The sequence below is a fragment of the Fringilla coelebs genome (genome assembly GCF_963513975.1).
Source record: "Fringilla coelebs genome assembly, chromosome: 16".
In the NCBI taxonomy this organism is placed as follows: Eukaryota; Metazoa; Chordata; class Aves; order Passeriformes; family Fringillidae; genus Fringilla; species Fringilla coelebs.
In genome coordinates, this window is record NC_140042.1 from 526,703 (window position 1) to 632,500 (window position 105,798).

Here is a 105,798-nt window from a genome sequence, read left to right on the forward strand (position 1 = left end):
GCTGCAGCCACGGTGGGCAGCTCTGGGCAGGGATGGCAATGACCCCAGACCCACAGACCCACAGACCCACAGACCCACAGACCCACAGACCCACAGACCCACAGACCCACAGACCCAGAGCTGCAGCTCTGTGGCACCGCAGGGCTGCAGGGAGCAGCTGCAGTACCCGAAAACACAGCCAAGGTGCAGGCAGCATGGCAGGGACAGGCTGGGGAGAGGTGTTGAAACAAACCTGGGGCAGCAGGCGCTCGTGACTCACGGGAAAGGCTGCCGGCACCCGGACCGGCCCCGGAGGAGAGGAGGCACGGCAGGAGAACCCGCTCTGCTCCTCCACAGCCACTGCCAAGGGGGAGAAAGCCAGAGGCGATGGAGGGGCTGTGGGGGGAAAGTGGCTCGGTAGGAGGAAAATCCAACTGCACAGGGATTTTTTGGATGGTGGGAACCTGCCCGTGTGGGGCTGTCAGCCTGGAGGGGTGACCCCAGCTCCCTCAGAGTGGAAGGAAGGGGCAGCTGCCCAAAGCTGCTCCCAGCAGATGTAGCCAGGCAGCACCAACAGGGTTAAAAACTGCCCAGGTCCTTTCCAAAGAGGTGACATCTCTGCGGCATCCAGTGGTCCACAAACAGGTTTGGGAGTTAAATGCCTCATTAATGTAAATGGGGCTGGGCTGGGGAAAGGCATCTCCAGCACATGCCTATGGAAATGGAAAATCCATCCAGGCTCTGAGCCTCTTGTGCTCAAGCCCAGCTCTGGGGAGGCCAAACACAGCTGGACAATGTGGATGGTTCAGTTCGCCTCCAGGGCAGGGTGAGCCAACCCTGAGCAGTTCCCCTCAGGGACAAATGGCCCGAGCCATCCCCACCAGCCTGTTCTCAGCCTTTTGGAAGCATTTTCCAGCAGCTGGAGCATCCCCAGCCAAGGCCAGGCCACGGCAGGGCAGCCATGGTGGCACCACAGCAGTTCCAGGCAGCGTGAGTCAGAGTCTCAGCCAGGCTGCAGCAGCTCCCCACGGGGACATGCCACCACAGGGCCCCACGCTAATCCCCATGGCAGTGTAACCAGGCTGCAGCAGCTCCCCACGGGGACATGCCACCACAGGGCCCCCCACTAATCCCCATGGCAGTGTAACCGGGCTGCAGCAGCTCCCCACGGGGACATGCCACCACAGGGCCCCCCACTAATCCCCATGGCAGTGTAACCGGGCTGCAGCAGCTCCCCACGGGGACATGCCACCACAGGGCCCCCCACTAATCCCCATGGCAGTGTAACCGGGCTGCAGCAGCTCCCCACGGGGACATGCCACCACAGGGCCCCACGCTAATCCCCGTGGCGGCATCTCCCCAGAGCAGGACAGGCCAGGACGTGCGGAGCCCTCGCCGGCTGCCCACACCCCTGGCACACACGGCACCGGGCACGGCTCACCCTGGAAGCAGACTGAGAGCAGTGCCCACGGCAGGAGGGGGAGCAGACACGCCGGGCCAGCCTGGGCGCTGCCATCCCATCTGGGCCTGCTGTGCCTCTCCAGCCCGGGCACCCGGCCCAGCTGGCCGGTCACCCCTCTCCAGAGCAGTGGGCACCCAGGACACCTGGCCCTGGGGAAGTGGCCTGGCAGTGCAGGCCCTGGGGGCACTGGTGGTGGAGGGCAGGGGCTCTCCAGTCCTCGCTGTCCTTGACCCTGGGCCCCCGTGGGCAGCCACGGGCCTGATGCTGACCCGCAGCCATGCCTGCTCCCTGGCCTGGTCGTAACACAGCCAGGGGTGTAAACAGGGAAACACGCCTGGCCCCAGGGCTGTGGACAGAATGTTCCTGCCTCTGTCCTCTGGAATCTTCAGCCAAGCCTCAGCACTTCCCTGTAACACTCTCGCGCTGCCTTGTCTCTCCCAGTCTTATGCATCTACCTCAGTTTCCCTGGGTGGGAGCTGTACCCTGTCAGGACCTGAGCCCCCTCTCTGCTGGGTATGTGCCTGCCAGCCCTGCCAGCCCCCCAGGAGCATGGTGGGACGGTGACCCCAGCAGCCTGGCCATCCCAAAGCTGTGAGATACAAAGTACAGGACACTGTGGCGATGAGTGACAAAAACCCAACCCCAACCTGCAAAGCCCCAGCGACTGAGCCAGCCAGGCCCCATCCAGCACCAAGTGTGGGGTGTGGGGTACAGGGTCACATCTCTCTCTTCCACTCATGTGCTTTGTCCAAATGTGTTTCTAGGGATTAAAACCGTGTGTTCCCTGTATTTATTCACCTGCAGCAGAGCACAGCGCCGTCCTGGCGGGATGTGATCACCCAGAACACAGTGGAGGTGGCAGCCGGCTCCAGCTGGGGTGAATCACCCTGTTGTCACAACGCCTCTCGCTCCAGTACCGTCCCTCTGGGTTTTAAGACCTTCTCACCCAAGTTTACATAATGAATCCTGAAGGGTACAAGCTGTTCCCCTGGGTACACGGGGTAATCACTCCTGGACTTGCTATAAACCAGCTCTGGTCTTGTTATAAAATGTCATCAGTCACAAAATAGTTCACATTTGCCCCAGGACATGGGAGGGGACCATAAAGCACCAGCCCAGGGCACCTTTACATTGCTGCATCCTGCTGGAGGCAGGCTGGCACTCCAGGCCTGTACCAGGCGGCCCGGGGGCATGCAGAGGACCTGAGCTGCCACATCCCAGGATGCTGGAGTCACAGCAAGAGGGATTTTTTTCCCAGTAAACTTGTACAGCGGAAAAGGCAGATGAGTGCAATTAATCCTCTGTCACAATTAGAGCTGGTCAGGGGAAACCCCACCAGTGACAAATGATTACAGTGCTGTGCTGAACCAGTGTCATCCGCAGGGGAACCAGGACTCAGTGCCCGGGTCACCCTGCTGAGGCTGAGCAAGCTGGGCCCCAGAGGAGTTTGCTACGTCCCTCTGTCCCGGGGGCCACAGCTGGGCTGGCAGGGCCACACGAGGTGGCGGTGGCACAGCCCAGCGCCCGAGCCTGGCACCAAGCAGCCCTTGCTGTGCCACCAGCCCAGAGCTGTGCCACCAGCCCACTGAGCCGTGCCACCAGTCCACCGAGCTGTGCCACCAGCCCAGAGCTGTGCCACCAGCCCACCGAGCTGTGCCAGGCCAGCAGGAGCCCGGGGCCCCTTCCCTCCCTCTGCTGTACCTTGTAAAACAAAACCAGTCTGGGTTTTACTGCCTGATCTTTGTAACGCAAACACAGCCAGTTAACAGGTTTGACACAGCGGCTCCGGCACAGGGTGGTTGTGAGATGCTCACTGTCACTTCATGGGGTTTTACTGGTAACACGAAATGACTCGATTTCATTTAGTGTCAGCGTGTCTCCGGAAGTGCACATGAAAGATAAAGCTGGCAATTACTGCGCTGGGTGAGCCTGGGCCGGATGCACACCTCCCTTGGCAGGGGCAGGAGCAAGGACAGGAGAAAGAGCAGGGGCAGGGGCAGGGGCAGGGGCAGCCTCCCTCTGTGGGGACACAATGCCTGCACCAGTGCTGGGTGGGTGATGGTGACAGTGACCGATGGGGACTGATAGGAGCAAGCACATCTGCTCTTCTTCTTGCTCATCTGTACATCCAGACCTAACAGCATCCAGCAAAATTCCAGCTGCCTTTGTACCAGCCACAGCCCCCATCAAAACGTTTTCCTTCCATCAGAGAAATTTAGGAGCAGTTGATATTTTTGAGAGGTGGTGGATGGGGCACATGGAGTCACTTTCAGGGCTGATTTTCCCCGTGGATCTGGTGTCCCAGCTGTATTTAGCTGCTCTCAGCAGTGCATCATGCCAGCACAACACACCACTGGGGAAACAATGCCTGGGATGCAGGGGAGCTTCCTGTGGTGTTTCAGCTGTATTTTCAGCAGGAGGTTTTTGCTTATGAAATAAACTTCCTCATAAACAATTGAGAGATGATGGAAAGTCAAGCAGCTCAAGGTCATTTGGCTTTGCTGGCTATGCAGCTGATGTTCCCAACCCTGGAACAAATGCCAGCCGCTCTATTTCCAGGGCTGGAGCTGCCAGAGCTGGTAACTGACATTGTTTTCTGGGAGAGCAGTGGCCACAGCAGGGCAATTACTGTGACAGGGCAGAGGAACCCGGCAGGTCCTGGTCCATCCAACCTGTTCATTCCAGCTTCCCTTGGAGATACTTCTCAAACACAATCCCACATTCCACTCCTGACATAATGGCATGAGCTACACTTGTGCCAGTTAAAAATAAAAATCCCTTTTGTTCCCAGATAAGAACACGGGGACATTTGGGAAAGTCTGACCAAGTCCTGATTGAACAAGAATCTGCCATTACCTCTCCTAGCAAGAGACAATCACTCCCCTGTACAATACTCTGCCCTCAGCAGTGATTTATGGTTCCAAGGAGGTTTGCACATGGTCACTGTTCTGTTGTGAGGAGCTGACGTCTCCCACTTTGCTCGAGATGCTCAGGATTTTACCCCCCAATGTGTTTGTACAGGGGTGCTGGGCTGAGGGATCCCAGCCCATGGCATGCACCGGGCTGGCCCTGGGCTAGGAGAATACAGAAAATGGGGGGCATGTCTCTCCAGACCCCGAGGGATTAATTATGGGATCAACAGGAGTCAGCGTGCAAGACACATAATATTGAGATTAAGTCATGAAATCACAAAGCACATGCTAATCACCGTGAAAATCACCGACGACAGCTGGGCTGGGAGGGCCCCGGTCCCTCTGAGCTGCTGCCTCCCAGCCCTGAAACAAACAGAAAAGCTGCTTACATGTTTAGTTCATTCTGTCATTTTATAGAAACAGTGCTCATTTCTCCTGGAAAGAGATCGACAAGGTTCAGATCAGTCCATTGGTGGCACTGAGCTCTGCCCCTTCTGTTTGAATATCTTGTCTAGTCCACACTTGACAGGCTCGGGGTGTTCAAACTCCTCCCAGAGGGTGCCCAGCAGCAGGCAGGGGAGCAAACAGCTGTGAAGGGAGACTTTTTACAGAAAAAAAACCCAAAAACATAGAACCAAAGAATCATTCAGGTTGGAAAAGCCCTCCAAGATCATTGAGTCCAACCATTTCCCCAGCACTGCCAAGGCCACCATTAACCCTTGTCCCCAGGTGCCACATCCACATGGCTTTAAAATCCCTTCAGGACTCGTGATTCCACTACTGTCCTAGGCAGCCTCTGCCAAGGTTATGAGATTTTATTATTATTTTTAAATAGAAAAAAGATTATAGGATCTTTCTAAAACAGCTTATAAAACTGTTTCAAAACACTAATGCACTTCACCTGCATTTATTTACCTAAGCCAAAAGCCTGGCACCAGGGACAGTTGGCACCAGGGAAGGTAAAGCAGTGAGGTGACAAAGGGGACAAGGGGCAATGGCTTCCCACTGCCAGAGGGCAGGGTTAGATGGGATATTGGGAAGAAATCCTTCCTTGGCACAGGGCGCCCTGAGAAGCTGCGGCTGGCCCTGGATCCCTGGAGTGTCCCAGGCCAGGCTGGACAGGGCTTGGAGCAGCCCGGCACAGTGGAAAGCGTCCCTGCCATGGCAGGGGTGGCACTGGGTGGGCTTTAAGGTCCCTTCCAACCCAAGCCATGCCAGGATTCTGTGTTTCTAAGGTCCCTTCCCAACCGAGTAACTCTGTGACGGTGTGAGGTTTGTGCCACTGATGCCAGGCTGCGTTTGACGTGACGGGAGCAGGAGCAGCAGGATCAGGCGCCATTCCTCGGGATGTGTTCGGGGGAGATCAAAGCAGTGTTCCAAGGAACCGGGACCAGCCGGGGAGCGCTGCCGGCCCTGGAGGGCGGGCCCAGCCGTGCCGGCGGGGCGGGCCGGGGCGGGCCGGGCAGGCGGCGGCGCCGGTGCCGGTGTCGGCGGGGAGCGCTGCCGGAGCCGCACGGCCGGCAGGTACGGGGCACCGGGCACGGGGGGCCGGGAGAGGGTGTGCGGGGCGGGTGCTGGCCGGTCCCTGCGGCCCGAGACGCTGCCCAGGGATGCCCTGGCATCTCTCGGCGCCCTCGGGCATCCCCGGGCAGCGTCTCGGGCCGCGGGGACCGGCTCGACGGGACTGGCCGCGGTGTCTTTTACACTGCTACACACCTGAGGTCACCCGGTCTCTGCCTGGTTTTGCAGCAGCGGGGCAGGTTTTCGTGCTGGGCAGGGATTTGGGGTGTACCCGGCGTGCAACAAGGGGTAGTAATTCGGATTTAACCTTTATTTACACAGGGGTTTTCTTTAATCTCTCTGATAAAAGAGAATGGGAGGAAACCGCATCTTGGTGGAGTAGTTCAGTGTTTGGTTTGGTATTGGAAATGTGCCATCTCCCCCGGGATGGTACTCCCAGAGAGGCAGAGTGTGCCTGCAGCATCCTAGGGGATGCAGTTGCTGGTGTTGGGGGTTTGCTCCTCTTACTGTCCAGGATTCCCGTCGCTCCTTGCCCAAGCAGCAAAGTGAACTCAGCAATGTGACCTTCCTGGGACATGAGGAGCACGGCTTGTGATTGTCCCGAGAGAGAGGGACATCATGGGAACCACAGGATCATGGATTGGGTTGAGTTGGAAGGGACCTCCAAGTCCACCTCATTTCACCCCCTGCCTTGGGTAGGACACCTGCCACTACCTCAGGCAGCTCTAAGCCGTGGGCACCCTGTGCCAGGGCCTCCCCACCCTCCCAGGGAAGGATTTCTTTCAAATATCCCATCCATCCTCTGGTAGTGGGCAGCTATTCCCCCTTGTCACTCCAGGCCTTGTCCCCAGTCCCTCTCCAGCTCTCCTGGAGCCCCTTCAGGCCCTGGAAGGGCTCTGAGCTCTGCCTGGAGCCTTCCCTTCTGCAGCCCCAGCAGTCCCAGCCCGGCTGCAGAGCAGAGGGGAGCTCAGGGTTAGGCAGGGCAGCGGGAGCAGAGTGCCTGGCACACAGCACAGAGTCAGGGCAGTGCTATCTGAGCTCCAGACTGTAAATACTCCTGAGTGCTGCACGCCTGCCCGTTGGGCTGGAGACCCGGAGGCGCCTGCGTGGGCTGGAGCCGTGGGTGGTGGAGCTGGCACTGTGTGCCCTGGCCACTGTCCCTGCACAGCACCAGCAGCACAGAGCATCGGCTGGGAGCTCTGACCCCACCTTGAGACAGGCTTTCATTGCTCATTGACACGTGGCTGCTCCACTTTTCAAACTGCCAACCTGTAAACTTGTGAGGTAATAAAAGAAATTCCTCTAATTTGCAAAAATACCACTAGAGAGTATAGATGTCTCATTTAGGAAAACTAGGCTTTTCCCTCAGGGTTCAGGGGAGATGGCAGATGAGCAGCTGGTCATCAGAGAGGAGTGACTGGTGTGTCCCAGGAGAGAAAGTGCTGAGCAATCACAGTGTCATCAGGCCGGTAGTGTCAGCGTGGTTTTGCTGCCCATATCTGACCCTGGAGCTTCCAGGAGTGGGGCAAGTTTTGCTCATGACTTTATTTCCTTCAAGTGGCAATTGCCCTAGGAAAACCCCAGAGGAGATTCAACAGAGTCAACAGGATCATTTCGTAATGTGGGAGTCTGATGTCACTGTGAGGTGGAGGAGTTTCACCCAGGGTGATGCTGGGATGAGGCAGGGCTGGATCAGCTGCTGGAGACAGGGAGGACATGTCCACAGCACAGAGAAACCCCACTGGAACCAGGAGCAGGTTTCTCTTAGGATGGCTTTGGTCATCCCAGGGATGCAGGTGCTGCCCGGAGAGGGGCCTTGGCGCTCTGTGGTCACACAAGGGGTCTCACAGCCCTGGGGTCAGCTCAGATGACCCTGCTGTGACCGCAGCAGCCCGGAGCAGAGCAGGGATGTAAAGCAGTGCTGGCTGCCCAGAGCCACCTGCAAAGGGTTCAGGGCTGCTGTCTATCGAGGGGGTGACCCCTCTGTTCCCCCAGCCCTGCTCAGCTCCTGTTTCATCACTGCTCCTCTTCCTCCCTCCGGAGGGGCTGTGAGAAGGGGACACAGTTGTCAGTGCACGGATGGAGAGTGGGTCCTTACACCCCTCATTTATCACCTCTCTGCTCAGGTGCAGCCCACTGATGGGGCAGAGCAGGACCCACCCCAGGCTGGCACCAAACCTGGCACCAACCCTGCCCTGAGCAGCTCTGGGCTGAGCTCTGAGCACTGTGCCAGGGAGGAGCCCCAAAAGAGGGCCTTGTGGCTCACCTGGGGCAGCTTCCAGCTGTCAGCAAGGAAGGAGCCTGTTTGGAAACACTGGAAATAAAGGTAGGAAGAAAACTGTTAAAGTGAGAATATACATTGCAAAAAAGTCATCCAGGCATATTCAAATACAGCTTTTCCTTCTTGCCATTTCTTTTATTCCGTATAAAAAGGAATAACCTCTCCCAGAACTGGCAGGTTAATGAGTGACCCACAGAGACTGGCACACAAGTGGGGTCTCCCTGTGGCAGGAGCCAGTGGTTGGTGACAGCAGGGACAGCCGAGGCACGCAGCTGGCCAGCAGCAGCCAGGCAGGATCCTGCCCTGCTCCGGGCAGGGGCTGGAAACTGCAATCTAGTCTAAATCTGTTATTGGATTTCTTAAAAGGCAGAAAACATTTCCTCGTCTGCCTCGCTGGGCCCCCCAGATGTACAGGAGCTCTGAGGACTGGGTTGTGTGAAGCCAAGACTGACCCTGCGGTGCCCCGGGCAGGGCTGGCTCACACTGCAGGCCTGGGGCAGCACGGCTCCGTCCCCCGCAGCCTGGGCAGCTGTCACTGCCACCTCTGTGCTGGTATCTGCCCAAAACCCAGCCAGGCTCTGCTGCAAGGTGTGCTCCCTCCACGAGCAAACCACCCCCAGGCAATGGCAGGAGGAGCCTCAGTGGCACAGGGTCATGGAGGATGAGATGGTGAGGTTGGGAGTCCAGGGGGTCCAGGTCCCAGGACACGAGTTCCTTGGAGAACAAAATATTTATCTATAGGAGTACAGCCTGCCCTCGGATCTTAGAGGAAGCAGCTGGGGTTTGTCCTTCACAGAGTTCTCTCTCCAGAGGATCACCTACATCTAACATCGCAGGTAATAGGCATGCAGTGAAAACCATCACCTCTCTTTGTGTCATGGAGCGAGACTTCAAAATCTGTTGGGTTTATACTGTTATCAAACTCTCTGTGTGCTACTCAGGAGAACTTGCAGATCTGGCCAGCAGATCAAGGAATCAGGATCACCTTTTTTATTTTTGAAAAGTATGAAGTACGCCCCTCCTTTCACTCCCCAGGGCCCATGCACACCTTTGCTGCCTTCTTTGCTCACCTGCAAGTAATGCTGCGTCACTCTCATTCCTGCCCTGCCGAGTGCTGCTCCTTGGTGAACTATTGCTGCGTTATTCCGGCACTCTTCCTCCCAGGATGGGGCCTATTCCCAGCATTAATCTTTAACTCTGCTTTCCTGCAGCTTAAATCTGACAAATGTTCTGAGCGGCTGCCTCAGGTTCTTTTTGAAATCCTGCCTCGGGATGTTAAGATTTAGTAACACGGATTCTAACCTTAAAATAGCAGCACAAAATGTTCTATTTACTCACAAAATGAATGCCAAGTATGCAGCATCCCTCACCAGAGCAGAGGAGTGGGGGGGCATACTGATAATATCTGACAGACAAAGGAATTCGGTGGAGAAAACCAATCTGGTTTCCCTCCTCCAGCAGGCAGCAGCCCTGGAAAGCATTCCTGGTCCTGGGAAAGGTGCTGTTGCTTCCAGCTCCTTTTCTTCTGTCCCTCTAAAAGCTGGATGCACTCTAATACTTCTTACTTTAAAGAAAAATTGTCTCAGGCTCTATGTGGGGTTGAACCCTGAATGCTGTGAGCCTGAGCTCTACCCAGGCCAGCTCCTGCGTGTACTGCTTGGTCCATCTAGTGTTGGCTGAGGCTGGGACAGCATTCCAGCTGTATCAGAGTGCACACAGCATTCCCACTCCCTGAGCAGCACCTGGGCAGGCATTGCCACACTGCAGGGCCCTGGTCAGCAGGTATGGCCGCGTCCCGCAGGTCGCAGTCACTCAGCTCTGGTGGGGCCAGCAAGAACCCAAAATGTGACAAAAGCATTCCCCCCCTTTGGAACTGCCAATCCCGAAGCTCTCCTGTCCTCCCAGGAGGCTGGGTGCCATGCTGCTGCCATGGCATGACTCTGCAGAACACCTGAGCTTTTTCTGGTTACACACCACGGCCGTGCCATTGCAGTGCCTGTCCCAGCCAGCTGTGCTGACCGTGCCGGGGCACCTGGTGTGGCACAGCCCCTGCTCCTCCTGGAGCTGGTTTGATGTCTTTTCTCCCGCTTGCAGGCAGCAGCATGAACCTGAAGAAGTACCTGGTGCGGGCGCTGCATCGCCTGCAGAAGGGCCCTGGTTACACCTACAAGGAGCTGCTGGTCTGGTACTGCGACAACACCAACACCCACGGCCCCAAGCGCATCATCAAGGAGGGGCCGAAGAAGAAATTAATCTGGTTCTTCCTAACGCTGCTCTTTGCATCCCTGGTGTTCTGGCAGTGGGGGATCCTCATCAACACCTACCTCTCCTACAATGTCACCTCGTCTCTCTCCATTGGCTTTAAGACCATGAAGTTCCCTGCAGTCACCATCTGCAACGCCAACCCCTTCAAGTAAGTTTTTCTTCTCCCAGTTTCCCCATGTGTGCCCTAACCCCTCAGAAACATTGCCAGTGTGAGGTACTGAGAACCTGCTCCTGTCTGAGACATCACGTTAGGAGCATCCGTGGAGTCACCAGGTGTCCCTAAAAACAAATAAAGAACAATATGAAGGTGAATGGCTCAGGGCCAGAGAAGGGTTCATCTGCCTGCAAGTTCTCCTGGGCTTCACAGAATCCCAGAACAGTTTGGGTTGGGAAGGGACCTTTAAATTCATCTCATTTCACCCCCTGCCCTGGCCAGGGACACTTTCCACTGTCCCAGGCTGCTCCAAGCCCTGTCCAGCTTGGCCTTGGGCACTGCCAGGGATCCAGGAGCAGCCACAGCTGCTCTGGGCACCCTGTGCCAGGGCCTGCCCACCCTGGGGCAGGGAAGAGTTTCTTCCTAACACAGTTTCTGCACCATATCAGTCAATCTAATGAAGGTTTTTACCTCCCTGCAAACTTTCCTCAGCTTGTAAAAGAACCAAATTCAGCTCACCTTTCCCAGCTAGAATCAGCCTTTCAGTCTTGCCCCACAATTTCTTTCCTTCCCCTTCCTTGCTGTGAGCATTCTTCTCATTGCTCATACTCCAGAGAGCTGGTTCCACAGTTCTGTCTGCCACAGAGACAGAGAACTGAATTGTGATTTCAAAGGAGTCACTGATTTTCATTGGAGTTGCTTTAAATATATTGTTTTTTTAAATCCATGCAATAGTATAGCCCAAGGCAAGATGCTCTCAGCCAACACAAGAATTGCTTAGGGGTAGATTTTCCTCCACTTGCTAGAGATGTTTTGTGTAAAGTGTAGTGAATTACTGAACTGGAACCAATGTGGCCCAGCACTGGTGTGTTCAGCCCTGCAGCACTCCCTGTTTATCCTCCCACTGCCCTTCTGCCCAGCTGCAGCCTGCTGGGACACCAGTGTCTGAGCTGGCTGTGCTCTGCATGGAAGCTCCCCTTGTCCTCCAGTAAATTTGGGCAGCGCTCTGAGATGCCCAGCAGGGTCCAAGCCAGTGGCATGGCAGGTGTGCTGCCACATGTCCCCACACCATGGCACTGCTGGTCCCACTCCCTGTCCCACAGGTACTCGGAGGTGAAGCCCCTGCTGAAGGAGCTGGACAGGCTCATTGAGGCAGCCCTGGAGAGGATCCTGCAGCCCACGCCAGGCAACAGCAGTGACAACGTGTCCCAGGCACTCGACCTGGAGCTCTGGAACCAGATCCCCCTGGTCCTGATCGACGAGCACGACAAAGACAATCCCATCATCCTGGACATCTTTGAGACCAACCAGACTGCTGTGGACAACGAGACTGCCATGGACAGCAGAGCCAGTGTGAGCAGGGACCCTGCTGGAGACCACCAGCTCTATGGGGGCAATGAAACCATGGACAACGACACCGCTGAGGGGAACAATGCCACTGCTGCACCTGCCCCGGCCAACACCACGTCTGAAGAGAAGAAGTACAAGCTGGCAGTGAAGCTGGTGAGATGAGAGGGGTCCCACAGTGGCAGCGGGCAGAGATGAGGCATGGGGGCCTCGGCAAGCATGCAGTGGGGAGATCTGTGTCTGCTCTTCACCAGCTGCCCATGGCCACTCTGCCCTGGGGCTCTGCTCTGGCTGTGCCCAGACCCTGGTGCAGGCTGAGCCCAGGACAGAGCCAGGGGTGGTCCCTGCAGGCTCCCAGGCACCTCCACCCCTTCCTTGGGTCAGGCACCCAAAAGGCCAGGGAGAGGCTGAGGCTGCTGCCCCATCCCTTTCCTGCTGCATTCTGCACTGCAGAGGCACAAGGTGGTCCTGGAACCACTCACCCCTGCTCCCATGGAGGCTCCAAGGACCCTGCCTGGGCAGACCTCGGAGGCTGGGGAAACTCCAGCCTTAAAAATTGGTCCAAAATTGACATTTTTTGTTAACTTGTGGGGTCACACTGGGGATAATGTATAACCTGCCCAGCAGGGAAATGTCCCTGGGGAAGGACCCTGTAATGACAGCCAGCTGAGTGTGACAGCCAGCTCAGAGTGACAGCCAGCTCAGTGACAGCTGGCCTGTGACCCCGTCAGGCTGAACCTCTCAGTCCTTGGAGCTGCAGGCAGGGCTGGCATCCAAGCGAGGACATGGGGAGGGGTCCCCCGTGGCCCTGCTGTCCCCCAGGCTCAGGCTGCCTGCTCTGTGTCCCCAGTGCAGCCACCCCGGCTCTGACAACTGCACGTACAGGAACTTCAGCAGCGCGGCGCAGGCGGTGACCGAGTGGTACATCCTGCAGTCCACCTCCATCCTCTCCAAGGTCCCCCTGCACGAGAGGATCAGGATGGGCTACCAGGCAGAGGACATGATCCTGGCCTGTCTCTACGGGGCTGAACCCTGCAACTACAAGTAGGTGCACACGAGCTCCCTGCTTCTTTCTGTCCCTGCAGGAACGAACAGCACGCGGGTTCCTTTCTCTTTTTAAGGTATATATCAGCTGCTAATGAGATTGGTGCTGATTCTCAGCTCTAACAGCACTTCCCAGTGTTGGGAAGCACAGCTGCTGAGTGGAGCCCACCTTCTGCTTTATGTCACACCCCTTTAGTCCTCCTGAGAATCACGGTTTTCTGTGTATGATTCCTCCAGGAATTTCACCCAAATCTACCACCCAGACCATGGTAACTGCTACATCTTTAACTGGGGCATGGATGAAGAGGCTCTGAATTCTTCCAACCCCGGGGCCGAGTTCGGTAAGGGAGCTCTGCGGTGGAGGAGGGGAGGCTTTCCAGAAAGGGGCGAGCCCCTAAAGGAAAATGTGCCACACAGAAAAAAGTGACTACAAACATGTAGCAGAAGGGCATCCTCTGGATATTTGAAATATCTGAGTCAACACCTGACTGTTCCCAGCTATTGCAGTTCTGGGCATTCACCACCACAAGTGTTCCTCCCCAGGTTAGGCCAGAGCCTGGCTTTTCCCAAGGAACAGGGAGAAGAAAATAGACTCCCTTCCTTCCCCAAGCCTCACCTTCCCATACAATTCCTGTTGTGAGTGTTTTGTCTGGTGTCCCAGGGCTGAAGCTGATTCTGGACATCAGCCAGCAGGACTACATTCCCTACCTGTCCTCTGCTGCTGGGGCCAGGCTCATGCTGCACCAGCAGAAGAGCTTCCCCTTCCTCAAGGATCAGGGCATCTACGCCATGGCTGGGACAGAAACCTCCATTGGAGTGCTGGTGGTATGTGTGGCATTCCTCGGGAGCAGATTGTCTGAGAATAATGTTATCTGATGGGACCAAAACCAAGTTTGCTTTAAGTCTTGGCTGAACTGGCTCAAACCAAAGGAGACAAGGTACACACCTGTCAGGGGCTGGAGCGCTTTATGGAGGATTTTATGTAACTGTCCTGGCAAAGTGTTTGACTGAGGCCGGGATTCTGGGCTCAGGTGGTGGTTGTCTCTTTCTGCAGCATGTCAGAAGATGCTTTGCCAGCCCCTGAGCAGCCTCTCCTGCCTGGATCCACCCAGGGAAGGGGCTGCAGCCTCCTCAGCTGCCACCGCTGACTCTCAGCTTTAGCAAAGCCAGTGGGGAGCGCAGAATTACAGAGCCTCTGGAGAATGGGCACAGGGACCTGTGGAGAAGTGATAAGCACAGCCTGGTGCTTGTGTTTCTTTCCAGGACGAGCTGGAGCGGATGGGTTATCCCTACAGCGACTGCACCCTGAACGGCTCCGACGTCCCCGTGCAAAACCTCTACAGCCAATACAACACCTCCTACTCCATACAGGTAAAACACCCTGCAGATCAAACACTCTTTAGGAAAAATCATCAAAGCACTTACATCTTTGCCTGTCATGCGGGGTACTGAGGAATCATAAAATCATAAAATCTTTCGAGATAATCAAATCCAAGTATCAACACAGCACCAGCACTGATAAACCATGTCCTCAAGTGCCAAATCACATGGTTTTTGAACACTTCCAGGGAATGTGACTTCACCGCTGCCCTGGGCAGCCTGTTCAAATGCTTTACAACCCTTTCCATGAAAAATTTTTCCTCATATCTGATCTAAGCCCCACATGGTTTTGTAGGAACAGTCATTGAGGCTCTGGGAAACTTCTGCTGAGACAATGTCAAAGTGACACTTCTCAGGAACCGGTGTTCTGTGTACACTGGTGATATTTACCCCTGACAGGAAATGAGTACAAAGGAGAGAGTCTCCCTCGGCACACTCCTGCGATCTTTACCTTTTTTCTCTTTGGGGGAATTAAGTACAGCTGGTTTGTATAGGAAGGGAAACAGCCTTTTGCTTCTTCATCACTGAAAATTGCATGAGAAAGTTGAGTGTCAGTAACCCTTGCATCTGTAGAAAATTAGAGGGCCAACATTAAGCAGAGGTTAATTTGTAACAGGCTGTGCCGCAGAGAGAAGCAGCTCTTGAGGGTGCGATGTGATAATAGGGGAAACACCCAAAACCATTTGGGGTGATTCAGAGATGCACCCAGAGATCAGGAGGGCTTTGGGCTGGCAGTGGTTTTGTATTTCTACCTTTATATAATATAAAAACAACTGGGCCACTTTAGCCAGCTTTTGAAGATGCTTGTATAAGGTTTAAGCAAACACTTGGGAGGATTGCATTATTCCCTGGAAGTGCAAACGCTGACGGAGTTCTGTGCCCACGTAATGCCACTTCAGAGCCCTCTCAGCAAAACCAGGCTCTTCCATCACTGCCTGGCTGCTCTGCACCCTGTGGACTTTTCCTATCACACAGAAATTCTCTGCTTGTCCTACCCACAACTGTTAAATTCAATTATCTTCTCACAGACTTTGCTATTGCTTTGTGCTGCGTCATGCAGAATCCCACTCCAATCTCAGGTGATGAACTTCACGCCTCACCAAGCTAATGGCCGTGCTGCAGCTGGAGCTGCAGCCACAATCCTCCCCAGAAGAGCAGCACCTACACAGAGATCATTCATTTGTCTGCTCTTTATGTTGAAGGATTTGGAAATTCATGGCCTTAAAGTGTAAAACCAGCCCTTTGTCGGTGTTGTGTAAAGCCTGGAGAGCACAGCCCTGTCTGTGGTGGAAGAGAACATTTGTGTTCCCTTTTGGAAGCTTGAATGTTACTTCTGTGAAGCCCTAAAATAACTGAGAAATGAGCAGTTTCTTGTGTGAGTGGGAGCGGGTGCTGAGCTCCCTCCATTGCCCACGAGGTCTCACGAGTGGCTTTGAGAGCTCCAGTGCCCAGCAAGGCTGGCAGGGGTTCTGGGCAGGGACAGGCTCTGGCTCCCCCACTTCCTCTGCACTCTCTTCCCTCTCTGCCTGCAGCCCCAAGATCACCTGTCCAGTGCAAGAGAGGGGATTCCTGGGGGCAGGGGGCTCTGGGAGCCGCTGCCATCCCAGCAGCACGGAGCTCCCCAGGGCTCAGCCCAGCTCTGAGCATCCCTCTTCCCTCCCCAGGCCTGCCTGCGCTCCTGCTTCCAAAACCACATGGTGGAGATCTGTGGGTGTGGGCACTACATGTTCCCTTTGCCTGAAGGGGTGAATTACTGCAATAATGAGGATAACCCAGGCTGGGGTAAGAGCTGTGGGGGTTTCTGGGGCCGGGGTCTGCTGCTGTCCCTGCGGCTCCTGCACGGCTGCTCCCTGTGGGACGTGGTCACCTGGGCCAGTGCTGGGGAGAAGGGGCCACATTTGGTCTTGGCTGTGGGCTGGGGGAGCCCTTGGGCACCAAAGAGAGAGAACAGAGGGTATCACTCCAGGCCTCTGCACCCAAACATTTTGGGAGCCCTGGCAGGGGCAGTGGAGGGTCCAGTGCTCCCCTGGGATAGCACAGCTCTGTGCTGGCAGAGGCCAGGGCTGTGCCAAAAATACCAATCCTGGGCAAGCTGGTTCTATAAGAACTGTCTTCAGAAACGGACAGTTTATTTTTAATTTATTAGTAAATTGCCTGAATGTTTTGCTCAAGGAAAGGAAAGTTGAAAGGGAAGATGGCAAATCTGTGCTGAATGGTCATACCTAATATTTATTTTGATAAATGAAACTGATATACCTCAGTAACTGCGTCCTTATCTAAAGAAACACTTTAATTTTGTTTTCACCAAACAGCATACTGCTATTCCTCACTGAGAGCCAGCATAAAACAGCGTCAGATCTGCATTGACTCCTGCAAAGAAACCTGCAAGTGAGTACCTGAGCCTGATCTGGTTGCTGTGGAGGTAGAGGGATCCTTCACTTTGACTCCCATCAGTCCTGACTTTCCTAAAAGGGCAGCAAACCCTGCAGGGCTGGTTTGCTGTGTGAGAACTGAAGTTCCAGAGACTTCAGGGGAGGGGAAATCTCCACACTAACGCTCTCCCTCTTTGCTCCAGTGACACCCAGTACAAAATGACCATCTCCATGGCGGACTGGCCATCAGAAGCCTCTGAGGTAACCCCCATTCCTTGGCTTGTAGCACACACTGGTGGCTCCTGTTCCCAGGCACATGGACACTGGCTGTTGTCAGAGCACCGCTGCTGAAGTCCATGTTTTCCACCTTCCACACCCCGTGCCCACACAGGACAGGGGGCTTGCCACAGGACAGGGAAGGAGCTCCCACTGCCCTGCTGAGGCAGAGCTGCCCTGCTCAGCCCCACAGTGTCCCCCTGCAGCTGCACAGGGTGCCAGGGCTGCCTGGCACGGGGCACAGCACCCGCAGGGTTCGTGCCCTTCGGTAGCACAGGATGTCTCTATTCTTTCTGAACAGATTTTGTTTTCCTAGGACTGGATTTTCCATATTCTGTCTTATGAAAGGGATATGTCAACAAATGTGACTCTGGACAGGTGAGTGAAAGGAACAACCACTTTATCTTCTCTGCTGAGCCTGTTAACATCAGCCTGACACGAGCCCTGGCGCTGGGCCAGCGCACGCGGGTGCGAATGCGCAGCGAGGACGAGCTTTGCAGCGAGGTTTGGGACGCGCAAAAAGCAGATCCAAAAGGCACTTCATGCGTGTCCTCTGCTCTCCAGAGCTGCAAACTGGGCCAGTCAAACTCAAACATGCAGCCAAGTAAAATCAGCCTTAAGGACAGTTCCAATGTCATAACGTTTGTCACCCCACACTGATGTCTTGGTGTCTCTCCGTCCCACGGTCAGGCTGGAGCAGGAGCAGAGGCACAGGACATTGACAGCCAGCTCCTCACTGAGGTGGCTTTTGTTCTTTACAGGAATGGGATCATCAAGCTGAACATTTACTTCCAGGAGTACAACTACCGCACCATCTCAGAGTCAGCTGCCACCACGGTGAGTGCCCATCCCAGCCCTCCTGGCAGGGCAGGCACAGGAGCCAGCCAGCTGGGACGGGCAGGGCTCAGTGCCGAGGAGGACAGTCTGTCACGTCCCTCGAGGCTGCTTTTTGGCACACCTGCTGAAATGAAGTGGATGAAGCCGCCGCTGCCTGGTGGCTCAGAGCCCTCAATTCCTTCCCCCACTCCACCTCCCATCCCTGTCCCAGGCCTGCGGGGCAACACCAGCACAGGAGGGGCCCCAGCAGGCAGGTGCCAGGTGCAGGGGCATTGCCCACATCAGCACTGGCACACAGGGGATGGATCGGGGTGGGGCACATCTGGGGAGCTCACTCCACTCTCCTCCCACAGATCGTTTGGCTGCTGTCGAGCCTGGGGGGCCAGTTTGGGTTCTGGATGGGGGGCTCGGTGCTGTGCCTCATTGAGTTTGGGGAGATCATCATCGACTCGCTGTGGATCACCGTCATCAACGTGATCAGCTGGTGCAAGGGCCTGAAGCAGCGGCGGGCGCGGGCGCGCTACCCGGACGCGCCCCCGACGGTGTCGGAGCTGGTGGAGGCTCACACCAACCTGGGCTTCCAGCACGAGGCCGTGGGGGCCGTGCCCAGGGCCCAGGCGCTGCCCCCCGAGCCGGGCACGCCCCCGCCCAACTACGACTCCCTGCGTGTGCAGCCCCTGGACACGCTGGGCCCCGACAGCGACGCGGACACCGAGTGACCAGAGCGTCCTGTCAGCCCCTGCCGGACTGGGCCTTGCTGGGCAGCTGTCTGTCTGCCCACGTTCAGAGGGAATTAAAAGCCCAAGCTGTCCTCTCCTGTGACTGATCGCTGGGAGGAAGCTCTGCCTAATAAACCCTGCAATAAACCTCACAGAGTCAGGCTTTGGCTTTGGTGTGTAGGGCTTGTGTACATCAGTATTGCTGTAAAATCATGTCACTGTTTCTTGTCACCAGGTGGGTGGGAAGCAATTCCCAGTCACTGTTTCTTGTCACCAGGTGGGTGGGAAGCAATTCCCAGTGAGCAGAGCAGGGTGGTGGCGGAGAGAGGACAGGATGTCCTGACAGTGGATGCAAGGCTGTGGCCTGGTAGATCACAGAACCCTAGAAGAGTTTGTGTTGGAAGGGACCTTAAAGACTGTCTCACCCTACCCCCTTCTGCAGCGCTCTCGGCTGCAGGGATGGGGCACAGCATGTGCCACAGCTGTACCATACCATGGAGCAGAGCCTTGGGATGGGACCAAAGCTACTTCTGACCTCTGAAGCTGTAGCATTTCCATTCCCAAAAAACTACAATGGAAACCGAACTCTCCCTTCACTGCTGGAGCCCCTGGGTGCCCTGTTGTGCTGCTGCCCAGAGTTTGTACCGCTCGTGGTGCAGGTGGGCACAGGTGTTGGTCTGTGACAAGAGCACAACTCCACAGCGACTCGGGTGGGAGGAAGCACCAGCCTGTTTAATTATCATTCTTGCAACAATAAAAAGTTGATTTAAAAGTTGCCTTTAGCTTCCCTGATGGCAGTGGGGGTAGTGCAGGGTGGCAAGAGGTTGATGGCAGCGGCTTGCAAGGAGGAGAACACGGGGTGCTCACCCTGACACGAGGGCAGCCGGGGCCTTTGGTGGACCCTGTGGGGCTGAGCTGAGTGGGGCAGTGAGCTCACCTGTCCCCGGCTGGCCACGGCCCCCAGGAGCTTTCCCAGGAACCCATCACAAGCCACGGGGCCTGGCCTTACTGAAGTACCTCTGCAGAAGTTCAAGAGGAAGCACAATCCTGTGGTTAAACCTCGTACCAGGACATGCTGTTCTGGGCGCGGCGCCCAGCGCGGGGTGCCCGGGGAGAGGGGGGTCCAGGATCCTTCTGCACAGCAGGCTCCCCGAGCACAGGCTGCTCTGCTGCAGAGCTGGGGGGCAGAGCGTGCCCAGGGTCCCTCCTGCCCCTTGGCAGTGCTGGAAATGGTGGAGCCAGCTGCTGATGAGCAGCAGGACAGAGGAACCAGGGGATGATTTGCCAGCTGAGGTGCCACCAGCACAGCTGACTCTGCCCCACACAACAGAATTCTGTGATCAAAATTCACTGAATCCAGATTCAGGGCATACCTCCTTCACATGTTCACACTCTGCCCCAGCCCTTTCTCACCCAGCTGGTTCTCATTCGAAGGGAGAAGGACCAACAGCCCCCAAACCCACTGCTCTGTACAGAACCACCCCACCCAGGCAGAGCCTGAGCTCAGCGAGCCCCTGGACCCACCGGAGTGCCAACAGGGCGCATGGCAGCAAAAACATCTGTAAAGACAGAGGAATCCAGCCCTTACAAACTGTCCTAGACTTTTCCTGTCTCCTGAAAGGACCATTTCCATCTCTGGGCACTACAAACACACAAGCACAGCTTCCTTTCCCACAGGAGAGCTCTTGTAAAGGGATGGCATTTGATCCCATATCACAGCTGAGTGGGAAACAAGGACCTGACACCCTCCCCTCCTGAATCAGTGCTCACTGTATGCAGTTCCACCCTTGGTAAAGGGCCTCCAAAGGATAAAACAGTGAAAAACCAGAGCACATTTCTTAGAACACGGGAAATGCTGAGAGCAAGAACCTGGGCATCTCCTCTCACACTCTCACCAACAGGTCCCTGGGATGGGCAGCAGGTCCCAGGCTGCTCACCCTGTCCTCATGACTTCAGCCTAGGCTGGCTGCCAACCCAGTCTGACAGCAGCAGACAAGGAACAGCCCCAAAACCCTCCCCAGCAGCACTGGGGCAGGGGAAGGGTGGGAGAGGCACCGCGGGCGAGCTTCACCCTCCTGACAGCAGGGGTGAAGGGAACAGAGTGTTCTCTGCAGGACAGGGACACCTCACCATTCCAGTCACGGCTGGCTCATGGAGGTGTCTGACATCTCATAAAAGTGGGAAGTGTCTCCAGTGCTTGGCTCCAGCTCTGTCCCAGCCCAGCTCTCCCCAGCTGGACCCAGAGCAGCCCCAGCCCAGCTGAGCAAAGGGATTTGCAGCTGCAGCAGCAGTGCAGGTGCTCGAGACTCAGCAGCCAGTCCAGTGTTGGGAGCTCCCTGCATTCTGCCTCGTTGTCTCCCAGGAGAGCACACCAAGGTTAGACCAGCTGTTTTGCAAAAATCTATATAACGAGTGGTAATAAATTCTACAAGGAAGTACCACTTTCCTTAAATTCCTTACAAACTTCATGGTTTTCAGTTGAATAGTGAAATTGCACCAGGAACAACCTACAAAGCTGGTTTTATTCTCAGGGCTGAGCTTTATCAAGCCTCAGCTGAAGAGACCCTTCCTGACCTGTGTTTACAACAGCCCTGAGCAGCGGCCAGTGCCTAGAGGCAGCCCCTTCTGTGCTCCATCTACCCCATCACCTCAGATACAGTAGATTTAAATTCTCTGAAAAAGCTGCCACAAAGCATGAACTCTGCAGCACCTGGCAGAACATTTCCAGCACTCCTCAACCTACTCAGGGTCATCCAGAGGTTTTGAGATATTTGACCACAGGAGATCTTTCCTTATTTCTAAAGATGGAAGAATGGAACAAGCTTTTTCTAGACAAAGACATTTATTAAAAGTTAGTCTGAAATAAATTCCCCTAGTCCCCAGAGATCTTTTCACTGTCCTTGCAGAAATGAAAACCAGTCTGAGGAGATGAGTCCTTGAGCAGGGGCCAGTGGCAGGGAGGGCACAGCTGGCACCCCAGGCCCCTCCTGGCCGCAATGCCAGGGGCAGGGAGGGCACAGCTGGCACCCCAGGCCCCTCCTGGCCGCAATGCCAGGGGCAGGGAGGGCACAGCTGGCACCCCAGGCCCCTCCTGGCCGCAATGCCAGGGGCAGGGAGGGCACAGCTAAGCCTCCAGCCCCCTCATGGCCGCGATGCCAGCGGCCATCCGGCGGGGCAGGCTCTTGGCAGCCTGGCGAAACTCCTCGGGCTTGGCCTTCAGCAGCGTCACAATGTTCTGCAGCGCCCGCGAGGGCTGCAGGCCCAGGGCATCCATCACGTTTATCAGATAATCTGCAAAATTAAGGAAAAGTTAGTATTTAACTTGTAATAGACACGGTGAAATGAAAGGGACTCCTGTCACGGAGAGCTCCCACCCACGGGCAGCAGCCCCGTGTGGTGACAGCAGCAGTGGGTGAGCTGAGCTGTGCCCAGGAGCTCACCGATGTCCGTGGCCAGCTGCTTGGTGGAGTGAGGTGTGAGCTGTGGGATCTGCAGGATGACCTCGCAGTAGGTCTGCATGGTGGCCCTGGCGATGGAGCCCAGCCAGTAGTCAGCCACGTTGTCCAGCTCGGGCAGCTCATCTCCTGCACACACAGTCCTGTTAGCCAGCACACCCCACCCGCCCTGGCTTTGTACAGCACACAAGCCTAACTGGTTAACAACATCTGAACGGCTAATTAATAACTGGTTAATAACATCTGAACTGCTCCTTCCACAGGACATCCAGGTAGTCAGAGTTTATCAGCTGGTTCTGGAGTAATCTAAGCAGTCATGTACTCTCTCTGTGTTTTACACCACAGACACGAGCTCCAGACCCAAAACACTCCCTGGATTACCCTCCAGGTAAGTCACTTCTAAAGGGCTGATGGGTGACCAGCAGGGATGGGGCACTGCCCAGCACCTCCTACAGGATCCTCTTCCAAGAGCAGTTTACAAACCACAGCAGTGACAAGGATTCACAAGAGCTTTTCTCCAGCCCTAAAAGCAGTCTGTGTTCATTAGTGTTTTGAAAATTATCGAGGCATTACAACATGTAAATGCTCCAAGGTGACATAATAGGAATGCAAAAGCCTGAACTAAAAAGTGTATTTTTGGAAGGTTCCAGGAAGACTGTAAATACCAAGCTCTATGCTTTCTTCACTGTCTGTCAAAATAATAACACCACAAAGAGACTGAGCCCAGCATACCAGGTACACTGCCAACCTGCAGGGAAAGGCATTAGGTGGCCACTGCTGTTACCTGCAGCAGGATTAGTGACACAGCAGGCAGGGCCAGCCCCCTGGAGCAGGAACAGGAGCCAAAACCCAACAGAACTCTTCAGACACCAAACCACCATTTTAATGAACACCAAACTCACACAGGCCAAGCCAAAGCTTCCAGTTTGAATGAAACAAAAACAAGTTTTACTCATTATTTAGAGGCTCTTCTTGGGTTTTACCAAAGGATTCTTGGAAGAAACAGCATGATAGGAAAGGGATCTCCAATGCTTTTGTCACTGTATCACATCCCGCCCGTGTGATGGCAGGATGGGAAAGCTTTCCCCAGACACCAAGCCTTTGGTCTCACCCTACCTTGCTCTGGGGGGTATGGCAGTTTTCCAGCATGCAATGCCAGTTCCAAAGCAGAATCCTCTTGAGTGACAAACGGCTCAAGGTGCAGAGGAAGAGACATAATGTATTGCCCAATCTAGAATAAAAGCACCAAAAGCTGAGTCACTGAACAAATGCAAGGCAAGTCCTCTGCTACACAAAAGGTCACCTGCAGTAAATACACCTGAAAGCAGAGAGCTGAGCCTGACAGCCACTCACTCACCTACAAATTGGCTCTCGTGCATCATTACACTTGGTACAAGAAACAGTTTTTCACAAGGTCAGAGAAGCAGTCACTGAAACACTCATGGTAAGAAAGACCTGTACACAGAACTGCTACTCCAAGCAAATCTTTGCTCTCTGGTGTGTTCCCAGCAATTTGTTTTCTAGAGCAGAAAGACAGCTGAGTTCTCTTACATTGCTGATATATTCCAGAGGGGTCAGGCTGAAGTTTGGCAAGTCATCTGTCAGGGTCTCACCAAGGCCACCAGAACTCCAGCCCTGTAAGGCAGAAAGTGCAGGATGAGTGGATGACCTCCCAGAGAACGAAGCCTGTCAGCATTTTAGAAAGGGTGACCCAACAGCATGAACTGCGACTACCCAAGGGATTCTAGGAGGCAGAAACAGACGGTGGGAAAACCGTTCACCACGTTATCCCTCAGGCCCAAAACACCCACTCTTTTTCTGCCCAACTCCCCGTGGGAAACATGCTCACACGGGTCAGAAAAGCAGCACCTCAAACAAACAGCAGAGCCTTCAAACACCTGTGCTGCAAAGGCTGTGGGTGAGGGAAGGGAAACGGTTCCGCTGCCTGCAGCACCAGAGAGAACTGTTCAGAGCAGGAGACAGCGATGCAGGGCTGACCCAGGGGATCCCCCGCACCCCCTGCCTGCCGAGCTCAGCCCCAGCGCCCACCTCCATCCTGGGGAGCAGCAGCAGCTGCTGCTTGATGCGCAGGAACACCGAGTCGAAGGCCAGCTGGTGGGACAGCTGGTTCAGGCGCGCCAGGGCCGCTCGCGACGGCGACAGCAGCGTCGGGTTACTGGTGCCCTTCTCCTGACACACACAGAGAAACGGTCACACACAGCCACTGCAGCGGGCTGTGCTAACAGACAGGGCTTTGGGAGGCCATCCCTGTGCAGCAGAGCCTTCCTCTGTGATGGCACAGCCTGCTTCTTCTGGAATGACCTATTCCAAGCAGTTATTTAGGACAGAAACTGCCACTGCTCCCTGAACTGCAGGACAAGGAGTCAGCATCACAGTCCAGCTCCCCAGGCTCTGGCTCATGCTGGATATTGAGAAACTTGCAGAGAAGGTGGCAAAACTGCCTTTTACTCAAAGAGCACAACTGATACCCTGCATGGAATTAAGCTCTACCTGAAGAGTACCTGTGGAACTGGACAGTTCAGTCAAGGTTTAAAGTCAGACACATGACACTGAAGGTGGAACCACAAAAGTTGCAGGTAAACCAAGTGCAGAAGAAATCAAAACATTTTGAGGAAATAAAACTGATAACCTTGAATTCACTACTCCGTGTGACCAATGATGGCAAACATAACTTAGATCCACGAGAAGATAACTAAAGCCATTCTACCCTGTTCACAGACCCATGCATGAATGATCCTGCAGAATTCTGTTTCAGACTGGACAGGGCAGCAGAGCCTAAGTGGCAGAGAAAGCCTCAGAAGGTGGTGTTTGGGATCCAGAATTTGAGATGGCTCCAACACAACCTTCCCAAAGCCCAGTGTGATAAAATCTCCCTCACCTGAGCTGGTAAGGGCTTGTTCACAAAACAGAGCCAGGATCTGGGGAGAGATGGAATTAGTCCAGACTCCCTGGGTTTGGACATTTCATCTCTCTGCATATCAGTGTCTCTGCAGAACACAGCCCATGGAAAGGCTGCAGCTCAGCATGAAAAGCCACTGGAGGGGGAATCCAGGTGTCATCTACCCACTATGGGCCCCAGAGCTGGAATAGAGGCAGGCTCCCCAGGCACCAGGGCTACCTTCAGAGTGTAAAGTGTTTCCATAAGGCTGGCATACTCGGATGGATTCTCCTTCAAGAGATAATTGTATTCCTGCCAGGGATTTTTTATGGAGCTCTTCTTTTCTGCAGAACTGGTGTCCTGAAAGCCAGAAAAACTGCAAGGGCTGTAGGAGTCTGAGAGATACTTCCCAGCAGTGGACAAAATCCTGAAAACAAGTACACAAAAGTCAGCAGCAGATCCCTCTGGACTCAGCAGTCCTGTCCTGATGCTGGCCCAAGGACTAGCACTGCCCTTGAGTCACCTCAAGGGAGAGCATTCAGTGGCAGAGACCTGCAGCCAGTCCTGTCACCCACTGTGCAGCTCACCAGCGGCAGAAGTGCAGGGATAACAGGGGTTTGTGCCCTGGGAGGGCAGAGGGGCCCTGCTGAGCACTGCAGCCTGGGCTCTGCTCCAGTCACACCGGGCACTTCAGGAAACCACAGCCTGGGCAGTGCACTGCTCACAACAAGGAGCAGCAAGATCCACGTGCTGCCTGTGCCTTCGCTCCTCAGGTTACAGGGAGCCCATCAGGTAAGGCACACCCACACATTTCAGCACGTGATTCATGCCCCATGTCACAGGGATCTTGCCAATTTGATCTGGTGGAAAATTCCTTCTGACCCCCATCTGGCAGCCCACTGGTGGCCAGCCAGGAATCCAAGGAAAAGGATTCTTGGGACTGCCTCAAGGAGCATGACAGGGCAGAACAGTCTATGCCCCATCCAGAGATGTCAAAGCATGGGGCAGGGGAATCAGTGGTGCCTTTCCCTCCATGGTCTATGCAACCAAAGCACAGACCACGGGTGTTTTTCTTCTTCCAACTTGGTTCCTGCATTGGCAGCTCTGAATTAAGGTCACCAGTGCTCACCTGTTGGCCAGCTGCTGCTCAAAGTCTCCACACTGATGAAGGAGTTCACCACAAATAGAAATTATCCTGGGAAAGAACAAGACAAAAACACACTGTGAGATCTGAGGCAGATAATGCCAGACCCCCTCAGAAAACCCATCTCAGACTCAAGTAATTATGAAAAGCCATAACCAAACCACAGCCCACACATCAGACAAGAGTCAATCTGGTGATTAACTCTGCATCCACTTGGTAACACGGATTTTTTTTGCCCAATGCTACTTCTTGTCATCGTGGGGAAGGCCAGCTCAGTGTCACTGGGAAAAATTCTAAGAGCTGCTAATATTGCAAGTGACATGAGATGCAGCCTTGCTCCAGGCAGGCTGGGGAGCCCCACAGCCCTCCCCGTGCCAGGAGCAACCTGAAACCCATGACTGACACTGGTGCTCCCAGCAGCAGAGTGAGCTCAGCCCTGTGCTCTGCACTGAGAACTTGTGTAAACTGACCCCACGTAGTTCCCTTTCAGCTTTGATGCAAAAATCAGCTCTGAGCCAGACAAACAAACCCAAACCCTTTACCGGACAGAGTTTTGGAACGCAGTCCAGTCCTCCTGGAACGGGGAATCTGCCAGGACATCATCCAGCTTACATTTCTTTCGTATAGACTGCAGTGTGTTTGTGAAGTCAGATGTGTACCTGCAGTGAGAAAGGGAGCAGAGAGAAGCACCAGCATAAGAGAACAGGCTGGAGAGTAGCACGAAGACATGTCCTGTGATTTGCTCAGTCAGTCCTCTGCAAGGCTCAGAAAGAACCAGAAACACTAAAAGGAGTGCAGAGGAGACACTCTGACTCCACTCCAAACAGGTGGATGTGAAGAACTGATCAGCCACAGCCCTCTCCAGCCCAGACCAGAAGACAGGGAGCATGAAAGATGCTGTGTGGCTGCCTCAATTTTCTGCCTGTGGATTACCAGGAGCTCTCCCTGCCCATGAGAAGGAAGGAGTAAGATATTTTAGTTACCACTACACTGGCCATCTCCTAGGAAAGACCAGGAAAACTTCATAGGGCTCCTGGACTCCAACATCACTTGGCCCTTACTCCAGGAACATGGTGACAACAATCTCATGAATTTGTTTTCTCAGCTACTCCCCAGATGAGAACACGGATAAAGAGAAGAACATTCTGTTTTCCACCCACCCCCATTTTCTTTTTAATAATGCCCATAAGCTGCAGGCAGGTACATTGCTCTCTAATTGCCTATAAAGAAGGTGAGATCAGAGACTTGTGCTTTCCTCTTCCCCCTTCCCAAAGGGCAGCAATACCTCATTCATACCTTGTGAGCAGCTCTTTCAGTATCGCGAAAGAATAAGGAGTAAATCAGTATAGGAATAGGAAAGTGATACTTTAAGACAAGAACTAAGATTGAACTTCACTCTGTGGGGTATCTCAGAGTTACAGGCAGATCCTGAATGTGAGGCCACTTGTCCCAGTGACTGTGTATTCACAGAATCAATAAAGCAGGAAAAGACCTTCAAGACGATCAAGTTCAACCTCCAGACTTATTTCCCCACTGAGATCTACTTTCATCAGCCTAATTTGCCTTATTTTGTTTTGGGAAACATTTTCTCCTTCAAAAGTATTTATTAAAAATGAAAACTCTCCCCAACCAGAATTGGAAACAGCTGGCAAGCTTTTGATTTAACCATAAAATCTTCCATTTTTCCTCTAGAAAACAGCCTGTGCTCGAATGAAGCAGCAAGGGGGGCACTGATGACTCAGTAGTCAGAGACACTTTCTGCTCTTAGCCATTTTCCATAAACTACCAAGTCCTTGGCCACAAAACTGCAGGCTCAGGATGAATGGAGCAGTAGCTAAAGGCACCTTACTTGGAGAAGAGGGCCTTGAGGGCCTTGAGCAGCCCACACACCCCCAGGCCATCCGTGAGCTTGACGCAGCTGTCGATGGCTCCGGCCGCCAGCGTGAAGAGTTTGCTGACCGAGTGGTTCAGCTCCTGGACACAATCAATCACTTCCCAGTGCTCCTAAATAACAACAGGGACAACAAAGCTGAGCCTGGCTCTTCTTGCAGGCGGCAGAGAAAACACACCTTGTGTGACACAGTGCTCTCTGGTATCCTCCTTCCCTGTGAAACTCCCGAGGCAGAACCACGCTGGTGCTCCCACCCTCCTGCCCACGGACTGCAACAGCCAGGCTGACAAAGCCTGAGCTCCCCAGGCCCTCAAGGAAAAACAGCTCTGCCAACAGCAGAATCTTCTGCAAACGAAAGGAAATATAACCAAAAAGGAGAGGGGCAAAGAGAGCAGTAACTGGGACAAAGACCCCTGTGTTTAGTGGAAGCTTCAGCCTCTCCCAGGACAGCTGAGCAAAGGCTGGTACATTACCAAGGGCACTGCACTGATCTGGATGAGGAGGTTCTCTTCTTCCAGGTCTCCATACTCGAGTTGATAGGGCTTGTAGGGAGCATACACCACTTCCACGAGCTCCATCACTTTCACCAGGTTCTGCTCCTCTACAAAGAATCACACGTTTAGTCCACAAAGAGATGAATATGCTACTAAAAGCCTCATTTCAAGCTACTAAAGCATGCTGCCTGCACAGGCTTGGAATGCTGCCCAACAGCTTCAATCTCAACTACACAGATTGTTTTTTTTTATTTTTTTAGAAACAAGATTATTATCTCTACCTGCTTCCTAAAACCAAGATGTTCTACCTCAACAAGTGTCTCAAGAAAATTAGCACTCACTGACCCAAAACAGCCTGGGTGACAAAAATCTATCAAACACTCCAACCTACAGCAGAAGAATTGAAACCATCTGAGAAGTGAAACACATTACACCCACGGCGTCAAACAGGGGCAATCCTCATTTTTCAGAAAGCCTAGTTCACACTTAAAATAATTGACACTAATTCAATTCATTCAGCACTACAGTGCCAGTGCTCATCACCCAGAGCTGAACGTGAAGCACAAACTCAGCCTCTCAGCGCCGTGCCTGAGCAGGGAGCTGCCAACCCAAACACAAAGCAGGGCTGAATGATTATTGCCCAAATCAGAACTGGACACCAGCTGCTCTCACAAAGCTCTGCCAAACTGCAGCAAACCAAAATTGCTTTGAATCCTGGCTATCAGAAAAGACTTTCACAGCCTGAGGACAGAAAAGCAACGGAGCAGTCTGTCCAAAGCCAGCACTGCCTCTGTGCTTGGACACTTCAGACACCAGACTGAACAGCAGCCCAAGCACCAGTCTGACCTCACAGCAGATCCTGCCTGGAGCAGGAGACTGGACCAGATCATCTTCCAAGGTCTCTTCCAAACTGAATTATCCTGTGAATCACAGCTGAGCCCTCCCCTCACACACACACACAGGAACTGGTTTGAGTCTCCTCAGCTGAGTCACCTGGCCTTTCCATTCTTGAGATATTTCTTTTCTCCAACGTCTTACCCTACGCTAAAAGAGATAGAAATAGAGGCTTTGGGTGTTGTTTTAAACACACTCAGACAACAGTTCAACAGCAGCCTTCCTATTCCATCATCTTCTACAACCTGGCATTATTTTTCCAAGTCCTTTTTACTAATTTCTATAATGAACCACAAATTAAGCTAGAAAATGACTGATGTGTATGCAACCAGCCTGACAACAGACACAGTCACACTCCCTGACATTGCCCAGCAATCATAATTTACAGGATCAAGAAAGAATCTGGGTTTAAACAGCTCAAGACAATGTTATGAGGAACCAAACACAGGAAGCACAGCACCAGAAATGCTCCATTAGCCTTAATTTTGGATTTTCCCCCAGCCAGTCTTTGAAGCGGCCCCACCAAATTCATAAGGGTCTATAAATAGCCAACAGCTCCAGTCAGGTGTAAACTTGTGCAAACAGCACCTCACTGCTCTGTGGTTAGCAGGAATCACTCAGCAATCATGACCAAAAAGACAAATGTCCCAGGGAGGGGAAACCACAGGGCACATTTGGAAACAAACACTGAAGATGCTGCTGGGAAAAAACTACCAACAGTTCAGAAAAAACACTGGGCATTGTCACTTGATTAAACCCTAAGCCAGCAGCAACAGAAAAACTACAAAAACAAATACAAGCATCCAATGGATGCAGCCTTCAAGCAGGTTTTCTCTTGTTTAGTGAGATGTGATAACTCCAGGAAACTCCTCAACTTTTCTGCTTTGTCATCTCTCACAATGGGTCTCGCTGCCTCCCTGGAGACATTTCCTTGTCTGGGAGACAGAAGAAACAGTAAAGCTTGTAAAAGGAGAAGTGCTAAATGCTATTTACCCTGCAGAGCCAGCTCAGGACAGGGCAGCTTCAGGAAACTCAGTGTTGTGTCAACAGTTCAGGTGTAAGATACACACACACAACCACAAAGGTGCAAGTGCCGTGGAACTGGGCACTGCTTAGAAGAGATAATCCCTCCCTCCACCTAAAACTAAACAAAATCCCACAATGGGACTTTACAAAGGGGACAGCACAGAATGACAGAACCCAGAGCCAGAGCCTTACTGAGGTTTGGCAGCATGGCCACCTCCAGCCCCTTGGCAAAGTGGACGGTGGCATCGTGCAGCTCCAGCAGCTGGGTCAGCTTGCTCTCCTGGCCCGTCCTCTCCATGGCAGTGCTGAGACACGCGGGGATGGAAGGCACCAGGGCTCCCAGGGTTTGAATCAACAGCACAGTCACAACTTCATGGGGGTTCTTGAAAACCTGCAGCAGCAGAACAGCTACTGGCAAAGCACATTACCTGAGAGGAACACACAGCAGAGACAGCAGCAGGCAGCTTCCAAAGCTGGAGCACCCCGCAAGGGGTGAAGAACCCAGAGGTGCTCAGCTCGGGCTGCAAGAGCCACGCTGACCTACACACAGGACAGCCTGACTGCAAGTCTAGGGCAGCACCTGGAGTACAGCCACCAATAAACTGGAGGACAGGCACAGGCCAAAAACTGAATACAGAACACAGGCACTACAGTGATTCAAAAAACACCTGGCAGAAGAGGGCATTTGAAACAGAGCACTCAAGCTTACACAGGTGTGTTGGGAAACAACATGAATCGGTAAAATATGAAGAAATAGGACTATATCAGCCAAATTACTGGTCAGATAGGCAGAAGTCAGTAGTGGAAAGGCTAGAAAGTCTGTTATCAGCTGAGAATCAGCCACTCCACTAGCATAAAACCTTTTACAGCCTTCATTGTGACTTTTTCATCAGCTCTTCTGCTCATTTGCTTTGAAAGCTGGACTGACCATCAGAAAGGTCCCAGAGGTTTTCAGAAAGCAGAAGCAACACAGGAGATTGAGTGACATGAGCCGTGCCCCAGTGTTGTTTCTCACAATCCCCAGTTCAAAGAATATCTGCTAAAATGTAACCTGACATCCGACCTGTAAGTCACATCGAATCACTAGGCAGAAAAAATACATTTCAAGGAAACACTGAGCTCCTCTGCAGCACAGGCCTTGCACTGACACTGGCTTTGTTACATGAAGATAAGAATCTCTTACCCTTCATGGATGAAAAATTCTTCAACAATATGAACTTATTTCTTCATTTCACCAAAGGACAAAAACTTTTTTTGATCCTACATTATTTTTGGCAGGGAAAACAAGCACACAGACTCAAAGGGGTGACAGCAGAAGCCCCCAGATATCCTACACAGAGCAACATGCATCAGTCCAGCGTGACCTTGAGGGCTTCCTCCAGGCCAAGTGATAAAGCAATTCAGGCATTTCAAACGTCTTGCAACAGAACGCATTTACAACACCAACAAATTAGTTTTAACTTAAGATACAGATGAAAGTGATAGAGCACCTTTAAAGTCAATAACAGGGCAACCTTGCTGCTGGTGGAAGAGCAGAGCTCAAACCCTGCCTGCAGGGGCTGGACCAGGAGCAGTAAGGGGGCTGCAAATCCCAACCCGCACCAGTCAGGCCCAGAGCGTGGCTCAGGGTGACAGCCAGGAGCCCTTCAAGGCTGGGTGAGAATTCAGAGGGTGCCCAGCCCTGTCCCCTCCCAGCAGCAGAGCCTGTCACTGCACCTGTGCTGCCCACTGGAGCTGGGTGTGCCAGGTGCCCAGGAGGGTGTCGTACAGCTCGCTCAGCTGGCGATCCAAGCTCAAGTCGCTCTGGCAGAGCTCCTGCCACACGGCCACCAGCTGCACCTGATGGGAACAGAACCATCGAGAAGAAAAGCTGACAGGCCACGGGCCCTGCTTTCGTTATGCCAAACCCAGCACTCCCCATGCACAGCACTTCTGCCAAAACACGAGGCTCCCCTTGTGCCCCTCTCCCCGCTTCAGCATAACATATAATTCAGCACCACAGAAGGAAAAGACTTTCAGCTTCTTAGTGATTCAAAGATTTAATTAACATTGGTATTTTACTCATAAAGTGAGATTGCAACTGATACCCCCACATAATAGTTGAAATACTTGGCAAGCCCCAGCCTTGAACTTAATCCTCAAAAGTCACAGTCATGTGAGAAATTTGAAGCTCAGGTTATGGCTACAGAACTGTCTGGAATTCCAACTTTTAATCTTACCTGAAAAGAGTTTACAGAAGTCAGCAGCTGGCAAGTTGCAGTAATAAAGTTACTGCTGACATGGCCACATCCACAGCAAAGCAAAGCAAAACCGTGAGGCACAGAGAAATCAAGCAGAACACACACAGCCTGTGTCTGCTCAGGAAGGGACAAGCACCCGAGTGGAGAATTGCTCCTGCAACACGGGGAGTAACCAAAGCTGGTCGGAGCCAGCAAGAGAAGGCACAGAAGGAAACACAGAGAGGAAGAGGTGCCATCCCCCAGCACAGCACAGCTGAGATCCGTGGGGCAGCAGCTCCCTCTGCAGTCAGAGCCCAGCAAGAACTGACTGCTATTCCTGAAGTGCTCCCAAAACGCTTACCTTGTGACACTTGTAATAATAAGCAAGAAGCTGGGGCATCCGATCAATTTCAGTGAAGACTTTAACGAACATTTTTGCCTGATCTAAACAAAACAAAATAACAGGCATCAGGATCAGCCTCAAAGTTGAGGGTGAGACATCAGTCTGAGCAAGAACTCCTCTTCTAAGGGTGCAAGCACAATGGTCTACACAGAAACTTCATCTTCGTTTGCTTACCTTCTCAAACAGGAGCAGAACTGCCTGAAACCCACCCTCAAACAAGATCAGACAGCAGACACAAGGAATTCATTTAACTTCCAAACCAGCACATAGTGCTAACACATCCAGTATTAAAGCCAGAGCATTTCCTAGAAGGAAATAATTAGTTTCTAGAAACAAGCCAGCACTTATAAACCTAAAGCATACCCGACAAAGGCCTCAGCTTTGCTTTCACCTGTCCTTAAACTGACACCTGCGCCTCAGACTGACTCATGGCACAGCTGCTCCTGCACACAGCTTAGAAACACAGGTTCCTCAAAAGTCTGGTTTGCACCCCTTAGCCCCAGATCCCTGCAGGACCTCGAGGTGCACAGAGATGAGTGTCAACAACCAGAACAACTACTTTTCAGAAGCACTGACAGCAGCACAGGGAAAGGACAGCACAAAGAACTGTCCAAAAAGACCAATTTCTAAGGAGAATTTGCAAAGCTGCTTTTACAAAGTACTAGGAAGTCAGAACACTTCCAAACAAACTTCCTTCCTGATTACACCAATAACACCATGATAACAGAAAGCCAAGGCCCTTCTGCTTATTTGAGCAGTACTCCATCTCACACATCCACATGACCATTAAATCCTGTAATCTTCTTGTTTCCTGCAGTGGCCACAGGTACTCCACACCACAGGAAAATCAAAGCAGCACTGGCCTGCAGGCAGCTGCAGAGCCCAAAACATTCCAGGGCATCTGCTCCACCACGAGAAGCTCAGGAGCCAGTGCCAGGAGCCTTCAGGACACCAACTCTCCCCCCAAACTGTTTTAAAGAGAAGAAACCCAGTGCTGACAGTAAATGACACCAGGAGCTACTGACCTACAGACTGGGAGTTAAAAGCAGCAACAATCTGGGGGCTGGCCATGGCCTCCAGGCGGTTCTTCAGCGCCTCCAGGTGCACACACTTCTCTGAGTAATCCGGCGTGTCCACCAGCATGGCCAGGCTGCTCTGCATGCTCGTCAGCTTGGCTGAGATCAGGGACACGTCCTGCCAGCAGGAAAGGCAGCCTGTTACCAAGGGCAACCTCAGACAGCACCAGCACCAGCACCAGGGATGTGTTTCACAGCTGCCTCAAAACCCGGCTTTAAAACGCAGCTCCTTGAGAAGCTGGAGGCACAAATACCAAATAATTCAGTATTTACCTGTGTTTTAAGAGTCTCTTCAATATCTGCACTTAGTGTGCTCCATTTGTCTGCCTCCTGAAGTGACTCGGCAGCCAGCTGCATCCTGGACTTCACACGGTCAATCTCTACCAGGACCTGAGGAAAAAACAACACCATGTTCCCCCTGAAACAAAAAATGGCTCACACGTGCTCAGGAGTTATCTTCTGCTTAAATTTTAAAAACAAAAAGGTGTGAAAAGACTTTATTACTACAAGAAGATAAAATGGTTTGAAGTTGCTAGAGAGACGTAAAATCATCTTTCAAAGTCAAATAACAGGTTAGTTTGAATTCTGGTCTTCTCTTAGTACCCACTTTGCCTGAAAATGCTCTGCACCCCAGGCAGCAACCAGTGTCCCCAGCCAGGTACCAGCAGCTCTGAACCGACACTTGAGCAGCTGTTCCTCAGGACATGCAGACTGCACAGCTCTGTGTCACACCCACCTTTCCACTACTGCTGTCCAAAAAAGTGGTTTCGCCTATCTTAAGCTCACAACATTATTTCATGTGAGTAACTCTGTAACTTTTAGAATTTCACAAGTTGCAGATAAACGCTAAGAACTGACCTGCATGGACTGAGCTGTGTCTTCTTCAAACTTCTTTATATCCTCTTTAACAAGGATCATCTGCTCCTTCAGGAATGTTGCCTCCTGTTTCAAGACTTCCACTTCCCGGAGGACTCTGGGCATGTTCTGGAGAGCCTGATGGCTTGTTTCTGCAGGAACACAGAGCAGCAGTCAGTGAGAAGGGGTGGCAGCCCTTGCAGGAACAGGTAGTCTTTCAATAATCTTAGCAAATCTTTAGCACTTGAAAAAACTCAACACTTAAAAAACAAAGCAAAACATCAAGCAACAAATCTTCAGCTGTAGCTTTAAACTTTAAGTATGTATTTTATCATGGGATCATTTAGGTTTAAAAAAGCCCTCTGAGACCATCAAGTCCAGTTGTTCCCAATATTCCAGTCCTGTTCCCCCAGCACTGCCAAGGCCACTGCTAACTCATGTCCCCAAGTGCCACATGCACACGGCTTTTTAACCTTCCAGGGACTCCAACACTACCCTGGGCAGCCAGTGCCAGGGCTGGGCAACCCTTCTGGAGAAGATATTTACCCCGTTATCCCATCCGTTATCCCTGTTATCCCATCTAACGCGGTGCTGGCAGCAGCTGCCTCCCAGCATTTAACGCAGGTGTGTGGGTGAGCAGCTACGAGAGCCGAGATGGGTGCGAGGATGCCCAATCTGGGCAAGGCCGGCCGGGGTGACCCGCACAGGTGTGCCCGTGTGCCCCGGGAGGATGCAGGGCGGGGGACACGCGGGAGCCGGGCGGAGCCGAGCCGGGCCCGCCGAACCGGGCGCGCACCTTCCACGGCGTTGTTGACCTCCTGGATGAAGAGCTGCAGCTTCATCACCAGCGTGGCGGCGTGCGCGTCCACCTTGCCCGGGGCCTCCTGCTGCACGGCGCGGAACGCCGCGTTCACCCAGCCCTTCACCTCGAACTCGTCCGACAGGAACCGCGAGAAGTCCATGGCGGGGACACCGGGGGAACACCGGGGGAACAGCCCCGGCGCCTGCGGCCCGGCCCCGCCGCGCACCCGGAAAGGCGGGGCGGTCCCGGGGCGGTCCCGGGGCGGTCCCGGGGCGGTCCCGGGGCGGTCCCGGGGCGGTCCCGGGGCGGTCCCGGGGCGGTCCCGGGGCGGTGTCCGGCCGGCAGCTGACTCCCCGCGGCCCCGGCCCTCTGGCCTGCCCTGCTCCCTCCCAGCGCTGCCGGTACCGGGTCCAGCCGCAGCCCCGGCCCTGCTCCCTCCCAGCGCTGCCGGTACCGGGCCCAGCCGCAGTCCCGGCCCTGCTCCCTCCCAGCGCTGCCGGTACCGGGCCCACCGCCCTCCGGCTCCCGCTGCACCTGGCAGAGGCTCCGGGGAAAGCGGGCCGGGGTGTCCCCGTGTCCCTGGCGCAGGCTGGCGCGGCGCTGAATGCTGGTGTCGGTTGGCTTTGTTTGTTTTCTTTAATTCACAATAAAGGGGAGAGGGCAGCAGCAGCAGGAAGGTGTGCGTGGCAGAAGCACGGAGCCTGCGCTGCTCTCAGCAGGATCCGCAAAGCAGGCTCAGCCGCAGCAGCCAGCCCGCGCTCCTCCGGCGGGCACAGCCGGGAGCAAGGAGGCGCAGAGCCCAGAAAGGTGCCCTCACGGACTTCAGCTCCTGGCCCAGAGCTCTGCTTCTGGAAAGCCAGTCACCTCTCCCTCCTGGCGGCAGGGCTGCACGCCCTGCGTGAACACCAGTCTGTACCTCAGGCGGATGGGATCCTGCGAGAGAAGGGAAGAGAGGGGCACACATGATTAAAAACTCCCAGATTCCTTCACCCCTCGTGGCCTCGCTGCAGTGAGCCACCTCCGAAAGGGGAAACACCGGCCTTGCAGAAGCTGTGCACAGAAGGAAACCCTGGATCTTCCTAAGATAGACAAGAGCAACTTGGAAGGGAAGGAAGACCTGTGCACGCCAGCCATGGGCATGTTGGCAATCCAGGCCTGGCCAGCCTATTCAGAGACAGAGCTCCTTACACTGATCTTGGGCCTCATCACTATCCACCAGTGCAAAAGATCTGCCACCCATCCCTTGTGCCTTGGGTGTCCCTGTGTTCCATCAGCTGCCAACACCTGCACAGTGACACCTGCAGTGCCTGCAGCTGCCTCTGTGTGCAGATACTCCAGAACTGTGCAGGGAACTGCGGGAACTGCCCACACAGCCCTTCACACTGTAGCTCTGGAAAGTCTTTGAGCAGCAAAATCATCTCCCCAGCACAGTCCAGACTGCCCTGTCTCTCCACTACACCTCCCCATTATTAGGAGTCTCCCCATCTTTCCCACAAACAGCCAGGGGGACTCCCAGTGCCCACCAGCAGCACCTTGTGTGGGTTGGCAAGCAGCAGCACCTGGGACAGCACTGCAGGTGGGAGGAGAGGGCTGAAGGCTGGCAGCTCAGAACCAGAGGCTGGTTGTAATTTCATTTGCATGGTCTGAAAGAGAAAGCAAAATAAACACTTGTTAGTCCACGCTGGGAAAGGGCTGTGAGCCTCACTGAGCCACGGAGCTGGTTAAGGATACGTCAGCCAGACTCTTCATTCAGTGAAAAGCACAGCCTGCAACGAAAGGCAGACATTCCCCGACAGCCAGTTGGATGCTACACGTGCACAGGGAGCAGGAGCCCTGGGGAGAGGCTGAAGCAGCAGCTCTGGAGCCCTCTGGCAGTAGCGAGGCCACGGACACAGACAGGGAAACAGGCACCACTGCACAACAGGGTCTCTGTGCAGAGACACGGAGCCACACATGAGCCAGGCAAATGCTCAGTAAGAAACGGTGAACCTTCTTCTCAGGACATTTCTGAGCATCTCTGCTCCTTGCCACAGGTTTCTCACCTTTGGGACTGCAGCCTGGAACACGATGTCCTTAATGGGGTGAGCTGAGGTGCTCAGCATGGACAGAACCATCACCAGCACGTCTGGTCGCCCGGGAGCTGGGTCTCTGGAGAAGTGGAGCATGGCCTTGAAACCGTTCCTGTCATACACAGTGAGAGGAGAGATAGTGCCTGCCAGAGACAAATTGAGAACCAGAATCAAAGCCTGGATTCCTCTCCCATCTGAGGGCAAACAGGAAAGGTGGGATAAGGAACAGGAAAAAGGAAAATACAAACTTTTACTTCCTTTGGCAAACTCACAGACCAAGTGGCACACAGTCCCTGATTTACACCTGCCTCCAAGGCAGAGACAGGAATCTGAATGTCTGCCTTTGGGATTTAGCAGCTCAGGTTTCACCAGTCCTTGAGAGAAGTCAGGTGTGGATCCAACAGAAATGTGGTGGGAAAAGCAAAGTGCCTTTCTGAGAGCACACAAGATTTGCCTCCTTACCATCTGTACCTGGCAAATTCACACCTGACTATCACCATCCTGCCCTTCCAAAATCTGCTGAGCTTCACTTGAGACTGAAGGCAGATCAGGATGTCTGTGCACCTGTCCTCTTGCAGCAGCAGTGAGAGCCAAGGCTCTGTGGCCCCAGGCTGAGACCCCAGGGTGACATTCCCAGGAAATGCTCTGGGTTGAGCTGCAGAGCTGGGCCATACAGTGTGAAACCAAAAAGCAGAGGTGGAATGAAGAGCTTCCTGCTTCAGGAAGTGGGGCAACTCCCACTCAATAGTGTCTTTTAGGACTTTTAGTAGAACAACTGTTCAAAGCTCGACTGAAGGTGCGAAGGACAGAGTTTAGAAGCACATTACAAAGATCAGCCAGGGCAGAAAACTCCTGAGCAATGAGTAGGGAGGACAAGGACATCCTCAAGCTATGATCCCTAGCACCTACTCAAATTCTCAGGTACATGAAGCCCATCACAGAACAGTCATTACTTGTCTCCAGCAGCCCACACAGCATGAAGCTACTTTGGCTTCCTGTCCTGCAAAACTCATGGAAGAGCTCTAGCAAGCAGAGCTGGGGCACACAATTGTACTTACTTGGTGTAACTGAAGCTAAAGGCACAAAAAGATTTTCTAGAGAAGCATCATTGGAAGCTGGGTGCAAAGAGGCAGCAGGCTTCAGATCATAGCCTGGACTGAGGAGTGGAGGATCTGCCACTGAGTTATTTGGGAGAGCTGGAAAGGGCAATTTCTTTGGTGATAAATCCCTGGAAAGAAAAGCATGCAGAAAGCTTGTATTAAGTGGGGATACTACAGGGAATGTACGGTCTTCTGCTGTGTCTGTCTCTATTCCCAATCCCTCATCCCCTTTAGGTATAAAGAAACAACTGACTTACACTCTGAGTCCTTGAGGAATTCAAAAACTCTATCATCTATGGAAGATCTTGCTGTTTCAAAATTCATTAAGGCAGATTTTGGTTCTGTTACTATGGTAAAACTTAGGTTTAGAGCTTTGGAAATCTGCCATCCCTGTGCACAGCTTCTCTGGAGCCCTAGTCAGGCAGATCAAAGTAAATTCCAACTCAAAGACATCACAGGAAGCTGAAAATCTTCAGTAAAGTTTCTTGTAATATGGCAGACTGCATAAGCACACTGTAATAGTCTCCTGCTCTGAAGAATTGTGGAGATTAATTTGATTTGTGAACTGTTCCAAGCTTCCACTGAATGTCTGGAAATTACCTTGTCACAGTCTGGAGAAAGCTGAGGAAAGTGCTTTTTGAATGACGGGCTATTATAAAAAGGCCTGACTGTAAGGTTTTTGTTCTTTTAGCTCAACATCACCTTGTTATCAACCAATGGGATTTGTCTCTCCAAATTTCTGACCCTTGGAAGGTCCTGGTGTGCAATTAACCAGTGCACAACTGCAGGAAAGAGCCAATGTGTGCATGGATCACTTGCCATCACTAAACAGGGGCAGCTGAAAGGTTTTCCTAAATCTCTCTGCTGTAAAAGAATTCCTCAGCCCCAGAATCAGAGTCTATTATGAAGAGTTTACTTACAAAGAGAATGTCTTGTTCCTGGATGGTGGAGAGAGCTGTTCATCCAGGCTCTGGAATTGACTCTTCCCTGCACAGATGTCTTCCCAGCCCTCCTGTGGTGCCAGGGTTTGAACAGCACTTACACCTTCCCTAAATCCATTGTGTACAGTAGGCTGGAAAATAAGGCCCTTCAGGTTCATGCTGTATAATATCAGCAAAAATAAACCTGTTGCACTGAAAAGAGCTCTGTTTATCAAATACCACTATCTAAGGCAGAAATACATGAGAGTCATTTGGTTGCAAACTGCACCTGAGAGACTAAGTGAGAGCACAAGGGTTCCAGTTTCCCTTCAGAACAGAGTGGTACACCAAAAGGGCTGCCAGGGAAAGGCAGACCAGGAATCATCTCTGATTTTTGTCCTTTATACCTTATGGACTGCAAAGTATCTGAGCATCACTCACCTCTGCTAGGCCAAAATCAGGGGGTGGTTCCTCTGTGACAGGGGAGTCGCTGAGACCTAAGAAAGACACCAAATGCCACAGATAATTTACAGAAAACAGGGGTTTTCCACAGGGGTTTCCTTTGCTGTCCTGCACCACCAGAGACACCCCATCCCTGAAAGCTTCTATTGGAAGGCTCCACTTTCCCCTGGGACCGACACTGAAGTCGAAGTTCTGCTCTCACAAACCCCAGTAAGGAGGGGGACACTGGCGTGCACCTACAGACCTAAGGAGTGCAGCTGCTCCTCGAGCAGGCAGCTGGAGGTGGTGCTGCCGTGTCGGGGGGCCGAGGCTGTGTCTGCAGAGGGCTCTGGGGGCGTCAGGGCCACGGCCTCCAGCTCGGAGAAGTCGATCAGGGTGTAGCTCCTCGTGCGCCGCGGGGCTGCTCGGCACGCTGGGGAACGAGACACAGTTAGCCAGGAACCTGGGGGAAGGAGGGCACAGCCATGGCTACAGCTGTGCCTCAGAGGCAGAGAGCTCGGGGAGTATTTTCTGTCAACTATGCACAAGAGAAAATGATGGCTAGCTAATATTTTTCCTGTGTTACAGCACTTCCTCCAGGTTTGTTCTCTCTGAGCAGCACTTCCCTCCCAAACCGTGCTCCCACCTGGCATGCAGGACAGAGCTGCTCTGGGGGCTTCTCACCTGATGCACAGGCAGAGCTGGCAGCTGAACCTGCTCCATCCCCGTCCTCCTGGCTGGCCACAACCTGCCTGTACTGCCCCAGCGCCCGGGAGAGCTTGTCATTGGCCTGCAGGATCTCAGCTGGGAAACCAGAGCAGACACAAAATACTCATGTTCCAGGGGAAGGTCAGGTCAGTTCCACAGCACCCTCCAAAATGAGGAAGGGACAGTGCAGCTCAGGAGCAAAGGCCAGCAGAGGAGGCTGCCCTCAGCTCCTCTCTCGCCTTTCATTCCATTTTGCACACATAGCAGCTGCTGATTCCAGGCCTCTCTCTCATTTATCAAGATCCCTTTGAAATCTTATCCCATCTCTAAAGTATTCCTAATTCCTGCCATCTCTTCTGCACTTTCTTTTCAGTTCTCTGAACATCAGAACTCAAAAAACCTCAGAAAACCTCAGCTGAAGAAATGGATTCACTGTTTAATTTTGGGCTCCAGGTGAAAATTAACAGCTTCCTCAGAGATGAGCAGGAGGAGACCACACGCCACTTCCCGGGGCATGGTTTCACGGTGAGAGTGCAGAGCTTTGCCCACAGGGCTCCAGGCAGCCGAGCACTGCCCTCCCAGGGCAGGGCCAGCCCCGTGCCAGCTGCCCAGGAGCACAAGGACAGCGCTGGCTCTTACCCAGAGCCTCCTCGTCAGGCACTGCCTCGCTGGCCAGGCGGAAGAGCAGCGGCCGGAGCTTCTCACAGCGCTGGAACAGAGCCTGGGGAGGAAACGTTCCACTGCTCAGCACCCACACACCCACACCTGCCTGTGCCACCACCTGCAAGGCATCTCCCTCGAGGAGAGGGAGGAAAAGGAGCATTTACCTGTAGGCTCTCCTGGTCAGCTGGGGATAATTCCCGTCTCCTGTAGCTCTCCAGGAACTCGTCCATACGTTTGACATTCTCAGCAACCTCACTGATGGTGTTCACTCTTCGGGACACCTGAGCTGACTTTTCTTGTTCCTGTGATGGAAAATGAAAAAGGTAGATGATGACTTGGCTGGAGCACTCAGGCTCACACCTATTAATATTTGTTGCAGGTAGAGAAGGCACAAAGCAGCACAGGTGAGAACAAGCCCCCAGCTCCCTGTCAGGGCACCCTGGCCCTGTGCTGTGGAATATGGAATACATCTCACCAGGGGCATGACTCCAGAATTTGAGCTGGGAGTTGGTGGCTTCTGCCAGCCACACAGAACAACCACAGGGCTTTGTTAAACCAAATCTCCTGTGTGAGCAGAGAAGTGGGATGCTCTTCAGATAGAACATGCAAACAGACAGGGCAGACATGCACAAACACTGCATGCAGAAAGAGGCAGTTTTGTACAGAAGTGACTTCTTTCCATCTGGGAACTGAGTTTATTTTTGGAAATTTCCAACCGCTGCTGCAGTACTACTGCCAAGGTCCCACTGACACAGAAGTGTCCTGCTGTATGCACATTCACAAATTCCCTCTTCCTGGCAATGGCACGTTTTAGGGAAACAAACCAAAATTATCGCATACAGAATAATCTGGAAAGCCTGAACACGGCCCCTTCTCTGGGGCTGCAGAGGTCTCCTGCCAAAGGGAATGCCAGGTTCCCCCACCCTCCCTGGTGTACAGTGCCCCTCGGGGAGCTCCCACCTCCTTGACGGCGCTCTGGATCAGGCGGTTGGCTGCCTGCAGGTCCTCGGGGTGGCTGCTCTTCAGGAGCCTGGCCAGCAGCTGTCAGGGCACAGATGGGGCAGGGTGAGCAGCAGCTCCTGGGCATGTGCACACATCACAGCCACAGCCACTGCTGCAGAGCGGTCCCGTCATCCTGGAGACTGGCAGCCCCTGTCCCATAGCCCAGTCCAGGTTACGCTGCTGCCTGCATACACTGGCTGGTCAGGATTAGGGACTCTGGCTCTGTAAGACCTGGAGAAGCCCTCCCTTGGGGAGATTGCATGGAAACTGATGTTTTTCTGTAAAAAAGTTTCACTTTTTACGAAGGAAATATTTCTGACAAAGCTTCAGAGAGTTCTCTAGCTGTTGGTTGCACTGCAGTAGGGATCAGCATTATTCTGAGACTGTCTGAAACAGCAGAATCTCCCAAAATATCACTGAGCCTCTTTTCTCATCAGGACAAAACAGAGGGTGGGACACAAAGACTCTAAGGTTTACCTTGGACTTCTCTTCATCTGTGTCAAAAATAGAATTCTGAGGTCTTGGAGAAGGGGGAGGTAAGATTTTGTCTTCTGGCAGTTTGGGATCTTCTTTTACAATCCCTGGAACAGGTAATAGTAGTTGTTCAGTGATGCCCAAGCTGCTGAAACCTCAATGCTCAACAGTGCATGAGGTTTTGCACAGATTTCCAGATTAAAATACCACTGAGGACTACTAAATATAATGGAGTGGGTGAAAAAATCTATCCTGGGATCCCTCTGAACTTATCTCTCATAACCCTGGGAGATATTCCAGGGCAAAGATCACTTCTGAGCCTGTCCTGTGCTTTTTTCCGTGCCCACAGTGTGAGCAGAGGCCTCCAGACTGGTCTGAGCTGTGGCTCAGGAAGGCTGTTCTTTGGAAAATCCCTTTAAACAGTTCCATGCATCCTTCAGAACCCAAGCAGCCTGGGACCTTTGTTCCTTTTCCTTACACACAGCATGTTATGAAAAAGCTGAGTCACAAGCCGAGGGGGCAGATATCTGTGGGGGAAACCACGGGCTTGGGAGGCTAAAAAGGAAACTGAAATAACAGAACTGAACCTTGTTTCTTCAGCATCTGATAAGCATCCTGGATTTTGACTTCCTGAGGAAACCAGACTGTCCAACTGAATATCACTTCTGTGACCCTTGACTTGACTTTTTCTGAAGACCAAATTCCATAGTACTGAAAACAAGACAGTAAAGAAAGATAAATAGCTCAAACCCAAAGAATTGGTGCCAGATCCGGCACAGGGATCCAGCCCCAAGCCATTTTTGTGCAGACACCAAGGATAAAATGGATTCTGTGAGTTTATTCATAGTGCTGACAACTGTGTGTCTTGGGGTTAGGAAACACAAGAACTGCTATGGAGTGTATGAAAATCACACACACATTCTATAATAATCAAAATTAAACCACTTCAAACTTCTTTGATCAGTTATTGAATCCAAAACCCAAAGCAGGTTATTTTACTGAAAGCGTTCTGGGCTTGACTATACACTCCCCTTAACTGCTGCAATGCAGTCACAGCACTGGCCTCAGCCAGCCCCTGACACAGGAAAACTGAACAAAACCAGAAATGAACATTATTATCTCTTACCAGCATCTGGGTGCTTTCTCCAGTTTCTCTCATTATTGCCTATCACCACTCCTTTCGTTATAAAAACACAGACCTCCCCAAGGCCAGGCATTTCAAATGATTAAATGATACCTGTCCTCTCAGGGCAGTAAACAGAATTGCCTTCAGTGATATGTGCTTTAAAGTCTGTGGCTTCACTGAAATTCTGTTATCAAGCCTGAGACTGAGACAAGGAGTTTTGTTCTTCAGTTGAACATTTCTTTGAAATCAGCTTTTTGCAGCTCTGCCCTTGGGCTGATGCAATGGAAAATGAAACGTGCAGCAGTGGTAAATGTGTGCAGGAGCCTCCAGAAAGGGAAATTGATGGTGTGATGCTCAGAGGGTGTCTCAGGCAGGCCCAGCCCACCCCCATGAAGAGGAGCACAGCCAGAAGATCCCACTGATAAAGCAGAGCTGCATTTCTTATCCCAAAACACCCTGTAACCACCATCACCTACCTTTGGGGAAAGCACTTTAATCAGCTCATTCAGAAACCTGAATTTTGCCATTTCACTGTGAAATCTGTCACCACAGTTGTTCACACAAGTCTCCAGCACCTGCAGAAAACAAAATGTTACCAAAAGGAACTGAAAACACAAGGCTTGGGGAGCTTTCAAAAACTTTGTCACTGTATTACTAAATCTAAGAACTTTCTGACACTGCATTCACCAACACAAGATACTGAGAAAGTCGTGCAGCAAGAACATGCTTTATTCCTTCATCCAGCTTTCCCAGGCAGCACGTTTAAGGCCACCTCCTCTGTTCTACCCACCACTAACAACTTTTGAGCTATTGCCTCTTTGGTGGGACACAGCTCACACAGCCAGAGCTGCAGACCAACAAAACAGCTCAGCAGAGCAGCTGGGGAGGAACAGAAGCACCTACTGCCTGCACTGTGCCCTGGTTCCTGTATTCCTTGTGCAAGGGAAAGTTAAGTGGAGAGGCATCCAAGAGAAAGAGAAAGACTTCAACATCTAAGAGAAAAGGAAAAGAGAGCTATCCTGTCTGTTCTGCTTTCTACTTGCCAGCTCTGTTTCCCAGTGCCTGCTTTGTGTGCTGATGGAAGTACTCACTGTGAGAGCATGCAGAGCTTCCCCCTCCTGAGGGGACTGGATTTTGTGTGCCAGCAGCCTCAGCGCAAACCACGGGCTGGGGAAGAGCAAAGCAAGTCATACCAGGCACGAGTTCCCAGGAAAAACAAATGCTGCTGGGCAGGTGCTGGGCTCACAGCAGGACAGACACCCTTCCTTGGGCACAGTGCTGGCCAGGGTGAACTGGTGACCCCAGCACTGCCCTCCAGCCCTGCCCAGGGGCTGGGAAGGAGCAGCAGGGACAGGCTGGGAGTGTCCCCACGCAGGCACCACCCGAGCTCTGCAGCTGCAGGAGCTTCAACGACAGCCAGGGCAGCCTGTGCCAGCTCCTGGGCACGTGCTGGGGGCCAGGCCATGAGCTCTGAACTTAGTCTGCTCTAAACACAGAGATGATCACTAGGGTTTGACAGGTAATTTGCTGAATTAGTCCCTGCTACTTCCCACAGAGCCCAGACTGTCAGCTGGAAGGTGGGGAAATCTCAGCAGAGATCCTCCACCTGTCTGAAGGAGAAGCTGAGGCTGAGCTGCCTCGGGGCTCCCCGGCAGAACCCCAGAGCAGAATCCTGGTGCAGACTCCTAAGGGCACGGCCAGCAGGACCTGCTGCCCCGTGGGCTCCAGCAGGCGATGTCAGAGCCCATTCCCTGACATCACCCTCCACCACACTGGCACCTATTTCCAACTCGTATTTCCAACTCATTTCTGCTCCCAGGAGGGGCAGAGCCCAGCGAGCCCCCCTCAGCTCCCTCTGCAGCTCCCCACGCCCCGTTCCTGCAGAGCCATGGGGGCTCAGAGCCAGACCCAGCCTGGGGGAACACAAAGAGCTCTGTGTCTGCCTTACCCCTCCGTGTCAGCATTCACCTGCTCGCAGAACCGCTGGATGCATTCCCAGTTTTCCTCGGAGACGCTTGGGTCAGTGGCCTCATCTTACAGAGGGAGAAAAACAAGAGAGGAAGAAGGAAAGCCCAGGCTCAGTGTGAGCCAGTGCCCAGAGCAGGAAGCAGCTCAGACCTCGCTGCCGCCGCTGCTCCAGAGCTTTCTGTAGCAGAAAGGGGAGACCCAGGACAAGCAGGAAACAGCTGTTACTAGTCTGCCTAAAAATACAGTCCCAAGCACACACTTAAAGTCAAGCACAGCCTGACAACAGCAGATGTTGCTTTTAACAGGAGAAACTTAAAAACCATTTAAAGGCAGCTCTTCCGGGACCACTACAAAACTTGTGCTGGAACAGAGGCAGTGAACTTAGCACAGCTAAGTTCAGGGAAAAAAAGTCTTTTTTGGCTCCATCTACTCCCCAGTCTATCACTGAGCCAGCTTTGGGGGCAGGACAGATGGGCAAGAAGCCAGATGCAGCAAGCTACCACCCACATAACTCTAGAAGGGTTCCGTGGGGACAGCAGCCCCTTCCCAGGGAGGTGAAGCTGCTGCAGCGCCCGCCCAGGGTGGAAGAGGCAGCAGAGCCAGCCCGAGCCCCAGCCCCAGCCCCACTCACTGAGCCAGCGCTCCAGCTGCCCGCTGCCAGCCATGGCTCCGTCCCGCCGGGCAGGAAGCGGCTCCAGCGCCGTGGGCAGCCCACGTGAGGCTGCTGGGCTGGAAGGGCTCCTGGGGCTGCTGCGGGGGGAAGAGCTCGTGGGCGTGAGCTCAGCACAGCCCCACCAGCTCCTCCCCTCACCGGCTGCAGAGGAACCGGGAGAACGCAATCAAGTCACCACACTGGGATGTTTTATGCTCTTGTCTGATGCCCTTTTAATTATTAAATCAATCTCCTGATCAAGGATATCTTTAGCAGAACCACGTGCATGACACAGTACACAGGAAAGCCCCCTCTGAGAAGCTCACTCAGCCTGGTAGGACACCAGGGTAGCTAAGAGGGCAACAGCTATAATATACATCTATTTATATATTTATAAAAATACCCCCCACTGTATTTATTGGGGAACCGTGTTGTGTAGCTGTAGGCCCTCTCCAAAAAGAATCTGATCTGTTGTTTTCAGAAGCTCAGTTACTTTCTGTCCACGTGGTCTGAATTTAAATGCTGATACGTGTCTTCTTCTCCCACCCTGCCAAGCAGGCTCCTCGCACAAGGCGACGGCAGGACGGAGTTGAACCTGGACTCGGTTCCTCTCCCAGACGAAGCGGTTTGTGCTTAGTGCAGGTTCCTACAGACGTGGGACCAGCCCAGACACCTGCCTGGCCTGAAGCCCAGCTCGTCTGCTCAGAGATGATCCCGCAGGTGCCACCTGCGCCATCCAAGTGCGCGGCCTGGCAGCGTCACCGGCGTCCCCGTCAGCTGGCCAGGGCTCTGTGTATGCGGCCACACACCTCCTCAGCTCCCAGGGTCACCATCATCTCTGCCACGCTCGGGCCGTGCTGCAACAGAGCGAGTGGCTGAGCGCAGAACTGAACTGCCCAGCACGGCTCTGTGCATCACAGACTGATGCCAGCCCTGCTCAGAGGGACCTGAAGGGTTAGCCAGAGCTGAGCCAGGACTAGGCTTTGGAGAACTTCTGGAAAACGTGGGCTTGAGCTCTGTGAAAGCACACGGCACGTGATCTCAGAACTGCTCTTTTTACCTGCCGCCCGCTGAGCGCCAGGCGCAGCAGCTGCATCATGCTGCTGTACTTGGTCTCTCTGGTTTGCTTCTGCACACTTCTCAGCTCTTTGTTCAACTCCTCCACAGTCAAGGCAGCTGCTGGCCTTGTCAGGAGCCTTTGGGAAAGAAGGTGTCCTTACACTCTGGGGACGTGAAAACCACAGGGCTCCTACCTCTCACCCCTGCCCTGTACCAGGGCTCTCCCTCTGCTCACCAGCAGCAGAGCTCATTCAAAAGAGCAAGTTAAAACTAGAAAATTAAGCCACAGACCTGGAAAACCACGGAAAAAGCAGTAATTCTGACTGTTTTCAGAGATGAGGAGCCATTTCTGCCACTACTCAGCTCAGACAGCAGCATACTTACCCTAAGACCAGTTTTCCTATTTTATCTACTTCTGCAGAAATTGTTTGTAGCTGCTGCCGGGACACCGAGGGCCTGACCCACAGGTACGAGTAATCACTCGACACCAGATCCTTCAGGAGGCTTATGTGACCCTGGGGGAAGAAAGCAAAGCTGGCAAGGCAGAGGGCTGTGCTGTGGAGGAAGCAATTCCTCAGCCTGGAGGATGGTGGCACAGCAACCTGCCACTACTCATACTTTTCTCAGCAGAAGGACTCGCTCCACATATTCATTCTCCAGAACATCTGGATCCACTTGCTGATCCCCATAGACGAGCTCCACCAGCCCCTGCAACTCCCTGACGAGCTTCTGGCGCAGCCCTTGGTTCTCAATGTGACGGGTGAGGTGAATCCTGCAGCAGAGAAAAGCTGCTTTTGGATTGCTTTGGGATGCCTCGGATCACCCCAGCCACATTCCGCAGAAATCACAGAATATCCTGAGCTGGAAGAGACCCGCAAGGATCATCAAGTCCAACTCTTAAGGGAATAGTCCATCTGGGGACTGAACCCATGACTTTGGCATTCTTAGCACCATGCTCTGACCAACTGAGCTAAAACTGTGGAACTGTTAGAAAACCAGCACTAAACCAGAGTCGGACACTCTACAAAGAAGCATTTAGCTCAGGTGCTCCACAGGGAACTGATGATTAGGCCACTCTTAGCAGCACAATGTCTTAGGAGCACGAGTGTACTTGCAGAAGAACCTTCTGGAAGTTAATTCTTTTTAGACGTTATTTTCTTGGGTTATAAGCTTAAGACTTTAGATCCTCCCAGCTACACCCACCCTCTGCCTCGACTTTCAGTGTTGCCAACCCCAGAGTCCAAGCACAGAATGGGAGGGGAGGCAGGAACTGTTTGAGCAGAAACTTATGGTTGCTTTTCCTTAGCACAGCCCAACAGTTGCTGCACCAGGACCATACTTGATCCAAACACCAAAACCTCCAGCCAAAGCCAAGTGCTAGAAGTAAATTCTCACTGGCATGGTGCTCACTACAGTTTAAAGCTACCACTAATTTTTTACCTGTTGAATTCTGGGAGTGCTTCAAGGTCCAGGAGAGCAGAATGAGTTGTAATTCTGCCTACTTCAAACTGGGAGATCAGCTCCTCCAGAGTCCTCCCCATCTGCTTCTCTGCAACACAAGCCAAAGGGAATCACAGGGCTCTCCTCGGGCACGTGGCCAGCCTGGCAGCATGTGACACAGGTGACACAGGACAGCCACCTGCGCAGTGCCAGCAGCAGCAGGGGTGTCCCCTGGCAGGCAGGAGGGAAGTGGCAGCAGGCACACTGCCATGCTGCCCTCTCCCCAGGAGCCTGCTCTGCTGCAGAGGGACTGGGAACTGGGACGTTCTGCTCGGCTACATCACCTTCCTCAGCAGAACCCCTCTGCCTCTGCTGGCCACAGAGAAGTCACACTCAGCCTGGAGTGGGCACTGCCCAAGCAAGATTTCATTCCCAAGTAGAGCTCTCAGAACACAAGTTAATTTGTGATTCCCACACAGCAAAAACCACAAAAGGAGACATTGACTCAACTCCTCATGGTCTGTCAGGTTAAAGGAAAAGTGGCACAGGTGCCAGACAACACTGCAATCACTGACCACAGAATGCAAGTTTTCCCAAGACTTCACAGAGCTTCTCAGCCTTGAAGGGAGGGTTTTCCCAAGGGAGAGCCCATTAAGCACCTGATTGAATTTTAATGCCTGCACAGCAGCAGGAAGATTTCCACCACCCCAGCTCCTCCCACGGGAGCTCTGCAGAAGGCCTGGCAACACCTCAGTGATTGACTGGTTATGTGACACCCATGCCCTGACCCCGTCAGACACCGACAAGGCTCTCAGCTATTAAAACAAACCCAGCCCGGTGTCGGAGCTCAGCATGAGGCGAGCTGGCAGGCGGGAGCCCCCGGGGTACCTGCGAAGCCCGAGCCGCAGTTGGTGACGATGTCCAGCAGTGCCTCTGGCAGGAAGCCGTCCCGAGCAAAGCGCTCCAGGAAGATGTCCCCCTGCCTCTTGGACAGCTTGCCACCGTCCTTGTTCAGCAGCAGCGGCAGGTGGCCAAACTGGGGCGGCTCCCAGCCAAAGGCCTTGTAGAGGAGCAGGTGCTTGGAAGTGGAAGCCAGCCACTCGGTGCCGCGCAGCACGTGGGTGATGCCCATGTAGTGGTCATCGACCACGTTGGCCAGGTGGTACGTGGGGAAGCCGTCCCCCTTGAGAATCACGGGGTCACCTTCCACCTCTGCCACCTCGTGCTTGTTCCAGCCGTAGACCAGGTCCTGGAAGGGCTCCACGCCCTTCTCCAGGCGGAAGCGGATGACGCAGTCCAGGCCCTGGGACAGCTTCTGGGCCACCTCCGTGGCCGTCAGGTGCCGGCACCGGTTGTCGTACCTGGGGGAGACGAGCACCAGGGCTTCTGCTCAGCACAGGCCGACGCCACCAGCCGTACTTACGTCCCCAAAACTCTAAGCAGATGCCTGAGTTTTAGCTGTAACCCGCCCACTGCGCATGCAGTCAAACACCTCGTCTCTGGAAGGTGGCACACGCCTCCTCCCTCCACGGGCAGGAGGCACAGCCCCGGCGCTGCGAGGCTCTGTGCAGGCAGGGGGACGGGGACAGAGGGACAGGGACGTACCGCGGGGTCTGCTGGCTGCGCAGCGCGTCCCTGCGGAGCAGCTGCAGGCGCTGCGGGCTGCAGAAGCAGCGGTAGGCGGCCCCGCTGGCCAGCAGCGCCGCGCCGGCCCGCCCGTACAGCTCCAGCCGCCGCGACTGCACGTAGGGCCCCGCGGGGCCGCCCCGCCCGGGGCTCTCGTCCGGGGGAATACCTGCAACACCGGCACGGCGGCAGTGAGCAGCCGGGCAGCCAGAACAGCCCAGACAAAGGCAGTCAAACCCACCCTCCAGCTGAGTACGGTTAGCCTATACAAAAAAAGATAAGGTTTCAGCAGGTGAAAAATAAAAGATATTTCTAAATACCTGCCCAGTTCAACATATCTTCTATTCCTTCTGCAGCTCCAGGCACCACCCGATTCTGATCTGTATCCTCCACTCTTAAAATAAAGGTCCCTTGGTGTTTTTTGGCAAAGATATAATTGTACAAAGCAGTCCTAAGGCCACCTAAATGCAGAAAACCTGTAATCGTGGGGAAATCAGAGGCGGTCACAAGGGAGACCCGGGGGAGAGTTCTAAATATGAGCTGGAAGGGCGCTGGATGCTGCCTGCGATGGCAGCGGCACCGAGACGGGAGCGGCACCGTACAACCCGGGGCACCCCCGGATCCGGGGGCACTGGCTCCGAAAATAACTTATGGATGACTACTCCCAGGAACAGAGTCCCCGAAGTGACCTGGCAACCCCTGACAAGCGGGCACATGCCAGCAACAGCACGGCCACGGTACAGCAGCCATGACCCCGCACGGCGGGAGGGCACCGGGACACGCTGGAAGGGCGAGCCCGGGAGCTCCAGCAGGAGCACTCCGGGAACAAGCAGCCCCCACATCTCTCGAGAGCCCGAATTTATGTTTTCCAACCCAAGACCCCGCCCCGCTGCAGCGCAGCCCGGGGGCGGGCAGGGGCGGGGCTGCCGAGGGCTCGGTTACCTGTGGGGCTGGGCCCGAACCGGACCCGCGGCCCTCGCTCAGGTCCCGGTCCCGGTCCCGGTCCCGGTCCCGGTCCCGCCGCGCAGCGCAGCGCGCGCAGAGCTCGCGCCATCCCGCCACGCGCCCACGTGGCCACGGTGCCGTTTCCGCCCGGCAGCGGCAGCCAATCCCCGCGCGCGCCGCCGCCGGGGGCGGGGCGTCCCTTAAAGGCGCCGCCACCCGCTTCGTCCGGTCGCGTGAGGGGACCGCGGCCGCCGCCACGGGCCCGGCAGCCTGGTGGAGTTCCGGTGCCCGGAGCTCTGAGCGGAGGGTCCGGCTGCCCTCCCGTCTCCCGGCGCGGCGCGGCAGGTGCTGCGGGGCCGCGATCTGGGGGCCGCCGCCACCCCCACGCTGAGAAGCGGGCGGGGGCGACTACGGGAGCCGGCGCGGCCCAGCAGCGGCGGCGGCGGCGGCGTTTCCCGGCGTGCCCCGCGGCGGATTGTACACAATCATCATGGCTGCCGCCGCCGCCGCCGCCGATGGTACGGGAGCGCGGCCGGGAGCCCCGGCGCCCGCGGTATCGGGAGCCCGCGGTGCCCAGAGCCCGCGGTGCCCAGAGCCCGCGGTGCCCAGAGCCCGCGGTGCCGGTGCAGGGGGTGACGGGGCGGGCTGGGAGGCGCCAGCGCAGGGAGCCGGCCCCGGACACGCTGCGGGCGGCGCTCCGGGGCCGGAGCGGGGCCGGGCCGGGGCAGCTCCCGTGGGCCGGGATCTTCCTGTCCCCTCCCCGCAGGTGCCGAGGAGCCGGGCATGGAGGCGGAGGCGCAGGAGCTGCCGCTGGGCTGCGGCGGAGCGGGCGGCTCGCCGGCGGCGGGGCGGTCTCCGGACGGTGAGGAGCGCCGGGAGCCCCCGCAGGCGTCCGTCAGCAACGGCGGCGACGAGGACGGCGGCAGGGAGCTGGTGGAGCTGAAGGTGATCTGGAACAAGAACAAGTACGACGTGAAGTTCTGCCTGGACAGCACGGGAGCCGAGCTGAAGCAGAAGATCCACTCGCTCACAGGTCTGTGGGGCCGCCGCCGCCTCCCCGCGCCTCCCCCGCGCCGCCGCCGCCTCTAATCGCTGTGCTTGCCCCTAGGCCTCCCGCCGGCCATGCAGAAAGTTATGTTCAAGGGACTGCTGCCCGAGGAGAAAACGTTGCGGGAAATCAAAGTAACAAATGGAGCGAAAATAATGGTTGTGGGCTCTACCATCAACGATGTGTTAGCAGTAAATACACCCAAAGAAGCTGCTCAACAGGACGTCAAAGCTGAGGAAAACAAAAAGGAGCCCCTTTGCAGACAAAAGGTAATTAATATCTCAATAATTGCTGGTGTGGGGGAGCAGTAGGGTTTATGTGATTCTCCTGCTGACACTTGTGGGTCCTGTTACTCCTCAGGTCAGGTCGGGGGTTCATTTCTGACAGCTCAGCATTGGAAGGACTCTGGGCAGGGGAGTAGCACAGGACTGTTTAGTCCAGCTGGGACGGGGGCTTTGCAAGGCACTGCTTGTGGTGCTAGGCACAGCCAAGCATTTTGGTCCAGAAATGGAAACATTGGATGGATGTTAGTGCAAACCCAGCCCAGGTTAACTCTGTCTAAAACCTAATTATTTTTTATTGGCATAAAAGAATTTGATCTCCAAAAACTGCTCAAAACAAGCGCCAAGAAAGCAGTTCCCTCAGCTGTCCCAGCCCTGACAGGGGTGTGGGTGTTGAATTCTCCTCTCACATTTTGTAGCACAGTGCAGTGGGGCTGGTTTGGTGGCTGCTGAAGGGTTGCCAGCTCAAGGTATGACCAGCCCTGTACCTTCCTCAAAATAAACTTGGTTAAATTAAGTAGTGCCTCCATGAAGCATGCTGATGATTTTCTGTGATTTATCACGTTCACACTCAGTGTGAGTCCCATCATTTTTAAAGGTGCTCAGCCAGTTGCAAGCTGTGAGTGTGGATTTGAACGTTACCGCTGCTCTGATCCATTCTGGTTTGGTGCTGAGCTGCACTGCCAGACGTGGAGAATTTCTGCCATTCACTGGATGTAACACTTTGGATTTTACACACCTGTATTTAGGTGTGTGTGTATTTGAGACGGCTGTTATCCTTGGCATTATGTTGGAGTTCCACTCATTTTGATAATTTCTTGAGAGTGTTTTGGGAAGTGCACAATGAAGTTTGAAAGTCACTGATGCCCGTGTGATAAATGCCTGTGAACAGCCCTCAGCTGTGTCTCAGTGCCATTGGGATGTGGTCAGGGGGCAGCTGGAAGCACACTCCAAGCTTTGTAAAGTTCCTGTGAATTTAATTTCTGTTTTTATGTTGTAGCAACACAGAAAAGTGTTGGACAAAGGAAAACCTGACGACGTGATGCCTTCTGTCAAAGGCGTGCAGGTGCGTGAATAAGGCCTTGCGACACTCAGAGTCACAAAAAGACTTCTCTGTGGTTTGAGACCCTTCCCACCCTTCAGTGGTTCGTTGCTGTTGTAGCAGAAAGGTGGAAGGATGGGTGGTCCTTTTGCAGAAAAAGCTGATTGTTTGTGTGTTTCCTGCCCAGCCTGGCCATGACTGGCTGTGTCTCGTTGCAGGAGCGGCTGCCCACGGTGCCGCTGTCCGGCATGTACAACAAGTCAGGGGGGAAAGTCAGGCTGACCTTCAAACTCGAGCAAGACCAGCTGTGGATTGGTACAAAAGGTGAGCACCTCTCAGCCTCGGGGATGAGCAGTTGGTGATTGGGCTGTGACTGAACTGTGTGACCTAGAAAAGCTTCTCCTCTGACTAAACTGTGTTTAGGTAATGATGTTGGAGTTGCGGCGCTTCAAAAAGCTTTGTTTCCTTTCCTCACGTGCCATTCTCCCAGGGCTTTGAATAGTACTTGATACTTCACATTGCTTCCTGAAAAACTGCAGTTCAGTGGTGTCAGCAGACTACGGGTCCAATGTGCTGTTCCTGGCTCCAAATGTAAATGATAATACTGGGCATTTCTGGCATATCTCAAAATGCTCCATAAGCAGCACGGATTTGATGCCAGCAGTACACAGGGGCCCAATGGCTTAGCCAAGACTTGGAAGGAAAACTCAGAGCTGGGGATAGAAACTGGGAGCGTTGGCATCTCTGGCACTCTTGTGTCCTTCCAGCCAAAATTATGTGGGTGTCTTTTCTCAGTAATGCACAACTGTGGTGCTGTGCAGAGTGTGCAGTGATGAGTGCTGCCCGGAGGAGCTGGGAGTGATGTGCCTTGCTGAGGATATCTGTGTCCTGGTTGTGTCTGGGATAGAGTTAGTTTTCCTCCCAGGAGCTGTTTTGGGTTGGGAGCAGTGCTGATAACAGTGGATGTTTGGTTGTGGCTGTGCAGTGCTTCCCTCAGTCAAGGACTGTTTGGTGTCTCAGACACTGCCTGTGAGGAGGCATACAAGGAGATGGCAGGGAACTGGCCAGGACAGCTGGCCACAGCTGGCCGAAGGAATATTTCCCGAGTGACTGGTCACTGAAGGGGGACAGGCTGGATATCAGTCAGCAGTGGGGAGCAGCTGTATTTGGCATCACTGGTTTCTCAGGAGTTTCTTTTTTTCTTTTTATTATTATTACCATTAGTAGTAGTAGTATATTTTATTTTGTTTCCGTCATTAACCTGTTCTTAGCTCAAACGATGCGTTTTTTACTTTTTCCCAGTTCTCCTCCCCATCCCAGTGGGGCAGGGGGAGTGAGTGGCTGCGTGCTGCTTAATTGCTGGCTGGGGCTGAAGGGACACTGGGATCCCCCACCTGCCAAGGAAGCTGTGCTCCTTCAGTTTGACTGGGCTGGGCAAGATACAGTGATGGGCAAGGGGGATGAAAGAGCTTGCTCGCTGTCCCAGTAGAGCAGCCTCATTGGGTGGTTGTACTGCCTCCAGTTTCTACAACTGGCCCAAAGTAAGCAGAAATCCCAAAAGTTTTTGACAATTTCTTTGTAGGACAGACTTGACTGTGAAGATTTTTTCTGGCTTTAAAACCTCTTTTGGTGCCAGTTGCAATGATTTCCTTCTGGGCAAAGTGATGGAACAGAACATTGGGGGTGTTTTTAACTCTATAGGTTGGGCAGGCAGATTTTTCTATTACTGATCTCAGGCTCTAAATCCATGCTTAGTATTTAGGGGATTAATCTCTTCCATCACCCCCTAGATGAGTTTTCAACTGTAGTGCTCCTGAGGTGTTCTACATGGCATTGCTTAAGCTGTGAATTTGATTCCTCTTGTAGTCATGTGTTTCCTGTAACCTGTTTCCCTGCTCCCCCAAATTAGCAGCAGCTTGCTGCCTCTAGGGAATGGTTGTAATTGCTGGCTGTTATTGGGAAAACTCCTTCCTCCTCTGAGAAACCCATGGCAGAGGCCAGCAGGTAAGGGCTGGAGTAAACACATCTGGGTGTTGGCACAGCTTGTCTCCTTCTGGCCCTGGAGAGTTGGAGCTGGTTCTTACCCCAGCCCTGCAGCCTCACGGGGTGTTTGTGCAGGTGTTTTAGTCTGAAGTTTGGCACAGGCAACTGTTCCCCAGTTGCTCAGTGGCAGTTGCACAGAGGCATGGTTAATGGGATTTCTCAGTTGCTGGGATACTCAGAGCAGAAATTTATTTGGGAGATGCTAAACAAGGGCAAAATGGGGTTTTTACCAAATGAATGAAGTCACAGGTCTGAACAGGTAGTTCAGAGTGAGCTCAGTTATGAGGCAGAGAATATTTTTCCTTATGTCACTGAGTTTATCTCCCTGTGTGCCTTCTGTAGGTAGGTTTGAGGTTTTTTGGATCACAAATTAAATAGATCTGTCTCTAGAACTCAGTTCAGTTTCTCCTTTGTAAAGCATTTTGGGTATTCTCTGTATTGTATCCAAGAAGATAATTTTCAGCTGATGCTGGATGCTTGAACTGAAAGGCAGGACCTTGGAATTCAGTGTGTTCAGAAAGGAGTGAGGACAGAGCTGATGGGAAAGCTCTGCCCTGCACCACATACTTTGTGGCTCTTGTCTGGCTGCTGATGTTACTCTGCTATGTAATTGTAGTCCTTTTGGGGCTTCAGTTTCACTTACCTGTTTCTTTCTCTGTTTTCTCTGTTATATTCCCTTCCCTGTGATTCTCTGCACGCTGCCTCAGGGTGAAGCCTGGCCTAAGCTTTCAGAGTTAGGTCAGCATATCTTTGCCAGCTTTCAGGCTTGCTGTTGAGAGTTCAGTGTATCCCTGGCAGTCAGTCCTGAATATTCCCATACCTGGACTAGATTCCATAGGATGAGCATCCCTGCTGCTCTGAGGGGAGTCCCTTATGGGAAAACATTAAGTAAAGCTTGGGATTTCCCATCACTCAGTCTAGGCCCAAATGATGAGCACTTAAATACTTCATGTGATGCAGGGGAACTATGTGATCCACTTTGGGATCCCTTCACACTGCTGGGTGCCAGCTGTGGGTGTGGGGGGGAGTGTGGTGCTGCAGCCGCCACGTCCTGGGCAGCAGGTATCCAAAACTCACCTGCAGGGGAGACTGTTGACCTGAGGCGATTTTGGCATTAATGGAGGTGGTGTATGAAATGAATATGAAATACTGCTTCCCCGTATGTCAGAAATAATACTTTGATCAATTTTAATGTAGAGAGAACAGAAAAGTTACCCATGGGGTCCATTAAAAATGTGGTGAGTGAACCTATTGAAGGCCATGAGGATTATCACATGATGGTGAGTAACAGCTCTACTTTAATCATATCCATCTGATTCCTTCATGCAGCACGCACTGCTGAGGCTGCAGGTCAGAGCAGGCTGGAGGTGGATGGTGGTTCCAGCCTTGTGGAGATGGGGACATGGGCTCCTCTCACACTGTCAATATTTTGGGTCCATATTGAATATCTGCAGCTATGTGGAAATCCAGAGTGTTTTCACACAAACATGAAGTGCTTAAGCATTATTTTGTATCTTCTGACTGTGACAGGTTAAACCAGTAAACATGTTCACAACATAGCTCATGATTTTTTAATGGTAGGGATATCTTTGGTACCTGGTTTAGTTTCTAGATTCTGTGGTACTTATATGAACAACAGGCCTTGATGGAGATTAAGAAAAAAGGGATTTGATGCTGTTATGTCTTTTCACACCTGTAATTTTCTGAGCAACTCTCATGGGATCTAGCAAAGTTATATTTCAGAAGACAACAGTGCTAATGTACTGAAATTTTGGCTGTTTATTTTAATCCATGGGGTTTTTATAAGATCCTGCTTTTCAAAGCGCAGTAACTAACTTTTGATGTTGAAGTAAGTTTCTTTTCTATAAGAAGTCTGTTTCCTTCTTTAGGGGGACGAAAGGGAAATGTTTTTCCCTCCCTCTAAAGTCATGGCCTGCAGGACGGTGCTGCTCTAGTCTCTGTCCAAATACTTGATTTTTGATCACCCATGTGAGAAGAGGTCCTCCTCAGCACATGCTGCAATAAACTTACCCCACAGCAAGGGCAGAGGCTCTGGCATGCCATGGTGCCCCTCTCCTGGGCATAGGAGAGAGGTTGAGAATAGGACATTATGTCTAAATATAAAATCCTGTGACTATACACACGTGGTCATTGTCCTGTTTAGATCCTGTTTGGTTTCTCAGCTCTAAGGTTTCTTTGGAGACTCTGAGTTATGTTTCAGGTTGTCTACCAGAAATTACCTCATGTTCTTGAAACTGGCCAGGAGTTCTGGTTACTGTTGGGATGTTGTAAAAGGGAAGAGCTCATGGTTTTCGCAGCGCTCTGCAGCTCTTGTTCTCTGCAATGCTCCTTTAATTGCCCACCAAAGAGCTGTGGAATGCCCCGAGTACTGCAGGGAGCAGCAGGTGGGACAGGCTGGTCTGGTTTGGCAGTGGATGAGCTGTGCCTGTCCACTGGGACCAGCTCTTTGTTCCCATGTGTAAATGTTGTCATTTTTAATTGCAGGCATTTCAGCTGGGCCCAACAGAAGCATCTTACTACTGGGTCTATTGGGTCCCAACTCAGTATGTCGATGCAATCAAAGACACGGTGCTGGGGAAGTGGCAGTATTTTTGAAAGCACGCTCACCTCTGGCACAGGAAAATGACACAAATCTAAGGACACTGCTGGGAGAGGCCTCCAACATCCCTGGATGTGACAGTCCTGGAACTTGTTATTAAAACATGCTAAACGAGGCATGGATGGAAGCCAGAGGTGATGTTCTTTCACCATTAGTTTACTTTTAACTTAAAATTTCACCATCCCTTTTCTGCAGTCAGCTTCAACCATATTTAAAGCAAATACAATGGAAATCAATAAATCTTAATTCACAAAATATCGTGTGTAATACACTTAAATCTGCTGACAGTTGATCTTCCAGTTTAGTTTTAAAAAGAAAATATTACAATGTATTATTGAAGATTTTTTACGTGGTTTGAACAAAACCAAATATTTTCATAATCTCTCAGTTATCAGCATTAGACTTACTTTAGTTACTTGGTTGTGACTGGGACTTTGAGGGGCAGATTTTTAAGAACTAACTGTAGCAGAGCACAGCGTCGCTGTTCGGTGAAGCCATATCCCCCTGGCCCTCCAGGGCAGCTTCCACTCCTTGGTAGCAGAACTAATTCTTTGTTTTAACCCAAAGATGCCCTGCTTGTTTGGGATTTTTCCTGGTCTTTTCCCAAGTCTAGCAACTCCAGGTTTGTCTGTGTAGCGTGTTTGGAGCAGGTGAATTCTGCGGGGATGTTTTGTCCTGGCAAGTGACCCAGTGCTGCCAGCTGCTCCCTCCCGTGCCCGGTCAGTGCTTCACCTCCTGCCCTGGGTGCTGCATTTTGAGAGCATTTTCTTGCTCGTGCATGTTGCAGTCCAGGATCATTTTGCAGCTGCTGCGTTGACACTGAGCTGTTGGACTGGGAACACCCTTGTGCTGCTGGTGTGAGCAGGGGGGCACAGTGACTTGGACATGGATGGAAACACCGTAACGCTGCCTGGTGGGAGCAGGGGGACACAGATCTCCCAAAGGGAAGGAACCACAGAGACCTTCCTGCCCTGTTTGGGGTGGGGGCAGTAAGGAAGAGAGAAGCTCGGATGCTGTTTTGGATTCTTAATAACAGCAGCAGTCTTTTGTGAGCTGGATTTGAAAATTTGTAGTGATTGAATTCAGTGAATTGTACTTTAGATTAACCATCCAGCAAGGGATGTTTTGAAATGTAAACCACCTTCCAGCTTTTCTCCTGTTCCAGTTCACAAGAAGCCCTCACACCTCATTCTGTCAGAAGGAACGTGCTGTACCTGGGGCTGTGGTGCTCTGTGTGTCATGCCAGCCATCCATGTGCCATTTCTCTCAGGTGCTCTGAACGGAGCCCTCAGCCCTGCACAGGTGCAAAGACCATAGCAGGTGGCATTGTGCAGCCAGACTGGAACAGCTCACACATCCCTGCTCTGCATCAGCACTGGGGCTCTGTGCTGCTCCATGCCAGTAGCTCAAAGCCATGCAGAAACAGCTTTTTAGGAACAGCTAATCTGAATATACTCCATGTCCATTCTTCCCTCTCCTTGAGGGAAGAGCCCAGTTGAAGCACAGCAGTGCAAATTCCCAAATGAGTATTTATTTTACTTTTATTTTACTTGAGAGACTGGAAAACACGTTGGCTTTCTGGTCGGTGTTGAGATCACATATTTCCCTGTAGCCTCTAGATAGCAGCTTTTAGTTTGTATTTTCTGTTTGAGCAGCCCCACAATGTGAGTTTTAAAGGTGTTTCATATCCTACATAAAAACTAGTGATGTGCTTGTAACTCCTGTAGCTTGGGGTATTTCCTTTCTGTGTACAAGCCAGCAGCAGTGTGTCCTGACATGTGTGGCTGGGGCCAGGAGAGCTGTGTCAGCTCCCTTGGCAGTCCCCTGGAGCAGTGGGGGCAGAGAGGAGCTGGCCTGCCTTTACTGGTGGCAATGTCATGAATGAAACACAGCCATCACACTTGTGACTTCCTAGTTGTCAGTCCTGGTGTTAAAGCTGAAATTAACAGCTTGTTACCTGGTGAAAGGTGTGGGCACTACAGGATAAAGCAAAGGGGTGACACTGGCTCTTTCAGTCACCTGGGGCCACATTGGCACTTGCCACCTTGCTGATTCTGTGATGATCAGCTCCCATTTGTTCCTCAGCGTGCTCAGACCTGTCTGTGCATCTGTTTGTGTTCTGTTTCCTTCCCTGTTCCTTCATCCCCTTGCTCCTGGGGAGGGCAGGAGCAGTTGTGGTGCCCTGGTGCCCAAGTTCCAGCTCCTCCCCAGCTCCTGTGGCTTCTGTGCAGGACGCAGCGACCGGGTGAGTAACTCTGGGGCGAGTGGGGACAGGCACTGACTACTGCTGGGGCACAGGGCAGCATCACACCCCGTGCCAGGGGGCACAGCTGCTCTGTCCTGGGCCACGTACAGCCCAGCAGCTCAAAGGAGACTCAGCACAAACCCCTTGGTTACCTACAAATTTTAAACATGAAGAAAATACTATACACTAAGAAAATGTGATCCTGTTTAGGTGCTTCCTTGCAGGTTGGATCTGATTGGAAAAATGAAATTGTCTCATTTTTTTGTTCGATGTGCAAAATTTGAATTAAAATACAGGAAACTGACTTATAAATGCTTTAGTTGGTGTTTGCTGGCTCAGTATCCCAGGCTTCTTGGGACCTCTTTGAAATGAGTATTCTAGTTGAAATTAGCAGTGCTGCTTTTAAGTTGCTTTCTCTTTGGGAATGATGTGGAGTTGGGTATGTTCTGGCATACACCAGTTTTTCCAAGGCAGTTACTGACATCAAGAAACGCCCTCTTTTTAGTGGGATAGTGCCACAGTTGCCTCTTAGCCATTGCCTGCCTCTCTCAACTTTGGATTTTGCTCTCTGGTCACTGTGACCATCCCAAGGCAGACTCAGCATAACCGGTGATCCCAGGAGGAGTTTGGTCCTCAGTGAGACATAGTGTGTGAGTAAATTGTGAGTACACTTGGAACTTGGAGTTGATGATAAAGGTGGCTCTGAGATCTGACATACATTCTGAGGGCAGTTACCAGTACCAGGTGCACAGAGGTGTATTTCTGTCAATCACAATTGACCAGGGTGCTCTCAGCAGCGACTGCTTCCTGCTGTGTGTAGGTGTGATTCCCTGGGAGCACCCTGGGGTGCCACTCCATATGAGGTTGCACTGAGTGTTTTCTGGGCTTGCTAATTGCAGATTAAAGTTCTGGAGAGGCGAATGCAGGTCCCTGCAGGACACAGCTGGCGTTTGCTGTTGGCTGCTCCCAGAGCCCAGGCAGTGTCCCCTCGTTGCTGCCAGTCCCCCAGCTACTTCCCTACCTTGTTCCATGACACTGGGTATCACAGCTCACCTGTGTGCCATCCCTTCCCCCTCTCCGTGCCCAGCACTGCAGGTTTCTCCTCCTCTACTTGTCCCAAGTTCGGTATCCTTTCCTCTGTTGGTGCAACCCAAGTGTAAGCAGTCCCAGGATCACTTCTTCCTCGGGAATGCTGAAGTGTTATTGCTCAGCCTGGTTGGGGTTTGAACAGAGACTGTCTTGCATGAGGAGCTTGTGTTACTCACATGGTTTCATACCAAGTTTAAAGTAAATTATTAATTTCCATTAATGACTTTGAGGAATGTGTAACTACAGTCAGGGTGTTCTGGTGGTGGAAGAGAGGGATCTGGATTCAAAGGAGATAAACTCACCACCACCACACTGTGCTGGTGCCACACACACCCTGCCCAGCACCCACCTGCTGGCTGGTGCTCACTGCTCCGTGCTCTAAGGGCCAAAGAGAAACAACTCCCTGCTGCTCCATGCCCAGGTGCCACGGTGGGGTCTGCTCTGCACCCTGCCCACAGCCACGGTCCTGACCCTGCCTCGGGCACAGCACTCCCTGCTCCCGTCCTTGCAGGGCTTGTTTCCAGACTCCCCTTGGCTTACTTTTCTTCCTCTGTAACGTGGTTTTTCCAGTGGAGCCATTTTCACCCTCAGTTCTGTCCAGCGCCTCTCCCCACCTGTTAGGATGCGGCCGCTGGCATCTTGTTTTGTTAGTGAGTGTCCTTGTCACCGGAGGGGAGCGGGGGACCAGGAGAGCCCTAGCAAGGCTTATATGAAATGTGGCCATTTTACCTAATAGCTAAGGATTCGCCTTGGTAGCCCATGGAAGTTCACTCTGTCTTATCCATAGTCAAAGCGATTAATTCTTTGGTTTTATATTTTAAAAAAACCAACTTAGATATTTGTGTCCACTGCAAATTTATTTTAAATGGAATATGTGAGTACCATGTATTATGGTATTTTTAAATAATCTATTGCCTATTTTGGGGGGAGGGAGATGACAAATATTTAGTCTTAGATTTGCACTGCTGGATTTTTTTAAGTGTAACCTTGACTGGTTATCCTGGTGTTTTATTCTGTAAGATTAGTCTTATGAATTAAAGTTTGATAATTAAGTATTTCTGTGTTTGAGTGTTTCAATATTCTGTATGCACTGAGCTGCTTCCTCCTGCATGAACAACTGTGAGCAAAGGGTTTGTACTGAGTTTCTTTGCAGGAAGATGGACACAGGCCGAAGTTCAGGGGACCCCACATCTGGTGACACACAAAGCCATGGGTGCCCATCTCCCACGGTGGGGATTTGGGTTCTGATGCCCTGTGCCACTGCACACGCATGGGCTGTGAATTGCGGGATGGTGTCTACCTCCCTGCCCAAAGCCGGGCTTTAATCTGCTCTTGCACCGAGCCGGGCTGGTCCTGCTGGCCTGGCCTGGCTGCGGTGTCACAGTCCCACTCCCATTGAACAGCCCGAAGCGGGTGCTCGGAGCAGCCCCAGTGCTGGGCGTGTGGCACCCTCGGGATTGCCGTGCTGAACCCGCTGCTCGGCCTCGCCTCCGCCTTTGGCACCTCCTGTCCCACCCACAAACCCCCTGTCAGAGAGGTCGGCAGCCCCCAGGTTGCGCTGCCGTTCTCGCAGCGTGTGCCGCGGGCAGGCTGCTCTTCGCTCTGGTGCCGGCTGTGCCCTGGCTCTCGGGGCCAGCAGTCCGTGCGGGCGGGGGTCCCAGCGCAGCCCCCGCTCCCCGCTGGCCCTCGCGCCGAGCTCCCGGCACACGGGGCTGAGGGGGGCTGCGGCGGGCGGCAGGAGCCGGCTCCTGCGCCGCTACCGCCGGGAGGGCTTCGCCCCGAGTTACCGGCGGGAGGAACCGTCCTCGGCTCGGTGCCCGCGGCCGGGCTGGGGCCGGTGCCCACGGCGGCGGGATGCGGGGTGTGCGCTGACGGCGGCTCCTCCCGCCGTGCAAACGGTCGGGAACCGGAGGGGACCGGGGCGGGGAGGCCGACGGGCCCGCGGGGTCGGTGTGCGTGTGCGGAGCGCGGCGGGGGCGGAAGCCGCGTCCGGACCCGCCCCGGCCCCGCTGACTCACGGCGGCCGCGCGGCCCGGCCCGGCCTGGCCTGGCCGGGACATGGGCGGCCCCGCCGCGCCGCGCCCGCGGGGGCTCCGGGGGGCGCGCCGGGGGCTCCTGCCGCCGCTGCTGCCGCTGCTTCGGCTGCTCCTGCTGCTGCTCCCGCCGGCCCCGGCACAGGTACGGCCGCCGCTGGCAGCGGGGGGCGCGCCAGGGTGGGACAGCGCCCGGGACGGGACAGCGCGGGGGGACAGCGATGTATGAGCCTGTGCTCACCGTGCCCCGCGTGTCCTGCGGGAGGGCACACGACCTTGGTGCCCGGGGTGTGACAGGGGCACCCCGCGCTCGGGGCAGGTGCGGCAGAGCGGGCGGGAGCGTCCCGCGGGTGACACCGGGGAGCGGGGCTCGAGCCTCCCCTCGGGCGGGGGCACCCGCAAGGTGTTCGTGGAGTGGGTGAGGGACCGTGGTGCCGCGGGGCCGGGATGCTGCCAGGGGCCCCTGGCCGTACGTGGGTGGCGTTGGCCGCTGTGCGATGGAGCGCCGGGCTGTCACCCGGGCCGGGGGCTCCTGCGGCAGCCAGAGCGGAGGTTTTCTCTATCCTCACCCCTGGGCCTGGCTGTGGCCGGCAGCGGAGTCCCCTTCCCCCTCTGCCTGGTCCTGCCCGCGGAGCTGCTGCCTATCAGGGTGGCGCGCCTTCGGAGCCGGATCCAGCTCCTGCAGCTGGTGGCGGTTCAAGTGGATAGGCAGCGTGCCAGGCTGGCTTTGGATTACACGGCTAGAGCTGGAGGAAGCTGGGGATGCTGGCGCCGAGTTTCTGTCTGTGCTTGGCCGTCCCTCTCTATCCATCCTTGGGGAACGAGTGTGCTCCGAGCCCACGGCTGAGCTCAGCCCCAGCAGCATCACTGCAGAGCCCAGAGTGCTGTGGTGGAACCTCGGGAAAGCTCCTGGGACAGCCCGTGGGAACAGCCACACTTGTGGGCTGGGACCAGGGAGAGGGTGGCAGCTCCCAGGCATCCAGTGCTCCCAGTTCTGCCCATGGTGGTTTATAGGGAGCGGGCCAGGCAGCCTGGCCTTTGCCTGAGTGCCCTGGCACCAAAACACTTGCAGAAGGGATGGAAAAAACCCAGCGCTTTAGGAGGAAGGAAGCAGAGAGCCCTGATGGCTGGGGGGGCCCAGCAGTCTCAGTTTCCCCCCCCTCAGGTGGCCACACTGCAAGAGCCCTGTGTCTGCCAGCCTGGCACGTCCCCAGCCGGCAGCAATCCCCGCTGCATGGCCATGGGGGCTGGAGGAGCCAGGGTGGGGAGCAGTTCCCTGCCATGTTCTCTGGGCAAAGCCAGAGTGTGGAAACTCACTGTGACTTCACCTGAAAATTAAGCAAAAAGAAGTGCAAATAAAAGAACTGGGCTGGAGGCATAGAGGGTGATATGAGGTGCATTGTGAGGGAGATTGTGTGTATTCCTGTGCTTTGTTGCATCTGAAGGAGTCTCCTGGCCCTGCCATGCCACAGCCACTCTTGTACTGTCAGGTTCTGCTCTGCAAATGGTCTCAGGCTTGCATGCAGGTCCTGGCTGGGCACAGGCTGCTGGCTGGTTCCTGCTCCACAGCCAGGACAGGCCCCCAGGACAGGCTCTGGCTCCCAGAGCAGCGAGGGGACTACTGAGGGCCTGGGCTCCAGGGGTGTCCTTGTGCCTCTCATGCTAATCTGTGGCCATCCAGGGGCTCAGGTGCTGCTGCCAAATCCCTGGCATTGGGGACTGCTAGAGCCATGTGTGTCCCGTGCTGTTTGCCCATCCCTGTTTGCTGACAGGGTGAGGCTTGCATATGTGGCACTGGCTGAGCTGGCACTTGCTATGCAGATGCCATACGTGGAAGCAGCAGCTCCTCTTCCCTGGTGAATTTGCAATTACTTCCTCAATGTCAGGTAGCTGAAACCTGCAGCTCTGAAGGCCAGGCAAGCAATCATCACTTCTCTGGCATGAAAAGTCACCAGACTTGTTTGTTTCTGAAAGGAGCCGATGGTCAGGCTGCTCTTGTCATCTTTAGAAAGGCATCCACAGGGTTGTGACTGGGAACAGCCACATTGCAATTCATCCCACCTTGGGAAATCTTGTTCCAGGGAGAGGAGGGAGAGGGAAGGCTGCTCCAGCCCCAGGATGGCTCTGGTGGGATGTGAGCTGGGGGAGCCAGGGGCTGTAGGTGCGGGTGGTGCCGGTCACTGAGAGTGCAGCTGCCCCAGGATCTGAGCTGCACAGAGGAGCTGGACTGGGGGATTGTTCCCAAGTCTGGCTGATCTCTTGAGGATGGTGTGTCTGTCCTAGAGCCTCAAAGGTGGTGCTGTGACTGTCCCAGAAACACTGCTCTTCATCTCCACACTGGATGGGAACCTCCACGCTGTCAGCAAGAGCACAGGGGACATCAAATGGACCCTGAAGGATGGTGAGTAGTGACTGGGGGGCGTTTGCTTACAGCCTAGCTCCTGGAGCATGTTTGGGGTTTGGGAATGCTCCCCTGACTTGGCTCTTGCTGGAGGGGCTCTAGGCTGCCAGTGCCTCCAGTCCTGGGGTGCGCTGCCAGCCCCAGCCCCAGGCACAGCCAAGCATGGATGAGCATCTGCCATTGGTGTCTCTTTTGGCTCTGAAAGGCAAACAGGCTGCGTGGCTGGGCTGGGTGACAGTGCCACGCTGGGTGAACAGTGGTGTTGTGCTGTCCCACTCACAGGAGCGCTGCTGATGTGACCCCTTACTCTCTGTTTCAGATCCCATTCTGCAGGTGCCGGTCTATGTGGCAGAGTGAGTGTCACCCCCACTGGGCAGTGCAGGAGGCTCCCTGATAACTGATGAAGCAACAGCAGGAAAGGGGAACCACAGAGAAATGAAATGCCCAGCCCATGCCGTGGCATCACCTTACCCTGTCCCTGGTGCTGGCACGTAGCACATGGTGATGAGGAGGAGCTGGCACCTGCTGCACAGCCGAGGAGCTCTCAGCTCGACTACACACACCAGCATGGAGAGAAATAGAGGGAAATCCCCCTGAAAGCTCAGGGGCAGGCGGGGCAGCAAGAGCTCCTTGAGACAGGCAGGGCATCCACCAGCCTGGTGGGTGGGCACTGGGTGGCTGTGGGAAGTCCTAGGATTGACCAGAGTGGGATTTATCTCCTGCCAAATCCAGTGCTGCAGGTGCCCAGGAAGAGTGAAATCCTGCAGGAACTCAGCGCGGAGCAAACTGCTAAAGGGGATTCTGCAGTGTAGCCACCCTGTGTCCTTGGAGGTGCCCAGGGCAGGGGGTGGCTCTCGTTTTACTCTTCTCTCGTGCTTCTCAGGCCAGCATTCCTTCCAGACCCCAATGATGGCAGCCTGTATATCCTGGGAGGAAAGAACAAAGAAGGCTTGATGGTCAGTAGGGCTGTGGGCATCCTGTGAGCCCCTGGGGTGCCCTGGGCTGCAGGGGTGACTCTGCCCTGCTCCTGTGTTGCAGAAGCTGCCGTTCACCATCCCGGAGCTGGTGCAGTCCTCGCCGTGCCGCAGCTCGGACGGAGTGCTGTACACCGGTACGGAGCGCTGGGGCTCCGCAGGAGCTCCTGGGGACAGGGGGCTGCAGGGCCTTACAAAGAACACATTTTCCTTCTCAGGGAAGAAGCAGGACACCTGGTTCATTGTGGACCCCAAGTCAGGGGAGAAGCAGACCACCCTCTCAACAGAGGCCTGGGATGGGCTGTGCCCATCCAGCCCCTTGCTCTACATCGGACGGACCCGTAAGTGCCCCCATCGACCACCTGGTGCCAGGAATGGGGCACTGGAGGTGACCCCGTGCCCTGCTGCTGTCCCCAGAGTACGTCATCACCATGTATGACACCAAGTCACGGGAGCTGCGCTGGAATGCCACCTTCTCCGAGTATTCGGCCCCGCTCTGCGAGGAGTCCTACCACTACAGTGAGTGGAACTGCAGCAGCCACAGGAGGCGTGGCAGTCATGCCACACAGCTCCCCAGTGCCCACTCGCAGCAGGACTCTGGCTGTGCAGGGGCCTGGGGTGACAGTGCCAGGGCCAGCAGGTCTCAGCTGTGCCCATTGCTGGGGAGAACAGGCAGCAGCCCACGGCCAGTGGCAGAACTGAGGGTGACCAGAGGAGACATAGCCAAACTGCTGCATCCCTCATCCCTCTTGCTCTCTCCAGAAATGGCACACTTGGCCTCAAGCGGGGATGGGCTGGTGGTGACCCTGGACAAGGAGAGTGGGGAGGTCCTGTGGGCGCAGAACTACGGCTCACCTGTGGTTGGCATCTACCTGTGGCACCAGGACGGCCTGCGCCGCCTCCCCCACCTCAACCTGGCCATGGAGACCCTGCGCTATCTGACCTTCCAGTCACAGGACATCCATGTCCTCAAGTGGAGCTACCAGTCTGTCAAAGATTTTGCCGCCACCAAGACCCAGCTGCTGTACGTGGTTCCTGAGCGGTGGCAGCTCGTGGCATTCGTGTTCCCCGTGCTCGGCCACCCTGATCCGTGGCAGATGGAAGGTGATGTTTGTCCTTGCCCTGCAGGCCAGCGCTCTACGTGGGGAAGCATGCCACCAGTTTCTATGCCCTGACCTCCCTGGTGCACGGCAGTGTGGCGCTGGTGGTGAGTGTCCCCTCTGCCCCGCCGGAGCCACCACAGCGTGTCCAGCTGCCTGGTGCCCCACGAGCTGCCACATCCCCAGCCCCAGGGTATCACGCTGGCCAGGATCGACGGTCCCACCACGGATGATGTGACCATGAGGGAGTCCGGGGAGTGCGAGATCACACCCAGCACGGACGTCAAGTACCCGCAGGGCAGCATCACCTCGCTTCCCAACCAGTGGCTCCTCATAGGTGCGGAGCTGTGGTAGGCACAGACTCACCCGTGTCCTGGCTCCCAGATGGTGCCTGGCAGGGAACACCGCAAGCTGCTGCTGTGCTTTAGGGACCATAGGACGACCGCTCTGCCCAGTGGGGTGAATGGGATTAAGGCAGAGTCACCTCGGGCTGGGGCTGGGGTAACCCTGGCTTGGGACTCCTTTCAGCCCCTCCTTCTGTCCCCTCCCCCTTGGGACTCGTTTCAGCCCATCTTTGTCCCCTCCCCAAGAGTGACTGCTGGACACCCTGTGCAGGGGTGGGCAGGGACCCTTTGAAGCACAGCTCACAGTTACCTATGCTGGGGGTCCCCTGAGAAGCAACCCCCCTACTCCAGGAGAGCCAGAGCTGCTGGCAAGCGATGGATGCTGAAACCAAGAGGTGAACTGAGGGTTGTCTCTGTTCCCCTCCTGCCACAGGGCACCATGAGCTGCCTCCTTTGGTCCACACCACGATGCTGCGAGCCTTCCCAGAGAACCTGAGGAAAACCACAGAAACCATCATCCCCAGGGCTCCTCCCACCAGGACTGCGTTCGATGATGTGAGTGGTGAAGGGTGCTAGGTCACTGAAGGGTCTGTGCTGCTTGGGATGGGCAGTGGGTCCCCAGCATGGGACAGGACAGGAAGGAAGTCCCAAGCCCAAGTGCCCGTGCCTCACCCAGCTCTGGGTGTGTGTTGCAGTTCCTGGCCCCGAGCAGCCTGGAGGAGCCAGCTGTCCGCAGCGAGGGGCAGCTCCAGCCAGACCCCACACCAGGAGAGCAGATGGAGGTGTACCCCGAGTCTGGCACCTGGGACCTGGTGATGGCTGGCATTGGCACGGCTCTGCTGAGCGGGGGAATCCTGGTCCTGCTGTTCACGGTGAGTGCTGGTGGTGGAGGGAGGGGGACAGCGGAGCCGATGCCCCGGCGTGGCTCCAGGCTCTAAATATTCCCGTGGTTTGTGTTCCAGAAACTGCAGCAGCAGCATGTGGCCCAGCAGCAGCAGCTGGAGGAGCAGATACAGCTCCTGCAGCAGCAGCAGCAGGAGATGCTGCGCTCTGGCCGAGTATCCCGGGAGAGTGTCCCTGAGGAGCCCGGGGAGCTGGAGCTGAGCCAGGGAAGTGCCTCAGAGCTCTCACAGAGCTCCAGCCCCTCCGCCTGCCTGAAGGACCCAGCTAATGGGACAGTCAGCCCAGAGCCAGCTGTCCCAGTGGCTGCTGAAGGTGGGTGCAGGGGGAATGGGCAGGCTGAGGGGGCTTCTGTCCAGAGATGCCAGCGCCCAGAGCAGATGCAGGGATGCCTGCAGATGAGAGGGCTGCAGCCCACCTGGGATGGAAGGAGGTGCCAGATTTGCTGCTGGATGAGCATGGGCTACATAGGAGTAGGGCCCAAGAAATGGCCAGATGAATAGAGAAACAGGTGTCCTCCATACAGAACTAATGCTTGGAGGCTGGAAGATGGCTGTCTTCTCTCTATTGCAGATGCAGAACCAGACCTTGTTGTAGTTGGGAAAGTTTCTTTTAACCCCAAAGACGTGCTGGGCCATGGAGCTGGGGGAACCTTTGTCTTCAGGTGGGTGACACCGGGTGCCACGCTCTGCTCCCTTTCTCCCTGGGAGCCGCAGGGATAGCAACAAGGCAGCTCAGGGTGGTGGCCACTGGTTGAGGGACTTTTCAGAGCTCACCTCCTTCACCTTCTTCTGGTCCTCATCCCACCCATCCTGGAGCTGGGCTTGTGGCCCTCATTGACCAGGAACTGGGTACACAGGGCAGATCCCCCTTGCACCCTCTCCCCGCCTGCGCCTGCTCTGGCCCTTCACACAGTTCCTAGGCTCTGGCTGAGCCCCTTTTCTGAACACAGAAAAAGTGAGGGATGTCATTTTCCTATGAAATTGAGACCCTCCATTTCCCAGCTTACACTGGGAAGATCTCTTCCTGCCGGTGATGTGACAAGGTTTTGGGGGTGCAGCAGAGTGACCCATGTGGGGACCCTGTGTGTGAGCGTGGCTGGGCCCTGCTGCACACGGGCACACCGGGGACTCTCTGCACAGGGGGCAGTTCGAGGGCCGCAGTGTGGCCGTGAAGCGTCTCCTGCCCGAGTGCGTGCACCTGCTGGACCGCGAGGTGCAGCTGCTCCGCGAGTCGGACGAGCACCCCCACGTGGTCCGCTACTTCTGCACGGAGCGGGACCGGCAGTTCCACTACATCGCCATCGAGCTGTGCTCCGCCACGCTGCAGGAGGTGAGCCGGGCACAGGGCTGCTGCCGCGGCCCTGGGAGCCCTGCAAACGCCAGCGTTGGGCACAAACTGCCTCTGTAGGGGCTCCTCTCCGTCGCCCCCCATCACGCTAGGGTGGGCTGTCTCTCCAGCCAGCTTGCCTTTGCCCAGTAAATCAGGCTTAGTTCCTCTCCTCCTGTGTGGTTCCAGTACGTGGAGAGCCCCAGCTTTGAGCGCCGTGGGCTGGACCCGGTGTCCGTGCTGCGTCAGACCATGTCCGGGCTGGCCCACCTGCACTCCCTCAGCATCGGTAAGGGCCAGCCGTCCCTTCTGCAGCCCCTCCTCGGCGGGTGCGGCAGGGTTTGGGCGGTAGCTCTGGGGGTCAGCAGCGCACGGGGCTGTGGCAGAGCCCTGTTTGCTCCGGCCCTGCCAGGTGACGCCACAGCCTCTCGCTTGCAGTGCACCGTGACCTGAAGCCCTGTAACATCCTCATCTCTGCCCCGAACTGCCACGGGCAGATCCGCGCAGTCATCTCCGACTTCGGCCTTTGCAAGAAGCTTCAGGGGGGACGACAGAGCTTCAGCCTCCGCTCCGGGATCCCTGGCACTGAGGGCTGGATCGCGCCCGAGGTGCTGCAGGAGGCCCCGAAGGAGAACCCTGTCAGTGAGCCGTGGCCACCCCTGCCCTTGGGCCCATTGTGGCTGTGTCCCCCATGGTGGCAGTGGTCTGAGGTCACACTGCTGGGGTGCACAATTAAGATAAGAGCTCCATGAGCCAGAGCCAGCCCAGACACAGGCACTGTGCTCCTTGCGGGACAGTGCCTAGCTGCGTTCAGCACAGGTGTCTCATTAGGCTCCATTAGTCCTCAGAAATTCGGGGTGGGGAGGTTGGAGGGGTTGCCAAGGTCACACTTCCTCTCTCTTCAGAATTGGGGATCTCATTCCCACTGGAAGCAGCTGCTGCACTGCTCCTGGACAGGGCAGTGTTGGGGCTCATGCTGGTGTCCGTTTGCCTGCTGGTGGGACACCAGTAGCCCCTGTGTGTCTGTTGGGCTGTGGGGTCCTGAATTCTGCCTGTGCCTCTGGAAACCCCTTCTCTGCTGGGGACCTGGGGTGGTGGGGCTCCCTGATGCAGGTAGCAGAGCAGGAGCCCCATGTGAAGCATTTTCCAGCAGCTCTGCAACCAATGACAAATTGTCCACTTGAAAGGACAGAAAAGTGGGAGGTAAAGGTTTCCTTGCCCTTTGCCTGAGGGTCCCACGTGCCCGTGTGTTTTGCAGACCAGTGCTGTAGACATCTTCTCAGCCGGGTGCATCTTCTACTACGTGGTGTCGGGGGGACAGCACCCTTTTGGGGACAGCCTGCGGCGCCAGGCCAACATCCTGGCGGGCTCCTACCAGCTGAGCTGCCTGCAGGAGGAGGCTCATGGTGAGACCCTTCCCCAGTGGCACCGCACGGCGGGGGGGCTCCGGGCTGAGGGCAGCTCCTGCTCCTGGCACAGGGACGAGCTCGCTGCTGTTTTGCTTCACCCCCAGACAAACTCGTTGCGAGGGAGCTGATTGTGGCAATGATCAGCTTCGAGCCCCAGCGCCGGCCCTCGGCCCCTCTGGTCCTTGTGCATCCCTTTTTCTGGAGTCAGGAGAAGCAGCTGCAGTTCTTCCAGGTGAGCCTGTGCTGTCCCATTGACAGTGAATGCCTGTGTGCACTGAAAAATGTGCTGAAAACTGCTGCATTTAGGTCAGCATGCTCCTTGTGAGCTACTCTTAGGAGGGGTGAGGGGTCCCTGGGTCTCTGTCCCACCTTGTGCAGAGCAAGGGCAGTGCCATACCCACCTCTTGGGCACGTAGGATGTCAGTGACCGTGTGGAGAAGGAGCCAGCCGAGGGGCCCATCGTCTCAGCCCTGGAATCGGGGGGACGGGCGGTGGTGAGGACCAACTGGAGGATGCACATCTCCCTCCCGCTGCAGATGGGTGAGCATGGAGGGGTCAGGCTCATCATTTGGTCCAGTGAAGGGTGGGGACTGGGGCTCCAGGGGCTGGTACTTTTACTGGCCAGCAGGCACGTGCTTGTGCCCAGGAGCCAAAAAGCGAGTCAGGAAAAGGTGGCAGCCCTTCCTTGGGAGGCCACGGTGCAGCAGGGCTGGGGCTGACACTGCAGGGGCTGTGTGCCCCCTCACTCCGTGTCTCTTCTGCCGTCCCCAGACCTGAGGAAGTTCCGCACCTACAAGGGGGGATCAGTGCGTGACCTGCTGCGGGCCATGAGGAACAAGGTACGGCCACCCAGCTGCCCTTGGCCCTGCCACCTCCACTGTCCCATCCTCTCTCAGCTCACCCTCTCTCCCGCAGAAGCACCACTACCACGAGCTGCCGGCCGATGTGCGGGTGGCCCTGGGCTCCGTCCCCGAGGGCTTCGTGCAGTACTTCACCTCCCGCTTCCCGCGGCTGCTGCTGCACACGCACGGGGCCATGCGGGTCTGCGCCCACGAGCGCACCTTCCGCCCCTACTACGGCCAGGGCCTGAGGGGCGACGGCGCCTGAGGGCCACGGGCCGTGCCTGAGGGGAAATGGCGCCTGAGGGGCAATGGCGCCTGAGGGCCACGGGCCATGCCTTAGGGCCGTGGGTTGTGTCTGAGGGGCGATGGCGCCTGAGGGCCTCAGGTCATGCCCGAGGGCCGTGGCTGCTGCTCCCCACCCGGGCCCCTCTCTCGGTGCCCTGCTGCCAGCCAGGCGAGGGCTCAGCCGGTGGGGCACGGGGCTGCAGAGGTGGGCACCAGGCAGCATCGTGTTCTCACCTGGGGGACCCTCTGGGCGACCACCTCTGCCGACACTCACAGTCAGACTCAGGTGTGAAGGCATTTGAGTCAGAAAACAAAAACATCTTGGGTGGGCACAGTGCTTGGAGAAGAAAGAAGAAAACATGATGTGTTTTCACAGTGGGGCCCTGGCACAGCGATGCCCTCAGGCTGCCCCGGGGACATTCACCAGGGACAGGAGGCTTTGTCCCGCTTTGTCCCACGGGTTCTCTCCTGTGCTGGGGGCCTGGGGATGCAGCTCCTTGAGCTGTGCCCAGGATCAGGCCCCCAGTCCTGAGGCTGGAGCTGCCCCTCAGCCCCAGCAGGGCTGTGCTCACCAGGCCAGGCCGAGCAGCCACCCTGGGGCTGTGAGGGCAGAGCCCCACCATGGAGGTGTGAATCTCAGCTGGGCTCAGAACAGGGGTTTCCCCCTTAGGAGCCCCAGCAGCCTGTACCTGTGCCAGGCCTGGTGGCACAGCAGTCTAGGAACAGTTGTCTCTGGGCACAAAGGAGGGAGTTCCTTGCCCCTGGGATCCCTCCCTCAAAAACCTATGCCTGCAGCTCCGCCAGCCTCTCCTGCTACCCAGGGCTGGTGTCCCATGGGTGCTCTGGTTCATGGCATCCCCACGGGCATGTGGTCCCTGCGAGGCAGCCTCCAGCCCCAGCTGAGCCCATGGGCACAGAGAGACCCACAGCAAAGCTCCTCTGTGGACCAGCAATAATTTTGTATAGTTTGATTCCTTTGTGTACTGGGGTGTGGGATTTTGTTACACGGGTAACAGGGTTTGTACCAGATTTCTTTTCAGAATATATTTATACAAAATGTTATAAAAAAATGAAAAAAATAAAAACTAAAGCTTGTCCTGCTTAAAAACAAACTGGCCTAAGAGCACTGCTAGTTGCTGGCAGGGAAGAGTGGTGGGAGAGCAACACAGGCAGGTCACTGGGCTCCTGTTGCCTGAGTAGACTTGTGTTGATTCTTTAGCCATAATTAGTCATGGAGCCAAGGAAAAGGCAAGCCCAGCCCAGGGCTCTCAGTAAGGGCAAGAGGATGCCTCATTCAGAGGGGAAGCCAGAGAGGTGCTGCTCCTCTCGCTCAGCAAGGCAAAGGGAAGTGAAACAGCCTGGATGCTGTGTCAAAAAACCTTTATTCAAGTTATGCAATATACAAAAGTTGAGGTTTCATGGAGTTTCAGTATTAAAAGGCCAATTGCTCAAATCTCACCCCAGGCTTGTTCAATACCTTACCTGAGCTTCTACCAGAGGAAGCAAAGCCCAGAGCACGGGCACAGCCATGTACAGACACCTCACTGCCAGCTCTGCTCTCTCAAGAGCAGGCCCAGGCACCTCAAATGAGAGGGCTAGTTTGGAGCTGGGTTTTTGGCTTTGGGAAATTAGAAAAACAGACCAGGTAGGGAATTTAAAAATACACTTTGTTAGGAGCAGGAAGCAAGAAACCTTTGGGCACCAGTCAGTGAACAACACCATCCCCCAGCAGCAGGGGCTTCCTTGGGGCAATGAGCCAATACCCAGGAGTGGAAACCCAGCTGGGCCACGGGAGGGAAGCTGCCAGACCTCTCCCTCCACAGCTGGGCAGTTTGGCACCGATGTCGAGTCCAGCAAGAACAAGGCCTAAGAGGAAGATTTCACGCGGCCCGAGCCAGACTTGGAGCTGAGGAGCTTCTCCACCATGGTGCGGGCGTAGCGCAGGCGGCTGGCCAGCTCCCGGCAGCAGCCGTGCTCCTCGATCAGGCTCAGCTTGTACGTGCGGAAGTCCCGTTTCTCATCTATGTATGTGACAGCAGCCATGAGAGGGCACAGGATGACCTTGGTGTGGTCCTGAGGGGAGAGAACACATGCTCACTGAGCACTGTGCTCCTTGGGGCAGCATTTCCCCTGGATGAGCCGTCTCGGCACACCCGGAGCGTGTGACAAGGTCTCTCTGTAGAATTCCTTCAGAGTGCAGCAAAGGGCAACAGCTGGCTGCAGTAACCAGCCTGCTGCTCCAGAGCATGCCCCCTCATGTGTGAGGAGAGTCTGGGGGCATTGGGTACCAGCACAGACAGCTCCCAGAGCCAGGCTCCCTGGGCAAAGCCTTGGCTCAGGTCATCCCTTCCTGCCACCGTCTAAGCTGCACCTCATGCGGCCAGAGCCACGGCCCTGCAAAGAGCCTCACCTGGAAGAAGTTGATCTGCACAGTGCCGTTGCTGAGGTGCAGGATGATGGCACTGCGGGTCCGGAACCAGGTGCACAGGTAGGGCAGTCGGGCCAGCTCGTCCCCTTCCCGTGGCGTGATGTTCGCCCCCGCCTTCAGCAAGTGCTCACTCATGTAATTCCGGAAATACTTCAGTAGTGTTATCTGCAGAAGGGATGGGCTGTGAGGGGCTGAGGGTGACCCCAGGCAAGGGGGAGGAGCACAGGGACTGCCATCACAGTCCCAGACCCTCCTTACATCTTTCAGAGCATGACCAGTCACGGCAAAAACTTGTGGAAATCTTTAAAGTAAACTCTGACCATGACCCATCAGACTCACTTTACTGAACACCTTGGTACATGCAAGTCATGTGAGCACTTAAATTTCTGCAAAACTGCTCATAAATGAGCCTCAGATAGCAGTTAGAGCTACTAGTGTCTGTCCTTGAGATCATGTGTCACCAGCTAGAAGAAACAGGCAAAATGCCAGTGGCCTCCAAAAATGTTTCTCCCTGGAACCACCCTGCCCTCAAAGCCTAAGAGTGGCAGGAGTCTCACCACCCCCCAGCCAGGGCTCCTGTACCCAGGACTGACCTTCTTGTTGAGGGCAGAGGGGTAGGACCTCACAGTGAAGTAGGACTCAGTGTTGTTCTGCTCAATGTACTGCAGGTTGTCCCCATCGTTGTACATGATGAGCCGAGTGGAGTCATTGAAGAGAACCCCAACGCTGTTGTCACAGAGCTGGTAACCTGGCCAGAAGGGACCCCATGAGACCTCCAATCTCAGGGGACCACCAGCAGTGGGAAGTACCAAGGCAGACAGTTTATTTATTAACTTTAGGGATTCCCTAACAGCCACCCCACCAAGGCCCTGCCAGGTCTCCTCTTTGGGGAGGTCTGGCTGGCACTTTTCCACCTTTGGATTTGTTATCTCCCTTATTGCATCAGGCGCTTCAAAACCAGCCTCTGCTGCCACCATGGATCCCTGTGCAGCCTGGGAAGAGCTTGGTCACCTCATGCACAGAAACCATCGTCCACGTTAAAGTGGCCAGGGCCAGGACCACTGCTCTGGATTCCTGGGGTATTTGGTGAGATGCCTGGCAGTGGTCTTGGACACATGCACTGGAATATGGCGATAAAAAACCCAGGCCTAGGAAATGCCCCAGTCCAGGCTTCTTCCCAGCCCCCTCAGACACAAGGAAAGCCTGAAGCATTGCCACCCATGGTATTTACCGAGTCCGTATTTATCTGAGTAGTCCACCCATTTGCTAACCCAGAAGATGGGAATGCAGGCCGGGTCCTCAGCTTCTTCTGCAGGAAGAAAGCAGCTTGTTAGGAGACATTTCCCACAGCTACTGCACCCCACAAGGCCCGTGCGCTGCCCCAGGCTCACCTTGCCTCACTGCTACTCTCTCGGAGGGCTTGGCTGCGTTGACTGCAGTCAGCTGCTGCAACATGTCAGCCAGGTGGGAGCTGACAGCATCTCCCACCTCCCGCAGCCCCGCCGCTTCCTCCTTGTCCGGCAAGGGCTCCTGGGCAGGGCTGTCCAGTCCTGGGCCAGAGAGGGAACACTGTGAGGTGTGACCGGGGCGAGGTTCCAAAGGCACCAGACTTACAACCTTCCCCAGGTACAGACAACACCTGACACACAGAACGGCTCAAGTTGGAAGGGACCATGGTGGGACATGAGCAGGGTAATTCCAAAGCACACAACATGTCCAGAGAATTCTGGAATATCTCCAGTGAGGGAGACTCTACACACCCTCTCTAGGCAATCCGTTTAGTGCTCAGGCACCGCACAGGAGAGGTCTTCCTTGTGTTCTGAAGCAAATGCAGCGCTTCATCGCGGGCAGAGCAGGGAGAGCCCTCTCACCACAAATGCTCTGAGTTTCCATAAGGATCAGGAGAAGATGACAGGAAGGCCCACTGAAGGCTGTGGATGCAGCCTGGGCGGGCTCAGCCCAGCTGGGCACCCCCGCCTACCTTTATTGAGCGCGGTCAGCGGCTTCCGCCCGCCGAGCTCCATGCTGCTGGGAGCCAGGGAGAAGCGGGGCGCGATGGTGAGGCAGCTGGTGGGCAGGCGGCTGGGCAGGTACCCCGAGGTGAAGAACTCGTCGTTCAGCAGCTCGTCAATGGTTGGGCGCGTGGCAGGGTCTGACCTCAGCATCTTCTGGATGAGGTTCGCGGCCACAGGGTTAATGTGCTGCGGGACGGGCGCAGTTAGAGATGGGTCAGGGGACAATGTGCACTAGTGACAAATGAACAGGGTTTGCAGCCCAGGGAAGCTCCACCTGGAGCAGAGCTCCAGTGCTGCATCAGGCAAGCAGGACACAAGCCTGGGGGAGGACAGAGAACTGGCTGCTAACGGCACCCAAAGCCTGAGGTCAAATGCAGACACAGAGGCTGCAGCAGGAGGCTCACCAAGCACCACTGTGAGCCAAACAGATGCTCCGTGGGAAGTAGCATACCTTGGGAATGGTGTACTCGTTCTTCTTGATCCGGATGTATGTATCCTTTAGACAAGAAGTCTCAAAAGGCGGTTTCCCCACCAGAAGAGTGTACCTGGGCATTCCCAGACAAAAGGGTGTCAGTTTTGCAAAAGAGACTCAGATTGTGCATAGGAGCAACCATGTCCTAAGCACACCCAGGGGCTTTCCTGGCAGAGGGCACATGCTTAGCATTAGACACACTGACAGCTATATGTACTGTGCCTGGATCCTGTCCTCTGGAAAGGGAAGCTGGGATCTAGCACCCTGCAGGGAAAGTTTCAGTTGGGGAAAGTCAGGAGCTACTGGGCAGCGGGACTCAGCACTGTGGGGACAGTGACCTGGAGCTTTGGATCACACTGAAGCTCAGAGGGACCAAGGAGACCAGAACAGGGATTGCCCATCCCCATGGCCTCTGAAAGGCAGTTTGACTCACATGATGCAGCCAATGGACCAGACGTCCACCTCGAAGCTGTGCCCCTTCTTGCCCAGCACCTCTGGGGCGATGTAGTTGGGCGTCCCACACAGGGTCTTCTTGCGCTCCCCATCGTACTCTACCTTGGTGGCCAGGCCAAAGTCACCTGGATGGACAGGGGGACAGAATATGACCGAGATGTCCTGGCTGGCTGGTCCCTAGGTTGGGGTCCCTGCCACTTACCAATCTTCACCTCCATGTCGTCACTAAGGAAGAGGTTGCCCAGCTTGAGGTCGCGGTGGATGACGCGGTGGCTGTGCAGGTACTGGCAGCCTAGGATGGTCTGCCGCAGGTAGTACCGCACCTCGGGCTCGCTCAGCGCCTTCCGCCGCTTGTGCAGCTCCAGCAGTGACTGTGGGGGACAGTGGGTCAGTACCGGGTTACGGGACAAGGACGAGCTGAGTACCGCAGGACGCGGGGAAGGGGAAGGGGACAGTCCGTACCCGGGGACACGACACCCGCCCCCCAGCCCCTCACCCTACGGCGGCAGAGCTCCAACACGACGTAGACAAAGTCATCGTCCTCGAAAAAGCCCTGGAAGCCGACGACGTGGCGGTGGGAGAGGCTGCGGTGGATGGCGATCTCCATAGACATCTTCTCCTTTTGGTGAGGCTTCACCAGCAGCGACTTGGGCACCACCTTCCCCGCGAACACCTCCCGGCTCTCGGCCTCGGCCAGCTCGTAGCACCGCGCGAAACCGCCCTTGCCCAGGAACCGCCCGCGCACGAAGTTGCGCCGGGTGCGCGGGTCCACGAGCACCTTCGGCACCTCCTTCCCCCCCGCCGCCGCCGCCCGGGCCGGCTCCGCGCGGGCCGGCTCCGCCAGCGCCGCCGGCCGCGCCGCCTTCCCGCCCGGCGCGCTCATACTGTGTCCGCGCTGGGGCTGCGCTGGGGCACCGCCGGGCCCCGGCTGCCTGCACCGAAACAACGGGTGCGGAAGAGCGGCGGGTCCCGGTGCAGCAGTGGGTGCCGGAGAAGCAGCACGTGCCGGGTCCCTGCACCGGTGCAGCTGGGGGTCTCGGTAGCGGCGGAGCTGGGGGTGCCAAGTCCCTGTACCGACGGGTGCCGGTGCCGGTGCCAGTGCAGCAGCGGGTGCCTGCACCGGGGCAGCTGCGGGTGCCGGTGCAGTTGCGGGTGCCGGGAGCCTGTGCCGGTGCAGCGGCGGGCCGGGCTGAGTTCGGCCGCTCGCTCGGTCCGGCCGCGATTCAAAGGCGGCGCCGGGGCCGTTACCGCGCGCGGCCGCTCCCCATTGGCCGCACGATTTAAAATCCACGCGGCGCGCGGGGCACCATGGGAGCCCGGAGAGACACGCACCCGCGGAGGCGGGGCCAGGCGCGCTCGGACACGCCCCCACGGCGCCCGCGGTGTGCGCGTGCGCAGGCGGCCGTTGGCTGCGGCCGCGCTCGCTCCCGCCGGCCCCGATGCGCGCGAGGCGCGCTCCCGCTGCCGAGCCCCGGGCGAGCGCGGCCCCGCGGGACCCCCCGAGCGCGGGCACGAGGCGCCCCGCCAAGGACATTCCCCTGGGATTTGCGGCCGGCGTGGATTTTCCCGGCAGAGGCACTGCGGCGGCACCGCCCGCTCCCCGCGGCTTCCGTGTCCTGCCGGTTCCCAGCGGGACTCCCGCGGGTACCCAGGAACCGGCCTTGGGCTGGTGTTTATAGCACAGACACCCCCACGCCGCTGCCCCTGGGGTGACAGTGCGCCAGTTCTGAGGGGCTGTCCCTGACCTCACTGCCCCCTGTCCCGGCCACGCCAGGGTGTCCGGCACTCCCGGTGCTGGCTCCTGGGTCCCCTTGGCGGGAGTAGTGACTGTGGGATGCTCCCGTGCCTTAACTCCATCACCAATGACAAATGACTCACAAGCACACAGCAGCAGCAGCAGCCGCCTCGGCCAAGCACCTGCTCTCTGCTCCCTGGCACGCATGGTGCCATGGGCTGAGGCAATGAGCATCGATTTCCTCCATTCCCCATCAGCAGAAGCCGTTTATTTCAGCGCTGGCTAACAAAGAACAGTGGCCAGCATACACCGTGCTTTTGCCCGGCGGGTTGAGCCGATGCCCCCGGCCGAGCCTCACCCACAGGCACAGGCCATCCATGCCAGGGTGTCCTGAAGCCCAGGACACGGACAGGGCCAGGAGCCCTGCAGGTCACCACAGCCACGGCTCAAGTGCCATTCCCGCTGCAGAGCTGGATCATCCCGGGGGATTCTGCTCCCCACAAAGCAGGCACAGTCCCCACTGGCTGGTGCCTGAGAGCCCTCCCCACAGAGCCCTGGCAGGCCCTCACTCCTCACGCCGAGCCACCAGCAGCACAAGCAGGGAGGGCATGCTCCCACGGACCCTGAACCTCCTAAAACCCAGCAGCACACCCTGCCCCTCCTGGTCAGCAACGCCGAGCAAAGCACACGGGGGATCAATGAAGCCACACAGCAACTTGGGGTTAGAAGTGCTCAGTGTTTGTACAGATTCCTGACAGAAGACATTCCCCTCCCTGTTGGATATGCTTCCCCACTCCTGCAGCTCCTCGGGCTACAGGCACAGCCTCCTGTGTCATTCTACTGCACCACGCTGGATGGAAGGCTGCCTGCAGAGCTGGGACACTGACACTCCATCTTCCCAGACTGGCAGAGGCGGAGAGCTGAGCCCAGGTCAGAGGGATGCTTCAGAGGCAGGAGGAGAAAGTGGCCAGTGTAAGGAATGTTAACAATGCTGGGTGTTAGGGCTCTTCAGTGGTGGCTTGGTTTTAGGCCCTGCCAGAGGCCACCTTAACAAAGACAACAAAAGAGGTTTTAATTAAGGCAGAAGAGTCAGCTCAGACAGCTAGAAGGAAGAGCAGGCCAAGAAACATGTTATTGCAGTGTCACATCCCTTCATGCACTACAGCTCTGCTCTCAGGTGGTTCTGGAAATTCATCACTCAGATTTTCCAGCTGCCATCCCACTCCCAAACTCATATCCCCTCTCCCACTCCTCTCCCTGCTGCTGTGGCTGCTGATCAAGCGATCCCAGTGAAATGCACAATGGGGTGTTGAAACTTTGAGGTGACAACACAGCAACACAGCACAGACACCCCACTCCTGCCAGACACTGCCAGAGACACCCTGGAGCAAAGCAGTGCTCTGAACTCCTGACTTGCAGGAAATCTCACAAGAAGCCCCAAACCTGCCAAGCCTGTGACAGAGGAGGCCTCTCAGGCCCCTCAGAGGGAGCAAGCAGCTGTTTCACCCTGTACTACATCTTGTAATGCACAGGACAGCCAGAATAGCCTGCAGCAGTCACAGAACAAGGGACTGTGGCTCATGCCCAGGCAGAGCAGGAGCCTCAATCTAGTTTGGTTTGAAGAGTCACAAGTCACTTGAAGAACTGAAGAGGCTTTAATTTATGTACAGTAAAAATACAAACCAGTCAGTGGTTTTACACTGGATGTACAGTAGCTACTACATACGTTAGTACTCACACAGCTATTTGCTACTAAGGTGTATCAGCATTTGCTACACAGTTCAGCCAAGGTTCCAGGGCTGCTCATCCACAACCACACACCTACCACACACCTAAACTCCCAGCTGCTACACTACAACAGGCAGAAGCCCCAGGTTAAAACCTAGAGCAGGACTATGCTAAACTTTAACACAGCACAACCAGAGCAGGCAGACTGTTGTGCAGCCAGTTGTCTGTACTCAGGTACACAAGCATCAGATGCCTCCAACTTTCAGAGCTGCTCTCAGCAAGAACTATTCATGCTCTGCTACATGTCCAAAATGAAATCTTCACTCTAAGAAGTCTGAGTGTCATTCTTAAGTTTCATAATGCAGAAAAGCACAGAAGAGCCTTCTGCAAATGCAGACACTGGGTAATAAATGGGGACAGTTGCAGCATTTTCTCACTTTTAATTACCCACTTTCTGCTGCACTGAATTCTGTGAGCGACATGGCAATTCTCTTTTCAAAGGCCTTTGGCTCTTAAAGGTCTGTGATATTCAGGAAGTGACACTGACCCCAAGAACACCAGCCCTGAGGGATGAGAGCACAGGACTGAGGTCAGTTTGCTTCAGGAGCTAAAAGCTAAGGAACATCCTGTCAGGCACAGAAAGACAGTTGTCAGCGTCAGCCAAAACTCCTAAAGCCAACAACAGGATCATGTATCCCTGGAGAGAATCCCAGGGAGAAAGGAAGAGGCCATGCACCTCAGCATGCAGGCCCATGGGCAGCAAGGATTGTGCCAAAGGAAAGGTCTAATGAACCCTGGTAAGTGCCCAGAGCACACCCAGAACAGCCCTGCTGGGCTGGAGACTGCGCCTAGCAAACCTAAGCCTAGCTTTGGGTTAGGACAGAACTGAGCAGACAGGCTGAGGCAGCTGGTGCCCCAAGGCAGGCATTCAGCTTTCCCAGCTCCAGAACATTCAGTGGCACAACTCAGACAACGTGGGATGGAGTACACGGGACGAGCACACAGAGTCTGAACAGGACACAGCAGCTTTCACAAGGGACTGCTTGGCCAGGCCGGCTGAGGCACAGGCACAGAGGGGCTCGGAGCTCCGGCCTCATGGGCAGCAGCAGCCCTCTGCCCACCCCCAGAATGCTCCTGCGTGCCTGGGACACGGCTAATGGGCTACTAGACCTGAGTGAGTGGCAAGAACTTCTGATAATAGCTCTTGGTGACGTCAATCATGAGCTCCTGGGTGCATTCCGGGAGCTCCCCCGAGAAGAGTCCTGGAAGAAGAACAGCATGGCCATCAATCATTGCGTACCACCTGTGTACCATGCACTAAAACAGGGAGTTTCACAAGTTAAAAGTGCTACTTCTCAGTGCAGCAAGTACCCAGTAACTTTATTTTTAGGCACTAAATGCTAATGGGCACCTTTGTTATAGAAATCCCATTTAAAATAAGAACATCCATGTTATCTGCACTTTTGTGCAAGGGAAGATAGAGGGAGCATACCTGGGCAGCCTGAGAAGACAGTGAAAGGTGGAACTACGGTTTCAGGAGGGAGTACTGTGTTGTCTAAGATTTTGCAGCAGTCTTTCAAAACACATCTACGTCCCTAAAACAGAGAACAGGAAAAGTTTATTTTTACAACACTATAAACATGAGGCATTCTTATGTTGCCTAAATTTCAAGAAGATGAATTGCTCAAAACATATCCTTTATAAGAGATCACAGGAATAAATCTTTACCCTGACTGAATGCTCTCCCAACAGAATTAACTTTTCTTTTTGAGGAAAAATGTCTGCCTGCTTTTAACTAGAAGAGGTACAACTGCACATTAACATGTCAATGTTCAAATTGGCACCAAAAACCCGAGTCAAGCAGTACCAGCAAGGCCTTCTCTACCTCAGCACACAGCAGCCTTGACTATCTGGTCTTATTTACACAGAAACACAATTGCACTTGTACTGTGTGGCCAGGCTGCCTCTCCCAGGCAATGCCATTAGCCACAGGGACAACGCTTGGGATGGATTTTGTAGCCAGCAGCAGCTGAACACGCTGTCCTCAGAGAAGTAAACCTGAAAGCTCAGCTTCCTGCAGAGAAGGACGAGGAGCAGGAAGGATCAGCACAGAGATGGTGAGCCTGCTCCAGCCAGCTGGTGCAGACACCTCTCAGCTGCTGTCACAAGGCCTCAGCAGCACGCAGGAGTTCACAGAAAATACAGAAATGGCACTCACAATGACACAGTTCTTGCCTATGTGCACATAGGAGCCGATCTGGGCCGCGTTGACAACACAGTCCTCTTCTATGAAGACATGGTCACCAATGTGCAGAGGGAAGAAAGCCACCCTGCAACAGAAGAGTAGACTGTTTGTATGCGTCCAACAAACAAACTGACACTGCTAGACCCAGCATCACCCTGTGGAGTCTCCTGTCCCCAGATGGATTAACAGATGTGGGTCTGGTGCTAAGGGACGCAGAACAGTTTCTGGGTTTCTGCTCTCTAAAGGATGGCCCAAATGAGAAGGAAGAAGTTGTGAATAAACAACAGAAACTGAAACATGCTCTCCACTTTGCTATTCTAATCTATCCCTTTCCATCCAACAGAGGGTTGGAATATCAATCCTCAAGGCACAGCTCAGCATCTGAGGTAAAGGCAGAGATGAATTTCTGCAAATTGCTGCAAAAGGAACAGAGTTCTCAGAACACAAGACTCAGTCAAGCTGACAGATCTTTCAGGTGTCTCCCTGAAGGAAGGGGCAGGGGACTCTTACCCTTTGCTGAACTTCTTGAAGGGCGGCCTGATGACGCTGCGGCTCTTCACCACGCAGTGCCGGCCCACCCGCACGTTTGCCAGGTCCCCGCGGATGATGCAGTCGTTCATAACGATGGTCTGCAGAAGGACACACACGTAAACCCGCTCCCTGTGCCGGCACTTATTACACAAACTCATGCCGAGGCCTGGGCGCTCCAGCAAGATTCCCTTACTTTACGGACGATTCTTTCAGACAAAAAAAAGTGAAAACAAAGCAAAAGCGCAGGAAGTTGGAACCGCCAGTTGAGCTCCTGGTCATGCCAGTGAGCACTACAGACCAGGCTCAGGCACAGAGCAGGACGGTGATGCCCGGGGCACGAAAGCAGCACGGGCCGCTGGCAGCAGCCAGCGATGCTGCGGGGGAGCAGCGCTGGGTGCCGCGGGCACCGCCGCGGCCTCGACAGCCGCCGCCCGGCGCTCACCTTGCCGTTGAGGACGATGTTCTGGCTGCCGCACAGCACGGACTGCCGGCTCACCTTGTTGCCGGAGGCCTGCGGAGAGAACGGGCGGTCAGGGCGGGTGTCCCGGGCCCCGCCGCCCCCCGGCGCGCCCGGCTCGGCCCCGCCGCCCCCCGAGCCCCGTGCCCCCGCTCCCCGCGGCCCCGCACCGTCTCGATGTACTCGGACTTGTTGTAGAGCATCTCGCTGAGCTCCATGGCCGCCCCGCCCGGCCCGCCCTGCCCTGCCCGCGCCGCTTCCGCCGCGTCACCTCCGCCGCGCCGGCCCGCGCCCGCCGCGCCCCGGTTGCCATGGAGGCCCCGCCGGCAGCGGCGGCCCTGAGCGGCGCCGACAAGGAGAAGGTGCGGGGCCGGCCGGGGCGGCGGGACCGGGACCGGGACCGGGACCGGGACCGTCCCGGGCCCATTCCGACAGGTATCTCTTGCAGCTGCGGGAGAAGCTGGCGCTGCTGAGGCGGGAGTACAGCGAGACCGTCATCCGGCTGCGGGTGAGCGGAGCGGGCCTGGCCGGGCCAGGCCGGACCGGGCCGGGGGGCACCGGGGCACTGCCAGCCGGTACCAGCCCTGCCGGCGTCTTGTGTGTCCGCAGCGCGCACGGCGAGCCGAGCGAGCCAGGAGCCACGGCCGGCGGGAGCGGAGCCCCACAGGTGGGAGCCGGGGAGAACGGGGCGCCTCAGGTGAGACCCGGGGAGAACGGGGTGCCCCAGGTGGGAGCCGCAGGCAGTCCCCCAGGACAGGGCGGTGGGAGCAGCCGGGGACGCGGTGGCCGCTGTTGCCCCTTAGTGCCCCCATGGACTGTCCTGCACCCGGCCCTGCTGACCCTCCCTCCAGGCCCCGCTGTCCCCTCGGCCACTGCGGCCACATCCACTGCCCCCACACGGCCCTTGCCCTGGGCTGAGCCGTGCTCTGCAGTAATGTCTGCTCTGCTTCCCTCTTCACCAGGTCTGCAGTGCTCCGATCCTGACTGTAAGATCCCCATCTTTCCCTGATAACAAAGCCTGATTTTACCGTGTGATGTTTTTCTTGGACAGGACTTTAGGAGTACTTTACACGTGTGGCATTTTTTCCCCCAGGTTCTAGAGATAACACATCTCCTAGTGCTGACAGAGATGGGCCCTCTCAGTTACAGACTAAAACCTGCTCTGATGCTGACACAGAGAAGACAACATCTGTCACAGTTAAGCATGTTCCAGAATTCTCCAGTGATGAGCTTAGCCCACAGGACAGCTCCCGGGCAGAAAGCTTTCAGGCCAGCCAGGAAAACCTGTGCTGTGGCATCATCAGGCCTGTCCCCGTGGAGAAAAAGCCCCAGACCTCCCGAGGCATGATGAAGCTGCGGAGACGGACAAAGGCTCTGGAATCAAAGGAAAGGGAATCAGTGCATGATGTGCATCTAATCGGTGCTGGTGAAATGATGAAAAATCAAATTGCCAGTGCAGAGGAGCTTCAGTCACCAGTGTTCAGGCACAGCAGCCTCTTGCATGCTGAGGAACCTGCTCAAAGGGCACCTGGGGCAGTGCTTGTGCAGGGAGAAAGAAATAGTTTCACTCCTGATGCAGCATCAGGGCTTTTACAGGATGTGTTTGAGGGCAGTGTCTCTGCAGGAGAGCCTGAGCTGTCCCCACATGTGCTGAGGGACAGCAGGGACATCTGGCAGCCTGAGTCCTCAAGGGTTGTGGCCACACCTGATGGACATGAGCTGTGTCCACAGCATGCAGACTCTGTTTTGCTTGACCCCAGAGGTGATGGCAGAGAAGAATCCCTCAGTAGAGTAAAACAGCCGGAGGGTCAGAGTTTGTGTGAAGATCAGGGAGAATTACGCGGGCTCCTGGATTTAATGTCAGAAAATGAAATATTGCCTGACAGCAGAAATAACAGCATAACCGAGAAGAGCAAAAACCATAAAGGACATCCAAGTGACACTAATACCTTGAATCCCTGTCCTGCAGATAAAACTCTGGACAGTGCTGAAGAACTGTTGGAGAATCAACAGCTTGAAATTGAGTCAGGGCTCTCTCCTGCTGCCAAGGTGGTGGCTCCTGAGGGCACGCTGAGCTCCTGCACAGTGGTGGAAGGGCTGCTCTTCCCCGTGGAGTACTATATCCGGACAACTCGCCGCATGTCCAACTGCCAGAGGAAGGTGGACCTGGATGCTGTAATCCTCAGCCAGCTGGGCAGGAGCAAGAAAGGTCAGCGGAGTAAATGCAAGCAGAAAGATGCAAACCCCAATCAGCCCTCGCAAGAGAGAGCTGAGGGTGATTTGGAGCCAGGTGTTGGGCCCTTCCCTTTTCTTGGGGCAGAAAATGATCAAGCAAACTCAAGTAGTTCTCAGAAATCCCTTCCTGCATCCAGCAGCAGCAGCACTTCTCTTGAATCCATTTCTCAGAAAAGCATCACCAGCACAAGGCAAGAGCAGAGACAATCCCAGAGGAAACAGAAGGGAAGAAGAAAGTCTGCCTGCAAAGCCCCCATGCATCCAATGTCACAAGAGCTTATAGAGAGTCAGGAAGCCACATTGGCCAATGAAAGCAGTGCTCTGCTGTCAAATGAGAACCAGAGTGAAAAGGAAAACTGTGATGCTAACCTTGAAAAGCCATTTTCAGATGAGAGGAGTTTGTCTGGTGCTGCAGCCCTGGGGTCTGCAGGGCCAGGAGTGACTGGAGCTACCCAGCCAGTGGATCCTGACCCTCGTCCGGGCAGGAGCCAAGTGCCAGGCAAATGCCATAAGGCTCTGTTAGAGCAGGTTCAAAATCCACTCCACAGCAGCGATTCCCTGAGCCCAGGGAGCGACACTTTTGCCAGCCGTGTGGGAGATGTGGAAGCCAGTGCTGCTGTGTGTCAGGGAGATAAACATCCAGTGCAGCGTGTGAAGAGGCAGCGAAGAGCTGAGCAGCTCCCTGGGGTCAGTGTCCCTCTGCGCCGCTCCCTGCGCTGCTCTGCCAGACACAGGCCCCCAACAGGCTCAACAGGTACTTCCTCACTTATGAACTCCCCAAAATGCCCCATTCCCCACGGCAGGGAACATCCCTGTGAGTGCAGGCCTTGCTGTTCACACCCTGCTGTGTTTATGCAAGAAAATACTATAGGAGTTAACTATTATTCTTTTAAAAATGAGATTTATTTATTTAAAAATAGATTATTGTTGTGCCCATGTTCCTTGAACAATTCCAGAAACTTCTGCAGGGAATGAACAGAGGAAGAGCAGGGCTGGGAACTTTCTGAGCTGCCCTTGCTGTTGGAGTGAAGGCTGTGAACACTAGGGCTGGTTTGCCAGCAAATGAATGTCCATCTGTTCCTCCAACTGTGTCTGCATGCTAATGATTATTCTCTCATTTATGAGGGTCTGTGAATGTTGTAAAAAGAGAAAGTGTAGGGAGAAAACCAATAAACCAAACTGACCAAGCACTCAGGCATATCTGTCAGGCTTTGGTGGTGGTCATTGAGCTGAAGGCTTTATCCAGAGGTGTAGAGTAACTGCAGAGTGTAATGTCTTTCCAGAAAAGTGCCACTTGTATGTGTTAAGATAAATACGGTGTTTTGATGTTTTTTTAAAATCCAAGACTCTGAAAAGGCAAGTTGCTGGTTATTCTATGATGCAATGTTCTGTCTTGTATTCTTGTGTTTAGATGACAGCAGCAGAGGATGCAGCAGTCCCATGGGTTCGCAGGGTCCTGCTGCCCTTGGGCTCCCTGCTGCGGACCCTGACACTCGTGGCTCCCTCTTCTCCTTCCGCAGCCTCCAGTGGCTGGTCCCTAAGCTGGGCATCAGGGACTTCCACTTACCAAATGAGGAATTTGGAGTGCTGAAACTGGAGAAATTGAAATCTTCCCCTGTGAATGATTTGGAGGATTTTGTGTCTGGGGATGGTGTGGCTCCAGAGGACACACCAGATGCACAAAAGAAGCCAAAAGAAAAAAATCTCAGAAGTAATTTGATTTCGCCTTCCAAAACTGGATTGCCTGAACTTCCTTGCATGGAAAGCCTGACTTCCAAGAAGGAGCTTTCCACCCATGAATTGCTGTTTACTCCCATGGGGACTGTCCTAGCTGAGGCTCCCACTCACCCTGAAATTTCCTCATCTGTTTTCCCTGCTGTGGGTGCAACCCCAGGTGTTTTACCTTCAGTGCACACTGAGGTGTTCCCTGACACACCTTCTGTGCCTGCCTCGCCAGTGACCCCACCTTCCCCCAGAGGAGCAGGTGCCCTGGTCCTGGGGGATGTGGCACACAGAGACCCTGCTGTGCCACTGCACCCTGACAGCTCTGCTGCCCAGTCTGCCAGAAACCAGGAGGAGCAAGGTACAGCATTGCCTTCAGCAGCTGAAAGAGGTCCTGAGGACAAATCTGATGAGACTGTGTCCTTGGAGGAGCATCAGCAGCCAGAGAACAAGGAGCAGGAATCCTGCAGAGCTTCACCTGAACAGGTAACAAGCTGGGATCTTCGTGAAGGGTACTAAGGCAATGGTTTTGTGGGCAAACCCTCTTCTTCCAGAGTCCTGTCTGACTTCAGGGAAAAGTTCTCTTTGCATGGATCGTAGCAGTGGCATGCAGTACCTGCATGAGAGTGACAGAGAGCGTGCAGCAATTCTGCCTCATTCTTGCAGGTGCTGAATATAATTTCAAAGTTGAATTATCCTCATTCTTTACTTTGTTCATGCAGATAAAAGATATAGCAGAGCAGTTGACTGCAGTGTTGCCAGATGGCCCCAGAGAAGAGAGCTTGGAGTTTGTGTCAGAGCTAAAGGTGGGTGAGCAGCAGGGAATTGTTACCGAGGCAGCAGCAGCTGTGCACGACAGTGCAGCAGGTAGTGCTGTGTGTCAGAGGAAAGCAGCAGTGTTTGTCTGGGCAGGACTGCTGGTGCTCGGGCGCGGTGGACGTGGGCGCGGTGTGGTGGGCAGCAGCCGGCTGCAGGGAGCTGCGCATGGTCACCGCCTCCGAGAGCGCCGTGTCCCTCTGGCAGCCACGGGCACCCGCCGGCTGGGCAAGGGTCTACACCTGGCACCTGAGAGAGGTAGGAACACAGTCTAGAATTAAGGGCAGCTTCCTTGCCCCATGTGTTAGTTCCCAAGATACAAGGAGCTTGGAGCTTGTATGGTTGCGCGTTATCTACTGGAATTTAATACCTCGTGCGCACAACGGTGGCTGCACTTCGCTTGTGCTTTTTTTTTGCCTTAGAGTTCCTCGAGACGTGTTTTGTGTCTTGTATCAGGGGGGATTGTTTAATTAGACAATCGGTTAGCAGAGAGTGCAGCTGTTCATTTTAGTGCGCTTCTTGAGAGGGGTCTGAAAATCAATCCTGCTCCACATCATTTTACTTGAAACACTCTAGAAAATGAGAATAAAGTCAAAGGGACACTGTGGGTGGCACTGAATTCTTGTTTTGTTGTCCCAGATCCCTGTAATCCAGATTGTTCCTCTGCCAGACACCTGTAACCTCGTGTGTGTAGCACTGGGAGAGCTGGAGATTGGAGAAATAAGGTTTTGTATTTATTTCTTACTAGTGCTTTGCACCCTGAGGAGCTGCAGCTCAGCTCCTTGTGAGAAGTGGTTGAAATGATCTTTTTACTCATGTGGCACTTTCTCAGTTGCTTTAACAGTTGGAAAATGTGGAAGGGATTTCTAAAAATCAACTGTAAAGACCTGTTTATTCATCTCTCAGAGCTGGCAGGCTGATTGAACACAGGCTGATCTTTATATGCTACTGCACATTTGAGTGGGGCTTCCTCCTGCCATGGTGTATGCTTGTGTCTTGATTTAGGCTCTTGCTTTATTCTTCTGAGACTGACTCATTCAAGCACTCCCTAGTGAAAACTGGGAATATAAAAGCAGTTGTTGGGCTAAAGGACTGGAGGCTGGTGAGCAGCAGCAGGACCGTGCAGGAGCAGCAAGTGGAGATGGTTTTTCTCTCAGAGACAGGGGGGTGAGTTTGGGGGTGCTGCTTTGGGGTGGTGCCTGTGTGGTGGGTGGGATAAAAGCGAGGAAACACCTCGGATGTTGAGCAGTGTTATGTTCCTCTTCCAGAACACACACTTTTTGTTTTACCTGCTCTTCTATGTGCTGCTCTCCTTTCAGGAGCAAGGACCGGCAGACTCTGATGCCCCCTGAAGAAACTGTTACAGCCTTTGCTGAAGTAGAAGGGATGAGAGAGGCCTTGGTGGGCACCACTGCAGGGAACAGCATTGTGGTTTGGTGAGTGTTTCCTCTGCCACACACAATTTAGGGGCTGGAGGCAGTTTCAGGAGCTGAAGGGCTGTACAGGGCTGCCTACTGAGCCACCATGAAATGGTGGCTGTCAGAGGGCCAGTGATCAGTGTGGCACCACAGTCAGACAGGGAATTGCTGTAATTCCATTGCTTTTGTATCATCCTCACTACACCCTTCCTGGCTATTGGCTTCATTTGCTTAATGTGGAACCAAACCCATGTCCATCCTGCTCAGGGGTGTAGCTGTGATTAGAAATGAGTCAGAATTTGTGTTTTCACCAACTGCAGGAATCTGAAAACAGGTCAGCTCCTGAGGAAGATGCACGTTGGTTATTCCTACCCAGCTTCCATCTGCCATCGAGCATATTCTGACTCTGTACGTACACAAAATTCACAGTTCATGCTTGGGCTGCACTGACTGGGATGGGGATATAAAGGACTGAAGTTGCTAGGGAGGGTTGAACTGTCAGCTCTGTTTCAATACACTGCAAATAATTCAAGGGTAAACAGGAGGAATACATAACCTACACTGGCTGACTCGACTTTGGGCTTTCTGCAGGGTGCTAATTAAGTGGGAGCAATGCATCCTGGTTCATTCCAAAGCTGCAGCATGCTGTGTGTGGGAAGCAGAAGTGCTGTTGCCCAGGCCTAGTGCTTGGCAAGCCTCTTCCATGTCATACATGGGTGCTGCCAGCATTAGAACCCCTCTGTGAATGGTTCTTCTGCACATACATGCCCGAGGGAATGGGCTGTGTGAAACCAACATTCATACTAATCATCTTTCCCCACTTGCTTCTACCTGTGCTGTGATTCCCGATGGGTTTTTGTGGTTTATCAAGGATTTGATTGTTTTCAGTGAGCATATAACCTTTTGGTACAAGAATGTCTTGTCCCATAATGGTGCCTTGAGTCAGACTCTTTGGAGTCTTCCTCACATTATCCATCCCAGGATATTTCATGCTGGTTTGTGGCTGTTCTGGGAACTACTGTTTTCAGTTGTGCTGCTTTCCATGGAATTTTTGTTACATTTTAAGCTTGTAGGGATTAAAATGTGACCCAGAAAATTAACTTCTTTTGTTTTTTGAAGTGTCACCTCATCCTATGGCAGGTTTAGCGTTTTGAAACAGGAACAGAAATTCATAAATCCCTCGGGGTCACTGAGCTGTCACTCTGCTGTGTTACATCAGCCCTTATCAGGCAGCAGCTGCTTTTGCTTTTATCTAATTTGATAAGGAAAGTAAACCATTTCTGTTTTCCTCAGTAAAAATAATGCATCACTGTTCATAGGGCTGTGATTAGAGAGAGACTAGCAGTTAATTTTTGGAAAATTATTTTGGTTTTCCTTCTTCTGCTGTTGTTTTTAGTGATGTATTTTCCCTCTCTGTATCAGGGCCTTTTGTTTGTTGTTTTAAGCCACCCTCATGCCAAAGAGAGCGAGTCCTGTGGAAGCCCAGCGTTCCGTGTGGTGGCCTTCAACCCGCGCACGGGCCGGAGCGCGGCGGTGACGTTCTCCTGCCTCCCCCCTGGCCCGGCAGGCAGGCGAGTCCTGGGGCTGGGCTGGCTCCTGCGGGGCTTTGGGAGAGCCCCCGAGGAGCGGGCGAGCTCTGGCAGGGATCCAGCGGCCATCTCCCGGTGATAAGGGGCTGCATCCGCCCTGCGTGCGTCCGGTGCGCGGGCTGGGGGCCGGGGGTGCGGGCTGCTTCCTGCCCGCTTCCACTGCAGGCTGCGCGCTGACCCCTCACCCTGTCAGCTCTGTCACCGTCACCACGGAGCTGCCTTTGTCCCCCAGGGACTGGGGGGAGTGTCCCTGGGCTCCACAGAGCTGCCTTTGTCCCCCAGGGACTGGGGGAAGTGTCCCTGGGCTCCTCGGCTATATCCCTGGCGCTGCCTGCGGCTGCAGCATCCCGTGTTGCCAGGTTGGTTTGTGTGGAGCAGCTGGCCACAGGCACATGGCCTTTTCCTTCCTGTCCTGTGTTTTGAGGCATCAGCAGGCTCAGCCTTGCATTTAAGGCTCAGCCTTTCATTTAAGGCTCAGCCTTGCAGTGTCCTTACACAGGAAATGTGTTGGATGTGGGGGAACAGTGGTGGACCAAGGTCTTGGTTACTCAACAGTCATGGAATCACAGAATGGTTTGGGTTGTAAGAGACCTTAAAGACCATCCAGTCCCACACCCTGCCCTGGGCAGGGACACCTTCCAGTAGACCAGGTTGTTCCCAGCCCTGTCCAACCTGGCCTTGGACACTTGCAGGGATTTTTTTTTAAGAGAACCACTTTATAAGAGTACACCTTTTTCAAGTATGTTCTGAGTCTCCAGGAGGATTTCCTTGGCCTGCTCCCTTCCCAGTTGCCCCGGAGGAACAGTCCGGACTGTCAGCTGCAGTTGCTATTAATCTTTAACAGAGCCCTAAGCTAACCGAACAAACGCTGCCATGGTGTTTTTGCACATCCCCTGCCTCCTGCTGACCCCCGTGTCCCCGCAGGTACCTGGAGGGTGACGTGTGGGACACCGCGGGAGCCGCCGTGCTGACGTCGGGTGCGGTGGCCGTGTGGGACCTGCTGCGGGGCCGCTGCACAGCCGTGCTGCCCCCGGGCCCCGCGGGACACTGGGCCCTGGCCCGCTGGGCCCCCGGCGGGGCCGGGCTGCTGGCCGGGCGCCGCGACGGCACCGTGCACCTGTTCCGGTACCGGCCCCCGCAGCCAGGAGCCGCCTGACGGGCCGGGCGGGGCCGCGTGCGGTGCCATTAAACGTGCTGCCTTGGGAACCAGCCCGTGTCTGTGGTCACTGCTCTGCGGGGGGCTGCGGACGGGGACCTGGGGGCTCTCGTGGACACCGAGTTGTCCTGAGCAGCGCTGTGTCCTGGGGACCAAGGGGCACAATGGTGTCCCCAGGAAGAGCATTTGCAGCACGTCAGGGAGGGGATCCTTCCCCTCTGCTCAGCCCTGTGAGGCACTTCTGGAGAGCTGTGTCCAGCTCTGGGCACCTCAGGACAGCAGGGGCACGGAGCTCCTAGAGCCAGTCCAGCAGAAGCTGTGGGAATGATGAAGGGACTGCATCATCCCCCTGACGAGGAAAGGATGAGGGAGCTGGGGCTGGGCAGCCTCTAGAGCAGACACAGCTGAGAGGGGTCTTATCAATGTGTGTAATTATCTAAAGGTGGTGCCAAGAAAATGGACCAGGCTCTTCTCAGTGGTGCTGAGCAATAGGAGAAGAGGCTACCAGGCATGGCAAGTTCTATCTAGGTAGAACATTCCTGTGCAGTGACAGAGGAACAGAGTCCAGACAGGGTCTGGAGTTTCCCGCAGTGGAGGTGTTCCAGGGCTGGGATCGCCGCTGCCGGCCCGGTCCAGCCGGGGTCACGGGATCGCCGCCGGGGTCACGGGATCGCCGCCGGGGTCACGGGATCGCCGCTCCCGGCCCGGTCCGTACCGGGATCGCGGCCCGGGGCGCTGCGGCCGCCGCCCGGCAGAGGGCGCTGCAGGCGCCGGTCTCGCCGCGCGGCGCCCGCCGGGACAGCGACAATGGCGGCCCGTGTCCTCTCGTCCTGCGCCCGCCGCCTGCTGCCGCTGCCCGCCCGCCCCGCCGCGCTCCGCTCCCTCCGCCGCCTGCCGCCCGCCGCGCCCGCCCCGCCGGGCCGCCCCGCGCCGCCCGCGCTGCTCCGGCTGCCGCGCGTGGTCGCGCCGCTCTGCCGCAGCTTCGCCGACCTGCCGCCCCTGACCTTGGCCGACATCAAGGACCGGGTGCTCTACGTGCTCAAGCTCTACGATAAGATCGACCCCGAGAAGGTGAGCGGGACGGGGGGCAGGCGGCCGGGCCGCGGGCTCCGGTGTAACGAGAGCTGGCGCCCCGGGCGCGGCCGTGGCGGCCGCCCGTGTCCCGCTGACCGCCGTGTCCTCCCCAGCTCACAGCCGAGTCCCACTTCATGAAGGACCTGGGCCTGGACAGTCTGGACCAAGTGGAGATCATCATGGCCATGGAGGACGAGTTCGGTAACGGCGACGAGTTCGGCTGGGCCGTGGGAGCGGCGGCATCGCCGGCCTGTGCCGTGTGGGGCAGGGAGAAACGCACAGAGACGGGCAAACCCCACAGGGCCAGCTCCCAGAGACGGGCATACCCCGCAGGGCCAGCCGAGGGAGCAGGGCAAACCCCACAGGGCCAGCCATGGAGGCATAGCAAACCCCACAGAGCAGGGCAAACCCAACAGCACCAGCCCCAAGAGCAGGGCAAACCCCACAGGGCCAGCCATGGAGGCATAGCAAACCCCACAGAGCAGGGCCAGCCCCAAGAGCAGGGCAAACCCCACAGGGTAAGCTATGGGAGCAGGGCAAACCCCACAGGTTTGGTCACTCTCTAAGCCCAAGGTGGATGTTTCACTCTCAGAGCCTTTGCTGGCAGTGTGTCTGTAATCCCCAATGAACTGTGAGTGTGGCCAGGAGCACTAAAAAAGAAGCCAGACGTTTCTGGGCTGTTTCTGACCCGTTACACTGCTGAGAGCGCTAGTGCCCTGCCCTGCTGTTTGCTCCATGCCAGCACATGGCAGCACACTCAGCCTGAGGGGCCTTAGGTGCTGCCTGGAACATCTCCCTGCCACCCACCGGTGTCTGGGGGGCTCTGGGAGGGCACTGGTGGCTTTAACAAGGCACAAGGGGCTCTGGCTCCTGCTGTGCCTGCCGTGTCCCCTGTCTTTGGGCAGTGCAGTGACAGCTCTGGCTGACACAGCAGCCCCTGCCTGCGTGTCCCCTGAGGCACCAGCCATCCCTTCCTCAACCTTGCTCCCTTTTCCATTGGTTTTGGGTTAAGTGTGTGCCCTTTCTTGCAGGATTTGAAATTCCTGACGGAGATGCAGAGAAGCTGATGCGCCCACAGGAGATTGTAGATTACATTGCAGATAAGAAGGATGTTTATGAATGAAGCAGTTGCTCAGAGGTGAGTTCAGAGGTGCTCTGAGGGTGCCTGGGCACACACAGGGTGATGTGTGGCACAGGCGGGAGCCCAGCAGCTCGGGAGGGAGCTGGCAGCAGCTGTGGGTGCCAGCAGGGAGGGCAGGTGGGGGATGTTTTCCTGAGGATGGGGGTGTTTTCCTGAGCCACTTGCACCTGGAGAGAGGACATGGGCTCAGCCTCTCCTCTCATCCTGCCTGGCATATCCAGCACTCAGCTCCTGCCCGGGGCAGCAGTGGGTGGCAAGTTGCTCTCAGCCATGGCCCAATGTCCCTGTGCCCCTGGGTTCTGTGCAGGGTGTGTTTGGGCACCTCAGCCCTGCCACCACTGCCATTTCCTCTGCCTCAGCCGGGAAGGAAATGGGCAGGAAAGGGTTATAGGAGCGGTCGGGGAGGGCTGCAGGGGAAATGAGGTGGCCTCAGGCCAGCCTGCAGCCCGGATCCACATTCTTGCCTGTTCCTGTGTGGCTCCAGGCTTCCCCCCCAGCTCCCTGGGGCAGGGGGGCTTCCACCCTTCTCTGTCTAGGGCCAGGGTGGGAGCTGTGGCCTCTGGAGAGAACTGGGGGCTCCTTCTGTGTCTCTGTTCAGCGCTCAGTGTGTCCTGACCCACTTCTGTGCCTTTGAATGCTTGGTGAGATGTTAAACATGTGGATTTTGTTTTCCCAGGAGTTGTCCCACACCAGGACTGGGCTAGTGCCGGCAGGGATGGACGGGAGTGCACACGCTGTCCCACTGCTGCCTTCTTTGGAAGCTGCACGTGGATGTTGTATTTAAAGCTGTCTGAATGTGTTGTCCTTTAAAAACAAGAAAAAAAAAACAGGAATAAAGAGTTAAGACCATTCTGGTGGTGGCTGTTCTGTCTCACGCAGTGGGTGGATCCTGGTGGTGGTGTTGGGTGTGAAGGACACTCTGGGGACCCTGCCCCGAGATTTGGCTCTACCCTGCATGCTTGTAACTGTTTATTTCATCAGTGCTGATAAAAACAAGTTCTGTGTGAAAGGCTTCTGCTTTCCTGATGGAAAATAAGGGGGGGAATGATTTTCCTGCTGCTGAACAGCAAATTCACTTCGCTGTTCCTGTACAGCCGGTTCATCTCAGCACGAGAGCCTTGCTTTAACCCTCACGAGGCAGGAACAGGTTATTTCTGAACACTGCACAGTTTTTCCTCAGAGCCAAGAAACACTGACATGTCACAGCAGCCCTGCCAGGCTGGGAGCCAAGGAAGTGTCACTGGATAACAGATCTTCTGGCAATGGGGGAGGTAAGGATGGAAAATGGAGCAGAGGCTGCAGCGCTGATCATGGTGCTCGTGTTGTGGTGGGGTGTTCCCAGGAGCTGCGCCTCACTGTGAGATCCCCGCAGACCAGTGACCCTCTGCCTCCGGGGCACAGGTGTTGTTCTCACTGTGCCCTTGGAAACTTCTCCATGCCCCACAGCCTGGCTGAGCTCTGGGGCATTTCCTGAGCAGCTGCACGGCAGAGATGGGGACGCAGGCTGGGTTTGGCTGCTGTGCCTGTGGCGGTTTCCCCGTGGCATGGACACAAGGTGTCTGATGGTGGGGAGTGGTCGCTGGCTTCCCGTGGGTGTGGTGACCCTGACTGATGTGAGGGACCTGCAGCCAGAGCTGACCTTGGTGTCCTGGGGGAGCCTTTGTCCTGGCACGGCTCACCGAGTGGGGACAGCCGGGGGCAGAGCACGTGTCCCGGGATGAACCGGTGGGAGGGGGACAGGCAGGGGCTGTGAGTCCCCCGAGTCGCGCAGGCGGCGGCTCCGCGCTGAGCGCCGGGGGCCGTGCCGAGCCCCGGTCCGCCCGGCCCGCAGGGAGGGAGCTCCGGGGCCGGTGCTGGTGCCGGTGCTGGTGCCGTGGGGCGGGTCCGGGCCGGGGGCTGCGGTTCCCGACGCCTCCGCGCCTCCGCCCCTCCGCAGCGGGGGCGGGCGGGGGCTTCCTGCCGCCGCCTGGCAGAGCCGCCCGCGCCGCGCCATGGAGCGGCCCCGGCTCCCGCTGCCCCGGCCCCGGCCGCCGCTGCCCCGGCTCCTGGCCGCCGCAGGTGAGCGAGGCGCGGGTAGGGGGGCACAGCCGGGAAGGGTCCCCGGCCCCGCTGGTCCCTGGGCGGGGGATGCTGCGCTCGGGGGGCGGCGGCGGCAGGGCCGGTGCATCCCGGCGGCCCGGAGGTCTGCGGCGGCGGTGGGGCCAGTACCGGCTCCGGGCGGGTCCGTGTGCCCGCTGGGGCTGGGGGCGGTGGCTGCTGCTCGGTGTCACTGGGACCTGCCCGGAGTGGGCCCGGCCGCGGGGTGCCGGGGCGAGCGGGCAGCGGGGCGGGGACGCCGGCGGCGGCCGCGTGTGTTTTCCGTGTGGACATTCCGTGCCGCGCTGTGCCACCAGCCCGGGCGATTCCGCGGCCTCGAAGGCGGCGGGTGGTGCCCCTGCGGGAGCCCTGGTGGGCACTGGTGGAGAGCGGGGCCCTCAGGCTCGTGGTGACCCCCGAGCAGTCCCGGCCCCACCGGGCGGTGACCACCCGCCGTGGCGCCTGCTGAACGGCCCGTTATCGCTGGAGAGGGGCCGCCGCGGGCCCCGGAGCCCTGCTCGGGCGCTGGCGCCGTGCCCTGCCCCGGACCCGCTGGTGCCGGTGCTGGCACGTGGCGGCTGTGCCGGGGGATGATCGGGCTCGGGGTGAACCCAGCACGGGCACAGTGAGGTGGTGGGGCAGGGCTCGACACCGTTTGCTGGGACCTGGGCGGGTGGGTCCCCGCTGGGTTTGGGCTGTTCTGGAGCATCTCCTTCAGCAGAGCCCCCTCGGTTAACAGAAGGCAGAAAGAGACCGCCCGCCCTCGGCGGTAGCTCCGGGTGCCTGATGCTGGTGCGGGACGCTCGATGCCCAGCACTGGTGCACGCTGCTCCTTTCCCTCTCTCCCAGTGCTCGTGGAATGCTGCGCGCGGCTTTGCCCGGCTCTGGGCAGCGGGACGGGCTCCGCTCTGAGCGCTGCCGACCCCTGCGCGCACCTGGGCACGGCGGCGGGGGAGCGCTGCCAGACAGGTACCGCCGCCCCTCCCGCACCCTCCGTGGCACCGAGCGCCAGCCGCGTGTGCTGCGGCTCGCTGGGCCCAGGGTCCCGCGGCGGCTGCCGTGGGTCGGAGCCGCTCAGCGTCCGCCCCTCGCCTCTGCCCGCAGATCGCCCGCAGCCGGGAGCTGGCACGGGGCAGCCGCCGACACCAGAGGCCGTGGGGCAGCTGTGGACGGAGGCTGGACTGCTGCCCTTCCCTGGGACCCCCGCCGGGACAGCCGAGCTCTCCAGCCCGCAGGAGAGCCCCAGAGGCCCCGGGCTGGGCAGGGAGGGGACTGGCCCGGCAGTGCCGGGCGGTAGAGCCACCGAGCCCCCGGGGGCCCTGGTCTCTGCAGGCAGGGAGCAGCCATCCCCTGCTGCAGGGACACCAGCCCTTGTGGAGGCAGACACAGATCCTGCCACCACCAGACCCCCAGGCCCTGAGCCTGTAGGACATGCGACAGTAGAAGGTGCCACGACCGTGCAGGGGACACTTTTGTATTCGCCACCCTCTGTGACAGTGCCAGGTTCTCCCAGGGGACAGTGGAGGTCCAGCAGCAGCCTGCTGGGATGGAGGGCCATTGGGACACCCCTCGTGCAGAGGCAGAATGACACTGTCCAGCTGGGTGACAGCAGCCCAGGGACCCGCCCGAGCACCGTGCTGGCTACTGACAGCTCAGGGCCGGGGACAACAGGAACATCACCCTTTGCTGGGGGGCTGCAAAGGCTGCTGACCCCCACAGGGACACTGCAGGGGACACACTGGGGGCTGCCGGGGCTGTCAGGAGGACAGGGCTTTGCTTCTCACCCACAGGAGGGTCCCCGCTCTGCCCCTCACCCCTTGGCACTGTCCCCTGGGCCTGGTGGGAGCCCTTTGGCCAGCACAGCCTGGCCAGCTGTGGGGACCGGCCCAGCCTCGCTGCCTGCCACACCCAGGGGCTCAGGTCTGCCTCTCCCCACAACCACGGCCAGCACCCTAGGGGTGACATCTCCCAGCCAGGGAGGAGCTCCGGACCTGACCACCGGGGTCTTGGGCCCACCTGACAGAGGGGGTCCCCCTGAGCACGGTCACACCCCCCTGAACACATCAGCCATCCCAGGACAGCCCCCTGTCCCCCTGGCCCCTGGCAGCCCCGCAGTGGCACAGGGTGGGGTGACACACGCCAGTCCTGGATCCTCCCACATCCCCCCGTTCCCACAGTCTGCCCCAGCCAGTGGCTCTGCAGTGACTCTGCTGTCCACCCCGCTGCTGTCCCCCGGGACCAGATGGGCACCCCTGGGATTTGGCCCCACTGCGGGCACCCCTCTGGGGGACCCCTCCCCAGGGCTGCCCCATTCTAATTCGAGGGTGGGTCCTGCTGAGAGCCCTCCATCCCTGGGGGTGACCCAGGTGGGAGTGAGTAGCCTGGCACCCTCCTCAGCACCTGGGCCTCCCCAGCAGCCAGTTTTGTCCCAGCCTGCACCTTCCCCGGGACCAACCACTGCTGTTGGTGTCACCACCAATGCTGTTGGTGTGACCACCACTGCTGTCACTGCCACCAGCACAACTGCCACCAGCCCAGAAAGGCTCGGAGACATGGGGACGGTCACAGCAGAGCCACGTCCTGCTGTACTGCAGAGGGATGTGCAGGGGGTGACATGGGGATCCCCAGCACATGTGCCCACTGTGATGCCCGGGCCCCCCCAGCAGCCCACAGATTCCCATGGTGGGGGCCCTGGGTCCGCCCCAGCTGCTGTGGACACAGAGCTGGCCCCGCCATCGAGCAGCCCCAGAGGGAGGACAGACACTGACACGCCCCAGGTGACAGCGGCTGGGGTTGGCAGGGCCCCACAGGTGTTCATCGTGGAGGATCAGCCCCCACTCCTGAGAGGTGAGTCTGAGGTTTAGGGAACCTCTTCTGGGGCACGGCAGGAGGGAGAGACGGCGGGGGCGGCGGCTCCTGGGTGGGGTCATCACCTGCTGATCCCCTTGTCGTCCTGCAGCACCCCTCCTGCGCATCCCCTGTGAGCTGGTGCTGGACATGGGGTTCGTGCCGGCCCTGCAGGACCCCGGCTCCCACGAGCGCCAGGAGCTGCTGCACAGCTTCAACCAGACTGTGAGTGCGGGCCGGGGGCTGCGGGCCGGGGGCTGCGCCCGGGCGCACCGCGCTCAGCTCCCGCCGCCCCGCGCAGGTCACTCCCCTCTTCACGCCGGTGCCTGGCTTCCTGCGGCTGGAGGTGACGGGGATCAGGTGGGTGGTGGCACAGTCCCGCAGCGTGTCGGGGATCAGGTGGGCGGTGGCACAGTCCCGCAGCGTGTCGGGGATCAGGTGGGCGGTGGCACAGTCCCGCAGCGTGTCGGGGATCAGGTGGGCGGTGGCACAGTCCCGCAGCGTGTCGGGGGTCAGGTGGGTGGTGGCACAGTCCCGCAGCGTGTCCTGCTCCCAGGCACGGGGTACGGGGGCTGTTACGGGCCGGGGGGCAGTGCTGGGCCGGGGAGCGGCACCCCAGCCCCGCGGTGTCCTCGCAGGGAGGGCAGCGTGGTGCTGCGCTACGACGCGCTGTTCGCGGCCGAGCAGCTGCCGGTGCCGGGGCTGGACGAGCTCCTGGAGGCCGCGCTGGGCTCTGCCCGTGCGGTGGGCACGGCCCCCGTCCTGCGCCACGTGGCTCTGGGTGAGTGCGAGGCCATCTCAGGCCTGGGGGCTGCTGGCAGGGAGGGCACGGGCCGGACAGGGAGCGGTGACACAGCTGTGCCCTGTCCCTGCAGCGCGGCCGCTGGACCCTTGTGCTCTGCTCTTCACCTGCCCGTCCGGCTTCGCCTGCGCGTCCAGGGCGGACGGGAACGTGACCTGCACCTCCCTCTGCCACCGTGCCTACTGCAAGAACCACGGCATCTGCTCCCACGGCCGGGACCAGCAGCCCCGCTGCCAGTGAGTGCCCTGGGGACAGCCCGGGGTGGCGGGCGCTGTCCCCCTGGTGCTGACGGCCCCCTCGGTGCAGGTGCCCCGTGGGCAGCGATTTCTGGTTCATGGGGCTGCGCTGTGACTACCGGGTGACACAGCAGGGCCTGCTGGGCACGGCGGCCGGGGTCCTGCTCAGCATCCTGCTCCTGGGCGCCGTGCTCGCCGCCGTCGCCATCCGCCGGTTCAAGGCGCTGCTGCTGGAGGCCAGGGCCGACCAGACCCGCAGCAGGTGGGAGCACGGGGCCCTGGGGGCCTGGCTGGGGTCTGGAGGCTCCGTTGGGTGGGCACTCCTACCCCTGCTGGGGTCTGGGGGTGAGAGGTGGCAGGGAAAGCCATGGTGGGGTCTCTGGGCTGGGGCTGAGCTCTGGCAAGGAAAAAGAGCATTGGGAGTGGGAGAGCGGCAGTGGGAGGTGTTGGAGGGGATGCTCCCAGCCACGGGAAGTGGGGTCCAGCCAGAGAGGCTGGCTGGGGGGCTGTATGGGGCACTGAAGGGCTGTGGGCCGTGCTGCTGTGGACAGATTTGTGAGATGTGCTGATGAGCTCCAACTAGATGGTCCCTGGGACCCCTCAGTGCTGCCCGCGGCACAGGGTCTGCCTGCCCCAGCGTGTCCTGCCCATCCTGGGGGGTGAGCGAGGCTTGGGCACAGCCCTGACAAAGCAGATCATTTGGGAACGGGGCTCTGCTGTCCTGGCCCCACTCACTGCTCATTTTGTAATGTTCCGTGGGGATTGTTCCCGAGGAAACCACTGGAACAGCTGCAAGCACCGCAGGGCTGCGGCCAGAGGCTGAGCAGTGTCACGGGCTGTGTCCCCACCCTGCGTGTGCGGCTGGGCCTTTCCCTGGACCCAGGAAATTTGGGCAGAAATCTGCGATCTGTGCTGTCAAGCAGTCACTGGGGTTGTGTGCTCATGTGTGTGCACACATGTACATGTGCCTCCCCTGTGTGTACGTGTGCGTGTATCTGTATATGTGTGCACCCCTGTGTGTACCTGTGTGTGCACCCCTGTGTGTACCTGTGTGTGCACACGTGAGCCCCTGCCCGTCCTGCCCGCAGCTACCGGCGTTTCTGCCGCCTGGACGATGTCTCAGCCCAGTACTGGTCCCGCTCGGGGCTGCCCTCGGCCAGCTCGCTGGACAACCCGGCCTTCAGCAACTCGGAGGAGCTGCTGCACCTGCAGGTGCTGGACAGCGGCTGCTGCGGCTGCCGGGGGGACTCGGCCGCCACCGCCGGAGCCAAGCGGGGCCGGGCGCCCTGCGCCCACCCACAGTGCCGGCCCAGGTAGGGAGCAGGGCCTGGGCTGGGCTCGGGGGGCTCTGCTCACTCTGGGCAGGGAGGGCTTTGGGGCACACGGAGCCCTGGAACTGTTTGCAGCCCTGCCCAGGCAGCGGCTGCTCCTCCATGGACAGTGCCAGGAGCTCTGACACCCCCCAGCCCTTGGAGTCCATGGAGCAGCACCATTTTATTTTATTTTATATTTTATTATTTTATTTTATATTTTTATTTTATTTTATTTTATTTTATTTTATTTTATTTTATTTTATTTTATTTTATTTTATTTTATTTTATTTTATTTTATTTTATTTTTCTCCCATGGGACGAGCTGTGTGTGCTGGGGCTGCTGTAAGGGAGGAGAGTTACCATCTGCAGGAAAGGGTGGCTCTGTGTGCTCATGGGAAAGTCAAATCAGCTTCCAGGGTGTCCATGGAAAAAGAGCCCTGGAAGTTTCCAGCTATATTGGCAAAGGGCAGGATGGGCAGGAACACCCCAGCTGTGGGCCCGGGGGGATCAGGAGCAAAGCCAGAGTTCCGGGCGCTCCCCTCTGGGGCCCGAGCTTGGCACTGCCCCAACAGCAACTTCATCATCCCCAGGGCACAGCACAGGGTCCTTCTCCTGCACCAGCCTGACTTATCCCCTTCTCGTAACTACCCATGGATTCTTTTCCCAGTTTCCATTACGACTGGGACACCAGCTCCAGCAGCATGAATGACCCCATGGTGGACTCGGGCAAAGCCAGCGACATCTCAGTGTCCAGCTGGCCCATGGAGCCCATCCAGTGGGCTCCCTTCCCTCTGCACCAGCTCTCCAGGCAGCGACCGGTGAGCAGGGGTCGGGAAGGGCTGGAGGGGCCAGGGTGGGCGTCCAGGGGGTGCAGCTGCCCCGGGCTGCACCCTGCCCACCCCAGCCCGGGAGGGGGACTCCAGGGAAGCGCTGGGAGCCGTCCCTGGCTGGGGACAGCAGCCCCCCAGGGGCACAAGCCACGTTCCCTCTGCGCAGCACAAGGCCCGCTGGCCGCAGTCGTTCTGCGAGGGGCTGGAGCTGGGCACGCTGGAGCGGAGCTGGACGGCCTGAGCCCACGGAAACAGACGGACACGAGGTTCAGCTTTAAAACCAACCACATTTTATTTCCACGTAACGAGCTCAGTGAAGGAATCCACACACTTGGACGATACAATCAACGCGGGTGTGATGTCAGTGATGTCAGTCCCAGCGGGGCAGGGCCCGGCGAGCCCCTGCCCCGGCTCCTGTCCGCGCCTCGCGAGCTCTGGCTGGGACTGCGGGCTCCAGAGCAGGCAGATACAGAGAGGTGTCAGGACGCACAGTGCTGGCATCCACCAGGTCGTGACTTTTGGGGGCAGTCTGGGCAGGAAGGCTGGCGGTTCTGGAGGGCACATCGGGCTCTGGACGCAGCGGCTCTGCCCCGC

The 105,798-nt window shown here is 55.8% G+C and overlaps 12 protein-coding genes across 19 annotated transcripts in view; 6 read left to right on the plus strand and 6 right to left on the minus strand.

Moving 5' to 3' along the window:
* Nucleotides 1-10,254: 10,254 nt before the first annotated feature.
* On the plus strand, nt 10,255-18,549 carry SCNN1B (sodium channel epithelial 1 subunit beta; the record flags this gene model as incomplete). Its single annotated transcript, XM_084216565.1, has 12 exons — nt 10,255-10,568; nt 11,678-12,077; nt 12,772-12,965; nt 13,203-13,306; nt 13,627-13,790; nt 14,229-14,336; nt 16,010-16,127; nt 16,658-16,733; nt 16,921-16,978; nt 17,310-17,371; nt 17,755-17,830; nt 18,184-18,549. Exons 1-12 carry the CDS (start codon nt 10,258-10,260, stop codon nt 18,547-18,549), a joined length of 2,037 nt encoding a protein of 678 aa, XP_084072691.1. The 5' UTR covers nt 10,255-10,257.
* Nucleotides 18,550-21,410: 2,861 nt separating this feature from the next.
* COG7 (component of oligomeric golgi complex 7) lies at nt 21,411-35,942 on the minus strand. The gene is made up of 17 exons (XM_084216289.1): nt 35,702-35,942; nt 34,909-35,057; nt 34,324-34,440; nt 34,000-34,168; nt 32,933-33,015; nt 32,069-32,191; nt 30,545-30,743; nt 28,412-28,539; nt 27,897-28,051; nt 26,590-26,706; nt 26,033-26,098; nt 25,144-25,330; nt 24,054-24,194; nt 23,556-23,639; nt 23,121-23,235; nt 21,990-22,133; nt 21,411-21,840 (listed from the first exon to the last, which is right to left on the minus strand). Exons 1-17 carry the CDS (start codon nt 35,865-35,867, stop codon nt 21,674-21,676), a joined length of 2,310 nt encoding a protein of 769 aa, XP_084072415.1. The 5' UTR covers nt 35,868-35,942; the 3' UTR covers nt 21,411-21,673.
* Nucleotides 35,943-36,390: 448 nt separating this feature from the next.
* Nucleotides 36,391-46,903, minus strand: GGA2 (golgi associated, gamma adaptin ear containing, ARF binding protein 2). The gene is made up of 17 exons (XM_084216574.1): nt 46,810-46,903; nt 46,159-46,243; nt 45,302-45,377; nt 44,687-44,785; nt 43,672-43,795; nt 43,088-43,191; nt 42,569-42,649; nt 41,773-41,910; nt 41,585-41,666; nt 40,922-41,041; nt 40,503-40,670; nt 40,238-40,293; nt 39,797-39,948; nt 38,835-39,004; nt 37,750-37,919; nt 37,240-37,350; nt 36,391-36,640 (listed from the first exon to the last, which is right to left on the minus strand). Exons 1-17 carry the CDS (start codon nt 46,841-46,843, stop codon nt 36,530-36,532), a joined length of 1,881 nt encoding a protein of 626 aa, XP_084072700.1. The 5' UTR covers nt 46,844-46,903; the 3' UTR covers nt 36,391-36,529.
* A 160-nt stretch (nt 46,904-47,063) lies between these two features.
* EARS2 (glutamyl-tRNA synthetase 2, mitochondrial) lies at nt 47,064-52,028 on the minus strand. Of its 2 annotated transcripts, none has more exons than XM_084216561.1 (9): nt 51,898-52,028; nt 51,276-51,349; nt 50,935-51,124; nt 50,218-50,690; nt 49,330-49,438; nt 48,508-48,661; nt 48,274-48,404; nt 47,891-48,026; nt 47,064-47,687 (listed from the first exon to the last, which is right to left on the minus strand). In XM_084216561.1, the coding sequence occupies exons 2-9, from the start codon at nt 51,289-51,291 to the stop codon at nt 47,604-47,606; spliced, it is 1,293 nt and encodes a 430-aa protein (XP_084072687.1). In that variant the 5' UTR covers nt 51,292-51,349; nt 51,898-52,028; the 3' UTR covers nt 47,064-47,603. The 2 variants fall into 2 exon arrangements, with proteins under 2 accessions (XP_084072687.1, XP_084072686.1); XM_084216560.1 differs by having other exon boundaries at nt 51,276-51,431; nt 51,898-52,024.
* Nucleotides 52,029-52,136: 108 nt separating this feature from the next.
* UBFD1 (ubiquitin family domain containing 1) lies at nt 52,137-63,342 on the plus strand. The gene is made up of 7 exons (XM_084216168.1): nt 52,137-52,418; nt 52,667-52,933; nt 53,009-53,217; nt 54,230-54,295; nt 54,490-54,595; nt 57,512-57,594; nt 58,820-63,342. Exons 1-7 carry the CDS (start codon nt 52,391-52,393, stop codon nt 58,928-58,930), a joined length of 870 nt encoding a protein of 289 aa, XP_084072294.1. The 5' UTR covers nt 52,137-52,390; the 3' UTR covers nt 58,931-63,342.
* Nucleotides 63,343-64,324: 982 nt separating this feature from the next.
* Nucleotides 64,325-74,909, plus strand: ERN2 (endoplasmic reticulum to nucleus signaling 2). 3 transcript variants are annotated; one of them, XM_084216198.1, is made up of 22 exons: nt 64,325-64,446; nt 66,585-66,702; nt 67,022-67,055; nt 67,586-67,658; nt 67,741-67,813; nt 67,895-68,017; nt 68,094-68,195; nt 68,439-68,700; nt 68,805-68,883; nt 68,963-69,113; nt 69,554-69,675; nt 69,816-69,992; nt 70,083-70,335; nt 70,594-70,684; nt 71,163-71,352; nt 71,539-71,638; nt 71,788-71,987; nt 72,608-72,755; nt 72,863-72,990; nt 73,175-73,298; nt 73,530-73,597; nt 73,674-74,909. In XM_084216198.1, exons 1-22 carry the CDS (start codon nt 64,327-64,329, stop codon nt 73,863-73,865), a joined length of 2,928 nt encoding a protein of 975 aa, XP_084072324.1. In that variant the 5' UTR covers nt 64,325-64,326; the 3' UTR covers nt 73,866-74,909. The 3 variants fall into 3 exon arrangements, 2 of the variants coding, with proteins under 2 accessions (XP_084072324.1, XP_084072325.1); XM_084216199.1 differs by having other exon boundaries at nt 71,788-71,957; XR_014616536.1 differs by lacking the exon at nt 73,175-73,298 and having other exon boundaries at nt 73,674-73,699.
* Nucleotides 74,910-75,751: 842 nt separating this feature from the next.
* Nucleotides 75,752-80,136, minus strand: PLK1 (polo like kinase 1; the record flags this gene model as incomplete). The annotated part of the gene is made up of 10 exons (XM_084216232.1): nt 75,752-75,958; nt 76,296-76,478; nt 76,907-77,061; nt 77,545-77,622; nt 77,705-77,863; nt 78,295-78,514; nt 78,780-78,873; nt 79,234-79,378; nt 79,456-79,624; nt 79,750-80,136. The coding sequence occupies 10 exons, from the start codon at nt 80,134-80,136 to the stop codon at nt 75,752-75,754; spliced, it is 1,797 nt and encodes a 598-aa protein (XP_084072358.1).
* Nucleotides 80,137-81,715: 1,579 nt separating this feature from the next.
* DCTN5 (dynactin subunit 5) lies at nt 81,716-86,173 on the minus strand. Its single transcript, XM_084216180.1, has 7 exons — nt 86,120-86,173; nt 85,935-86,003; nt 85,472-85,590; nt 84,935-85,046; nt 84,209-84,311; nt 83,887-83,978; nt 81,716-82,034 (listed from the first exon to the last, which is right to left on the minus strand). The coding sequence occupies exons 1-7, from the start codon at nt 86,165-86,167 to the stop codon at nt 82,014-82,016; spliced, it is 564 nt and encodes a 187-aa protein (XP_084072306.1). The 5' UTR covers nt 86,168-86,173; the 3' UTR covers nt 81,716-82,013.
* A 63-nt stretch (nt 86,174-86,236) lies between these two features.
* On the plus strand, nt 86,237-94,907 carry PALB2 (partner and localizer of BRCA2). 2 transcript variants are annotated; one of them, XM_084216547.1, is made up of 13 exons: nt 86,237-86,311; nt 86,398-86,457; nt 86,559-86,646; nt 87,043-88,938; nt 89,596-90,392; nt 90,629-90,712; nt 90,819-90,980; nt 91,362-91,447; nt 91,728-91,889; nt 92,042-92,158; nt 92,461-92,548; nt 93,563-93,711; nt 94,654-94,907. In XM_084216547.1, exons 1-13 carry the CDS (start codon nt 86,261-86,263, stop codon nt 94,883-94,885), a joined length of 3,972 nt encoding a protein of 1,323 aa, XP_084072673.1. In that variant the 5' UTR covers nt 86,237-86,260; the 3' UTR covers nt 94,886-94,907. The 2 variants fall into 2 exon arrangements, with proteins under 2 accessions (XP_084072673.1, XP_084072674.1); XM_084216548.1 differs by having other exon boundaries at nt 86,559-86,616.
* A 763-nt stretch (nt 94,908-95,670) lies between these two features.
* Nucleotides 95,671-97,949, plus strand: NDUFAB1 (NADH:ubiquinone oxidoreductase subunit AB1). The gene is made up of 4 exons (XM_084216363.1): nt 95,671-95,956; nt 96,073-96,160; nt 96,991-97,097; nt 97,777-97,949. Exons 1-3 carry the CDS (start codon nt 95,693-95,695, stop codon nt 97,080-97,082), a joined length of 444 nt encoding a protein of 147 aa, XP_084072489.1. The 5' UTR covers nt 95,671-95,692; the 3' UTR covers nt 97,083-97,097; nt 97,777-97,949.
* A 3,779-nt stretch (nt 97,950-101,728) lies between these two features.
* Nucleotides 101,729-105,445, plus strand: LOC311159860 (uncharacterized protein; the record flags this gene model as incomplete). Its single annotated transcript, XM_084216233.1, has 9 exons — nt 101,729-102,023; nt 102,136-102,248; nt 102,325-102,383; nt 102,662-102,804; nt 102,899-103,061; nt 103,132-103,323; nt 104,150-104,374; nt 105,042-105,192; nt 105,371-105,445. The coding sequence occupies 9 exons, from the start codon at nt 101,729-101,731 to the stop codon at nt 105,443-105,445; spliced, it is 1,416 nt and encodes a 471-aa protein (XP_084072359.1).
* A 34-nt stretch (nt 105,446-105,479) lies between these two features.
* Nucleotides 105,480-105,798, minus strand: part of TNRC6A (trinucleotide repeat containing adaptor 6A) — a 42,207-nt gene continuing 41,888 nt past the window's right edge. For 2 of the 4 annotated variants that reach the window (XM_084216882.1, XM_084216881.1), the window contains one exon: nt 105,480-105,798. This exon is cut by the window's right edge and continues 2,423 nt beyond it. The gene's annotated coding sequence lies outside the window, so the exon portion shown is untranslated. The other 2 variants (XM_084216880.1, XM_084216879.1) reach the window with 1 other exon arrangement.

What these genes read in the sequence shown, in the direction of transcription:
- COG7 (XM_084216289.1), bottom strand. Translation starts at nt 35,867, where the DNA reads ATGGACTTCTCGCGGTTCCTGTCGGACGAGTTCGAGGTGAAGGGCTGG. An exon ending in ACACAGCTCAGTCCATGCAG is followed by an intron (nt 34,441 to 34,908) that starts GTCAGTTCTTAG and finishes TTTTTTCCTCAG; the next exon opens with GTCCTGGTAGAGATTGACCG. An exon ending in CTCTGGAATATATCAGCAAT is followed by an intron (nt 23,236 to 23,555) that starts GTAAGAGAACTC and finishes CTTTTATTCTAG; the next exon opens with ATTGGGCAATACATTATGTC.
- GGA2 (XM_084216574.1), bottom strand. Translation starts at nt 46,843, where the DNA reads ATGGCTGGCAGCGGGCAGCTGGAGCGCTGGCTCA. An exon ending in CAGATGAAGAGAAGTCCAAG is followed by an intron (nt 42,650 to 43,087) that starts GTAAACCTTAGA and finishes GTGCCCTGACAG; the next exon opens with CTGCTGGCCAGGCTCCTGAA. An exon ending in TCCAGGCTGCAGTCCCAAAG is followed by an intron (nt 37,351 to 37,749) that starts GTGAGAAACCTG and finishes TTTCTCTTTCAG; the next exon opens with ACCATGCAAATGAAATTACA.
- EARS2 (XM_084216560.1), bottom strand. Translation starts at nt 52,009, where the DNA reads ATGGCGCGAGCTCTGCGCGCGCTGCGCTGCGCGGCGGGACCGGGACCG. An exon ending in CTGCGGCTCGGGCTTCGCAG is followed by an intron (nt 49,439 to 50,217) that starts GTACCCCGGGGG and finishes CTTGTGTTGCAG; the next exon opens with AGAAGCAGATGGGGAGGACT. An exon ending in TGGCGCTCAGCGGGCGGCAG is followed by an intron (nt 47,688 to 47,890) that starts GTAAAAAGAGCA and finishes GCTCTGTTGCAG; the next exon opens with CACGGCCCGAGCGTGGCAGA.
- UBFD1 (XM_084216168.1), top strand. Translation starts at nt 52,391, where the DNA reads ATGGCTGCCGCCGCCGCCGCCGCCGATG. An exon ending in GAAGATCCACTCGCTCACAG is followed by an intron (nt 52,934 to 53,008) that starts GTCTGTGGGGCC and finishes GCTTGCCCCTAG; the next exon opens with GCCTCCCGCCGGCCATGCAG. An exon ending in GCTGTGGATTGGTACAAAAG is followed by an intron (nt 54,596 to 57,511) that starts GTGAGCACCTCT and finishes ATTTTAATGTAG; the next exon opens with AGAGAACAGAAAAGTTACCC.
- ERN2 (XM_084216198.1), top strand. Translation starts at nt 64,327, where the DNA reads ATGGGCGGCCCCGCCGCGCCGCGCCCGCGGGGGCTCCGGGGGGCGCGC. An exon ending in CCTGCACTCCCTCAGCATCG is followed by an intron (nt 71,639 to 71,787) that starts GTAAGGGCCAGC and finishes TCTCGCTTGCAG; the next exon opens with TGCACCGTGACCTGAAGCCC. An exon ending in AGCAGCTGCAGTTCTTCCAG is followed by an intron (nt 72,991 to 73,174) that starts GTGAGCCTGTGC and finishes TTGGGCACGTAG; the next exon opens with GATGTCAGTGACCGTGTGGA.
- DCTN5 (XM_084216180.1), bottom strand. Translation starts at nt 86,167, where the DNA reads ATGGAGCTCAGCGAGATGCTCTACAACAAGTCCGAGTACATCGAGACG. An exon ending in ACATCGTCCTCAACGGCAAG is followed by an intron (nt 85,591 to 85,934) that starts GTGAGCGCCGGG and finishes GTCCTTCTGCAG; the next exon opens with ACCATCGTTATGAACGACTG. An exon ending in TTCAAGAAGTTCAGCAAAGG is followed by an intron (nt 85,047 to 85,471) that starts GTAAGAGTCCCC and finishes CTTCTGTTGCAG; the next exon opens with GGTGGCTTTCTTCCCTCTGC.
- PALB2 (XM_084216547.1), top strand. Translation starts at nt 86,261, where the DNA reads ATGGAGGCCCCGCCGGCAGCGGCGGCCCTGAGCGGCGCCGACAAGGAG. An exon ending in GCCCCCAACAGGCTCAACAG is followed by an intron (nt 88,939 to 89,595) that starts GTACTTCCTCAC and finishes TCTTGTGTTTAG; the next exon opens with ATGACAGCAGCAGAGGATGC. An exon ending in CTGGAGATTGGAGAAATAAG is followed by an intron (nt 91,448 to 91,727) that starts GTTTTGTATTTA and finishes GTCTTGATTTAG; the next exon opens with GCTCTTGCTTTATTCTTCTG.
- NDUFAB1 (XM_084216363.1), top strand. Translation starts at nt 95,693, where the DNA reads ATGGCGGCCCGTGTCCTCTCGTCCTGCGCCCGCCGCCTGCTGCCGCTG. An exon ending in ATAAGATCGACCCCGAGAAG is followed by an intron (nt 95,957 to 96,072) that starts GTGAGCGGGACG and finishes TGTCCTCCCCAG; the next exon opens with CTCACAGCCGAGTCCCACTT. An exon ending in GGCCATGGAGGACGAGTTCG is followed by an intron (nt 96,161 to 96,990) that starts GTAACGGCGACG and finishes CCTTTCTTGCAG; the next exon opens with GATTTGAAATTCCTGACGGA.